At 38.7% G+C, this 116,061-nt stretch overlaps 1 protein-coding gene across 3 annotated transcripts; it reads left to right on the plus strand.

Moving 5' to 3' along the window:
* The first annotated feature begins 29,254 nt into the window (after positions 1-29,254).
* RAPGEF4 (Rap guanine nucleotide exchange factor 4) lies at positions 29,255-107,162 on the plus strand. Of its 3 annotated transcripts, none has more exons than XM_010163046.2 (27): positions 29,255-29,333; positions 30,388-30,452; positions 53,336-53,389; positions 53,690-53,796; positions 55,698-55,819; positions 57,272-57,455; positions 63,699-63,783; positions 66,783-66,843; positions 67,590-67,666; positions 68,796-68,942; positions 69,918-70,033; positions 73,270-73,358; positions 75,637-75,715; positions 77,832-77,982; positions 79,306-79,394; positions 79,871-79,901; positions 80,139-80,217; positions 82,045-82,191; positions 83,341-83,438; positions 86,443-86,568; positions 86,995-87,173; positions 91,886-91,976; positions 94,138-94,188; positions 94,827-94,914; positions 95,252-95,316; positions 104,330-104,384; positions 105,903-107,162. In XM_010163046.2, exons 1-27 carry the CDS (start codon positions 29,276-29,278, stop codon positions 106,028-106,030), a joined length of 2,622 nt encoding a protein of 873 aa, XP_010161348.1. In that variant the 5' UTR covers positions 29,255-29,275; the 3' UTR covers positions 106,031-107,162. The 3 variants fall into 3 exon arrangements, with proteins under 3 accessions (XP_010161348.1, XP_010161349.1, XP_010161351.1); XM_010163047.2 differs by having other exon boundaries at positions 29,258-29,333; positions 30,388-30,407; XM_010163049.2 differs by lacking the exon at positions 53,336-53,389 and having other exon boundaries at positions 29,258-29,333; positions 30,388-30,407.
* The last annotated feature ends 8,899 nt before the right edge of the window (positions 107,163-116,061 follow it).

Here is a 116,061-nt window from a genome sequence, read left to right on the forward strand (position 1 = left end):
AGGGAAAGATAGATGCTTCAAGCAAGCAAATTTATGAGATATGAAAAGGAGGAGTGAAGGATGCTTCAGTGATAGGAAGAACATCCATTTATTTTATAATGTTGTAGTTATGGCCAAATGTAATAACAGGAGGCTTAGAAACAGAGATAGCCTGCATGTGTTATGTCTACAAATGGTTTATATTTGTGGCAATTTAAAAATGTAGGGATTGTTATATGGCTATTGTCCCTTTCACAAAGCTAAAATACTCAGAATGTGGGCCCGTTTCAGGTCTTGAGACACAGATATTTTATGTAGGTCTTAGCCAAAACAAAAGTTAAGGTTTATCTATTAATAGTTGCAACTTCACTACAAGAATGGTAGATGGGAATGGAGAAAAGGGAAGGTAAGGCTTTATGACAAAAAGGGCACTCATTCTTCCCAGCAAAATAAATAGCCTACCTGGACAACTGGCAGATGAAACATGGACCAAGTGGAGAGTTTATTTTTGTACAAAATAGGCATATGCATGATCACACAGGCTCTCAGTCGTACTTGGCCCTGAAGCTGAGGTCCCATTGGGAACCCAGAGCTTTAACAGTCTGACTTACAAAATAATAAACACAAAAAGAGAGGAAAGCTGTACGGCAGCAGGAAGCAAAGAAGACTGGTTATTTCTTTGACCTTGTTACTTCTGTTCTTACATACCCAATGTGGTATTCAGTTGTAAACGCCATGGCAAGGATTCCTATATTTTTGCTACTCTCCTTTCACATGTGACACAATAATACAATCAATCTGGCTCCTCTTAATGAAGTTGGACAAGTAGTGACGTGGCTTTCCTTCTTCCTGCTCCTCCTTGTCCTTTCTGGGCTCAAGTCAATTCTGATAAAATGACGTACCATTATTTTGCAGCCATCCCAAGAGACCTGAGAACTGGAGATCTTTGAAGTATGCGAGAAAAGCTCCCATCTTGCTTTATGCACACAGGCCTAAGAGCTCATTGATTTCTTCCACACGTTCAATAATCACTAATCCATCCACTGAATTGTGTCTGGAATACTCCATAGTACAACCAACTTCCGTCATAAAATGCTAACTCACAAGCTACGGTATATAAAGTAGCCACAGATTAACTCACGTACTTTCACAGCATCAGTTACCACCTGAAGTTGACTTAGAAAATTGTGACAAACGACTTTGCCCTCAGACAGCATTGCACATGCTGTGAGGAGAATACACGTGATAACTGTCTCAGCAAATTGAACTCTCATCCAAGTATCATTTTCTTCTAAGGAAACAGTGGATCTCTGGAAAGGGCAGAGAATTTTACATGTAAGTTGACTATAAAAGAAATAGTACCAATTACAGCTTACAAGAAAACCAAACTATTTTATACCTGGATTGGGTCCTCTAACCAAATACTGGAACCTATGTTGAAAACCATTTAACAATTATAAGCCATTATGAAAAAGATCATACCTGGAAAGAAATTTCCTTGGTATCTCTCCTTCTAGCTTTCAGATAGTCTTCCCAGCCTTGATAAATGCTGTCTCTGAAGTGGATTTCTTCCAGAACATAGTGAACTGCATGGTATCAGACTCTGCTGGGGCACACACAACAATGATCTCAAACAGGTAGTTCTTAAGAACAACCACTCGTCTGATCTTTCAGTCTTGTTTAAGGGAGACTTAGAATGAAAATATGTTCAAAAAGGGGATCATGCAGACTGATGTCTATAACTCTACTATTCAGTGAAAATCATAGACTCCTAATTAGGGTGACAACACCCTTGTGAAGTTTTGTGAAGCTTTTAACAGTTTTTGTTACCTCTCTGTTATTATCCTGGAAAGTAAATAGTTACATATTGGATAACCATATGGATAGTGTGTTAGTGTATTTTAAGAAGATTGCTCAGATGGCTCAGAGCCCATAATGGCAGTGCCTGGATTTTTATGTACTGAAAATCCAAACAAATAACAAAAAGACGGAGGGAGCAGTCACTGAAAGGAAAAGTGAGTGATAAAATGCAGAATTCACCTTTAGCATTGAGACAGAGATCAGGGCCATGGAAGAAGTATAGTGTGTCTTCTTGTACTACACTTGGGCTATGTCCCAGTTAGATTCCAAGTTTGAGCTGGGGGAGCAATATGGGTGGTTGTTCCTTGTTTCCAGTCACAGTACTAGGCTGCCAGTGCTCTTTTTAAAACTTGTTGTTCCTATCTCTGTTTTGTATTTCCTCAGTGACTCCAGCTGAACTTCCCAGCAGAAGAGATGGAGACTTAGGTCAAACTTTTCACCACAAGTCCCTACAAACCCCGTTTCTCAATTTACCAACTTACCATAATAACTTCTTGTGATAACAAGGCCATTGAGTAACCTGGCATTATTTTTCTTGGACAGATGATGAGTGGTGAGAGGAAGGAAGGAGACAGAAAAAAAGGTGTGAGGAATAATGCAAGGAAGATTCTTCAGGGACTAATTCCTTCAGGGAGGTATCTAAAAGCACCCTGTAATCCAAGTCCACTCATTGCACTGTAAATCTAACTTCACTGAAGGAAACAAACTGTTTGAAACACTGACACTTTCATGTTTTAGTCAGGATTTGTCATGATCTGTAAAGCACATAATTCTCATAACAAGAACACTTCACATGTTTTAAACCCTGGCAACTTTTCATCTAGCAAACAGATTTGAGAAGTACCCAGGCATCAAGCCTTCCCTCAGACAAGATAGAGTGGGCTGTTTTGTATCAGGAGCTGCATTTCCTACTTTGCTTCCTCTGCCAGAAATTCTCTTGCCAGAAACTCTGTCATTTCAGCTTTCATCTGTTGTTGAAGGGAAGGAAGTTAACCATCCCAGTAACATCACCATCACTGCAACAAAAAAATCTACAGACAGCAAAAGGCTATGGAAAACTGATAATTGCACACAAGTGCATAATTTCCACAGGCTGTGATAAGCACTGATAAAATGGCCAGCTCTATTTTACAGTGGGGAGGTACTTCAGTACAGATCTGTGCCTTTAATATTTGAATAATCTGTGGACAATTCTGAAACAACAGGGTGGCAAATACCTTAGTTTTATGTCTGTTACTACTATTGCTGTATTGCTACATACACAGTTAACTGTTACAGCTAGTACCATACTAGCTGTACTGTACCATACCATACTAGTTCTGGTACTGGATCTTTGATTTTGGAGGAACACACAAGCATAGGTTAGATTTTTCAGGAACTTAAAATTAAATGTATTAATGAAAATGTTCAATGTTTGGCTACAGGAATTGAAACTTTGTCCTCTTTAATGTAGGTGTGTGTGCACAGACCACATAGTGTTCAGTGGGAAAGCCCTTGCATGCATTTGACGGAGAATTTGACCAAGAGTGGTGAATAAATGAGCAAGGAAGCTGGAAGCTTAAATGCACGTGAGACAGCCTATTTTTTATACTGTGTGATAAGAGTGTTTCTGACTGCTGAGTTCTTTATGGTAGGCTGTACGTTAGTAGAGAGTATTTGAATCTAAGTGCGGAGCTCAGCTTGCTGAGAGTTAGTACGTAGTGCTTGGCAGTCAGAGACCTCTCTCAGTTTCATTTATTGCTAGTCATGTTGAGCATTACTGCTGAGGTGAATGGCAACAGTCCAGATTGCATCTCAGTCAAATGGATTGTTCTTCAGAGCAATGCTTTTCTGGGGAAGAGAATATCCAGGGTCCAGATTTGAAGGGTTTTTTGCAGTTTCGGTGAATTTACCTGAGAAGAACAGTCAATACTTGATGCAAATGTAACTGCTGAAAGTCTGTAATGTATTTGCTGTCTATGCCAAGAGGCAGTCAGTGAATGCTTGCAATGGGAGTTTTTTGGGTAAGGAGCAAAAAAGCATGACTGAGGAGAGACTGTGCCAGGGATTAAAGTAACATAGGATGCATCACCTCCCCCTGCGCCCCTCCCCCCCCATTTAAGATCTGTAGTGTGTATAAGAAGCTATTGTCATGGCAGTGATGACTCAAATGGTTATTATCTTTGTTGTGCGTGCATTATAGACAATTTTGAAAGTGCCTAGCACCTGACCAAAAGATTCTGTGATGTTTATACAGCAGTGGTGATAGTAGTGGTAGTGGTGTGGGGTGTTGCAAACCAAGAAAGTTTAGCAGGGTGAAGCAGACTTTCTGAAGGAGCTGGAGCACTGGAAGACTAAGAGAAAGCTGTTACTACAATATAGCTCTCACTTCAAACATACAGAGAGAAAGTGATCAAAAATACAAACCCACTTACATTCTTTGTTATCAGAGAACATTTGTTCCCATTGAACGTAGTCTTGAAGGCACTGATGCTGCTTTTCACCCCTAATTCACTGTATTTCTTATTCACATATGTATATAAAGTCCTCCAAATAATCTAAGCACAAAAATCCTGTGCAGAAAGGATTTTATAAAAAACCTGAATGTTAATACTCCAGAGGAGACTGGAATATCTCCTGGGATTAGTGAGTAGGTGGGAGGAGTTGATTGCCTCAGGCATAGCCCAGGGCCATTAATTCCAGCTAGTCATTAATCCCCTTGTAATGCCCTGTGCTGATGCTATGGTTCCTGTTACAACACAGAAATAGAAAGCTGACTGACTTACAGATTTTGATGGGTTATGTTATTCTCATAATGATTGCTTATATTTCTAAATGCTTATCACTATATAGTGTTGGACAGAGTTTTAGTTTATAAGCTTCATGTCTTTCCAAAGAGTTAATGTTTTATTTGTTACTCACAGGAAGCCTGCAATGATGTTATTAGTATTCCATTCTGTCCTAGGCTTTAAATAAATCTTGAAAACATTGTAGCCTATATGAGGTATACTCCCTGTATTGAGTCCTGGGAAAGCAAAATTGATATCAGTACTCTAAAGAAAATTAGCATACATATTTTCATATTGAGAGAAAATGAAAATTGAACATGTGGTTCCTTTACTCTGGGGTTGCCATGTAAAGCAAAGTGCAGTCAAAGTTGCATTTATTTCAGTTTTTTGTTTGATCGGTTTTTAAAAAAAAATCCTGAAATTTTAATGAATTTATTTCAATACCCAAATAAAAAGTAATAAAGCAGAGACTAGTTTAGAAGTAACTGGCATCACATGCCCTTTACATGTGTGCTCATGTACTCAGAAGTATACAATAAAAGCATTGCTGGACAGATCATAAAGCGCAGGAGGAAAAAGTTCAAGAGCAAGAGACAGCCCCCAGCTCCCAGCTTTGCAGATCATGTGAACACACATGACTCTAAGCAGCACAGAGTTTAGGTAGCAAACAGCAGCTGTGAGAATTTCCAGAATGCTAAACTTCTATATCTGTTTAAATTCTCCTAAAGTGTTTTTGCTCAAGAAGAAAGTTATTGATCTGACCTTTACATAGAGTCCTTCTTTGTCAGGGATCCCAAAGTGTTTTACAGGTGCAGAGATTTAGTACTGACATGCACATGTCAGAGGGAAAATTAAAAGGCTGACTGCACTGTGGTTGTACAGAATTTTGGCAATGCAGAAATATGACTACAGATGGGCTTCACTACTGCATTCCCTGAAAGACCACACAGCAATACTGCGTAGCAGCTGAGGTCGGGAAGTGTGGGATACTTTACTCAGCTGAAAACATAGGTGAGTTAACAATGCTAGACTGTATGAGGACAATGATAAACTGCTTTAAAAAGAGAGGAAGCAGCAGCTGAGCTCTCTATAATTAGCACTTATGATGAAGACATAGATTGTATTGCTGAAATGTGAAATTCCAGCACTACATTGATTCAAGAAAGAGAGTATGAGGTTGGTTGATGGTTGATTTAGGATAAATAACCACTTCCTACAGTGCTGTCTGTGCTCGTTATTTACCCAGCTGGGCCTTGTTTAGTTTATGAATTCAGAATTGATCACAGCAGAGTGTTGGGGCATATTACAGCAAAAGAAAAGGCTTAGGATAGACTGTATTTTGGTGTACTAAAAATGTCTGAAATTTATAGAATATATTCATAGGAGAAGATGTGACAGGCTGAAAGAGTTGGGGCTGTTCAGGCTGAAAAAGAGAAGGCTCCGGGGAGATCTTATAGCGGCCTTCCAATACCTGAAGGGGGCCTACAAGAAAGCTGGAGAGGGACTTTTCATAAGGGCAACTAATGACAAAACAAGGGGAAATGGGTTTAAACTGAAAGAGGGGAGGTTTAGATGAGATATTAGGAAGAAGTTTTTCACTGTGAGGGTGGTGAGACACTGGAACAGGTTGCCCAAGGAAGTTGTGGATGCCTCTTCCCTGGAAGTGTTTAAGGCCAGGCTGGATGAGGCTTTGAGCAACCTAATCTAGTGGAAGGTGTCCCTGCTGATGGCAGGGGGATTGGAACTAGATGATCCTTAAGGTCCCTTCCAATCCAAACCATTCTATGTACTTAAAGTTTAGCAGTAGCAGTATGGAAGAAGGTTGTTATATGAGGTTTTTTCCCCTCTCCTTATATGTGAAATCTCATTGACCCCTGTAGTGTGTATATGAAGTTATTGTCATATAATAACTCATCTCATACACATAGAGGGGAAAGAGCCTAGAGCCAGTGTTCTTTCATTTTAGAAAGACTGGTTGGAATTCTCTTCTGTTCAGTTATGTTTGTCAGTTCGAACATTTCAGCACCTTTCCTTGTGAACTGGCATTTTCAGAATGGGTGTTTTTCAAATGCTTTCTGTTGTTCCTTCTCCTTCTGACTTTGCTGTTGTAGTGAGTCTTTATCACGTGCTTCCTATTGGCCTAAGCAGTCCTGCAGAAACCCACAGGGGATTGCGCTAGCTGGCAGTGTATGCACACTACTGAAAAATTCATGTGGAATTAAGGGTTCATGGCTTTATCCCAGAAACCTGAAACTAGTTTCCTCTGTTATGATTCTTTTTCTTAGCGAATCTCCTGTTAGCTTTGATCATCAGTGGGGTCTGGAGTATTCCAGACTTCTGTTTCAAAGGTTGTTATATAGACAGGAGTGGCTGAAACTGAAGGGAGGATGTATGAAGCTCTGTGCAGACCTAACTCAGCAGAGTTTAATGTGTATGGGACACAAATGAAGAGCTGCAGTACCAGTACATACAGGGAAAACTGGAAACCACTGGGCTAAACCCATGCAAAGGTAATAGTGACTTCCTGTTCCCTGTTTAAAGTGTTCCAGAGAGGAACAAGCAATCCATATGTGCTGTTTCCAAAGAGACATGTCACTACAGTTTGATGCTGACTTATTGCTATTTGAATTTATCTGGTTTGAATTTCCTTTTTATCTGAAAGGGCTTTTTCCCAAATATTTTTAAACTTCCTTCCTGATGTTTGTCTTTTTTCCAGATTCCAAAATTAGATCAAGTCACATTTCCTCATGGAACTTCTGCTGCAAGGAGGCATTGAGCTTCTGCAGCCCCTAGTCTGAAGGTGCCTGCTCCAGTGGATGACCTGAGCTGTCATGCACGCTATCCAAACCCAATTGGACAATGGCAAACCTTAAAAGTTAATGCATGTACTCATTACTGTCCCATCCCCCTCAGCTTGTGCTTTCTGACTCTTGCTTGATGTTACTGAGTTGTATTTGTTGAAGGTACTATTTAATCCATGACTTGCCTGCTACATTCTTGTTTGACCTGTTAATTGTTAAAGCAAGTAATTTTAAGAATACGCTTGTCAAAGAAAGCATATCTCCTCCCTTCAAAGACCTCTAAAGATGAATATTTGATTAAAATGTGACTGCAGTATAAAAATGGGTGCCCTGTGTCTTTTTGTAAATGAGTGACTAGCAGACTTGTCTAGTTTTTAATTGGCAAATTATTCAGTGAATGCTTTGGGGGAATTGCAGGGGAGGGTGAGGAGTTAGTTGATTTTTAGATAAATTCATTACTACTTTTATTCCTAGAGATAGTCTGAAGATTACTAAATCCCCAGATGTATCCACAGATTCAGTTTAAATTTTCTCTCTGGAAATAAGGAAGAGGACATGCTCTAAAACAAGGGATAAAACCCCAGACCTTGACTTGGGCAGCCCCCCATCAAAACCAGGAGGTTAGGTTTGTGGTCATCTTAGCAGTGGCTGTACATATGACTCATGCAGCTGCTGCACCACTCTTTTTTGCCTGCTTGCCAACTGCTTTCTTTATGAACTCCAGTGAGTGGCTGCCGATAAAATCTGCTCTCAAAAGGGCTTGGAGACCAAATGACTGTCCATTTTAATACTCTGATGGATCAGAAAGACAGCCAAATCTTTAAGTACAATTGTATGCTCTGCAGAAGAGTCTAGATCAGTCAGTATGGAGAGGGAAAATAATGGGTCGACTTATTGTACAGCTACCTAAATACACTACTGGAACTCTTAACACTATCAGTTTACTGGGAGGCACCGTGGAATGGGGTATCAAGACAAAGAAAGAAGCATAGCTTGATTCTGTTTAATTTTAATTTTGAGTTTGAAAGTCTTGATAGCACTTTGTAAAGAGAAGAGACGGTCCCATTTGATGTGTATTAGTTTGATGTTGCTATCTTTGCTTCTGTAAGTAATGTAATCCAGTGTAACAGCTCATGAGAACTAAGATAAGACACAAAGGGTGTCCAGAAACAGTCTCTTTGAGTATGTCCCTTACTGGGTCCGCATGGGGCTCCTGCAAAGGTCTTTAATTTTCTTGATAGTTGTCTGCTTACTTCTCAGTAGAAACAGAACAGCAGGAAGTACTTTAAAAGAGCTACTTTTATTTCCAAAGTACTCTCCTTCAAACCAGAAGGTTTGGTAGAAGTGTGATGAGCGGGCAACCTCTAGTACCCAGATTCTCACTGCCCTGTGGACAGGCCAAGGAATAGCTCTGCCAGCTGCAGTCAGAGATTTTTTTTTTACATGGTTCATGATGTGGAAGACAGACAACTGGAAATTGTGACTAATTGTGACTAGTCTTTTTACAGTTGGAGATAATGAGACATTGAATGCAAATTCAGGGTGGATGGGAGTCAACTGTTGTTTTAGCTTTTCTTTCAATGGAAAAGAGGCCATTATTTTTAATGAGAAGAAAGATTGTACGAATAGAACTTGAATCACCTTCATGTTATATTTTTCTTTTCTGGCTGATGTTAATTAAGTTGCTTCAGTGAAATACTCTGAAATGCAGTATGGAGTGGAATATATGCAGTACATATGTGTGCATCTTCTTCATTTCCCATGAAAGACTGCTAAAATGGCATATATAAGATGTAAAACCTACTTATTGTAATATTGGAAAGCAAAATGAAGTGCTCTGTTGCCTTTTTAAAGTTTTACAGTGTGCTTTGGTTACTTTTGTAAATGTCTAACTGGTCTTATGCAGAAAAATGTGGCTATTTCCTTACAAAGAGGCAAATATTGTCTCAAGATTTGCCTTGCCCCTTTCTGGATATTCTTTCTTGGCTCTGCAGCAGTTTCTTAAGGACCCAAATCTGTTCACTGATCCCTGTTCACAGTAGGGCCCCCTCCCCAGTCTTTGCAGATCTAGCCAAGAAGATGACGTGTTGGGCACAGGAGTAGGAGCCAACAGCTGGCAGGGCATAGGCTGTTATTGTGTTGAATGCTTTGTGTCATGGAACCATGGCCAACAGCCATGGGCTGCATGGAAACGTGTGAAGGGGTTGGATGTAATCTGCATTTGCACTGGTTCTTCAGAAAGGGAATTCCAACAGACATTAGAATAACGTCATGTGTTGTCACTCCATGTCATCAGTGTCTGCTACAAAGTTTTAAAGCTGGGAATATAGGTAATTAGTACTGATGAAGAACAGACTGCAGAAGGGAGGAAAGAGAGTGCAAGAGGTCTGCAAGAGAGTGGTATTGAATAGCTACATCCGTTACTGACTTGAACTCCTTGAAGAGGACGCCGGATAGAGTTGTACCTGAATGAAAGCTTAGTGTTTGAGATATTTGTTGAAGTAGGCCCCACTGTGTTAGGGGAAAAAGAACCTTTCCAAAAATGTATTATTACAACTTTCATTTGTAGTTTCAAGGTTAAAAAAAGGTGCAGCTGTGATGACTTCTAAGGCTAATGTAAAAGTCTCAGTGGGTTCATTCCAGGTGCAGTGCTCTCTTAGGACTCCCTGATTTCAGCCAGTAGCTTTGGTTTTACTAAGATTGGTGATTTCTGCCACCTATTAAGAGGACACTGAAGAGCCAAGAATGAGTTTTGCAGCGATCTGCAAGATATATTTTGGAACTATACAGAAAGGTTTTGAATCTGGGCTGACCTTAGTGTTGGGTAGCAATGCCCCAAACACAGTGGACTGGCTGTTGTCATCTTTGTAGGGCTGGTTCTCCTGGAAATTTTTAGGGTTGGTCATATGGCCTGGTAGTGAGACATATGCAATAGTGCCTCATTCTGTTGAACATTAACAATTTGAACTTAGTTATCAGCTGTAGTTATCATGTACCCTTGTAATTTAAATTGTAATGGTGTGGAACAACAGCAATAGCTTAGTGAAAATGTGTTTAGAAAAAAATGCACATGATAGATTAAATTATTGATCTAACCAAACTGTTTGGACTCCAAATATGTTGTGTTGAATTTGAACAGAATGGAGGCCTGGGAGGTATATATAGTCCTTATAATGCTGCTGGACAGAAATTTTTTTAGTCATAATGGAATTGTAAGTAAAATTACTACAGGTCTTTTGCTGATGGTCCTGGCTGTCCTCTGTGCCGAACACTTTTGAAATGTAGTTTGTCATAACAGAGTTTCTTCAGCTTTCCTCCAGCTTACTCACAATGGGAAAAGGTTTTCCAGTTAACCAGGCGAGCCTTGTCAATCCTTAGTTACCGTCATGCCCAAGCTCCTGTTTTTGAGCCAGCTCGCTTGCTTACTCCTTAGCCACATTCATCTCCCAGGGAGACAGTGCTGGCTTGCCAGACTGGAGTTGCCCTGAACAGCCTGCATAATGGTTCAAATTAGGGCTACTGTTTTCAGAAGCTACGTCTGACATTAAAGGAAACAGAACTGGCCCAGTGCTCACCACTTTGGAAAAGCTATCCTCTTTGGAAAAAGCATTTTAATTCTGAATAAAACATTGGGTTGGCTTTTAGCTCGTGAATAGCACTTTATTCCACTTCAATAAATATGAGTACCGACAAGTAACCACATCATGTCATGACCTTACGTAAGTGCATGGCAATGTTCCAAGTTAATTTTGGCTGTTATTTCCACAAATGTGTAGGACAGGTTTCTGTAGGTATTTGATTCCTAGTTAAGCAGTGTTTTTGCTGTAAAAACCACCTGCCACCTGACAGTTATCTAGGCTCCATGGGCTAGTCCTGGCTTCAGACACTGGCAGTATCTCAGGTACTGCCTTCCCAGACTCCTCCTGAAGAGTTTGCTTCTTCAAGGAGTGTGTGACAGTTGAGTATTGACAGACAACTGAAGAGCTAGAATTTTATGGAAAGGTTTGGAAAACAACATTGCTTTGTTAACAGGGAAAGTTCAAACCATTAAAAGTCATTGGAAGACAAATGCCCTCTCACCCTACTTGTGCTCTCCAGAGTCCATGAGGAAGGGATGTCTACTAGTGTGCAACCAGGGAAACAAGTTTTCTTCTTGCCTTACCGAGCCCTTGATTCAGTCAGTCTGCTTTCTGGTTGGACAACTGAATGAAGCACCAAATGCCTCATCTTCTACAGCTTTAGAAGCTTCTAATGCTACTGTAAGATCACTCCCTGCACAGTCCTAATTGACAGTTGCATGCCCTTGTCATGTGCTGTCATTGCAAAGGTGAACTTCTCCATCATGGTTCCCCTTTTAAGACTGTATTTGAATAGAGGGTCATCTTAATTTAATAACCCTCTTTTTGGAGTTGGAGGCTTCATAAAGATGGGAGTTCATAACCTCACGTGGAAGCCTCATGTTGTCATATGTTTCTTGTGGAGTTGTTAAGAGGGCCAGCGCTTAGGTAACTGTGTCTCTGAATGCTTGAGTATCTTTAAATTCTGTCCCTGGGGTCACTGAATGTCAGTGCTGTGTAGTCTCTGAAATGCCTAAGTCATTGCTATAAATGGAGCATGGTTGCTTAAGTCATTCTGGTGCTTTGGGAAATTTTGTACCTTCAACTTGCTTGCCAATTAAATAGGGAAGGTTATTTTGTTGCAGATGCTTTGTGTAGGGTATCACTCAAAATATTAACATAGGGAGTGTAGACTCCGGCCAGATCTCTCTTGACATTTTTTATTTAGGGCAGAGAAAAGCAGATTGAGGTTTGTCATTTAGTGTTTGATGGAAGGACCTCTCTCTCAGTGTTCAGTATCTATACAGTAATCAAATCCCACATACTCTACTATATTCTGCCAGGAAATCTGCTAACCTTTCATATAATATGTAAAAGGTTTTATAGCCGGTGCTGCAGAGCTGTTTTCCCTATAGGAGGATTTTCAGCTATTTTTTTCTGCTGCCTTGGTAAGATTTGCAATGGTTCTTTCTGCAGTGCCAGATGTTGTCCATAAAACAGGAAATTATATACTGTTCTCTTGCTTATTGAGCAGAGGGAAGAATCTACTTTTAAAACCTAGCTGGGAGAGGTTGCTAGAAATGCGAAGTTTAAAGAGGCAGATCAAGTGTGGGAGATGAGGAAGCAAGACAGAACTTGCCTGAATGTGATGATGAATGCTAAATCTCAACTGAGACACAGTTGATGTACTGACATTAAAGTGAATGTACTGAATATATAATCATTGTAGATATATGCATGGGGTTTTGTATTGTAAGATAATCAAAAGAGTCGTTCTTTGTACATACATTTACTGACACTGATGGGAATCTCAGGAGAGCTCTAATGATCTAAATTTAAAGAGATATCAGCCCAATTACATACTGTGGTGTTTAGCTGTCTATTCCTGAAGGAATGCAACGTCAAAATAATATTGTTTTGGTTAGCACTTCTACAGGATCCTTAATCTACATATCTTGAAGCATTTTATGAATATTAAGCACTTAATTCAGTAGCATTCCACTGGGCTGTGTTCACAGGGACAGTGTTGCGCTGATTATAGAGTTCAAGTTAAAGAGTCCCTCATGAGTAACCCTGGAGCCCAACTGGTCACGCCTGGCCTGCCGGTTCTTTCTACTTGGCCTACGGCTTTTTCCTGCCTGGTACTGGGGAGCAGCTGTTTGGCCACCATGCTGTCTAATAGCAAAGTGACTCCTGCTGCCCCTCAACCTCTTTCAGTGTCTGCAAACTGAACTCTGCCACCTGTCCCTGCAGGAAGAGAGCATGGCCTGGGCTGTGTGACAAGGGGCCCCGACAAAACTGGCCTCTGGATGCTGTAGCTGCAGAGGTTTGGCCATTCTGCTGCAAGGCATGAGAAGAGAACCATAAAGGAACTTATCCAACATAGTATTAATTCTCATTAGTAAGCAGCGCCTAACATGTGACACTGAGAATTATAGATCTAAGGGGATACATCTTTTATCTTTCAGAAACTTCTAAACCATACTGATAAATTCAGAGATTATTTGGCTCAGGCTCTTTGTAGCATCTTCTGCTAGACAGTCACTTTAGGAGTAGTTTATATGCATGTGTGTTACCGTTCTTTGTACGGTTTAGGGTGATGATGAGAGATCTAGATAAAATGTAGCTTTGTGCAAGTTAGAGAAAAGACAATCAACTTCTCTACTGGGACTGCTGCTCCAATAAAAAAGTGTCAGTTGAGTCTAAAGTCTTGTCACTTTTACGTTCTATCTTGTGGTAACTTGAAACAGCTTTTCTAACCACCATCATCTCCTTCTGCTACTCGCATACACTCTGGAAACCTCTCCTGAATTACATCTCTGTTGCTCTAATTAACCTGGTATATGAGCATTGTTTGAGTTTTACATCTCTTGGAAAAAAGTGACAGTGGCATAAAATTGGAGTAACACATTAGTGCATCAGACCCTTAGTGTCTTGAGGCAGAGCAGATCAGCAGGCCTGTGCTGGCAGTGTTGGTCTTGCTTGGTGTCTTAGTTAATTTTACATCTGCTCTTTTTTGCTCACTTCTTTATTAAAATGCACCTTTGGACACTTGTAGCAATTTTCCTTTTTAAGAGGCCAGATTTGATCCATGCTGTTGTCGACAAATGATGCCCTAATAAGTATTGAGGCACTAGCACTTTTTTCTCTTGTCTGCATTTTCCCACTTGTTTCTGTTTCCAGGATGGATTTGGTCTATCTGAAGCTAGCACTACCGACACTTGCTGGGCAGTGCAGTCATTCAGTAGGTCTGCAGACCTGTTTACGCTGCTCTTGCTAATCATGTGAGGTTTGTAATACCTGTCCAGTTTGCTAAACTTAGGTGATACCGGTGATGTGAAAACTTTGTGATTTTGCCATGAGAAAACACCACCAGGTGTTATTCAAGACAGTAGCAAGAAAGTATGTCATGCCTATTTCATAGAGCTCTTGTTTACTGCTTTTGGAACCTACTGTGATTTCCTAAAGTTTGGTGGTTAAAACAATTTTTTAAATTGTTATGTGATTCTTCTGTAGCATCAAGGCTGTGTTGAGGGGCCTTTTAAATCCTGCACTTATCCGTGTTCCGTATTGGTAAGGCAGTGCAACACAGCCTGGGAATAGAAGGCCAGGACACAACTGGAACATAGGGTGTCTGCATGTGGCCCTTCCCAAGGATGAAATTTCCCACTGCAGAAATGAACAGCAGATCTCCCTAAGGCTCCAGGGGAGTCAGACTTCACATTTCCCGGTTTGAGCAGGTTTTGTTTCAAGTATCAGTTATGGTGAGTGAGTGGCATATTTGGGAATAAGGCAGAGATCTCCTGAGATCTAGTCTTCAGTACTAGTTAATGGACCATATGCCTTTTTACTGGAAGATGGGTGGTTGTTAGTGCCATTGGAACAGATCAACGTATACAAATCAGTTTTGCTGAAGCCAGTGAAACTGTTAATTTATGTCAGCTGAGGATCCATTCCAACACAGATGTATATAATGGACTTTAACTCCATAGGAGTTATGAAAATTATAATCTTAGATAAAAGACAGAGATTTCAGTGGCTATCTTAAATAAAAGATAGCAAGATTTTCACAGAAATCTGAAGTTTATAAAACTGTAGAGACAGTGTAATGCTAAAATTGTATTCTATGATGCTTTCTAAACAAGCAGCTAGCAGTATGTAGGGGGATACTTGTACATTGAAAACTAGCCAGTTAAATATGTTAGGCCTATGTGTACAGCTTCCTTATTCTATAACACTGAATTCCCCTTATTACTATCAAAGGAGGACAGATCAGATAAACAGCAGTTACTATGTGAAAAAAAAATTAAAATTGTATTGTATGGAAAAAATATTTTTGCCTTATTTCCAATGTGCTTGATTTTTATTACAATATGGTTTGCAAAACTTGTCTCTAATACGGTTTTAGAGTTGTAAGTTAACAGAAGAATTATATGAAGTGGATTTAGATGTGAAGGCAGCTTTTTCTCCCTGTTAATGAAACCTTTCTTAAAGGCCATTCCATAATTACCCTTGTGGCTTGGTGGATAATGCTGTATTCTCATATGCAAGTCATTTGATTCCTTTGGTGCCTCATAGCACTCAAGAAACATGGACTCTTGCAGTGTGACTCATGCTGTAGCTTATTTTACTGCAGATTCTATATAAAGACTTTCTTTGAACACTGAGTGGTTACACAGTATGAAAGTGACAAAAACAAGCTTTTTCTGTGTTGCTTCATGACAGAGAAAGAGCCCTACAAAAACAGACTGAAGAGTAGGTCGTTGCAGATTAGGTAGGCCCTTCAATTAAGAAGTGTTCTAACTCCAGTATTACCAGACACCTCATCTTCTTTACTAGAGGGACTGAAAGTCTCAGCCTAGTGTAGCAATATACTTGCTTCAAGAATTAATCATTCTTCTTGCTATCAGAAATAGGTTGAAGTATAGCAGATTACTTCTCAATAAAACCTGCTTCTCTTCTATCAGGAGTTCATAAGAATGCCCATGTGTATTTTTCACCACTGCAACAGCAGGCGATAGCAGTGCATTCCAAGCCAGAGCTGCCTGTTTCAGATGCTTAGCACCTTCAACACTGGTGTCCACTGGTACCTGAAAAATTGCAGCTTTAGGACATCAGTGTGTGTTCATAATGAAAACAATTAGAAGAATTGCCAAAATAAGAATTGAAGTTGCAAAATAAGTTTGGGATATAAATATAATCACAGACAATGAAAATGATTGAAGTTTTTCTGTGAGTGGAAGGATTGAAAAAGCTCATTTCTTTTCCATTTTTGCTCTTTCCTGCCACCAGTACTTAGCATAACTTCCATGATGTATCTACTTGATGGTAAACAATGTATGTGGCATTTGGAGTTGTACTCGTGAGGACTAGCCAGCCAGTGTGTGTGTACAGACTGATCAGCTCACTGTTACCCAGTGAAGTGGGTGACAAAGAATGCTGCCCTCTTTTCCCGTAGTAGTGACGCTATATTTGAGACCTCTCCCCTGTCACTAATTTTTATTTCACTTCTAGGACATTATTTGAGCCCTAGGTCAAATTTGGTTAAAATTCTTCCACTGGAATCAAAAAGTTACTGGGAAGAAGGGAGAAAAGAGAGGCATTTCCTGCCAGGCAGTGGTTACATTTCATTAGGAAATCAGATCAGCAGAACAGAGTCTTTGTACCTACAGCTGAGTGCAGGAGGTCTGGCACGTTGCGGCCACAATTATGACACAAACAACAATTAAAGTTTGTTTGGATATGCTTTTAATGAGAAGGTTGGGAAATTATCATGGCCTGTTCACTGTTGGAGAAATGGACAGAAGGATGAGTGGACAAGATGCTGTTTCCTCGCAGCTGACCCCGCACAGCCAGAGCCAGGGTTATTTACTGCATCTTCCTAGCAAGGCCTTTTAAAAAGAATTTTGTAATGTCTGTATTGAGTCTCTTTGAATTTTCAAAATGTACTCATGCAATATAAGTCTTAAACAATCCATTCATTTGATAATCTACAGAAATTATTTAAAGTCATAGTGCAGTAATATTGTGCACTGTTATTTTTCCTCCTTTACTGAAAACCAATTTAGTTTGCTCTCCATGTAAAAACGGTCTATTTATCTAGTACTGCTGTTTGCCTTGTGTAAACATTATCCCTTGTAATACATTGTTTCCAATGGGTTTGGAACAAGAGCAGTAAAGGAAGGACAGGGTTCTTGAGAAGCAGGTGGTGGGGCCTCCCCCAGCACAGCTTAATGTATTTATTTTAATACCTTTTTGTCACCCTTTAAACAGACAAATGAAACATGATTCCATAAAGAAGGAGCAGGAAATATGAAGATATCTAAAAAGTGAACAATTGTAAGCAATGGACTGAGAATATGTTTTACTTTCAAAATTAATTATCTACTGTGCATCTTGGCTCTACTAAATGTAGTGGAATAGGTTGAGATTTCAGTATGCTACTGGAATTATTTTTAGCCATGTGTGAGGGGGTACACAGAAGAAATGGCTATTTGCCCAAATGAAACAGAAACATAAAAGTTTGGAAAATTGATTGAGTTCCTAGTGAGCTTGCTATCAAATAGATAATTTTTACAACCAATATAAATATTAGAATATACTTTTAAAAGCCTGATCTTTCAGAATGACCAACTAAGTGCCGTGAAGGTTTGACTGAGAGCAACTTTTAGCCAGTTTGACAGAAGTTGTCTCTCCCCCCAGAGACCATTACTTGGGCATTTCTGCTGGCAGGTTTTGGATGCTCAGGCTTGGCAAATTGTTTCTGGAGGAATCTTAGCCCAGGAATCAGCTTTTCTCATTGCTCCTCAGATATGGAATTTCCTTGCCAAATTACCTCACAGAACTCTGATGAATGTTGTCACATACATAGTGTATGGCCAAGTTTAATGGTCTGTTAGTGAGTCTTCAGCAAATCCATTTCTCTTTCTCTTACTGTTGGTTGTTTGCAGTCTTCCTTCATCGTCATTTGTGTAGTCCTTCTGTGTAAACTTAATAGTAATAGCTGTGTCCCTTTGAATCTGGTTGTGTAATTAAACCTGACTTTGGGATAGTGTTGTCTCACTAGTTGCATTCCTTTTTCATGGGACAGTTTTAGTGTAAGAATGTAACAAGCATTGTGCTTTTGGAGGCGAGAGTGTTTCCTAAAGTGTTTTCATTTCAACCTTTGGAGGTCTGTCCTACAATGGATGCTAAAGCTGTGAACTTCTCGTTCTCAGTTATCTCATGCTCTGATGTAATCTTACATGCTTTATTTTAACATAAACCCCTAGTGAAACATCCACTTCTTTAGTTAATTTGTGCCATTCTGCACCTTTTGTGCTGTGTCACTTGCCTGCTGCATCCTGCCTCTAAGTGCGCTGTGAGTCTTTCTGGGTGGGAGGACGGAGAGGCAGGATCTGACCTTTCATTTTGTGTATAGAACTTAGCAAAGCTGGATCTCAGCTGTGAGCTGATTTCAGGGCTGTTGGACAGAGGAGGAGACTGATATGATGCTTTACTCTTCTGCCACCCTTCTTTCTTTTTCTGGAAAGATCATTATTCAGTTTAGTTCATAGAATAATATAATAATTTTGGTTGGAAAAGACCTTTAAGATCATCGAGTCCAACCATAAACCTAACACTGACAAGTCCACCACTAAACCATGTCCCTAAGCACCTCGTCTACACATCTTTTAAATACCTCCAGGGATGGGGATTCCACCACTTCCTGGGCAGCCTGTTGCAATGCTTGACAACCCTTTCAGTGAAGAAATTTTTCCTAATATCCAACCTAAACCTCCCCTGGTGCAATGTGAGGCCATTTCCTCCAGTCCTATCACTTATTGCTTAGGAGAAGAGACTGAAACCCACCTCGCTACAGGTAGTTGTAGAGAGCAATGAGGTCTCCCCTCAGCCTCCTTTTCTCCAAACTAAACCACGCAGTTCCCTCCACCACTTCTCATAAGACTTGTTCTCCAGGCCCTTCACCAGCTTTGTTGCCCTTCTTTGGATGTGCTCCAGAGTCTCGTTGTCCCTCTTGTACTGGGAGGCCCAGAACTGAACACAGGACTCAAGGTGTGGCCTCACCAGTGCCGAGTATGGGTACACAGTCACTTCCCTACTCCTGCTGGCCACACTGTTTCTGATACAAGCCAGGATGCTGTTGGCCATCTTGGCCACCTGGGCACACTGCTGGCTCATGTTCAGCCGGCTGTCAACCAACACCCCCAGGTCCTCTTCTGCCAGGCAGCTTTCCAGCCACTCCTCCCCAGGCCTGTAGCACTGCGTGGGGTTGTCGTGACCCAAGTCTAGGACACGGCACTTGACCTTGTTGAACCTCATACAGTTGGCCTCATTATCTTGTGAGTTGTCTCAATTATTTTCATATTCCTCTTGTTTCATTTTTCTGTCTTGGTCATGTGTAGGTTCAGCCTTAACATTTCTTTATATTTTTTATACTTAAGAAAACCTACAGTGCATCTTCATTGTTGTGCCCAGCCACATATCTGAAATGCTATTTTAATCTTGATGATAGATAACATGACAGATCATAGTGAAAATGAAGACTGATATTGAGGAATGAAAATCAGGATGGCTGTTTTTTGTGATTGTATATTGTACTGTGAAAGAAACTCCCATTAAAAAAATGAAATAAATAGGAAACTAAGGCTTTTTAATACAAAATTCCTGCCCACAGTGAAGTATCAGCCTAGACAGACTAGGCTACATGCTTGATGCCCAGCTCTATTGGAAAAAACACAATTTGGATAATTTTTGAATGGTAACCAAAAGGATTATTTTTACCCAATTGAATTAGTCTGGGAGAATGTTTTGTAATTTCTTTTAAAAAGCCACTTCTCAAAATCTCAGAGGACTTTTGATTTTTCAGGTAGTTTGGACTTTGGCTTATACTATTTTAATCCTTTAAAACTCACATTTTCTATCCTATTTTCTTCTAATTTTGCTTATAATTGACATCCTGATGCCACAAGATAAAAAATAGCAAATGTAAACAATGCTTCACTATGAAAAATAAAGATTAAGCTTCTGACTGGAAAATTAGCAGAGGCTTGATGTTGTACAATGTGCTGTTCATCTTGATCTGCAGAATCTTTAAACCTACACTGTCTCAACAACAGCCAGATTTAAGGAGCCTAGCTTCTGCCTATTGTGAAATTGCTTATCTGTTTCTAAGACATCAACAGATAGAACTGCTTCTTCAGTGGCAACAAGAGAGGAGAGAGTTCATTTATTAGGCAAATCTGCTAGCCAGTTCACGTTGTCTTTTTTTCTTATAGTGTGCTCTCTTCCCTGTAGTTTGTCCACCCCTTGTGATATCTCATCTGCTCAGTGGACTGAAGGAGTCTGTTTAGGCTATTTATTGTACTCCCCTCCTACCCTTCATCAATTACTCCCTAAAACATTTTCACTTCCTTCCTTCTTACGTCTTGTTAATGTTCCTTTCTTTTCTAAGGTTTGACTTCCAATGGGACTTTCTTCTTTCTTTCCCATCCCTATGTGCCTCCTTTCCTCACTGTCCCCTCTTGTGATGCAGTTTGAACATGTTTCTAGAGCTGAGGTGAAATGAATAATGTGGCTTTACTTTTTACCTAAAGAAAGGATCACGTGAGAAGCAGCCACAGCAAGACTCTGGGTTAGAATCGCAGAACAGCATTTGGTGCATGAGCTTTTTTAGTCTTGGTGAGGGACCGGCAGCTAAATAAAATGTCTTTGGTTTGAGGAAGTCACTTACACTGGCTCCAGTCAGAGGGAAAAACCTTGAAAACTGCCCCATCCAAATACGGCTGTTGCACTGCAGATTGTTAATGCAGTTTACCTAATCCCTGTGGTATGGCACAGCTGAATCACTGTTATTAATCTTGTTTGCATTTCAGTTTGATAAAAGTCAGTCATTCCTATCCAATCCGTTTGGGCATGTTCAGATAAGATGCTGTTGTACAAGTCCATCAGAAGAGACTGTTTCACAGGCCTTTATAGGGAGCTGCAAACATGAGGGCCGTGAGATGTTGGACTGTGCGTGTATACCTAAACACTGTGTTATAAAATAGCTGAAATATTGCTGTGAACTCCAGTGGGGAAGTACCATAGACAACATTTATTATACTACACTCTGTATGAAAAGAACTCCGGGTTTGAGCAGCTGGACCCATGGGAGATTTGTTCTGGCAGGGTAATTTCAGTGGTGCCATTGCACTGACTACTGGCTGAGTTGGAGCCCCAGGTATTTTGGGCTCCAGTTAAGTTATATAAATCTTATTGTGACTGTTTTTCTGTGTCAGAATACACTCCTGTCCATGCACTAGAAAGAGTAGACTATGTTCAGTCATACTTCCTGAATTACAATTATTTAGTTTGTCTTCAGATTTTCCCCTCTTATTTTGTATTGTACTTGTTGTTTTGATTTCACAGCAGTGTTGTTGAGTGAGCTGCACAAGCTGCTTTTAAAGCAGCTCACACTGTAATCAAAATAATTTTTAGAAAGCACTGAAGAAAGGCTAACGTTATAAGGGAAATTTCCTTGTATATGCTCACTTGTTTACATTTAGGAAATACTCTCATTATTGTTAGGCACAATTGAGTAAAACGATTGATTTGAGGAATTATCCATGAAAATGAAGCCTTTAATATTAGAAGAGTATTGGAAGTTGGTATGTGCTTGTTTCTGTGAGAAGCAAAAGCATGGCATTAAACCGACCCCACTGAAATAATTGGGAGGTTTATATTGATTATAGAGTAATTGATACTTAACCCTGAATTTCCTTCCAGGTGAAAACAAGTTTATAGATCAAAATACTTCTGTGCTTAGAGATTGTAAATATGAAAAGCAGAGTTACAGATCAGCTCATCATTTTGCTTTTTCTTTATTTGTTTCAAATCTCCTTGTAAAAAAAGTATAAGGGGAGGGAAGGAAATAAGCTGTTTATGAGCAATGGATAAAGCCACTGCTGCACACAGTGTCAACATAAGGCCATTGCATCATTTAAGTTGCTCTTAGAACTTATTTTTAGGACTTAAGTACTACACAGACCTTGTGGTGACCTTACAGAATTTCACTACAGAGGAGCGTGACTTCAGCCCTCTGCCAGCACAGCCTGCACTGGGGAGGTTTGCAGCTTCTTCAGACTAAGCATTTTTTATAACATTCATGCAAAGATATGTTCATCATGTGTATCAAGCCTTCTGTATTTGCAAGGTGGCAGCCTCAGAGTGGAACAGTAACTTGGTTTAGAGGCCCTCGCTGACTTCTGACTTCTCTAGTACACGCGATCCTTGCTTTTTGGTTTCTCTGCGCATTCAGATGTGTGATCAGAAACAAGACATGTACGTTGCTGCAATTACACGATTTACCATTCTGTCAAAGCACTTTAGAAACGTAAATGTCTTCCTGGTGTAACTTTTTGTCTCAGCTGAAACTCTGTGCCAGAAAAATGCTAAAGAGCATTTCAAGGAGGCACCACCACATGGAAAAAATAATGGAAGAGGCAGCTTGGAGCTGCCCAGGTGAGGAGCTGAACAAAGCCAGCCTCATCCTGTATTTGTGAGTCTCATGTCTCTGATCTTCCTTGTGCACTGCTTCTTGCATAGCACACCCAGACTGAGCTCACCTGAAGGAGTGCATCTTTGCTTCTCCCTTCATTAAAACAGTGTATCTGAAAATAGGAGGTGTGACTGCCTGAGGGTAAAAGGAAGTATTTTGTGCCCAAAACTTTGCAAAATTGTTCTTGGAATAGGTTTCCCTTGTGCATGACCCATGAGATGATGCCAGACTTAGCTTGATCCAAGTGCTGTCCATGTGGGTTTAAAGGTTGGCTGTAGTGCTAAGTAAAATTATGTTAAAACGATACCTTTTTCTTAGTAGTTCTGCCCTTTGTTTTCAAGACATATCTGCTGGCTTTGCTAATAAAGATGCAGGTTTACAATTGTTAGCATGGCAGAACAATTTGAAGAGGAGTGAGGTTCTGTTCTGCCACTTGCATCATTCAGAAAATTCCAGCTAAGGTGTAATTTGCTGCCTCTCTCCTACAAGTGATAATAAAAGGGGAAGAAAGGAGAGCACAGCTTGATTTTCTGATCTTGTATTGAGTTTGAAGCACTGCTGCTGACAGTCATCATCATCTGATTTTAAAGTGAACAAATTCAACACGAATATCACTGTGAAAAAGTAAATATGGATAACGCTCTTTTTCAGCCACTTTTGAAAACTTGAACTTCATGTTAAGGGCAGTTAAATTGTTATGGTTTTTTTCCTATAAATACATTATCTATTCTATGGTTACACAACTGTAGTAAAAGAAAACATATGCATCAGATGGACTGTTTGTTCTTCTATATATGTTCTCTTTGTCCTCTTTTCAGTATATTCAATCTTTCCCACCCTTCCCAACCAAGTCCTGTCTCCACCCAGCTGCATTTCCTGAGTGGATTCCTCTAGGAGACAGAATCTGAGAGCTACATGATGTCATTTCTATATTTAAATTAGATGGAGCAGAATAGGCTGTGTAATTTGTTTAATCATTGCTCATGCTCTAATTTCCTTGGATTTGATTTTTTGCAGTGCAGTCTTATCTTCGGGTTTCTATCTGGTAGCCAAGTCTGCTCTTTGGCGTGATTTCAGGGAGTTGGGTGCATTTTTCTTTTCAACTAAAACCCAAGGGGATTCTGTGATCAGGCACATTCTGCACACAGAGCTTTTCAAGCTCTGATTTAAGTGGGAATGTGACAGAAAAATATATGCCTCCAAAATAAAGAGATCAAATAAAATCTAAAGCATAGCTGATTAGAGCCATGCAGAAACATTCAGAAGATGGTAAGTAGGTAAATAAATGGAAAAGATGCAGATTCATCTGCTGTTTTATAAACTGTATCAATTCTGGGATCACGATTCAGCAATTTCAGTACAGGCATTTCCTGTATTTATTTTATCTAAATATGACTAAATGGTGCTTCACTTCTGCTATTTCAGGCCTTGTCTATCTCATTTTAATGACTTGATAGACTGACATATACAAATCAGTCTTCGTTCAGTAAGTTGTGGTAAGATCATGGTTTATTTTCTTTTTTTCCACAATACATAAAGATATGTTTTGGCTATTGTAGCATTAAATTTTCCTAACTTGCCTTTATCCTTTCCTTTAGAAATACCTCAATTCTGTTCTTTTCCCTATACTGTGACAGTGAATATATATATTCTCGGAAAGATAGAGGCAAGTATGGAGTAATACTCAGGATACTTGGTGTTCTGGAATGAAGCACCAGCTTGAAACAGTGGTTTACTACGCAATGTTAAATGGCCATGGATCAGGTCCTTTTTGGGATACCCAGTTAAGTGGCATGACCAGATATCTGTGGAAATTTTCTGATTGAGCTTGCTTAGAAGAAATACACTTCCTAATTTGTAAATGTACTAAGAAGGCAGTATCTGAAATCAGAATTATGCCAGAGTCTTCCATACAATTGGGCAATACAAGTGTGCTGTTTGATTTCCCCTTTGTAACAAGATTTGGGTAAAAACCAGCTATGAATATATGAGGGGTTTTTTAAATATGAAATTCTGTATGAATATTAGGCACTTTTTATTGGAAAACACTAACTGATAGCAAGCAGATGACCTGAGATTTTACCTGTCAGTTCAATGAAGAGCAATCTTTGGAGCATCAGACCTAAAGGCAATGATCTAGACTTTGAGACTGCTTGGTTTGGTGGGTGAAAAGAGGGTCCAGAGATCTTCAGAGGCTCTTTTGCATTTCTTCTTACTGTTCTGGAGAAAGGAGAAGAAGAAACAATGTGCCATGGGAGTGATGCACCCTTGTAAGTAATGCTCGCAAGGGAGATGGTTCATTGCCAAAATGGTATGACCGGTGCAGCCAATTTAGAGGGAGAACAGAGTTGTACTGAAAGCATCAGTGATCAATTATTTAGTGTCAAAAGAAAATAGAGAAGCTGGCCCACATTGTCAAGCTACAGCATATATTCCCCAAGAGAAACCGTTAAAGAGTATGGACAGCTAGTACGGGAAGATTGCAGAATTCAAGTAGTAGTTAAAATAACAGCATCTAATAAAATAGTTACACAAGGTTTTTAAAAACATCTGTGGAAAGGGCACCTTGATGTTTGGCCTAGGATTTTTACAACTGAAATGAGTTATTTTGTGTTGCTCTCAAATTTGCAAGTAATGCAGGCTCTGCCTTGTCTCCTTCTCTGCTGCCAGTAGTAGGCAGAACAGGAGGTATCAGAAGTGAATCTGGTCAGAAGTGGCACTATGGGTTGAGATTGTGAGAGGGAGAAAGAGAAGGAGAGAGATAATGTATTCAACCAAGCAGCTGTTGTAGTCTACAAAGCCTTCTCCAATGTTACTTCTTAGCATCTTGCCACGTGTAGGTTTACCTTGAGATAGGGAAGCATGAGAAGTGTGACTTGACTGCCTAGTGCTACAAACCATCACTACCTGGGTCCTTATTACACAGCCCATCAGATACACTTTGCTGACTGGAGAACTGCTGCACTTGGGTGAGTATCTGGTGTGGAACCTGTGTTGAAACCTTTATACCCAGGGGGTCATCCCTTCATTAGTCCCGAGTCTTTCCTGTTAGAGTGTTGTGGTTTTGCTGTGCAGTGCACATGGAAGACAGCAAAGGTTCATCTATTTACTTCACATCTACCTGGCTTCTTTTGGAGTGTTTGTATTGTGTCTCTTTTTTGCTCCTTCTTTCCCCTTAAACAGATACTAATTCTTTGGTATTTGCAGCAGAAGAGAAAGGACTAACTACAAAGACATATTTTATATACTTTTTGTATGCTAGAAAAATTTGTAGGGAATTTAGAGATAACTTGCATTAGAATTATATTAATTGCCTTTCTAAACATTAACATATAAAAATATATCAAGTTATGTTCATGGAGTAGAAGAAAATCTATTGTAGTCATGAAAACCTCTGAGACTAACTGCAGCTAACTGCAAATAAAGTCTAAATAAGAGCATGCAAAAGAATACACTGAAAAGCCTGACAATGAGCGGCCTTAAAAACTGTTGGTATGAAAATTTACCCACAGCATCTTGCCAGTAAGGCAAGTGTGTGATTATCTTTCCTCCTTTTCTCCCATCCCCAACTGTTCCTTGTCAGCACTCTTCTGTGCATTGGGCTATAGCAGTGACTGAAAAGGTCGTGTTAATTTTCACCACTGCATGGATATGAGGTGATCAGTAACTGGAAGAAAACATACTGTCTTTATTACTCATGCTGTCAGATTAGATGCAGTAAGTGTCTGATCTTTAAGCTGTTGCCTGATAGAGTTTATAAATTGGTAGAAATCTGAACACAGAGTGAATAGGTCACTGAGTGTAATTTTAAAACCTGCTGTCATGTTGGATTTACAGAACTTGAAGACTTCTGGTAATAAACAAGCTTATAATGATTTGATAGCTGTTGTTGTCTTTCATAAGGAAAGCCTTTCCAGAGTTCATACCACCAGTGGAATACATTTTCAAAAGCCTTTTGTAAATATTTAGTCTGTTAATCTTCAGGATGATTTTAAATGCCACCTACCAGTACAATTTAACTCACTGCATTTTCTTTTCATTTACAGACATTATGGTAACAAGATAGGCCTCACAGTCAGTATTGTGTTTTCCTCATTATCTCACCTTTGAGAGATCTCATGCCTGGAACCTCATTACTCTGTCGGATACTGTGAATCTTTATGCAGTTACTGAAATCTTTCTTTGCATGCTTAGGTTTCCCAGCAAGCAGAGTTTCCCTGACTTCTTGACAAATAAGTGTCCCATGACATTTAATTTCGCTGATGAGGTGACACCATTTTAGGTGTAAATTATATCTCCTATGTCAGCCTGCACCCCACTGAGGTATCTTCATAGGAGACCATGTGCAGGCAGTCATACCAGCCTTCCCTCCAGATACCTGGACATAGAAGGTAGTTTCATTTATTCGGAGGTTCCCCTGGAGGAGTCTGAACAACTGAACTTTCTGAAGGCATGTCTTGAATTAGTGCCTCTTCTGGTAATGCCGTCTGAACTCCTTCACAGGCAGCACTCCCCACTGGGCTTGCTGTATCAGACTTGTAAGTAGGCTCATCCCATGGCAGGGTGGGACCTTCATGTGGAAGATGACAGAGTTGACATCCTTTGCAGCCCATGCTTTCGTTCCTGATGGACTTTGGCGTCCTGGGCGTGACACGGGGCTGAATGGAGTTAGGTACCTCCTTTAAATCGTTATATGCAATTCTGGCTTATTCTACCTGTAGGTATTTTTGTTAAGATAGGCACCTAAATCTCATGGAGATGGTATGGTGTGTTCTATGTTTTATTTCATGAGAAGAATAATCAGGAAAAATATTAGAGAATTAATCAGAAGGGAAACTGTCATGCAGTATATGATGACTGTGAACATGGTATAGGAAATAAAATTATTGTCTTCCTACAATTCAAGTTCCTTATCAAGGTGGATTAAATGTAGACTAATAATGTATTTCTGGGAAAAACAGAACAAATAAACCAATATCATCTAAATGGTGAGGAAGAACCAAAGGAAAAAACCCTATAAATTTGATTTTATCGTATCCCAAATGAAACATTTCAATTTTCCATTTCTAAATTACATTTCAAGACCAAATTCAGTAGAAGGTAGAAGAAAACGTTTATCTACTGTTTGAATAAAATGTTATTTCAACCCCTTGTGACATACTTTCCTTTTTTTAATTTGGCCAATCAAAATGAGTTTTTCCCTTGTTTTATGTATGTGATTTACCAGTTGAACTGAGAAAATAATTATTTATCACATTCTTCCTCTCACTGAGTTCCAGGCATAGGACTGGATGCAAAGTATGGGAAAGTGAATGGTTTGTGCAAGATAATAGGAGAATTTTATCCTCAAATGGAATAGCATTTATTTTCTGTGGCTGACCAAGGATATAACATAGTTTTGCATCTATGGGTTTTCAGCTGGATTATGGGTGAGATTTAAATAATATGTTACTAAGCTTTAGAATGTAATAGCTTGTCTAAAAATAGGATTGGATTATTAAGATTAATGTAATCTTTGTTGCTTTTGTTATTATTTAGAATGCAAGACACCCAGTCTTTAGTGCTAGAATTGTTATTTTCATATCAATTTTCAAGAAAAAGAAATGTTAAAAGGATAATTCAAGCATTTGTTGTCAAATAATCCAGCAGTCAATATTTTAAAAACTAATTCATCTGAACAGCTCCATAGAGCAAAGGGTAAAACTTTTAGATTAAAATTGTACTATGAGAGAAATTTTCTGTGTGCTTAGTTGAAACCTGTATGAATTTCAGCTGGTTGACTGTTCCTGTTCAGCTCACTGCACACCCTAAGGACTGCATGATATATTTTATTTACTCTAATCATCAGCATCGGTGTTGCACAAGCTTGTTTTCTGACAGTTCCAAAAGGGAGTTATAATTGTTTACCTTTATGCATGACAGTATTATAGTATGATTGAAAACAAAAGTGTCTCACTTATTCATTCAATGATTTGTATTTGATAGAAGTACATTTTTTTTTCCTTTGGTGTTATTCTTTAGCTTCTGTGAATTTTTCAACCCCTAGACTGAGCTTTGAACCTTATTGATCATGTCAGCAGCATTCACTAAAGAAAAATACCAGTTACTGACATAGTTACAATTACATAGTTTACAGTTGTACAAGGGACATTTTTACAGTTACAAAATTTCATCTGATAATACAGTTTTTGTGTGTTTGTGTACATAACATGAGCTGCTGGATTTGTGTGTTTCATAACCTTGTAGTTTCTGCAAACCAAACTTAGTGTGGTGGAATTAAATGTTTAGAGTTTTTGCACTAAATCCTGTCTATTTCAAATCTGACACCAAAATTGTAGTGGTACATGATTCTTATGGATCCTTAGTTAACAGCCTTATCTCCATCTCTACAATAAAGTAGCTTTCTAGCTTGAGTTCAGCTGAGTAGTATAATTTCAAACAAGCTTTAAAACAGCCTTTGTGGGAAATCACACAACTAAGTACAATATTGATTTTTTACAACCCTCAAAAGTCATGCTTTGGGAAAGATGAAGGCAGGAACTGTTTTAGCACAAGTTTTGATAAAATAAAGGCAGTGTACTCCAGTCAAGAAAGCAGGCCTTGTAGTATTAAGAGTAAAGACATGTTTGATTGTCTCAGATTGCTTGTGTGCATGTGAAGCACAAGGCAGCGGATGTACAATTGTAAATACCACATCATATACTGAATGGCTTTATACATCTGTACCTGACTGAATGTGCCATCACTGTCTTTCAGAAATATCGACAGTATATGTCTGGACTTCTCACTCCTCCTTATGGTGTTATGGAAACTGGCTCCAACAATGACAGTAAGTGTAAGAAAATAGATATCAGATGTTAGAAAAAAAGAGAAAAGAAAAGAAAAGAAAGGGGAAGATGAAAGTCCTCTGGTTTTGGGTGTTAGAATTTGAATGTTAAACTCAATTCATTATTACAACTGTATTAATACTGCCTATAGCAGGAAATACTTTGGAACTTGCCTAACTGCTGTATATTAGTGTACACAGAGCTGTACACAAATTTGCACTATGAACCAGGCCTGTTGACTAAAGCATAATGTATGATGTAACATATAACTGGTTATAGGTGCTACATGAATTCCACGGAACACAGCCATGAGTCCTGCTAGGAAAAATAGCTATAACAAACTGGCTTATTTTTTTAGTTAGAATGGGCTACACGACTTGCTTGGGAACCTGTGCTTGGGCAGACAGCCTGCAGTAAACATGCTGCTGTCTGACCTTACTCACATAGCTAGGTAAGTTTGGGTATATCTCTGCCTCATGAGAACCTGTCAAACTGTGGGATGGTGCTGTAGACATGAATCCAAGGACAGCCTTTGGAACTCATCATTTCTGTAAATCAAGGTACTTTTATTTAATTGCCAGAGGATTATTTAGCTGCCATCCAGGACAATATGGCTAGCAATTGCATCTGCAAATTTTGTTCCATATGTTGTGTGTTCAATATGTTTTGTTTGTGAAACAGTAGCATAGCACAGCACAGCAATGCTAGTTAGTGCAAAATCAATGTCACATTTGACCTCTAGGTACTCAAAACCAGATAATGTTAAATGAAAAAATAGAAATAATTCCTGTATACATACTTCAGATACTAAGTGTTGAGAAAGTACTGTTTAGCAAACTGTTTATAATATTTACACAAGTTAGCTTTTTGTCTTTTTATGTTCACAAGAGAAAACTTTTGTCTGAATAAATCTGTTTTGCTCTTAAAAAACGATAGATTAATGTGTATGTTATCAAAGTATTGAACCTTCCAATTCCCTATTCTATTGATAAATATCTCCACTGTTACTTAAAGAATGTACAGTATGTATTTATTTTCTGTATTTTTTTTTTTTAGGAATGCCAGATAAGGATGGTGTGTCAAGCAGTGCTCTTTGCCAAGTTTCTAAAAATTGTAATAAGGTAAATCACACCTAGTTTTGCCTTTGTTTTTTGATGGGGGTGGGGGCTTTAGTAATAAAAAAATGCAAAAGTACAGCGTTAAATTGAAAAGAACCAGGTCCAAATGCAAAGCATGTGGCTGATGCATGCAAGTACAGTATACAAATTATAAAGATGCTTTAGATATTTTATCATATAACGAGAAAGCAACTGGTTCAGGATCAGCATTATTAGAAAGTGGACTGCTGCTGAAATTTGTGTTACAATCTGGTCGTCCTGTCTTAGAAAGGTGCTGAGGGTAAGGAAGAAAAGCAGCACTGTGCATAGCCAATGGATCATAAAATTCATAATTAAATCCTATTTTAAGACTTGACTGAGTCTTAATTCATGCATAGACATTGTTCTCAGGGTGAATTTTCTCCTGTGTTCAGAGAGCAGCTTTACGTCCCAGTTCCCCTTTGTAAAATAGTTCTGTGCCTTCAGTCTCACCAGATGAGGACCCACATGAAAGAACTCATGAATACTTCTATGCTAGGTTTAAAGTAATTATAGTAGTGGGAAGATGTAGTATATCAGGCATTGATGTAAAGATTAATAACTTTTAGATTTTTTTTATGGCAGGAGTAGGAAAGTTACGGTAATAAACAGATGCTTGGATCCCTTCTTTCTGGACATAGGAGTTTAGTTGGGTTGCATTTGTGTGATGTCTTTAAAAGGTTAAAGGTGTTTTTGTTGCACTAAAAATATCTCTTGACAGCAGATAAAGACAATGAATGTTTTAGTGTGTTTCCTTAATGCGAAAATAACTACTTCCACCTCTCCCTGTCTGTCTGTCCTGCTTCCTCAAGGGTACTGACCTTTCTTAATTGTCACATTCAGCCTTTACTAAATGTATAAATCAACAGTATGCAGTTCCTTTTTCTAGAGTCTTATTCACTAATGCTGTACTACTTCTGGACACAGTCTTATCCTGTATGAAAATAAACATTTTTCCATACACTGAGTAATAGTTCTTTGATACTTAGATAGCACCTTTTGTTCTGTAAGTATTTTACAAGCAGTTAATGAGTTAAGTCTCAGTGCTTCTCTAAGATTTGGCATTTCAGTGCTACACTTGGAGTTAAGCCAGATCAGAGGTCTTCCTTGACCTCTCAATGAAAGCACCAGGTGTAGAATCCAAACTAACAGATGCTGTTACATTTTCTGAAGCAGATGGAGGCAACAGAGCTAACAAGGTAAAAACATCTGTCTTTCCTAGAAGGTGATATCCCCCCAGTAATGGGCAGTGATGCTCAGCTAAGGGTGGTATACACTTTCAAATACAAAGTATTTCAGAAACTGAGCAAAGTTTAGTGATTAATACTTCTGCCACTAGCTGGGATGTTCTAGCACAACAGGATTCTTCCTGCACAAAGTAATCTTCACCTGGGCAGGCTCAAACTGTTCAGTGACTTTTACCAGAATGAGGTCCTTTGCAAACCATATTAACTTCCTTTCCAAGACACATGTATGAAACATCTATCCTTCTCTCTCCCCCACTGTACACATTTCTTTGGAGAGAAGCTGAGAGAATAAATACATGACAGATGCTTGTCACCTTGTGTCGTCATGGAGGAGCTCAGACAGCCCCATGACAAATGTGTCAGAAGAACCTACACAGCACAGAAGTGGTTCATGAGTCCTAGTTCTGTGTTTTTGCCGTATGGTCACAGTTCTCTTTAATTATGTTAAGTGAAAGGTAAGCGCAGCAGAGTTAAATACTGGGGTATTTTGTGTACTAAATGCAAGCTTAATTCCCATGATTTTAAACTGTACAATTGTTACAGTGCTTACACAACATGTCTATCTTCATGCCCCACAGTCAGTTTTGAATGATAAAGGAGGTATTGCGATTGCAGGGCCAAATTCCCAGAACTGTTGCCACCTATTTGAAATACAAAATATGGGGGTACCAGAAAATGGCACTGTGTTTGTAGGTTTTATATATTTTGCTTATTTTAGGATGATATGCATCAGGGAAGGGCATTCATTAAGGAAAAGGGAAGTGTTTGCAGGACATCTTTGGACTACTTTGTATCTTTACATTGCCAGAAGGCACTGGCAGCAAATACAGCTCGGAGTGGCCTGCAGGCTATGCTGTAAAGTCCAGAAAAAGGCTGAGTGAGGAACTTTCTGAGATTCAGAGAAAGTTCCTCAGAATCTTTCATATGTTAAGAAAACATTACACTTAGAGAGAAGTAGATAATATGACGTCTTCAGAAGTTCTGATCATAATGATGAATTTATTTCGGGGGGTGGTGTGTTTTAATTTTCCAGAGAAGTTTATAAATGATAGTTTATTATAAATAATTGGCTTCAATGAAATTTAATATATTCCACTCTTGAAATATGAAATGCATGTTTTTCTCTTTTAGCCTGTGCTTAGTCTTTTACGAGCACCATAACAGATGATTTTCCATATTTGCTTGTTATTTGAGTTTCATCTTCATAGCTTAATTTTTTTCTCCTATCACATCTATTAGTTTTTGATGAGTAGCATAAGATTTGTCTTTTAATATGTGCCTTGAAATTTTCTTGCCATATGAGGATGTCTGGTTTTCCCAGTTCATTAAAATCTACACAAAAATTCTATTTGGAGAAGGCAGGAAATAGATTTTGTTTTACCAAACACGAATTCATTTGCATTTAGGGTTACATTATTGCACATCATTTAGTGCAATATAGCAGTTAAATTGAGCATGAAATACTGAGACAAGTGTGCTACTGTCCTTAGTTATATTTTGGGGAATGGAAACAAAGTCAATTTAAAGATATCTTACATAAGAGAAAATAGTGCAGCTTCTGTCTTTTTAGCTAGTCAGTCTAATATCTGTACATCTGTCTCCGTCTGGTTTTTAAAAATTCTCATGGGGTAAAGTTGTATATAATTGGATCTGTGAGATTAATATAACCCTAAAGCCAAAATGACAAAATCAATAATAATTTCAAATACATTTTTGGTAAAGATACAGAATAGTACTTAGAATGCAGGGGAGGTCGGGTTCCAGCATGCAGACAGAATAGGTAGTGGTTCTGTTTCCATATATTACCAGCAGAGCTGGCAGCAGGGTTGCATGGTGCTTCCCCCTACAAGATCCTGTTCTTACAATTTGGCCACTTTTTCACTGTTTACGCTGAATTTGCCATGCTGAGCGTATGCTTCTGGATTAAAATGGCTCAAACCTCTCTGACATTGAGGTTGAGGGAAAATACACAGCACATATTAAATAGCTTTGCCTAGTGATATTTTAGCAATCCTGTCCTTTGGACTAGGAGCTTGACATTTGTGTCTTGTTCTGGCAATAAGGAGTGGCATTTGTGACCCCCTACAAAATAAACCGTATTGTTCAGCCTTGAAAAATTTAACTTGAAACCATCTCACTAGAGGCTCATTACAGTTTAACTGCAAGCTTGTGCTCACAGGCTGTGTGTGTTGCACGGGCAGAATTCCCACACTATTCACCTTTGGTCCTGGGCTGCTTTGGCTTTCCTGTGTCAATGCTTAACGGTGTGGGTTTTCTTGCAATCGCTCATTCTAGTTGCTAGAGCAACATTTTGATTATTATAAAGCCAGACACTAACTGAAAACCACAGTTGTCTCCCCTGTGCTTTTACGGTGCCCAAGTAGGAAATGAGTGAAAAAATAGCCCATTCTTCTCTGGAGGCATGAGATAGATAATAGTTTTAAAGAAGAGGGCGTCGCAGAAATGAGTTTTAGAGACACAGGAATTAATATGGGTAAGAACAGAGGACAGGCCATCGAGAGCATGAATCTCCACTCTCCTATGTAGTGTGGTGGTGAGTGCTTTTTTCTGCTACCAGTAAATGTCTTAAACTCCTTTGCAAACTGGATGCTGTGCCTAAGAAAGCATAGGAATGATCCTCAGGAAGAATAGAAATCTGTGATTAATAACAATTATTCTATTTATTCAAGCATTTGATAATTAAAAAGTCCTAACCCTGCTAATGATCCAAGCTGAAGTTTTATGTTGTAATGAAATCTCCATATTGTAGTTTGCTAAAGGAACCCCCACATCCTTAAGAAACTACACTGAAAAAATTGTGCTTAAAGGAAGGCTGAAAAATTAAGTGCTAAAAAGCAGGGAACTGACTGAGCAGTGTTAATGAAGTCCTCTTACCCATGTTTGTTATGGTACAGACTTCAATTCTTCATTTTTATTAATGGTACAGACTTTGATTACCTGCTCACATATATTTTTCCTGTGACACACTCAATTAAAACAACAGCTCACCTCAAAAACCATGCTAGCCTTCTTTTTGTACAACTTAATCTCTATGACTGTTTAAAACCTACAAAAATTTGTGCCTTCTTCATTGAAAGCATACATCCTAAAAGGGGAAAGTGCTTCTTCATCTCCTTTGTACTGAGGAAACCATTCTGAACACAGAAGATATAAGCAGATTAAATTGTGCAAATTCATACAGTCGTTCTTGCTGTTGGGTGAAGAATACATCTCTTTTTTCCAAAATCTCTCTCATGCTTTGCGTCCATTCTGTTCCTGATACTGTCTGTGGGTTTCTGTTGTGATGCAGAGTTGCAGGGGCTCCCCCTGCTGCACGAAGTATTATTCGAAAAACACACGGATCCAGTTTGTGAAGCTTGCAGGCTGAAACCTCCCCTTTATGTTTTCCATGTAATGACTACAAATCTTCTAGACTGGAAGCTTATTGGAAGTGATTTATTTAAATGCATTATGTATAGATAAGTTCCTACAGGATGTGCTGAAATACTCCTCTGAAAGTCACCTTTTCATCTATCTTCTTCCCTGGTTAATTTGATGTGATAAATTGTAGTTTCCTTTTCTTTGCTGAATTTTCCATAAGGCTTAGGTGCTGTGCTGATTTTTGTGCTTTTAAATAATTGGAGTGCTTATGAAAATATGATTTTCTATTTTATCAACTCTAAATGCTTTTAATAAAATTATATCAAAAAGATCTTTCAGTTGACAGAGAAGGACATAATCTAAGTGTTAATCCTCAAAGTATTGCAATTTTCAACATTACTAGGCAAATGAATATTCACTTATTTCAATTTTCAAGCACTTAAATATAGCTCTGGGCATTTGAAAGTATACTGTTTGTAAAGATGACTTTACAATTCACTAGATGCAACTTTGAAGAGCCCACACAAAATGCCAGCAATAATCATGTTCATTCACCATATTAGCTACTTTAGCAATAAACACAATAATTTTACTTCTAATTTCCCTATATTTCAATTTTATTTTCCCAGATGACTGAGAAGAAAGCTTATCTTTTAACATATTCAGTAGACTGTCAAATGTGGAATTTGATAGAGCGTTAGCAGAATGTTAAGGGAAATGTTTTACATGCTCATGAAATTGTGAGCCTACCAAAAAAGAAAAAGAGAGAGCAGGAAAGCAGGCAACGTTCTAGCAAGATTATAGATAAAATGATAAGGTGTTTGTTAGGAAGTGGTATTCTCTCCAACATTCACGTGAGAACTATGTTATAACAGAACTGATTTTCGGTGTGGATGGTTTATATAACTGCCCAGTGATATGTGTACATTAATTACTGTCCTCTCTTGGGCGCTGTACCAGAGTCAGTTCTCTTATACAGTGTTAGCATAGGGGTTAAAAAAATAATTCCCTTTATTTTTTGTTTTTAAAGTGGTTGCATAAAAGCAGTGTGTGCAAATATTTCTAAATAATGTCTTCTTGCAGTCCTAACTGTACCAGTTACTCTTAGGGGCTGCTCTGATATTTTGGCACCAGTTTTACATATATGAAAGTAATTTGCTTAGAGGTCTGTGTAAGTTCTTAATTTTACTCTTAAGTGGAAGTGTTCAGGGTTCAATCATTATCACAGCCTGTAACAATTTGGCTAGTGCAGAGGCTTTGCATATAGTCCCTGGCAATGAGTCACATGGTTACAGCATATGGCAGGAGAGATAACAAAGACAGGAGTGTGAGATGAGTAGCAGTCTGTGAAAAATACATTTTTCATGTGTTAATAAATGAACTTCATAATGAAAAATGTGAAGGTCTTTATATGTCATTGGAGCTCTTTAATGTAAATAAAATTGTTAGTGGGTCTGCTGGCTTGCATAAGTAGGCTTTGCATAAACTAAATGGTTGCAGAACCACCAGGAAGGGTTTTGGTACATCATTATCTCCAGCTTCAGCCACATGGAGATGATACATAGCTGTAGGCTTCCTTTCCAAATACCAGTGTGAATAGCAATGCCTCAAAGCAAAGCTTACACTACCCCGTCTTCTGTTATCCAATCCAGCTACCTGATAATCTATGCAATTAAACCCTTTATTTCATTGTATACCCTGAATGGCAGTTTCTATTGGAAACAGTTTCTTCTGCTGTATCTAATAATATAATTGAACTCCAGTGTGACCAATACAGAACTATCCAGAGTAGTCCCAATGTGAAACCTGCAGATGGGATTAGCGATTCTCATTTGATCTATACAGGAATGAGTAGCATTGTGGAGAAAAAGAACAGAATCCTTGGTCTAGGTTTCTCTGTATTTACCCGTGTATGTGTCAAAGTAAGTTAATTTTTCTTCAGTGTGTACTTGATCCAGTTCAAGGATCCCCGGTCCTTGAAGCCCTTCCATGAATTTGAAGAAAAAATATGGTCACTTCTTTCTGCAATGAGGAGTTTTCATGGTGGTGGTTCTAAGGATAAACAGAGCTGTCTACAATGATAGTGAGATTGGTAAGACTTCTCTTGGTAGATGAATTAAACTTCATGCAGAAAAGGGCAAAATTTTGCAACATAGAGATGCTGAAGTAATATTCTTATTTTAAATTTTACCCTCATTTTCTAAGAGCAATAACAACAGAGGATAAAATATATGTAAGTGTTTTTCAGTTTTAAAATACAAGCAAATTGCCACATTTATCTTGGGAAAAGAAGAATAATGGGAAAAATAGTGAATAGTGTCCAATAGCACAGCACAGTTGAATTATCAACACCTGAAGATAAAGCCTCCCTTTCCTGTAACAGCTGCAAAACATTCCAGAAGCAAACACTGCCCTTTGCTCAGGAATGGAAAACTGAGCTTGGAAAAGTGTATCTACATCTGTATCCTTCTTTAGAATTATAGAATCATAGTGATTGGAAAACACCTTTAAGATCATAGAGTCCAACCATTAACCTGTCCCTACCAATCCCATCTCTAAACCATGTTCCTAAGCGCCTCATCTACCCGTCTCTTATTATGTCAGTAATTTGTGTGTATCCTAAAGCCTTGCAATTCTTGTTTGTGCTGGGTGCTGTGATGCAAAGGAGGGATGGAGGCCTCTGCTAGTTACAGTTTGCAGTTACAGAAAAGATGGAGTGACTGTCAGACAGAAGGGTGCTGGTTTACTCAGAATGTTGTAAGGAACAGGATTCGCATGTGTTCATACATTTTGAGTGAGTTTTCTTACAGGAGCTTATTGTGATTGGTCCTTGGTGTGATAATCCTAAGAGACACTTGCGAGTGGGAGGAAGTAGTTCAGAAATTAATAGACAAATGAAGAACTAAGTGATATGTATTTCTTTGTTAATCTTGTAATTTGGAGGGGATCTAACTCACACTCTTGGCCCTTTTCAGAGTGGCAGAGTAAGTAAGTACTCACCTCCTCCCTGAGTAACCTTCTCCCCACAAAAGAGTTACAGAAGTGCTTGGGGTAGCATGGGAGGGGCAATATAGCTGAAGAGACATTTTCCCTTTCTGACTCCTTTTACCTAGCTGAATGAGTGTTGCTATCATAATTTAGGTAAATATAATAAATAATGGAAAAATAAAGGAAATTCCTAGAAAATGCTTGAATTTGTATAATACTCAATATTGTGAAGTAGGTGTGGGACCTCCTTTTGATATGAACATCAGTCTCTGTTCCAGTCATCTGTGGAAACAGTGTATTGCCTTACTTGCCAGTACTAGCAAGGGCAGTCTGATAATATATACTGTGGAGTCACATTTGATGACACTTGCTCCTTGGCTGTGTCTTCTGTGTGATTCTGTCCCAGGACATAAAAATATGCATGTGTGCTCCATTTATCTCTTGCAGTTGAAAGGCAGAAAGAGTGGGTAATTATACTGAGAAAAAAGGATAGTCCTTTTCAAGGTTCATGTCTTCAGACAAGTCAAGCGTATACAAGTAAAACATTTTGCACTTATATTTGAAACAGCAAAATGATTTTTTTTTAATCTTGTAATTATTTTCTCAAGTTTGGCAGAAATATTGGATCAGGGATCTTAAAATCAGATTCCTTCTAGTCACTCATATCATGTCTCACAGAGCATTTTGACTGCCTACCCTACAATGCATGCTGGAAATTGGTATTCCACAAAGTCAATTATAGTTCTGAGTTAGTAAGAAGTAATCAGTATGTCTGATCTCATCATTTAGTGGCATCTTTTTTTTGTCTGTGTACAGATGACAAAAATTTTAGATGTTAATAAATAGTGGAGAAAAGCTGTCCAGTGATTTTGTTCTTCTTTTTGTGTTAGCTAGTCAAGAACCAGGAGCCTGTTGTGCTGGCTCTACCCAAAGAGCACCACCACCAAAACAAGTGTTTGGTTTGTGGTGCTGATTTAGAGCCATTCAGAGTTAGAATTGCTGAGGAAAAAATGTCAGATATCTATGACAGACCCAAAAATGTAATCGGATTATTATCTCCAGTGACGGTTAAGGAGCAAGTGCTGTTCAGGTATTTAAAGATTTATGATTTAGGACTTTTCATTATTTATTCTTTTTGTAAATTTCCTTCTGGAAGAAAGCTTGGCACAAGATTGTGAACATGTTTGATCTTTGTGTAGCAGTTAGTGAGGAAATACAAATACACATTGCTGAGTTGACTAGTAGAGAAATGAAAAGAATACATAATTTAGGTTCTAAAATAAAAATGAAAAAAAAAATCTTACTTCCAATACTAGTTATTATACTGCTTCTAATTAGTATTACTCAGCCACATTGTTTTCATCTCAGGAAATTAAATTACATAAACAATTTGTATAATAACCTTAAATATGAACTGGATGGAGAAAGGGTCAGTAGCTTAACAGGGGAGAATTATGGTTAAGTCTTTGTAAACCTCCCACTACTACTACTGTCCATCTTCAGTCTTTAAAGCAGATTACTTCAAATGCATGAATCTGAGGGGGGTAAAGAAACATCTTCTCTCATGCCACTTTTCCCTTGTAGCCTTTTACACAATGGCTCAGATGGTTACTTTTCACCCAAACCAGTTTTCTGACTGCCCTCTTAGAGCCACAGCCCTCTTAGAGCCACACGAAGACTAGCAGTGAGAGGAGCACCAGGAGCAGAGGTAGAAGAAGGTGGCTGTGCAATAGGAGAATGGTGGGAGCATCAGCTCCCAGAGCAGAGCACAGCTCATTTGGGCCCAGGGAGAACTGCAGGGCTGTGGCTGCCCTTCCACGTCAGCTTCCAGTGACTTGCACCGGGACTGTAGGGCACCTATCCTCCCCTGTGCGTCCCCTCTGACATCCCTTCTCTCTGCATCCAGCTACATGTGCCCTCTCCTCCATCACACTCCTGCTTGCCTGGTGATAAGGGAGCAGAACTGTCAGAAACACATAAACCTTTTTTCTGAGTTTAGTTTTCTGCTGTTTTGGATTAAAATTAGCTTCCTGGCCATGGCCAGCACAAGCAGCAGAGCAGAGCCTTGACGTGGGGTTCAAGGAGGGGATAGACCACAGCAGTCCTGTTTGCAGTCTTAAATGTCTAACCTCTGCGCAAAGCGTTACCAGGTCTGTCAGATACAGACTGAGACTCTCTCCTGTCCCAAATGTGTCATTTCTGCCAGCCCACGTCATCTGCAGGGGAAGCAGAGGGACAACTGGCAGGGTATCATTTTGTCAGGCCAGCTCGCAGCTCCACTGCAATTCACTGCTAAATCACAAATGAATCTGTGATTTCAGTCTCCTATGTTTAAATACAGATTTGCATGATATATCCCTGTTACTGCTGTAATACACATACAGATCCAGGCAAATACCTGTTTCCCTCTCCTTCCCTCCTCTTGAGTTGTCTTAATTGTGTTCAGAGCCAGTCTAGATGAAGGGGTTTCAGCTTGTGGTCTACACGCTACTGGGTTCTGGCAGCTGTTCTAAATGAATCTGTTAAATAAACCTAAGAAAAGCCTATTGTCACTAGCTGCACAAGGTACCTCATCTCAACTGGCAAAACTATAGGGGTCCACAAGAAAAAGGAACCTAACACTCTGCCCCCCCCACCCCCCGCCCCCTTTTGTTTCCCCTGATTCAGTTCACACTCTGCCGAGTGTCAGCGTAAGATGCTGCAGATTCCAAGGGAATCTTGGAAAAACCTGTGTCGGCAAAACTGTAACAGTAAGGTTTCTGGCATTCCTTATACTGTAAATGTATAGCCACTGCTCTACAGCACTCCTGGGCCTGTGTAATAGAATGGCTCTCTTATCTTCATGGTATACTGGTCCAAAATGGGGGAAAGAGGAGGGAGAAGAAAACCAGGAGATTGCCTTATTAGAGCCCCTAATGCTACTTAGTCTGTTTGGTTTCATCAGTGTTACAGTCAGTGTTCTTGAAACGCTGTCTTTTGTGTTTTGTCTGACTTTTCCACTGAGGTTTGGGGAAGAGAACCTGGATTGCTGCCTGGAAAGTGCTGTGTGACCTTGTGGCAGCAGAGAGATATGACAATATGCAATAATATTGGACTTCATTGTACCAGAAATCCTTCTGGGGAGAATTCCTTTCCCCAGTCTCCTAGACCAACTGTCATGGAGAAGCTGGAGATTCCTACATTACTGCAGAATGATGGAGTTTTTTTAATACAAGTTAGCTAGGAATACTCTATGTATATTCAGTATTTCCAGGCAAGCTGGTCTGGATTACAGTAATTAAACTTCTCTGGAACAACAAACATTTTCACAATGTGATTTGCTTAACATAGTGCAACAATCCTTATCCTTTATACAGCCCAAAGAGACACTAAAGAGTCAATTAAGCTAAAGAAGATTTTGAGATTTTGTTTAAAAAGAAGGTGAGTGGTTGAGAGATGGCAAGGACAGTGTTTCAGCTGGACGAACCAATAGTTCTAGTGATGATGTGAAAATAAATGCCAACATTAAAGAGAAATAGGAGAAAGGGGATAAATTACAAAATACATATAATAGGTCCCTTTCCATTTCACAAGGACAGGGCTGGTTCTGTGATATCCCTTATAGCCAGACATCACAGAATTTACACAGCTTGGGCTACATACTGAGAGAGGTAAAAAGAGGTCATCTCTTTCAGAAACATACTATGGTGCATTGGGATGTAAAAAGACGTGGTTTTCTAGGGAAAATGTCGGGTAGAGTAATTTCACCTCTCTGTATCAGTCTTGGGTTAATTATTTCAGTGTTCTGTGTGCATTTGTGGAGCCAATTTTTTCTCAAGTTGCAATAAAGATTCACTTAGCAACAGAAGCAGCTCAGAGTATGTTTAGGAATGTCTGTCCCTCACTAGTTATCAGAGAAGATGAGCTGAAATTCAAAACAATAACAAATGTGAACAGTCCTGATTTAAATGGTATCAAGTTAGTCAGCTGCAAGCTCTGTAGGAAGTTAGGAGGAGGGAAGGAGAAAATTTACAGATATTAAATATTTACTATTTTCTAATGCTAATTATATTTTGTTCAGCTTGGTAGGAATTAATAGTATTATTCTTTTACTGTTTTATTGGGGAATACCTATTGTTCACAGAGATGCACATTAACTTGATGTTTGTATTTTATTTACTGATTATTCCCATTGCATTATGGAATTAATGTGAAAAACAGAGCCTATTAATCCACGTTGTTCAGATCTAATAATACGATTACAAATGCCTTTGTATGTTTTTAATCAATACAATTACTGCCAGTAAAGTATCTGAAGAACACTGAATTAAGTGATTAACTAATACGGCTGTTATGAGTTTCATTTCATGTTAGTTATATGTGTGAGACCACAATTGGATTTTACTGTAAAAGAAAAAGGCCTTAAACCTTCCTAACCAATATTTCCTCCCTGAATTTATGCTGTTGGATTTTGCCAATTACTGAATCAGATGATGATATGCCCTCATAACAGGAGAAAGTAATGATGTTGATGGATTGTCCTCAGAAGATGCATGTTGTCCCCTGTGACCAGGTCCCTTGTGTTTTAATAGAAGATCTCAAGTTGGAAGGGACCCATAAGGATCATTGAGTCCAACTCCCTGCTTCTTGCAGGACTTCCTGAAACTAAACCATGTGACTAAGAGCATTGTCCAGATGTTCAGTGTTTTGGTTAGCTGTGTCTGGTCATGAAGGTTCATTGTGGTTAGCAGAGCTGTGGGAGTGCTAACGTGTCCCAGTCAGGGACAGGAGCTGTCTCTTGCATCAGAAGCACTACAAAGAAGGGCGCTACCCTAATGAGACTACAATCCAATTTTGAAACAAAACCGCCCAATAGATAAACTGCACAGTCTGAAAGACTTGGATGGGACAGGATAGGTAGCATGTTCAGCTTATCGGCACCTTCCACTTTGACAAGCTTTTTGTAGACATCATGGGAAATAGAACTTTTAAGGATGACAAGAAGGTTGTTTTGTGGGTATTTGCCAAGAGTAGAATGCTTGTCTCTTCCACTGGTGCACAAATATGTAAATTAAACAGAAATGCTTGAGTGGTTTTTACGTTTATGACAGAAGACCAAAAGCTGTTGAAGTAAAGAAATACTTGGCTGAAAGAAGAATGTTTGTGCTTTTTAAAAAAGGGTGTTCTGGTCTAGCCATCAGTGTGGGATACTTTCATATACTACAGAAATAACCATTTACCTTTTTTAGGAAATATATTCTACGTAGATGGAAAATATCTGTATAAATCATTAAAAATCTCCTTCTGTGAAGTAAAATAACAGAAGGTGTTGTGCTAAATACTGTTAGATTATTCCTTTTCAGTTTCATTTTTAGAAAAAAAATTATTTCTGAAAAGGATGATAGGAAGAAGAATGAGGAGTAGATAGGGCAACTGGAATCTGAGGCAGATGTGCTGCACTCCTTCAATGTTTCTTCATTTCATGTACGTTCACACAATGCACTGTCCTGAACTTGGAGAAGAAGGAACTTGGAATCACCAGAAGAGACACAAACCAGGTTTAAATTAATTTCTCTTCCTGGCTTGCCAGAGGCTTTACCTTGCTGACCTCCCCAGAGAATTCAGGAGGTAACCTTCAATGCCCTCTAGCCCCTTCTCACTGTAATGACTTTTCCTTTCTGTGTTAAAGATCATTATAAAATGCTCAGGATGAATTTGTAGACACTAGACTTACAGGATTTCAGTTACAGCATTCACCAGTGTTTTCAGTTGCTCATTCTTTTGACTTATCAGAGATGTGAGTAAACACTGTTGTCCCCATTTTACAGATGAATTTGAAACACTCAGAGGTGGAATGTCTAGCTGGAGTCACACCATACATAAGCGGCTATCACCCAGGAGACAGTGGAGCTCTTGTCTCACTTGGGTGGCGTCTTGACTACACTAAAGTCAAGGAGTTTTACCGTTGATTTTAATAGGTTTACAATTTCACTTCCTAATTCACACTACATCCAGTTTTTGGCACCCTCATGTTTGGCATGAAACCACTTAATCTAAACTGTCACCACCTAGTCCTCAGAGGGCTGTTTTGGCATCTGGGTGTGACTGAAGCATAGGAGAGCCCATCTAGTCCTGTTTGTCTAGAGGCATGCCTCCTGGGAGACTTGGAGGTGGGAGATGTGTGGGGAAGCTCTAAAGGTATCTGGAAACAAGTGAAAGAAATGCTCCAGAAGCTCATTAATCTTTCACTTAGCTTCAGTTTGCCTTTTGAATAGTTGCTGTGTACATATAGCATGTGTGAGAGGCAGGTCTTAAAAACCAGTAACCTTGCTGCCTAATATTTATCGTAGTTTTTCATCTTCATCATTATAGGTTGTTTCTCAAGAAGTAAATAATTTCAGGTAAACATACAATTAAAGTCATGGATACTAAGAAACCAGTAATTCTCATGAGAGACAATGAAAAAAAAATGCTTTATTCTTTTTTAGGCTCGAGATTCCTGATGATAACTGTAGTCACACCTCTATCAGAATATTGGGAATGGTCAAAGCAGAGTTAGCATTTTCTGACATTTTATTCAATGCATGCAGTGTAGTTATAGCAGCTGTTTCATTGTAGCAGGGAAGAAGAAAAATGACAGGAAAATAAGACATCATTAGCCATGTTCTGGGGGTTTTTGTGCACTGGTCATAGTCTGTTTCAATATTCTTTTTCCCTTTGACATTCACAGTGAAGTATCATTTTTGGTAATGGCTGAATCATTTTGTATTAAAAGGACAGACATTTACAGTTTGTCAAAGAAACATCATAGAAGTGTTAATAATGCAATTTCAATTTAACTTTCTAAAATAAATTTGCTAACATGATTGTATTTTGAGAATTTAAAGGGACACATTTTCCTGTTTTTGCTATTAATACATGTAGATTACTAAAGAAAAGCAATTTTAGAATGTATTTTAAAATACAGCTTATTCTTCATATTGTATTACATTTAAAGAATATAGATTTTAAAACAGTCATCATTACTCTGAATATTTTGATAGTAGCCCAGTTGCTGACAGTATTCAAAGCATTTTACAAAGGTAGAAATTATTAGTATTCCTCTCTCCAAAAAGGGAAAAATTAAACACGGTGTGATTTTGTGATTTGTGTGAGTTCACGCAGTCAGAAAAAAATAATAAAAATGAGCTGTCTTAACCATTGGCCCTGACAATTTCTGCTAGTCTGTTTTACCTGGTTTATTTAGTTTGTAGTTAGTTAAATATATGAGTATTTAGATTACAGGTGCTACATGTTTATGAAACTCAGAAGATTTTTAAAACATGATTAATTCCTGTTGCTGTGGAAGTTCTCCTATTTTGCAAACGTCCTTGTGACTATTCCTTCATTCATAGCTGACCCTGCTTCCCACTTTTGCTGTTTACAGATGTTTCTTAAGAAACTACGTGGTTGTCTTTTGTGAGCATGGGTAGTTTGAAGATGCTTTGGTAGTACAAGTTTAGACTATCTGGACTGGCTACAGATCCCTTTAATACTTTCATTGTTTGGTAAACATAGATGAAGAGCAGTAACAAGCGCTCTTTCTAGGTAATTTGTCCTTTGTTAGTTGCAAAGTGTTGCTAAGTCATCTACAGACCTGGCATGAGGTCAGTCATAGTCAGTTTTGGACTTTTTAAGTTAGGAGATGTGAGCAGGCACTTTGCTCTGCCTGCCAGTACTATCTTATGGAGAGCACTGAGGAGTGCAGGTTGGTTCTCTCAGCTGCTACATACACTTGTGGGGAGATAGTGAAGAGGTGACTGAAATGTTTCCAGCATAGTGGTGATGGTTTTGTTTTCATTTCCACATTTCTTGTCTTCTGGAGGAGCATGGTTGAAGTCTCTCTGCAGATATGACTGTGGTCTGGGTTGGACAGAGCTTGGTCCTGGTAACACATCCCAGACGTCAGAAGTCCCTGTGGCAGGGAGTGTGTGCCAAGGTTTCTCTCGGACTGTCCATAGGGCTACTCCAGAGATCCAGCATAGGCTAAAACAGCACAGAAATCCCTACAATAATGGTTACCTTTTCCTTCAAATTTTGACAAAAGTGTGTTTCAAAGGACCTTTTTATCACAGGATCTTTGGCCAGCTACTTCTCTGATGATTTTCAGCAAGCTGCATTCACTTGAGTGTGGTGTTGTACCAGCAGCATCCTGGCAGAGGTTGGTGCAGTCTGCACAGACACACTTTCTCTATAGATGAAAATTAGACCAGTGGAGTTGACAGTAGGATACTCTACCCAAGACTGCTTTCTGCCTGGAAATGCACTTCCACACCTGTATGCTCAGCTTTATCCCTGCTATATGGTTATTCTGTAGCGCTGGATATACTGGTTTGTATTGGAAAAATTGTCACCTCTACAAAGGCTTCTCATCTTTGGAATTCTTATCTGTGCCTTTGTTCTGAAGTAGCTCAGATACATGACATATTACAAAAAAAAAAAGGGAACTTTTTGGAAATGGATGTATGGATTTGAGAAAGAATGGTAAGAATAGAAGGGAGAGGTGTTGTGTGGGAGGGCTGTGGGGACTTTTGCTGATTGTCAGCTGTGTCTTACTGACAGGCTATACTTTCACCAATATTGTGAGAATGGTTTTTTGTATGTTTTATTTCCTCCCACGTGAACCAGGTGGGGCACTGATAGCCTTTCAAGAGATGTATACAAGGATATTCAAGCATGTCAGTCATAAATGGCAATCATCAGAAGTTGTTAGAAGTCATTTGGAACGAGTAAGAGCTAAAGATGCTCTGCTTTCTGAAATACACTTAGGAAAATCAAATGCTATAGGCCTGACTTAAACCCCATTGAGTCAATTAAGGACTTCCCAGTGATTTCAGTGGGATTTGGATTATGCCCTAAATCAGTAGTATCAGTAAATACTGAGAATGTAAACGAAACAGACCTCTTAGTGATCTGGCTGTTGCTGCTGCCACCTTTTGACTTGTGTGGCTTTTGTCCTTTGTTTCTTCTGGATTCCCTGCCAGCCAGCAGGAAAACAGATGTCATTTGCAATTCTTTTCAGTGCCCCAGTGGGAAATAAAGGGATCAACAATAGTGCACAGGTTTATCTGATCCCCCTTCTCTAGTGCCATGCTCAACTCCAGTAAATACAGAAACTTGTTCTCTGTTCAGAGATGAGCTACACTGAGGTCATGGGAAAAGCATGTTTCACTGGCTTTTGTTTTATTTCATCTTAGTTCTTTGCAATATACATTTCCTAAGTTAACATTTGAGAATTGTAAGTTAGGTCTCTTAGATCATTTGATTCTATAGATCTGAATTGCTGTAGATCTAAAGCATTCATTCATATGTAAAGACTCAGAAGAAACATCTTTTACAGCTATTTAACAAGGTGAATAGAAAATGTATTTTTATAAGAGATGTTCTTGGATTAAAATAACTTGACAAATGCAGACCTCATGTTAGGTCTCTGTTATTGTTGTTCATTATATTGTTTATTTTTTTGCATATGGCTTGCTCAGTGATGTAAGAAGCACAGAAATAAAGGCAACCCTTGCCCTATATTTTGTAATCTAAGGCCTATTTCTCCAGAGATTAAATGGGTACATAAAATTATACACATGAGTAGTCATATTTAAATTTATGGTATTGCTCTCATGCATAAATATTGGAATCTTCAAAGGAATGAAGGCTAAAATTGTTACTTTCTCTGCTTCATTGCAATTTAAATAGGGAGTTTTGTGATGGACTTCATGAAGGGTTTGTTTGAGTGGCCCAAATATGAATCCATAAATGTACAGATATGGACTTTGTCAATGTTAATGTTGAAAACCATTTTATCACAGTTTCTCATGATCATTTTCTGCTTCCCCTTACCAACATCTGCAGCTTTTCATTCTCTACTGTCCAGACTCATGCATCTTCTCCCCAAGAGGGAGGATCAGCAGATCATAGTAAACTCTCTTTGTGTGCCCTAGTTGGAAAAGTGCACAATGTAGCTAAAGCTTAAGATGGTACTGCTGTATTGCTTTATCTCATGCTGAAGGAAAGCCAAGAGCAGGTACACTTGTCGCTTCTGGGGCCAGGAGGTGGGTAGTAATTTGTAAACTATTCTAATTGGCTTGCATATTTGAGCTCTTCACCTGATAACATTTCCCTTATTCAAAAGTCCTTAAAAATATGATCATCAAGTAGCTGCAGTCCTGTAGCTCCATGGAACATGTATGTACTTTAGTCACATTAATTCTTCAAAGATACTAGAATATGTTAAGAAGGTAATTAAACACTCTGATCACTCTCTGCTGTTTAATAGGGAGAGCTACTTCTTTCTTTCTTTCTTTCTAAGTGCTTTCTAAGCAGCCCTTACGGGGAGATCCAAGATTGTAAAGACTTAAAAAACATTTCTTGGACTTCAGTCAAGTTGTTACTATTATCCTAAGAGACAATCCCTTACAGAATCCTTTTTTTTTCTGATGGGAAGTTGTTGCAGGAACACTGTATCTCCTGTTAACTAATTGCTGTTACATTTCTCTCTGCCTTCCAAGCATGACTTGCCTTTCTATGGCTAACTCAGTCCAAGCCCTCTGGTTCTATTTGTTGCATTTCATCTCATGGCTAGTGCAGCCAGAGTTCACTGCAGCAGCTTTGAAAGGCTGTAACTTTGGGGGAGCTCTTTTCTGGGCATGTCTTTTGGATGGCGACAATGTTGTCCCTCAGTAGGAGTGACTACCTTGCTTTCTTGAGTCCAGGCTTGCTGTTCTGGGGGTTGCATTATTGATCATCCCTTTAAGCACCACCTTGTGGTTGAACTAATTTTGGACATGTAAAGGTGTCCTCAAAAACTGTGCAGTGTCACTTAGTGAGGCTAAAAGGTACTTCAGGAAAGCATCTGGTCCATTCCTGAGCCACATGCACAATTCACTATAACTGTGGCACTCCTGACAGGTACCTTACCTACTTTCCTAAGCCTCCAAAAATGGAGGAACCACACCTCCCTGGCAATCTGTGCCAGTATTCACTGTCCACACTGTTAGAACAGCTTCACTGATGTCTAACCTGAATCTTTCGTACAGCAATTTAGACTCTCTATTTCCCGATCTCTGCATGATGGACTAGGTCACTTCTTTCTTCTTTTCAAAGGCTTTTTAAATCTGAAGACTTTTTATCACACTTCTGCTAAGGCTTGCCTTTTCCTTAGCTGAAGAACTTTGATTATTTCTGTTGTGCTTTCTGATTATTCTTGTTGCTTTCCTCTAATTTCCGTTCAGTTGGTTTAGATGCTTTTGAAGTAAAGTGGGCATCTGAGACACAGTGCTTTAGCTTAGGTCTTATCTAGGCTGGCTAAAGCAAAGCTCCATTATGCATCTGTTACTACATCCCAGTACAGTATTTGTTGCTTTCACATAAGTATGGCATTGTTTACTCAGTTCTGTTTAATATCTATTATAAATCTTATTTCTTTTTCTGTGGAACTGTGCTAAGACACTTGTTCCCTATCCTGTGTTTATACAACTGATTCTGCCTGCTTCAGAAGAGTAGTCAGTGCTGTCTGTGTTGCCTAACAGCATATTTTTTTCAGACTAATGTCAAAACTGTATCAAAATGTAAACTCAGTTTCCAATGTATTTGCAGTCCCTCCCACCCTGAAGTCTCCTGCAGAATCAAATCAGCGTACATTCTACTTCATCCCATGTAAATATTTAATACTATCAGATGTGATATATTCTTGAGAATGCCGCTCAGAACAGACCTCTGGTATGACTGCCAGTTGCTTCACTGGTAATTGCTTTCAAAATATACTTTTCCAACTGGTTTTGCAATTATTTTGTAAGAATTTAATCTGCCCTTTGCAGAAGATAATATCCTATTAGACAGTGCCAAGTCTTACTAAAGTAAAGGATTGAAAATCTACTGTTTCTTCCCTAGTCTGTCAGTATTGCTGCCCGGATATGGAAAAAAATTAGGTCAGTGTGGCATGTTTGTTCTTGATTAACATATGTCACATCTTCCTGTTCTTTTCCAGGTGCTTACAAATGGACTTTTTTAGAAAGACTAGCTAAGCTGACACATCTATAATTTTTCAGCTCCTCCTTTTCCCATTTTTCTGTCTTCTGCTGCCTTCCTTCGTCTCCAGGAGTTGTCAGAGGTGGCTGCTGGCAGTTCTGAGATAGCTGCAGCCCTCTTTAAGTTTCTTCAAGCTCTTCAAGTTTCCTGCATGAAATTCTACAAATCCAGACAATCTGAAAATAGTTAATTTATGTAATATTTTCAAATCCATTCTTTTTTTTTTTTTTTTTTTTTTTTTTTTTTTTTTTTTTTTTTTTTTCCTGGGCTGAGATTTTACTCCTTTCACTCTACTACTTAGGATATTAGCCATCTTCCTGCCACTTATTTTTCTAATGAACATTGACACAAAAAACAAATCAACTACTTCTGGTGTTCTTGAATTAGCTGTCAATAGATTTCCCTCTGCTGAACAGTTCATAAACAATTTTTTTGTTTTCTTTGTTTTACTACTAATGTTCTTGTGGAATATCTTTTGTAGCTCTTGACATTTCTTGGTAGTTTGTCTCATTTTATACCTTTGCTTTTATAATTCTGTTCTCCGTAATTCAATTCATTTTTTTAAACTTGCCTTTTGTAAATCCCCTACTTTCTCATTTCTGTGCATTTCCTTCTTGTATTTCAGTGAAGAGCTCTTTTTTTTTACCTAAGTTGATTCTTTACTGCACCTTCTAGCTCTGTGCTAGGATATATTGTATGTGTGGTTCTTATCATTTCTTTAAGTAACTACTAGCTCTCTTTAACTCCTTTTACCTTATGTTTGCTCCCTCATGACCTGCTTCAGGAATTTAGCTATCCATATTCTGGTTTTATGGAATTTTTTCTTCCTAGTCCATTGTTCTGTGTTGATGTTCTTCTTACTTCCTTCTGTAAAGTTCTGACACTGGGTCATTTCATGATCACTTTCACCAGAGTTACCTTCTGTCTCCACAGCTGATCCTTCTGTATTGATCAGGGTTAAATGTAGGTGAACAAGCCTTCCTGCTGGTTTCTGCAGATTCTTGTGCCTTAGTATTCACCTTGGGTTTTTTTCTGTACTTTTGGGTTGAATCAGATTTCTTATAAATGTTCTCTTTTATTCTGTTTTGATTAGGATGGGAGATTTATTGACAAATCTTAATCTATATTCAATTTTTTCACGTATTTGTTTTATGCATTTTTGTTGTAGCTTAATGGAAACTCTAAAAACCAAAAATGTGCATTCATTTTCACTAGTCTATTGTTGCAAAAGTCTCTTATTTTTTGTCTTGCACATTTTCTCTCTCCTTTGAAGTATATTCCTAACTAGAATGAAAATCAGTAAGCTAGATTGGGTAATAATATTTTAAGAATGTAGAACGTAAAAATAATTTTTATAATGACTTCAATGCTGATTTAGCCAACCACTTAAGTATATATTTATGTTCCATCTCATTGAACTTGATGAGGACTCGAATTCTTTTTGAAAGAAAATGGAAGCAAAAATTAATACTCAAAGTGATATCTCTGACTTCATTGTTTATTTATATACCTGTTTGAAACTATTATTCAGTGGTTTTGTTTGCATTAGAGGCATCTATCAAAAGATTCTTGCTATTCTCAGCATGCTTTAAGTGCAAATGTAGACTGTCTAAAGCATGCTCCACACAGTTCCAGAAGCCAAGAAATATTGAGGGATGTTCTACCACCCTTCTGGTGGGACAGAAATGTTTATAACTGAAATGTGTCTTTGAAAAATTGTTGACTTATTCATGAGAAAAACCAGGAATTCCAATTTAATTGTATTGATTTGCCTTTTCAGAGACTTCTTGTAAAGTATGAGTAGAAATGAAAAACCATTTGGATTGTTTTCCATATACAGGCCTTTCCATTAAGATTATCTTATCTTTATTGATTTCTGTCATGTGTTTCCCTCATTTTCCCCTTCCCAGCTGACCTGTAGTCTCCTGGTGCATTCATAGCTCCTAGCACTCTTCGATTACTACAAGGACTTTGTCACATCATTAAAATCCCGTGGGAGCTAACAAACAGATGCCCAGCTTAAGAAAACTGATGCCAGGCAACCCAGCAGTACATGGCATGTGTTTCACTGTACTCCTTAGCTGGCTGTCCTGCCTTTGCTGTACAGGTGTGAGGTACCTGTGGCTGCCGTGGGCCGAGAGGCAAGGCCTTGCCCTTGCAGGAGACCTCTGTGTTCGGTATGACCTGCCCTGTCAGCAAGCCCCCAGCGCCAGCCAAATTCAGCCCTCGTGCTGTGTCTCCTGACATTTCAAACTGGAAGTAAATTTGGTCCATGCTGTTAACTACTGGTCCCGACATAGCAAAAAGTCTTCCTATCATTCTGAGGTGGCTGCTGAAGTTCAGTTTTGTTCTCCTTTGTCTCCGTTTCTAGTGTCCTTTAACCCTCTGCTTTCCTTTGTCCCTCTGTCTTGTGCCACGTGATTCCTGTCTCCCATCTCCTTTCAACTGTTCGTTATGTGCCTGTTTTCCCATTTCTCTGATCCCCTTCTCTGCTTCTCTCTTGAAGAGCCCTGATAGCCTTCCCTTTCACTCTTCCCTTTGCAGAACCAAGTCACTTGCTTTACTCTCTTCTTTTTCCTTCACCAGCCACTTTGTGAAAGTCCTTACCCAGGTCTCTGCAAGTGGCCTGCATGCTTCTGCATTTCAGAGAGCGGCTATAAAAGGGTTGCCAGCTAGGCCTGGTGATGGTTTAGAAAAGACACATAGTGGGAGCAAAGCTTTTTCTTCATTCCTGTTTCTTGTGCTGTGCTATAAGGGAGAAGAGGGCTGAACAGAAAAAGGTGCTGAAAGAGGAGAGAGTCTCCGTGGTGGGGGACTGAATGGCAGAGGCAGCTGCATGCAGAGGAATGCTGTTCTGCCCACGGTGGGTTGAGAGCAGCAAGCAGACGAGCTAGCTCTGCCCACGTAGCCTCAGATTTGGTGTGATACTTGGCCATTGGGCACTTCATTAGTACTTTAGAAAGTACAACATGCATTTGTTTATTCATCTTAACGTGTCATGCCACTCTTTTAATTTGCTGAGCATTAAAAGCTAAGTTTGTCTTTAGGATGTCTTCAAAGAGTTTTTCTACTCACATCCCCTGGGGGGAGCTTGGACTTACAAGTCTTACTTTGTTTTTACAGCTTCTTTGTTCAGTTTTTTATTTTAGTCTTTGTTTTATTTTACTACTCAACCTATAAAAATTTATTTAATTTCATTTTATTTTTCAGACACCTCTTATTGAACCTCACATCCCACATCGTCCTACTAAAACCATTACACAGGTAATAGGACATAGGTGTGCTATAGAGCCAGGCCACTAGACAAATGGAAATAACTCCTATTTCCAATAGTGTGATGCATATCAACTGAGGCAATGCTTTCTGTTAGATGTGATCAGTATGTGAGACTTAAAATCCCAAATATATACTACATTGCTCTGCAAATGTAATCATCTGTGCCAAGGACTTTTAATTCAGCGAAAAGAGAACTTGTGTTTTGTTTTGCAGAAGGCAGTACAGAAATTGCAGAAAGTTTAAAATCTGTATGTCTTGGTCCCTTTTTTTTCCTCCATGATCACCAAGGTTCCTTCAGAAAAGATCCTCAGAGCTGGAAAGATTTTGCGGAATACAATTCTGTCTCGAGCCCCTCACATGATAAGAGATCGTAAATACCATCTGAAGACTTACAGGTGTGTGAGCTGATTGTATAGAGGTCTCTGAATTTTTATGCCTACCATCCTCTGATTTGTGATTTATGCCTTACCATACTTTCAGGTCTCAAAAGGTCTGAAATTATTCTGTGGTGCTATTTGAGTCTGGATGTTATGCAGTCTTTAATGGGCCTGGTAAATCTTTTCTGAAGTAATTTGAGTGGAAATTGAGTCCATGATTGTGAACAGAGCATTCACATACAAAAACTCTTCTAAAGTTAATAGCATAGTTAGCTGAAATATTCTGTGCAATATCAAGTTAAAATATAGATTCTGTTCTCTTTGTATATCAGTAAGAGATAATAGGAAAGCTCATTAATATATTATGTTACTGTACGGATTGCTACAGCAGTATTGCTCAGTATGGAGTTCTGAAAATTCACCTGGTGAGAAACATTACTTATGTAGATTTTCTGTTCTATTTAAAATTATTTTTTCAGTGTATTGCCAGGCTTTCTTATCTTCCTGCTGGTGGCAGCACTGTCTTGCTGAAGTGAGATAACAATGGCACTTGTAGAACAGAAATCCGACTTCAAGGAATCAGGATCTAACATTGGCTTAAGAAACAATCAGTTTGTTTCAGTGTCTAATGTTTAAATCAAATACCTAATACATTATTCAGAGTAATTTAAATAAAAATTGTTTTAAAATCTCTGAGTATGTATTTTTCTAAATAGTAAATCACTATGTTCGTGATCTGCTTTTGAGATAAGTGCATTGATTGTCCATATTTCAGTCCAAAATGTATTTAATATGATGCAAGGTATTTGGAGCTTGTGTCTGAGAATATATAATGATATGACATTGCTCATTGTTCTAGAAGAAAAAAGAGCATGTATGATAAATGAAGACCAATGCTGCTCCGAACAACTGCACCATTTCATCTTATGCATAACTGGGAAAAACTCACTGTTCTGTCCTTGGGTTTTTAAAATATGGAATGCCAAAATCTAGATTGGATCCAGGTGAGGGAAATTTTTATCAACAAAATGGAATTTTAATTGGAAGAGGATTATTTAAGCTAAATTTTAGCAATTTCAGTATTATCTATTTCCTTGGTCTCTGAAAGTGATGCAAGAAGTGTGGAGCCACGAGAGCCTGTCTAGAAGGACTAGACAGCTTCCTCTCTGTTCTACATGTCATCAGTTATAGATTTTTAAGTTTTTGATCACATCATTGCTTATTTGCTTCTGTTCTACTGAGCTAAGGAGTGTTATGACAAAGAATTTTGCTTAGTGGCCATGTGGCTTTTTGGTTTTTCCCCCCCCACTTTGGGCATTCTCCACAATTTGAGGCCTGCTGTTATCTGTCTCTGAGTCAGTCAGGAGCTATGAAGTGATCAGCACCTAGCATGAGAGCGCCCCAGAAACACTATAGACCTGCAAACCAGTGTCCCCAAATACAGTGTAGTTGGAGTTTGGTTACAAATGGAGGAACACCCTCATAACACTCACCCTTCCAGTGGAAGCTATTCTCACTGGCAAAGCTTTGACAGTGTTAGATGACTGTTTTCATGCAGGATTCTGAAAAGTGTGAGGCTTTTACTGTCCCATGTTTTACAGAAGTGTCCTTTAAAATCTGGGTTGGAAGTTGTTGCACTGGTGCAACAGATTTTGTACCAGGTGGCAACAGGGTCACTCTAATCCTCTGAACTTTGCATATCCCAAAACACTTCTTGTTCTGCTGAAGTAATCCTCTCAAAACTGAACACCTTCACTTGCATTTCAGGCATATACACATAGATGGTGACATTGTGTTTTCTATAGGGAGATTTGACTAAGGTTATACAGAGTTTAAGGTTTCACTGTTCTTGGCAGACTCTATGTGTGATCTCTCTTGACTAGCTCCTTTTAATTTCTCCCTATTTATTTGTCCTTCAGGCAATGCTGTGTGGGGACAGAACTAGTTGACTGGATGATGCAGCAAAGTCCTTGTGTCCATTCACGAACCCAGGCTATTGGCATGTGGCAAGTATTGCTGGAAGAAGGTGTTCTTAACCATGGTAAGATAAAGAAAATCAGCATCTTGACTGAAACATGGGCAATGTGTGACATAGTACTTCTGTAGATCTCTTTCGTGAAAAAGGCGGCGATCATGAGCCTGAAAGAAATGCTGCAGAGCAACTTGTTCATTCATAAGTGCAACGCACAAAAGTATTACATGAATCTTGCTACCAATATACCTTTTTAACTTATGAAAATACTGAAAAGTAAATGAACAATTTATAATGATAACTCTAATTATACTTAGGAGTACACTCCCTTGTGATTATATTGCAAGAGTTGTGTATCACTCAGGCAAAACTAAGAGATGTATTACCATACACCGAACTGATCTTCATCAAAGATTTGCAGCATTTGGAAGTGAATGTGATCATTTGTGTTTGCTCAGATCCATCGTTTTGGAATGATTTTCAGTAGTTTTGGAATGGTTCCCAAAGTCATCACTCCAGAGATCTGTGATTTTATGTTAGTTTTCTGACTGCATTTTGCATTGACTTTCAGTTTCCATTTGGCAGGATTTACTTGGTAGCAGATTATAGGCCTGAAAAGGGTAGCTTTCTAAAGCAGTATTTGTATTTGAAGCATTGCATGTACAGTTTTATTAAGTTCAGAAGAGCAGCTCTTTATTACAGTATGCTTCCATTTATCCTTTGTTGTGCTTCCCATATCCCAGAGAGAAATTTCCACACTGAGAAGACAATGATTGTTTCCACCACTTCCTTACCCTAAGGGCTCTAGCTTTAATTCCTACCAAATATTCCCTTGAACTCCCAGGGGCAAGCTTTTGCAAGATGCATCACAATATCCAACTCAACACATCACTCTGACTTGCTTGGAAGACCAAGGGTTTGTCCTCTGCCATATCACAGCCCCTCTTTAGAATTCTTCTCCTGGTAGTCTTTCCATTAATTTCTTCCACCAGGACACAGGTCAGTGAACTTGCCCCTGGGATTAGATCTTGATGATGTACAGTTGTGGTATATCAGAAAGAGTTCAGATGCTTTTGTTACCTTTTAGCCCTGTCTGAAACATGTAGGGCAAGGTGTTTGGGCTCGAGAACACCTTGTAGAAGTTTGTGATAAAACCATTTCCCAGTGTGAATTGTTTGCGCAAATGAAATGGTTTGAAACAAGAAGAGCGAAACCAGATCTAATAAGAAAAACACACACACACACGCGTGTGCACACGTGCATGTATGTGTACACACCCACAACACACATATATAGAAGTCTTTTGGAAAGTCTTTGTAGTACACAGTTTAAAAGTGTACCCTCCAAGGTACATAATTGGGACATATGTGAGAAATAAAGCTGTTTCATATTCTTGCAGTTTCTCTCCCTCTTTCAGATTTCTTTCCCTCTTAACTAATATATCACATATATGACTCTACACAGATTTCTACAGGGTTAATATTAATGAGGAGAGCTTAGTGTTTGATATGTTGTTTTCAGTGGATCAGGAACATCACTTTCAAGACAAATACTTATTTTATCGATTTTTGGACGATGAGCATGAAGATGCCCCTTTGCCAACCGAAGAAGAGAAAAAGGAGTGTGATGAGGAGCTACAGGACACTATGCTACTTCTGTCTCAGATTGGGCCAGATGCTCATATGAGGATGATTCTCAGAAAACCGTAAGCAGATTAATGAGTTAATATAATACATGGGCCTTGTGACATGGAAACAAGAGAAATCTACATTCATTATCAGGCATCCTTTGGCCAGTTATTTCACTTCAGTGCCAGTTTGTTCAACCTCTGACATTTTTAAGTTCATATTAAATAATTTTCCATCCTTATTAATGCTGATATGTTGAACTGTGTGTTGAGAATAACCATCAAAGGCCGTGAATACCATTATAATCCCCTTGAGGAAAATGCCACATTATGAGTTTTTATTTAATTTCTGAGTCGCCCCAAAAGTAAGTTGCAAGTAATAGAAGACTCTTTCTTCTTTAACACTTTCTGTGTAGATGTACTATTCAATTAACTATGCTGCTTCCAGTTATTGTGAGTGAGTAGAGTGGTAGGATGGCAGCACTGCAGGTACCTTTCAGTTATGGTTGTCACTGGCAGACATTAATTAGATTCATCCTTGGTAGAACTTCATTGAATTAAGATAGTCTGGACTTGGCCTGTTGTAGTTTGCTAGCAAGGTGTGAAATGTGGTTCTTTGGGTTTATTTATCCATTCTTATTGTTATAAAATCAATACTTTTTTTTAAAAAAAAGCTTTCTGTACCTAGGCCACAGAGTATGTCTGCCTAACTTTTTCACAGCTGTCAGATTATGTCCTCTCACTCATTGGCTGGCTAACCATGCTTTCAGAAATACATTCTGGTCACTCTGAAAACTGTGCTAAAGGCCTTTTTTACAGGCAGCTTTATAGGGACTTCAAAGCAACCAGTATAAACTCTGTCTGACCCTCCATTGGAGGCAAACTCTTCATTATGCAGGTAGTGTTTAAGAGCCACTGAAGACATATTTTACTGCTAGTTAAGTGCACTGAGAATAATGAATTACTTAAGGTCAGCTTCACTGAAGATTTACTTGTAAGGGTCAGTTCAAGAAAAATAAGTACACAAAGCTGGATCCTCTCCTTTTAGTCCATTGGCAAAGTTGGTCTTTGCTGTGGGATGGGATGGGCCCTGCCTACAGCGTGAGAATATTCTTTATACTAAAAATATTTTGAATCCACTTAACACAAGTGCTTGTTCCTGTTCTGTTTCCATCTGTATCTTTTCCCTCCTCAATTCTTGTCCCTGTGTTGACTGTTTAGATCTTAAGTGCATTTAGACAGCATTTTTCCAAAAACTTGTTAAAAGCATTGAGTTTCAAAAAGTGCCATCAGATACTTGTGCTTATAGGTAACACTGCCATGCAGCAATAGATTTAAAAGTATAAATTCTCTTTCCTCTGTTTATCAGAGGTCTAGTCAAACACAACCAAAGGAGCACTCACTCCCTGTCACACAAAATATATGGACAAACCAGGCTGGGAGCTTTCATAAACCCTTATGGTGTGAGGGAAGTGAGGTGTTTTCTCCTCACGGAGATGTCTTCTGCATTCTCCACTGAGGAGCAAAAGAGGGCTTCTTGCACCCATGAGCAGATGCCAGTCATTAGGAGACCAGGAGCAGTTCTATGTGTATGTACGGTGACCTTGCACCTCTGCACTATCGCTTTTGCCTCAGGCTGACTGAGCAGGCTGGCTCTCAGAGAATGGCCTCTTAAGTTATCATGGTTTTTGGCTGCCTACCACCTTTGCTTTCCATCATGACTTTTCAGAGCAGCCAGTACAAGTTTACCCTGGGAGTGTCAATGTTGATTATCATCCACACTCCTTGCAGAGAGCTGAAGGGCTAGAATGATGCTGTGGAAAGTATTGCTCTCCTTTCTGTGTTGTCACTTCTCAGCATCACCTGAAAGAATATTCGTAGGAGATTTTTCATGCAATATAGTGAGGGGAAGGAGGTTTTCTCAAGGCTGTCAGCCATCTGACATCTTTCCCTGTCCCTGTCCCTGAAAGTGCTTATTTTTGTTGCCCTTTGCTCATGGAAGCAAGCTTGTACTGTCAGGCACCATATTAACTACCATTCTAGTATTCAGTTTACATGTGTTATGATTTTGTTAGCTGAAAATCCACCCTGGGCTGGGCTGTATCAAAGCTGTTAAAATCTCCATGAATCCTCAGAGTCCTGCTAGTTTTGACTAGACACAGTTACAGCTGCCAAAAGTTCGAGGAATTGTCGGAGCTTCAGAGACACTGGCTCCAGCTGACCTGAGCAGGACCCACAATTTTCAAACCAACACAGCTGCATTTTATAATAGTCACCATTTCCGGAGAGGTTGCAGATCTCAGATAATTACTCTGAAAGAAATAAGACAATATTCTTTGATGAGAAGATTACTTTGAGAATTTGATTGTATAATGAAGCTGTTGCTTTGAAAGGTACTTTCTATTGTTCAAAATCTGAAAATCTCTAGCAAAAAGTGTCACTTGTTTTGACAGCCGGCTTAAAAAATTCTCTGTTTATTACATTAACTGCAGCATTTTAACTGTCAAACTGTGAAAGAATGTTCTATAGTTTAAAAAACAGAATAGAGCTCAGGGAAATTTTTGGCAGGCTCTTGTTGCTATTGGGTGGGTTTTTTTTCCTTTGGAAACACATACACTGTGAATGTGAAAATAGCTTTTTGTGAAGTAGCAAACACAGCTCTCTGCTCTTTATAATGGCTGGAGCACAGGTGCAGACCTTGAGCAAGTCCCCTGTAAAAAATATTGTAGAATTAACGCAGCTCTTCCTTACACGTGATTTAGTCTTTTAGTGTGAAAATACATCCTGAAAACATTTTTCTAGTTATTTTTATTTTATTTTGATCGTGTTCGGATATAGCTAACGATGGTAAACCCCAGTTAAATAGGATGCTATAATACAAAGCTAAACCCAGTAATAACAGGAGTCTTTAAAATAGAGTGATATTCATCAGACAACAGAATTTAGCTCAGATGATATTATGGTTTATATTATTTTTTAATACTCTAGTTTACAGTAAGTTAGCAGTATGACTGAAGCAATAAATTTGTGTTATATATTCTTGATGACTTCACTCAGCAAATTTTTTTCTCAGTACAAAGAGTGTTTGATTCCATTTGATCAGTAATCAAATTTTAGTGTCATTTGCAGAAGTAAGTTCGACAGGATGCTAGGGAGAGGAAGTGAAAATAGATCTAAACATGGTAAATAGCACAAAAATTATATATAAGAAAAAAGCAATTTAATTATTGCTAAGAATCTATAGTTTCTTGAAGGTGCTGTAAAAATTAAGCAAGATATTCTCTTGTTCTTAACAATTTTTATTTAGATATTCCACCCAGCTGTTAGTAGTAAGAACCATACTGGATTTCTTCATAAAGGTTGTATTAAAATCCATAGTCCTTGGTGGAGTTTCTTGCCAACAATATTTAATAAACTAAGTGTTGTTCCTGGGACAGGAAATACAGATTATCTTTCCACATATCAGTTCACTGACGTTTATGGGTATTATATGTGGTAAATGGTATTTATGGAATTAATCAAGGAGCACTGATTCAAGTCCAAAGATTACCTTCCATGCTAGAGTAAATGAACATGCATTCACTTTCACACTCAGATACAGGTAGTGGGTAAATGTATTCATGTCTCCTATATATTCTTTATGGTACTTGAAGACAAAATTTGTACTCTGGAAATACATGCTTATTTGACATATAATCACAATGTTATGGGGTCTCTGATCTTTTCCCTTGTTCTTATTATCTGAGAATTTTCTGGTTAGCTGTGTAATAAAAATAATCAATGATATTGCTTGTACATACATGGTTTGTCAATGGCAAAGTACTATGTTATTGTCGACATCCTAGTCACAGAGAAGCTCAGTGTCTCTGACCTTGATAAATTCTTCAAACACTGAATGGTTTTTATCGATCACTTAATATCACCTGAGTTCTCCTATCCATTAATGTTTAGCCTCATTCTCTACCTATTCCATTTATTAGCCTGTCTATAACCAGCTATTGCTGTTAGAATGTGTCCCCTGCAGAAACTAGGTCTTTACACAGCAGGATCCTACAAATCAACATCAGTGGGTCATCACACAGGTTTTACAGAAGCAGTGATGCCTGATATCTCTCCACGTGACATCTGCAGAAGCAGAAGTAAAGACTGAGTGCATCCACTATAGATTGTCAGTCCTCCCAATGTGCTAACACAGGAGGCAAATGGGCGTACTGACAGAAGAATGTACGCTTTTGTCTTGATAAAGGTTTGATGTAGTGAGACATCATCCTTTTATATTTTAATTTCATGTATAAATTTGTTAATTTGTTACACTATGTTTTCATTTTCCAAGACATGCTGGTTTTGCAAGCATGTGATAAAAGTAGTTGTTACTTTCTATGGGAAGTATTATTTGTTAAAATCCTTACCTTGTGTTTCTTAAATCTCTAGTGAAAGGTAGCTAGTTCTCTCTTAGATTTATTCTGTACTTAATTAAGCTGCTAGTGTCCCGCATACATTGCTAGGAGTGGCAGCCTTATAATTTCAAGACAGATTTAGAAATAGTAAATAATATTTTGAGTCACTAGAGGGCATAGCAGTACCAAACCAGTTTCTGTTTCTCCCTTAGCAGTTTATTCCATTCTGTATGAGAAAATAATACTTTTATCCAAAATGGGTTTTTTTTGTCTAAATTGGTCTTTAATCTGGGTAATAATAAATGTATGTCATTGGTAAGTGAAGAACAGATGAAAAATACAACTTGCTTATCAGAGAAGATGTCAATTATCCTTGTTTTCTATGACTTCTTCAGTACTTCCTTCATCCAAAAGAAGTCTCCATCAAACTTCTTTTGCAAAAAGATGCAATATAACTCCAGAGTGACACGATTGCTGGGTACTCCATCTGCCTCACACATGATTTAGACAGACTGTTGAACCAAGAGGTGATTAGGCAGAAAACCTGTAGAGCACTATGTTTCTTTATGTGACTTTCCTGATCCCCTAGGTGCTAGAATCTCCTGTAATATTGACATTTTAGGAGGAAAATTCATGTTGGAAAGATTCATTGTGACATTTCTTTTAGGTTTGTCCAAAGATTCAATTGTGCTGTTAATTCTTTTGACAGTACACATTGTAGTCAGTGGGGTTTGGAACTGTGCACTAGCTTGTTCTTAATGCGAACATGTAAACCTTCTTCTTTAAACTCCTACCCCTGGACTGGACATCCTGTGTCCCATTTACTCACATCTCAAATTTATCCTCTCTCCCTTCTTGTGACTAGGTTGCTCTTTTCTTCTGTTCTTGACACATTAATTTAATTACTTATATTCTGCTTTTCACAAATCTAAAACTTATTGTTTGAAAGGACTTGGTCCTATAAAAGTAACTTGGTATAATACTTGAAAGGATTTTTTTCTCTGTGTGTGTATGTACTACACTGTCTGAAATTATACCACAGGAGAATTTGTCCTTTTAGAAAATAAAGTTATATTAGACACTTTAACTGAAGAGAATCTTGCAAGTAGGAAAAAGATCAGGAGTTACTCACGAGCTCCCACAACTCCTTCTCATGGTCACTGTTTATTAGATACCCAAAGCATCTCTGACACACTGCAGCCCTCAGAGTATTTGTGTCCTTTTTTAGCAATCAGAAAATTTTCCAGTGTATAGACTACAGAAATGCAATTATTTTGGTCACAGTGGCAGCCTCATTCCTTGTTGTGCTATAGGAGTTGTGCTATATTCCTTCATCAGTGCGTGCTGTTTATTAACGACAGCTTCTTGTATTTTTTAGTGAGAGAAGTTGAAACTACTGAGTGGTTCTTATTTACCTTTGTGGCTAAACAACAGCACTCAGCATTAACTCTATAACAATCATTTACTGTCCTCCAAGATGCACTGCTGCCTCTTCCAATTTGTTCAGCAGAAATTCATGCACTCCTTTACAAACCACTGCTCCTGTCTGTTTGCTACAACTAAACAGTGCCACACGTGAAAAATAATGCAGGTCCCACACTCAGGAGTCCTTTTGAAAGGAACGGATCTTTACGTACCATTTCTGATTTATCTGACCATTTTACATATAGAACAATTGATTTCATCAGGAAAGCTGCCTAATCAGGATCTCTCTAAGGTGGTTGCCATGGCTGCTGCTCACTGTCATTCAGGTAGTTTCATAGTGCTTCCATCCTTTGTGTGCTTCAGTCCTCCAGCCAAAACCATCGTTCAGTCCCTGTTTAGTAGACACTACAACAGCATTTTGTGTTGTTTTGTACTCCTCCGAAGCATTTATTTTGGGCATTTATTGCATTTTGCTATCCTTTTTATCTTCTCTCTGTAGGCCTGGACAGAGAACTATAGATGACTTAGAAATTATATATGAAGAACTTCTTCACATTAAGGCCTTATCTCATCTTTCTACCACAGTAAGTATTTTTAAAATTATAACTTATTACGAAAAGGGAGGTTGAATTTTGACTTCTGGTGTTTTATTAGAACTGGCATGCCGACAACCCTTTCCCATATATACTTTCCATGCAAGGAAGTTTTTCCCACCTGTGAGGACCACCCAAGCACTATGCAGATGTAGGTTGTCAGATATCAGATATGATTCTCTTCATGTGTATCTGCACAGCCCCTACCTCACTCACTTGACACAAGTGCCTCCATCTGGGTCCCTGTCAGAGTTTAAATTAAGGTGCATTCAATCTGACCTGACACCTGAAACTGTGGTGCTACTGAATTTCGCAGAGTAGATGTCTGATTTCTGAACTATAAGTAGTCTTAGCTTGAACCAGTTAGGAGGAGGAAGTACACAGTGCAGAAATGTGAGCAGTGCTGGCTGCTTGGAGTTTGATCATTAAGTGAAGGAAACCTCATCAGACACCCTCTCTCTGACTTGGCAAGAACATTGCAGAGAACCAAGAATAAATGAAACAGAGAAAATGCCTGGAAGAGAGAATGCAACTGCTTAAAGTCTCACCATTGTTGACACGCTGTGTGGGCAACTGAAACAAGCTAAATAGCACTTTACTTGGTAGCAGAAAGATGTGGGTGCTTTCAGAAAAAGGAGGCCAGTCAGAAAGTAGATTTATGTTTGACAATAGCTTCTTTGGAAGCTATTGATATTTTCAATAATTCTCGGCTAACGTGGCCAGATGCAGCTGTTGAAGCTGCATTACAGAAAGACAGTACTCCATGCAAACATATAACACCTGAACAATGTTTTTCAAAGAGAATATGCATCCAGAGTTGGTAACTGAACTAAGAGGGAACAGACAGCCAAGCATCTCTGGGATGTAGGAAAAAAGTATTTAAAGAAGGACTGCTGTAAGATCTAGAAATTACTCTTTTCAAAACAAACAAAAGAAACTACCCGAGACAGACAGATACTGAGAGGGAGCAGAGAACACTCTTGATAGTACAGACATAGCCCAGAACAAAAAAATCCAAAACACAAAATATTTCCGGCTCAGAAGAAATTGAAACTTGAGGTTGGAATCCACAGCAAGTATCATACAGAACAAATATGGCAAATGATACTAACTGCAAGAAATACTTGGCATTTTTAAGAAATGCAGTTGATGCCATGTTTTTAGTAAGAATTTGGAAATGCCAGCCTATTACGTGCAGCGGGAACTAAAGCAGAGGACAGAAACCATGACTAGCTAAGAGGAAATCTTCAAAGGAGCAACAGGCAACGAACTAGAAGATTAATGGTCAATTGACTTGAAAGCAAATGGGATGTTTATTAATTTTAACCAAGGCATAATTCCTAAAGTACTAAGTTTTCTAGATATGCCATGAGCATCAGGAAGTAAAATGGATAAACTCAAGTCATGTGGTGATGAACTAATCCCTGCTAGAGAAGCCTATGAAATTAATGTATGAATGAAAAACAATTACATAATACAGTGTTAAAACCAAATTAAATTCTTGACTTCATCAAGAGGATTCATTCACTGCAGAGACAAATGACTGAAACAACCAAGAAGATATATGAGGACATACATGGATATTTCTGCACTCTCTACAGTGCGCAGAACAGTGCTAATGGGTTTGTATTTCCTGTCCTTATGAAAGCATCATTGCCTTCAGGCAGAGGTTATAAAAGAGTTTGGTGAGATAATTGTTGTAGAAATCACAGGCCTGTGGGTACATTTACTGGTCAGTGTACTAAAAAACCTGTCAAAACAGCTTTATTTATCCATTTGTAGTCTTCTTCTCCAGACTACAAAACCAGAGTGCTTTGCAACTGGCTGTTGGTGCCTGAGAAAAGGTTTGGTGGGTGCCTTTAAGACATCAGAGCCCGAATTTGTCCACCCATCTTAGGAGATGCAGCCACCAGACTCTCATCTGGATTGTGTCCAGAATTTGAGAGTTCCTCCCCAAGTTTTTCTTCATGACCTAAATTTTTTTTCAATTTGGGATTGATTTTTTTTCTTCAGTTGGGAGAATGGTGTGAAAATACTAATACTAAATATATGTTGGAGCCAGCTTTTGATATGTATTTGGCATGGTTAAGTTACATGGTAGTACTTCTGAAACATGGATTGTCACCAGCTGACATTCTCTGAAAACGAGAATCCCACTGCTTGGAAATTGGCCTCCAAGTCCTTGGAGACTTGCAATTGTATGAAGAGAGACATAAAGTACATAGGAAAACTCAGGATAATATGAGGTTCCAGTACTGCTACTATTTTGTGAAAGTAACAGTAACAGTGTTTACAGTGAGAAAAAGCAGTTGTAAACAGTGTCTCACTAGACACGACTGCCCAGTCAGCCATAAGAGCTAATCACAGGAAAGCAATGCAAACCCGGTGAGGAGCAGGCTGACACTCAGGGCAGTGTCACATTCTCCAGTTCCTAGAAGAGGCAGTGAGCTGGATGTTTTGCCTGAGAAGCTGTCAGGCGGAGAAGGGCCTCAGCAGGTCCAGATGGCTGTGCCTCACAGCTCGTCACAGCAGAAGTGCCCAGACTTACGTCAGTAAGGGGAAGGGTACTGATTTCTCAGGGAAGAACAGGAATACCACAGAGCCCTGTGGAGTAATTGGCAATTGCTAGCTATCTTCTGTAATAGGTTAGCTATTACCATTTGCATTTTTCTGTCATCTTAATGTTGTTAATGATGGTTTCATGTGTGTGTATGAAGAAAGATGTGGAGACCTGTACCTTAAAGATGCCCTTGTCTGAGCCATTTGGAGCCAGGAAATATAGAGGCTCATTCTGTAAGGTTCTGTAAAGCCAATCAGTAGGAAATAGGACATCAAGTGAAGCAGACCATTGTCTGGCTGTGTGACTCTGAATGAGTGCTGAATGATGCAGAGGGAAGGAAAGCAGCAACTGGGGTACATTATGTGACTTACTCTCACTAGGAAAAATAAGATACATATAAAAACCATAATTTCTCTCTCTTTATTTTAAGGTAAAGCGAGAATTAGCGGGTGTCCTCATTTTTGAGTCACATCCCAAAGCAGGAACCGTCTGTAAGTAAATGGAGTCTTGTCAGAGCTTCTTTCTTATCTGTGACGTGAACATTTAAATTCTTAATGTTTTAATGACAAGAGCAAAACTTGGATGTACTCTTCAAACTTGACTGTCACTCAGTATTTAAAACCTGAAGTAACAGGTGTTAGCTTTGTCTGTTGCCGATTGCAGGGACAGTACCAAAATTAATTCTATATCCTTGGTTGCATGTATGTATCATCTACAATTTGTGTATGTTTTTGTGTAGAATTTTGGGTTGGACCAATCTCTATTTAAAATGTATTTTAATAATATCCTTGTATTTAAAAAAAAATCTTCCTGCACAAAATAAAGGATTTAGAATGTTAGATTGCTGAGACCTATTTATACTGAGAAGTTTTAACAAATGAATGTCAAATCCACAGCCACTAGAGAACTGGGTTAGAACATGGTGCTACTGGTGGGATCTAAATCTGTGTGCTGATTAGTAATTGATAACCTGATGTGTATCAATAAAGTAGTTGTTGCAATTGTCATGGAAAATAAAAGCAACTTTCACATCAGTGTAATAACTACTATGTGGCTGTGGGATTTTTTTCTGAAATCTGAAGGCAGTTGCTTTTAAAATCATAGTATGCCCTTTTTTGAGGTAGACATTATTATGACTGCAGTAGAATTACCTTGAATTTTATTGAGTGCAGAATCTGACCCATTTATATTTTGAATAACTATATTCTCACCATAAAATCTTTTCTCTCTCTTGTAGTATTTAATCAGGGAGAAGAAGGTACTTCTTGGTACATTATCCTAAAGGGATCAGTAAATGTAGTCATTTACGGCAAGGTATTTTTTTCAGAAGCCTTTTTATATGATTCTTATTATTTCAATTGTAAGAAAGAGTAAACTTTGAAGGAATACAGTTTAGTTTAGAGAAAAATTTCTTTGTCTAAGGAAACAAATTTAATGTAATTTTATTAAGAAATTATCCAGTGGTTTCACTGATTATACTTCCAGTTGATTGCTGTATAATTTCAGGATATGTTACACACTTTCTAAATATAATTCAGCAGAGTTACATCAGTGTCTTTAGGACAAAGTCATTTGCTGGAATTTGGTGAATTGCCAGACTTCTGTCTCATGGGGGTTTTTACCCCATCCCCCTACCACCATATTCTCTTGCATTTGTATGACTAACTTTTCTTGCGCATGTCAGGCATGTCTGACAGAAGTACTGCTTTGTGACTGCTGGTTCTCAGCTTGGTTGAAGACCTCACAAACTTATGCCAGCTCTTCATTTTAGTTAAGCTATAGACTGAAAAGCATCTCTGTTAAATTTCCTGGTTTTGAGAGAGATTTTTCAAGGCTAAAAATAGGACTTTGGTACACAACAATCCCTTGAGTTTTTAAAAATCCCTACTTCTCTATTGATTTCTCATTCAGTGACTGAGAATCCTCCCTTCTGAACACCAAGCATTTCACCAAAATCTAGCATAAAGGCCCTGATGCTAAATCTGTTCCTAAGTAACCCCTATTTAGCTACAGTTTTTACATCACTGAGTGGGCCAGATCCTCTGTTACTATAAACTGGAGTAAATGGAGCACTGCTGATTTACACCAGCTGAGGATGTGGTGTTATAAGTTATTTGTGAAAACTTGATCTTATTTTTTAGGGCCTCTATAAATAAAAACCAAACAACTCAACAACTTTCTGTCTTCAGCAGGGCTAGAAGAGTCCTTCACACTGAATGTAATTTCAGAGAACAAGCCAATTCTTTTCTATTCTTGCCTTTCTTTAGTGATAGTAATAAGCAGCTATCAAGTATTATTTCCTAGTAATTATTTTGGATGTTGGTTTCCTGCCAAATAGATTTGTTGTGGTATTTGATTGTGAAGTCCAGTGTTTGTACAAGGACTTTCAATAGAATCCAGAATAATGATGGGTTTCTGCATGTAAATGTTTTGCTCTGTGCAGGGTGTGGTATGTACCCTACATGAAGGAGATGATTTTGGCAAGTTAGCGCTTGTGAATGATGCTCCAAGAGCAGCATCCATTGTTCTGCGTGAAGACAACTGCCACTTCCTGAGAGTAGACAAGGAGGACTTCAACAGGATCCTTAGGGTAAGAGTGGGAAGGGCTGTCCTGACAGTGTGATATCATAACTTGCAAGTTTTTCTAGAGTCTGTCTTATTTCTATGGATGTATTGATATTAATAACATTGTTTGAAGTGTTCCTAATTGCAGAAAAGAGACATGACAGTCTAGAAGATCAAGTAAAGAACATATTAATCATCTTTCCTCTTTTCCTAGCTCAGCCATGAAAATGGGACCAAATGGAATCTTTTGTCTCTCACATTTCTGTGGTCTAGAATTTGCCAAGTGCTCAGTTTTTCCTTATGTTCTCCAGGATTTCTGGGTGATCTTCCATCCAAATATTGAATAAAATAAGATCACCTGTTCTCCCAGATAGGTCAGTGGAAGGTAGCTTAAACTCAATAGATTCAAGGCAGAATCAAGTGGCAAATTACATAAGCTACAGGTAAAGACACAGATGTCTTTATCAGAGAGCTCTAGAAAGATATTCCCAGACTAATTTTACAGTTATTCATGTTAGAGCAAGTGTGTTCCTAAGTCCAGCTGTAATTCTCTGAATACAGGCTGTTTGGCAATCATTTATAGTATAGTTTACTGAGCAAAGACTTTTAATTTTTAAGGGACATTTTATTTGTTTTTTTAAAAAAGATAAGTCAGGTTATAGATAATAGTGTTCTTATATAAGTGGGGATAGAGTTTACATTACATATGGAAAGGTTGCAGGGGGAAGACTCTTGTTTTTTGACAAACTTTGTATACTTTTTAGCCAGAAATTCCTCATTGTTCTTGCTCTAGTCCCTCCCACAATTATCTACCTTTTCCCCCACTACCAGTGCTTCCCTCTTGATTCTGCCTGTGAGAAAAGCAGAGTAAAGACAGATAAATACAGGGGAAAAGAAACAACCCCAGAGACTTCTGTGTTTAAAAGTGATGCACTTTTTCAGAGTAACTAATCAGCCAAGTTGGATGCAATTACTTTATTAAGAGTAACTTGTCTTGCAGGATGTGGAAGCAAATACGGTAAGACTCAAAGAACATGACCAAGACGTCTTGGTGTTGGAGAAGATCCCAGCAGGAAACAGAGTTTCTAATCAAGGAAATCCACAGCCTCAGCACAAGTATGTTTTCATTCAATAGTGCAAATGTCAGACAATGATTAACCTTTTCTTATGGTATTATTATCCAAACAATAGCATATTCCCCCTTTCTATTGAAGAAAGCAGTGCATATAAAGTTTTCTGGTTTTTTTTTAATCATCAGCTGATCACATGCCCCATACTGGATAATATATCCATTTCCAGCAGCACACCAGTTCTATGCCTTTACACAATAATTCTCTAAAGATCTCACTGTAAATACTTATCTCATGTAATAGCTACTAAATAGACTGCACATGGAGAATGCTGAAACCCTATTAAGCTGAGCTATTGTGTAAAAGATGTGGGGAAGATACATTGTTTTATTGTTTAAGTACAGATATTTTCATTTTGGATTTTGAGCTCTGGATTCTAATAGGAGTTTGCTAGATAAAATTTATATACAAAACAAAGATCTCATGCAATGAAAATCGCACAGCTTACCTTACAGAATAGATTTGCACTGTAATAACAATATTCATTATATTTTCTTTACTTTTTTACTGAAAGGGAGAAAGTACAATTCTGTTTGGATACTACTGTGATAAGAGTAGAGTGAGGCTGTTATCATTCCAAATGTTGGTAAAACCCCTAAAGGCTTTGTAAATGTGTTATTTGCAAATGGATGCTCAATTTTATTCAAAAACACCCTTACAACTCCAACAAAATAAGCCCCAAGAAGTTTTGAATCCTTTATTTTAGACCTTACTTTTTCTCAAATAAGGAGTTAATTTACTGTGAGGTATTTTGGGTGTAGTTTTTATCTGATCTGGGATTTCATATACCTATTTTATCTGCATATCTGAATATAATGATTTCTAAAGATCTGTGAAGGGTTGAACAGACAATTCCTTGTATTTTATATACACATTTGACATATTTCAGAAGCTGCCGTTTCATCTTTCACTTGATCTATTAGAAAAACAAACTATGCTACCAGCAAAACATGTACTCTTACAACAAATTTTTCTTTGTCTAAATGAGGGGGACTTGACTGCAGCCAGTGGCTTTGTATCAGCAGCTGCAATGCACAGCAACTTGGTCATAGATTTAAATGCATTTTCTGGGGTCTGATGTATTTTTCATGTTTTCAAAAGTGAAAGTTCCATTTAAACATATTTCAAACCTGATCTTCCTTGCAAACTCTTTGCAGCACCATTATTTGGAGTATTTAACATTTTTCATTTCAGTTAGGCTGTATTTTAGAGCTTACATTACAGGACTATTTTCAGGTAAAGCTCAGAATTTCATTTCTGTAAATATTGTATGCATTTGGTCAACTTTTGGGTACTATCAATGTGCCAGCAAGGGAGCTTTTGCTGATAACAATGACAAATAGGCATAAGCTGCACAAAAGAGGAAGCTGCCTTGGAAGTTCACTATCTGCTTTTCAGCAGTCAGATTACTTTGTTAAGAGTGTGTTAGCAGTATGTTTTTGTTTAAAATCTTTCAAAGTGAGTTCACTGGTTTTGAAGAGGACATTTATTTTGTTTCTTTTCATAGTAAATAGAGTAAGTGGCTACATGTATACTTGAGAATCCAAATCAAAGTTACTGATGTATTGTGATTTCCAGAGCATGTTACTGGAATGTGTTAGTTGAGTGCTCAGTACTTTTGAAAATCACTGTGCCCAAAAGAGAAGCTTAACAAGGACCTTTTCTTAAAGGCTTGCTGCTTTGCCCTTAATTGGGTAGCTTACGTCTCTGATATCTCTTCAGGTGAGCTGCCCTTTGGGCTTTGCCCCCTAAGCAGGTACGTAGCATTTGCACTAGGGAAATGTTCTGCATCCCAAAGTTGTTCCTTGAGATATTCAGTCAACCAAAAAACTGATTTTCTTCATCTTAGTCTTGGGGAAAACTTCACCTTGGGAGCAGATCCTCTGAGTTACAATTTGGATTCTGCTGCCTCTTCTACTGAAGAGGCATAGCTCCTACATAGCTCCCCCAGCCATGCTTTCAAACAGTGACAGTTTTGCTTCGAAGGACTAGCACTGAACTCGCTCCCAAGATCTCTTTATGGGTGATCACACTCATGCAGGATGAATTCAGCAGCCCTGCAAGTCACTTCAGTGTTCATTTTCACTTTCATATTCAGAGTACAGCAACCTGTGATTTCTCTGCTTCACTCACTTAGCTACTTGGTTAGTATCTCTGCGAGAATGTGCACTGGCTTAACAAGTGTTTGTGTTCTTGGGACATCAATACAGTTCTTCCAAAGGGATTGGCAGGTAAAAGAACTGTGACGGCCAGCGCTCAAAGTGAGGAGGAGCTCCCAGGAGCTCAGCTCCACCACTTATTTCTCAGCAGGAGCAGAGTATCTTAACTTCTCGGGGGTTTTTTCTTTCTTTCTTTCTTTTTTTTTTTAGGTTTCATACTTTATCACTTGGATTCCAAAAAAAAAAAAAAAAAAAAAAAATGAAAAGATTGAAAGAAGGGGGGGAAAAAAAAAAAAATTTGATCTACAAGGAAACAAAAAAAAGACGAAAAGACGACAGGACAAGTTTAGCAATATGCTATGATATTCTGCTGGTACTTAAAATCTTGCCAGTGTTTTTGCATGAAGCAGAAAAAAATTACTATTGCACTAGTTTTCTCAGCTCCCTAATTTACTCCAGGAAATGGTACAATCCTAAGTTTATCCACTTTAAAGACTTACTTCAGCTATCTAAGGCATTGCACAAGTTTGAAGATACCGTGTGCTATTTCATTATCTGCCCCCATCTTCTCAGACCAACCCTGTGTCAGTGATGCTGAAATAAATTGTTTCCTTGCTCTGGCACCGATACACACCAGTTCTCATTTCATGTGCACAGTAAGTCTGTTAAGACCCTCTAATGACTGTGAATTGCTATCATTACTGAGATATTTATTCTCAGTGGAGAAGCATTTCTGATTGCACTTCCCCAGGTTTGCACCAGTGCAGTTCTGCTGATTGCAGTGTAACTGTGGTGGTGTTATACTGGAGTAAATGTACAGAGAGGGGGCTGTCTGTCATCTCATGCTCCCCGGGTAGGGTGGAGAGAGTTATTGCTCCCATTTTACAGAGGGGAAGCCAACAAAGATTGTGAGTGGTTTTGTCCTAAGCCACACAGAGATTCTCTTCAGAGCAGGTATTTGTACTCTGGTACTTGTCAGTCTTGGTCTTCTCACTGGTACGCAACTGTTTCTTGATTAGCTGTTTTGCCTATGAGACACTAACTGCTCCTTTCCCTCCTTCAGGTATATTGTGATGTCAGGAACCCCAGAAAAAATTTTAGAGCACTTTTTAGAAACTATGCGCCCTGAAGCAACTTTAAATGAAGCAACAGGTATCTACATGACAAAGGCTGTGATATTATTAATGCATGAAATGGTCTTGCTGGTGGAACACCACAACATGATGCTTTGAAAAGCAACTGGTGATAGCTTTTCCCAGAATAAGAACTATCCACTGCTCTGAAACAACCCCAAGAAAACCTAAGAAATTCAGAATTAAAGATAACACACTCCTCCTAACCTGCTCTATTGTATTTGTACTTTTGGTTCAAAGCAAACAGCAAAATGTCAAAAGGTGCCAGACCACTAGTCATGACTTTAATTGAGCACAACTATAATGCCAGGGTAGAGCATGCGTTACCACCCAATGATAATGGTACTTATACTTCTTTTTCTGGATGTCACTTAATACTGTGAACTAGTTTGATACCTCCAGCCATTGCATTATGCTAGTGTAAGTATTCCCAAATTTTCATACTCATATCGCATTTAAAGTATCACAATTTAAATTACATGTTTGTGATACTTTCCCATATGCAGGGAAAGAATTGTTACTTAAAAGAGAACAACTCAGCACACCATGGACCAAGTCCCAAGAATGCAGGTTGGTGCAGCTGCACTTAATGGGCTGTTTTTAATTAGTGTAAAGAGAACAGAGAATAAACATCTAGGGATATAGATATTTGCTGACTTACTGTTAGTAAGTATTTTAATTTTTAAAAAGTCAGGCACAAAAAAGTCCTTCTAATTATGATTAAGTAATGCAGAGACTTTTATATTAAGCTACATAATATTGCTTTAGCAAGATCTTTTTACATTGCAGATGTCTAAGAAGTATATATTCAAAGGTGTCCTTAATCCAGTTAATCTGTTACTGCCCTGGAGAAACCTGTATAGTGGTCCATAAATGGTGGAAGAATTGAAAGAGTACAGAAATCCTTTTACAGTGTGTGTTTTAACTACTTTTAAGAATAAAAATTATCCTTTTCATAGATACCTTTTTATTAGGATTACAAGCAGAACATTGTTCTTTAAGCCTGCAACTATATAATCAGAATTTTATTATTCGTAGTATGCATGTATTATACATTTTTCTAAAACAAATTATTTTAAAAATACTTTATTTTTTTCCTCCAAACATTCAATGACAAGATTATACCTATATCTTAATGGATTCAAAATATCACAATTCACGAACAAAGCTATTTTCAGGATATAGAAGCTCAGACTACTGGAAAATTTAATTATTAGTTTATGCATTATGCATTAGTTTATTCCTTTAGTTTAAGAACAGTTAAAACCCCCTTTGCTCTGGATATTATGCAAAGAGAAAGTCCTACCCTTCTGTAGCTGAGTTTTGTCAACTGGGAGATATTTTCATATGTGAATTACAGTGGAAGCAATGATGTAATATTACATTACACAGTCATCTCACTGTATTTTTTCTGACATCCCTTCCTTACAGGGTTTTTAAATATTTCTCTTATCTCAAAAGTTGTACTGTAGAAATGATACCCCAGGGTATTGTATTTATTTTTTCTCAGTGATTCCATGTAAGACTTGCATAGTTTAAAAGTAAAGTAAAGTTTATTCTCACTGCCAAACTTATTTTGGCCTCTATAGCCATGCTTTATAAATCTTTCTTGTTGTCACAAATACAAAGATAAGATTTACACCAGAGCTATGACAGATTATTTTAACATTAAAAATAGCTTGATATTTTTTGCCAGAGAAAATGTCAGTGATGTTGTTCATATACATTTTAATGTAAATGTAGCAGCTGTGATACTTTTGAATCAAAAGAAAACCAGAAATTTGACTTTGTGTTTACCTCTTTTAGTCCTTCACTTTATTGCTAGGAAATTAGCAAAGAATTAAATTACTTGCCTTCTCCTGTCTAGTATTAGTATATACTAAATGTGCTTTTTGGTTCTCTAAAGCCAAGTGCAGTGGCACTTCTTAGGTACCCAGGTGTGACAGGCCTGATTCTTCTTATGCTGAGATCTCTACACTTGTAGAGAAGTATATCCAAATATTTAACTTTAGCATTGATGGGTTTTTTTTGCTGAGCCAAATTTCCCTTTAACACAGGCAGGTGCCTGTTTACATAAGTGTAATAAAATGCATGCAGACAAGAATAAAAACCTAATATTTCAGCTCATATTTGTTCATTCTCTGTTTTCATAATTACCGCCTGCAAAATGCAAAAAGACTTACTTACTATCTGCAGAGGGCTAGTAAGGTATTTTAGCTGAAAGAAAACTCATCCTTGTGATCCCCAAACTGTTTCCAGGGGCTTAATTGACTGTTTTCTTTCTTCTCTTTTCACAGATTCCGTTTTAAATGATTTTATTATGATGCACTGTGTTTTTATGCCAAATAGCCAGCTCTGCCCAGCCTTGATGGCCCAATATCCTTTTGTAAGGGAAAAATTACATCCCTTTAATAGCTATCCCTATCGATGATGAGACTGAAGTTTCTCTCTCTCATGAAGTACATCTCATTTCATGGAGGCTGTGCCTTGTTGGTAGGTTCTCAGTGTCTGACTAACAGATGTCCATAGCTGAACAACTCTGAAATGGATAGTGTATACCCATGATGACATACAGTCTCAGAGCCTGAAAATTCTTTCTTTCCTGTGCTGATTACTGTTGCAAGGGAAAGAAACATACTGTCCCTCCACCAGATGAGTGAAATTACATAAAGGTTTGGATTAGCCTTCCTGTATCCTTTCTGTCTGTCTTGTTTTTTGCTGAACTACAGCATCTAGATTTTAACTAAGATCATTATGTTTTGGTGATTTCAGTAGTCTACTCTATAGATTACAAGCTGCAAACTGCCTCAAGCAAAAGGGTGCCTAAACTAATAAATAATAAGTAAGTAGTTCCCAGGTGCTGGCATAATAGTTATGAATAAAAATAATAATAATCTATAATAATAGTCTGTAGCAAATGTTAACAAACTGCAAGAAACTTTCATTGCATGCACGTACCCAGGAGATGAAAGATGATAGCATCAAGAGCTGGAGGTGATTCTCATACTGTCTGCATGTTTTACAGAGGAGTGTGTGAAATGTCCATCAGTCAGTTACCGGCAGGTCATTTAGTTTGGGGAGCTGTTGAGCTCTGTGAGCTTTCCTTGTGCACAGTGACTTGAAGCTATCAAGTGACCAAGAGCATTAAATGAACATATATTTTCTGGTTTATAGAATTCTGACAGGGATATAATATCTTCAATTCTCTATTTATTTTTTAGAATCAGATTGGTGTGAAAGTATGCTTTCCTTGAAGTTCAGTGGGGAGAGTGACATCTGGGGAAGCCAACACCCTGAAAACACAGACTAGAGCATCTTGTCCTTGTCTGACAGGCTTGAGAATCCATTTGTGTAACTCCTAGCAAAGACAGTAATTTTTTGGAAAACCTTTGAACCCATAAAACTAGTCTGCAGAAAATTGTTCGTACACCTGAAACAAACACATTTTCCAAAACCATGTAGTTTTGGATATCTAAAGCATTATGAAATGCTGTTGCTGACAGCTTTGAGAGGGGAAGTAAAGGGCAGCTCTTTTTATGTTTTGTTTTGTTCTGTTTTGTTTTTCTGATTTATCTAGCTCATATCATTCAATCAGTCCATTTGAGACTCAGGCTTGTCTATCCTCAGTTATAATAGTACACCTCTGATATCCAATGACTGGGAAAATCAGACACATAAGCAAAATGTACTTCATTGTTTATAGGGAAAAAACTTTTCTGAAGATCAGAGTGATATTGTCAGTTATGTATACATATTCACTTGTGATGAAATCTATTCTGGAGAGGAGGCTAAGACCATGGTCTGAAGTGGGACATCGCAGGCATCATGTTAATTCTTTTCAGAGCAGATTAGAAGGGCTAGAAGTAACTGGTATCCCACTGCTTTAGTGTCAGCTTTTCCTAGAGCTGAATTATTGGTTTTTTGGTCCATTCTGAATATGGAAAATCAAACTGTGCTCTGTTGATTGTACCATTGAAATTTATTGTTAGAGTTGAAAGGTTGCTAACAAAGGTCATATTTTTTGAGCAAAATCACTCTACAAAAATGTTTGCCAGTGCTGTGAGACTAAGGAGAGATTAGTTAAACTGAGTAAGGAAATCAAAACAGAAAAAGAAGAATAGTGATTCAGTCAGAGACACTGTTTTCTGCTCCCAGTTTTGAATCGATAAAAGTCTATTTTTCTACACCCATTATTAGTTATTCCAGGTTATTTGTTATTCCAAGTGTAATTTCTATTCTGCCTCCCTACAGCAACCGTCTCTGTGGTGGGATTGTGATAATTCCTGTGCTGTTTAGAGAATTCACTGTCTTTTTAGTATGAACGTGAAAGGTTTGCAAGTCTTTATGCTAACATCAGTTAGAAGACAAAGGTATATATTGGGAAGTTATGTTTGAACACCCATAAAATGGTCTGTTGAAAGTCAGTTGTTTATGAATTCATACTGTTTTTGATACTTTCAATCACTGAGCATTTTCCTTGACACCATGGCACCTATCATGCCCAGCCTTCCCAGGGTACGGAGCAGGAGAAAATGGATTATGCCCTCAACAATAAAAGGCGAGTCATTCGACTGGTTCTGCAGTGGGCAGCTTTATATGGAGATTTACTACAAGAAGATGAAGCAGCAATGGCCTTTTTAGAGGTATAAAGGAATCGTTGCATCATTGTACTCAAAAGTACCTACCAAGCAAGATAAGCTGAAAGCCTGTTCCTGGTCTGTAGAATTCTGTTAGGAACTAAAGAGAACTAGGTCATTTCAAAGTGCAAACTCGTAACTCTATTTTCTTGGTTTTAGCTGCAGACAGTATGTGCACTACAACTGTGCTTGAACCATTGTCAACCTCTGGACCTCTGAAAATATCTGCTGGAGTTGCAGACCCCTTTCAAAGCACTGCATGGTAGATTGCTTTATAGCAATAGATGAATTTGCTTTTTTTGGTATTTTCTTGTGAATACTTCAGAGGCTGTACAGGTTGAACTGAGGGGCTGTTTGTGCCTGCCTGAGGTGTGCCAGGAAGGAGCTGGAGGCTTCTCGTTCTACAAAACCAAAAATCCTTTCCATCTGAATGAAAGCTGTACTGCAGCTATTGGAACTTGAGATCTTTGTCTTCAGAACCCTTCTGATCCCTTAAAATAATTCAATTCCTCAGACATTGTTTGTAAGGTCTTTATGGTAGGTGCCATATCCTTGTATTTCTAAGACAAGATGCACTGCCAATGCCATGTTAAGTCGTCGTGATTGCCATTATGATTATATATTGTGTTTATGGAACATAATGCCATACATTACTGGCTGAATGGAAGTTCTTGCCCCAAAGAGCTTAAAACTGAATCTAAGGTAAGAGTTAGGAGAGGGGAATAGAGAGGGACCTTAGATATGACAGACATAGCAAGCCCACATGGGGAAGCTTTTCGTAATATACAATCTTTGGAGACAGACATAATGTCTTTCATTTGTCCAGAAGTTAAAATTAAAGAACAATTACTAGCTGCAAGCACATAGATCCTTCTTTGGGACAGTTTTATGTAGGTGTGGCAGGATGAGATTTGAGTAGGATTTAGAAGTGGGTAATATTGTAGGGGACTGGAGTAGTTGAGAGTCAACAACTCAGTAGCAAATGAAACACTAAGGACTACAACATCAGTGGGTAAAAAAAACCCTATAATGCCAGATTATTTGTGAATTTTATAGTCTTTATCCTTGATAATCTGAAAATGCAGTTTTTGCACAAGCAGTCAGTGGTTACACAGTGAGCTAAAAAGCCTCATCAGGCTTCCCTTCTGCATGTGTAACTCTTGCTTTAGATCAGCTGGAGATAAGTAGAAGTAGCAGCATGTGTTCCTCTATGCAGATAATAATTCTTTATAATCATTAAGCTATCAGATGTCACCTCATAATCCTCTATCCTGAGTACTGCTCATTTACCCTTATAGTTATTTAAAGACTATTCTGTATCATTTACAGGAATTTTATGTATCTGTATCAGATGATACTAGAATGATTGCAGCACTAAAGGAGCAACTTCCAGAGCTAGAGAAAGTTGTAAAGCAAGTGTAAGCACAGTTTTTGCTTCTTTCCTCCCCCTGCCCTTTTTCTCAGTAAATAGATGAAGAAAAATTATTGCATATATTTATTAAAAATCCATTCTACGAGTAGCACTCAGTCATACAAGACTGAACATTTGCCTGCAGGCTTGTTTGGATGAATGTCCATGACCCTCTCTTTCCACATCATTCTTGCAAACACCAGTCTCTCATTAAAAGGTTGACAGAAGGAATAAGAAATTATGCACTCACCATTGAAACTAAACTGGATGCTTATTTCATGCTTACATGCATTTTACATTGCTTAGTACTTTCCCTGCCTTGGTCATAAATTAACTAAATTAACATTTAGCCTTTTTGTATATGCAAACATGAATACGTTGATATTGTAGTTTGACAAGTGGTCCGTGTTCTATAGGTGGTTTTGTACACAAAATCTTCCAGGTAATATTTTAATATATATTCTATGCTTTACCTTTTTATAGTTCTGAAGAACCTAAAGCACCACAAAAGAAGGTAAGATATTTTTTTTGTCCATTTTCTAAAGTAATAGCTTTAGCACAGCAAATCAATAAGCACCTTCTCTTTAGTAACCATGGATATATTAAAACAACACATTGAAAAACAGCTTTTAACATTAATTGTTAAAATTGCACTCTTTTTCCTGCCATTGATCAGACATCTGTTGTAGTTCATGTCTAGCCCGTAATGTTTCATTTTGCATTAATGCGAATCCTGATAATTCATTTTCAGCACAAAGTTCTTCTGCAGCTGTTCAACACGAGTGATGACAGAGCACAGAAACGCCAGCCTATCAGGGGCAGTGATGAAGGTGAGTTCCTTCCCTGCAAAGTTTTCTTGAGCCACTGAGATTTGCAGTAAATTTGTCTCTCTCAAAAAAATGATCTAAAAATAAACAGAAGTACCTACCTACAGTTTTGAAGCCTGGCCTGAGGCAAACTCTGTTTGCTTTTTGCTAGCCCAGCATTCTCCAACATTGATTTGAAGTGCTCCTGGTCTTTTCCTTTCTTTACTTGTGCTATCAAACACGGTGCTTCCTCAGAGGAAGATGTAAAAACCTTTAAAATAGGGAATGAACAAAATAGGTAAGAACCAGTAAAGACAGTGTCCATGCAGGTAATGGCAGTGCAATAAATAGTGGGTGCTGAAGGTCATGTTTGAGCCTCTGTCTCTCCTGCGTAGTTTGAGCTAACATGTACGGCTGTTCCTTTGTGAGATAGGAGTGGAGCAGATAATCATGCAGTGGATCTCTGCCCTGTGGCACGCAGCCTAGAAAACAAAATCTGCTGGTTTACCCTGTTGCTATTGTTTGATTCTCTGTAAAGATGAAGGTAAAATTTACAGCAGTGTATCAGAATGTCATTTTTAGTTGTACTGGCTTTTCATATTGTCCTTTACTTCAGGTAGCTTAAAGCACTGCTATGTGAACAAAATCCTGAGCTTTGCTGATGAGATGTGTTCATTGTAAACAAAAATAGATGCCCCTTAAAACTCATAAATCTGAGGATTTATGTGCAACTGCTAGGGCCAATCTCTCAATGGTTGTTTTGATGCATCTTCATCACAGAAAATAGCTTCTGCTTCAAGGTGTTTGATATTAAAGGATAGCTCTTGCTAGTGAACAACAGTAAAAATAAGGGAACAAAATGCAAGGTCATATAGATGAGAAAGCTGGTGGCATAAATCAAACCCACAGAAGAGCCATTTCAAAAGCTGGAAGTAACTGTGTATGAACAGCAGATGTCCTGCCAGGCATGCAGCTTCTATTGTCCTTATCACTGTTTCTTCTAGGTCTACAAAGAGCAAGACAGTTGCTGCTGCCAGGGCAGTAATGCCTTGTGTCTTTGTTGACAGGCAGTAACTGCCCTTTTCGTATGGCTGCACCTTTCTCCCTCATGGGGCAGGCAGCACACTGAGCATTGAAAATCCATGGACAGTCATAACTCCAGAGGTTGCTTGGCTTGGCTTGGCCTGACAGCTCAGATGAAGGAGTATTTTGCTAACTTCTTCTGTCTTAAATTCATGTCCCTTTGGGCTGTCTTGCTTTTTGCAGGCTAATGTACTATCATACCGATTTCAAGGCACCTAGAGGCCTGGGTTCTTGCATTACTCTGTGAGCCAATTTGTACTGTACACTCAAGTGTATTCTTATAGTCTTTATCGTCTACAACATTCTTGATTCAGCAATTATATACTTGCTTGTAAAAAACAGGTTGCAACACAGTTTAAGTTCTGATTGTAACCAAAACTATTTTCAAATCTATTTTGTAAATATGATAATTATTTTTCTGTAATTAAGAGAGTTTGCAGCCAGTTTTCCTGACTCTTGCAAAGAAGTGTTGATTTAAGATATTATAATGTCTGGAACATGACAAAGTGCCAGATTAAATTGGCATCCATAAATAATGTAGCAATATTGAAAGACTAGTACTTCATGGTTTACTAAAAGCTCTGGGAAATCAGAAATTTTTATACTGGAAATTGTAGAACATCTGAGGAATGGGAAAAATGTAGTGATTTATTGTTGTGTTATTTGTTTCATTTGTGAAGAGTGGTTACTGAAGTGAAAGTAATTTGTATAGTAAAGTCTCTGTGGTTGTTACACATGGCATACACAGTGCAATCTTTTTTTCTTTAGTTCTGTTTAAGGTGTACTGTATAGACCAAACCTATACCACTATCCGGGTGCCAGTGTCTTCCTCTGTGAAAGAAGTGATCAGCGCAGTAGCAGATAAGCTGGGTTCTGGAGAAGGCCTCATCATAGTAAAGATGAGTTCAGGAGGAGGTACTGTATTTGCATCATCTTGAACACTTCTCACTTTATATCCATATGCATGTTTGGCTGGTACACAGGTTCTGTCTTAGAGGCAAGTCCTTTTCCTACTGCAGGCACAGACTGGAGCTCACATGGGAGACAAGAAATATAGAGAAGCTTGTGTATCTGCCTGTTACAGAGCAGAGCCACCACAGGTTTCCTTCACTGTAAGACTTACAAGAGTTTTTTAACAACAGAAATAGGAGGTTAGCATGGATAATGTCAGGCTAGACTTACAAATCGGCAACAGCAGAGCACACTGCAGTGCTGACATTCCAGTAGTGGCCACTACCATTCTGGCTGTTCTGTCTGTGCAAACTGCTACTGAGCAACTTAGTGCCAAGCCCACTGACCTAGTGTTTGCAAAGGGTCAAGAGCGAGCCCCCCCACTACAGGCTGTGGAAACGGGAGAGTAACTGCAAGGTGAATTCTGCTGGAGAACTGGTGTTGCTGAAGTGTTCTGGTTGATTATGACTGTGTGGACACACACAGAGCTAATGAGAGCTGTGTTGGAAGGAATTTTTGCAAACAGTGATGTGTGCCAAAAACAGCTCACTTCCTGAGAACTGACACCAGGCGGCTCTACTTTTTGCAGTTGCAGCATTTTTTTATTGTCAGATTTGCTGACAGCCAGTGCATGCTGGAAGAGTCTGTTTTGTAAGTTACTTCATTATCTTTTCTTTACCTGTGATGTGACACTCTTTTAGCACTGCTGTAATGAGACTTGAATACAGTTGCATTTCATCACCTCCTTATGCAGTTACTGTCTTCCAAGGCAATTTCTATTAACAGCTCTCCAAATGTTTACAGCTCAGAGAAGAATGAATGGAGTCCCTAATTATGGCAGAATTTTTGCAGGTACCTAGAGATGGCAGCACAGGCTTCTTGACCTGTCTGTACAGTCTGGGGCTGGGATTCTAGTTCTGTATGCCAGTTCTATAGGAGACCGGTTTGGGCTGAGCTTGTTGTCACGTTTCTTCAATAAAGAGGACCTTGTTGTCATCTATTTTGTATCCCGGACATTGGTTTATGGTGCAAAATTTGTTCCTAGAAGGGTGATCAGTCCTGCTGTAAATTCTACATATATATAATAAACAATATTTTGTTTCATGTTTACAGAAAAGGTTGTGCTCAAACCTCATGATGTTTCAGTGTTTACAACTCTCAGTGTTAATGGACGGCTGTTTGCTTGCCCACGTGATCAGTTTGATTCACTGGTATGTATGCATGCAGTTCTCACAAAGTTCAGTTATTCAGTTTATTTGAGCACTTGGCCCTTTTTGCATTATCAGTGCCTTAGGTAAAAATTAGTGGAAACGTTCACAGCAAAGGGCTTGTCAGTGTGTTATGGGATGAGCCTTGAAATTAAAACAAGGTAATGTTATAATTTTCTAAACTAGAGCAGAAATCCATCTGATCCAAATGACAGCACTTGATCCCAGTATTCCCTGTGTCACACTGAGCATTTAGGAAGAGCTGAATATTGTCACTAAGACATGCAGTAATTCCTGATTACAGAATTATCTCCTCAAGGCCTTAGGGATATATTCTTGCAGATAGATGTTACAGATTAAAGCATTCTGGAGAGTTGATTCCAACAGTAAATTCCTTAAAATCTTTTCTTTTTCAGCCGCACAAAATACTCTGTCAAAATCTCAGGTGATTCTAAGTAGAGCCACAGAAAATATTCCTGGTAGAAATTCTGTTTTTTCTTGAGTAGAATTGTTCATAAGTACTTACAGTTTATACAGTAATTCTAACGATCTCCATGGGGTCTGCTTTTATAGAGTTTGATTTGACTGTACTTTTTGTTCCTTTTATTTCATTAAAAACAAATGTCATTGCCAAGTCATGTCAGCATGAACTCTATTACTCCTAGCCTTGTTTCAGCCTCCTGTATGCTTTTAACAAGCCACTTAGTATGTATGCCTGATTTCTTTTATAGATATGGTAAAATCCATGCTTTGCTGCTGCTTTCAATTTAGTAACCAGGGAATGCACATCCAGCATACTGTAGTTCCATGCAGAGATACCTCTTGTTCAGTTTATTAAATTCTGGTGTTCCCTAAAGGTTAATTAATCCTGCCAAGTAGATACCCTCATGGGGCACGCTACTCTAAAGCAGGGGTGTTGCGTCAGTACAACTATGCTGGGTACTTTTATATGGCTCTGCATTGTCTGTGTAGACATAGCTTTGGGAGCAAATTGTCATGACTTTCTGTGCCTTTTCTCCTGTGCTATTTACCATGGATCAAGTACTCAAAATGCTACAGGGAGCTCTAAGATACAGGGCTGTGATGTGCTAGTTTTCATAAACTGGACTGACTTCAGTGGGAATTAGGGAGAAACACTCAACACCTTAAAAAAGTTTCTCAACACTGCATCACAGAATACATCCCCTTACCAGCGGCATTTTTTCAAAGAGGTATAAACAAATTGAAAAATGTTATAACCTTACCTGCCTCCCAGTTTAATCCTTTCACATTCCAATTTCTGGCTGCTGCTTGTGCATGTACATTTATTCACATTACACTTGGCAATTGCCATATGAAAATTGCTCTGGGTTAGATGAATTTTCAAATATGCAATGAATTTACATCTAAGTGCTTCTTTCATGGCCTTGGAAAATATGTGTTTGTTATGGTAACAGCTATGTTGTGTTTGTCTCCAAATAGGGGAAAAAAAGTGCTTGTTCAGTCTGTGGGCAATTCTCTTTCCACAGATTTCCACAAATTAGGATTTTCTATGCAGAAGTGCTCTGCTTTCAATTCATACTCTGATTTACACTAAATAAATTTTGTGTTTCTGCAAATCCCAATTCAGAGCAATCTGCAGGCTGTTATAAGATTTATGGCTGTCCTGATTTTTTTTAGATAATGTACACTTATATACACTTTTTAAAAATTGTAGATTGAGCTTCTAAGGTAGTAATGCCTATGGTTTAGTTCAATAGTTTTTAATTAGTTTGTATTATGATAATATTTGAAAGACAAATTTTCCCTAGCATACAAAGCAAGAACTCATATAGAAATAAAGCTCCTACATACTGTGAGTTAATGAGGAAGTTATTTGATTAATCCAGTCAGCCCTTTTTCTGTTGGTAATATAATACTCTTATATAAAAGGGGATTCATTTTTTAAGCTCATTTTTTTTTATATATTGCAGTGTGTAACTATGGTCTGTTAGTCTCGCAGGCTCTATTGAGTTTGTACTCAGAAAGGAGCCTGTTGACAATTTCCCTGCTCTGTAGTTGTCTAATAAGGACCCTGTGAAAAATTGAGAAACTTGCAAGTGAATTCTACTGCCCTCTCCTGGAAACAAAACAATGAAAACTTGGGTTCACAGGAGGCTTTTTTTAATTTGCAAGACTGTTATTTATTAGTATTTTATAAGCGCTAAAACCTAATATATACAACAGGTTACTTGAAATCTGACTTGATCTCAAACCATGATTTAAATCTTTCTTTACTATAAGATTTACTTGTGTACAAAACTGTGGATCACATCTCATTTATTGGGTGGTATGGAAGTGTCTTTCAAAAATGTTTTATACTTGAATGATTTAAAAGATTCCTTCTTATAAGACTGTGTGCATATAATTTTATTAAGTATAGCCAGGAGTTTTGCAATCACAAATAGTGCATCCCTGTACTGTCAAAGAGAAAGTATAAGGCTTGTTTTATAAATTATCAGAAGATCTTGCAATCACTGCAGATTTCTGAAGCATGGAAGATGTCATAATTCTCATTATTAGAATCACTAATTTGCAAAAGTATTTGGCTTGTGCTTTGTGGCCTAGTTATTTGTGTATGTGAAAAAGGAAACTGATAACAAAAGCTTTGTGGAAAGACCTAGGCTCCTAAATACAGACATGCTTTAGTTAGCACGTGTATTGAAGTATTTATTTCTGGCTTCAAATTTTAGAACAATGCTAAAAATAACACACTGAGAACAGTCTGTTTTATTTCCTTACAGTGCCTCTGAAGAGCTTTCAGAATTTTCCTGACTATTCTGTGCATAGCGGATACAGATTTTACACAGGGCTTCTCATTTCCTAATGCCAGCCTGTGGGTTAAAAGCAAATTTCAGTTTTACTATTAGAAACATGCTTAGGAAAGTGGTCACACTGAAAAAAAAAGTCAGAAACATTATGGAAGAAAAACACCAATCATGCAATTTAGTATTTCTGAAATATTTTTATACCATTTTTCCATTTGTAGGCACCATTACCAGAACAAGAAGGACCATCTACTGGTACAATAGGAACGTTCGAATTGATGAGTTCCAAAGACTTAGCACATCAGATGACAGTTTATGACTGGGAGCTCTTCAACTGTGTGCATGAGGTATGAGGATCTATCTATTCAGCAGATTAGAAGCTGTTAGAAAATGTTTAGTTTTTAGATTGTAGGTTTGTGCATTATTTGCAAAACTTTCTCTAAGCTTGATTTTGAAAAATACAATAAAGCCACCTACAGGTTTTGAAAGTAAGGCAAAATGCAAAAATAAAGGTAAACTTCTTCTGAACATGTGCTGCTTATTGAATTATTTTTGTATGTTTTATTTATGCATAGTCTGTAGTTATGCTTTTAGTATGCCTCAGCTATTGTCTGCTGGATTTACAGCCTGGATCCTTGTCATCTGTACAGCAGTAAACGTAAACTGCAGAGCAAGTTTCAGGCTAGATACTTACCTGTCATTCTTAGCCTCTTTCCTCTGTCCAAAATATGAGATTTCTAAAAAGAAATCCCAAACTGTTTTCTTTTTCCTAGCTGGAACTGATCTATCACACTTTTGGAAGGCACAATTTTAAAAAGACCACAGCAAACCTGGACTTGTTTTTAAGAAGATTTAATGAAATTCAGTTCTGGGTGGTCACTGAGATTTGTCTTTGCTCTCAACTCAGCAAGCGTGTTCAGCTGTTAAAGAAGTACATTAAGATAGCAGCCCAGTAAGTATACAGTCATCTGTGAACTGGAAACGAGGTTTGGTATAGTCAATTTGTTGTGGTTTTTCTTTGTTATTTTCAGACAGCAAGTCACAGTAGAGGTTAAACTCTATTTGCTAATTCTGTCCATTTCCTTATAGGGCTGTATAGAACCTTATTAATATATATTCATCTTTCCTATCATTGTTAATATATATTCTTTTTTCCTGTTTTGCTTTCTGTTGTTCCTTCATCCATGATCTCTTAGGGCCATGTTTTCACATCAAATTTGTGAGTAAATATATTTGAGTTCATTAGGAGAATCCTTCATTTACCTTACATATATTAGCAAATATTAATATGCAAATCAGTAAATATTAACAAAGCTGAGCCTTTATTTTCCTAACAGAAGTATTTCTGGTGCTGTTCAGGAAGACCATTCTCTGAATTGCCCTGAGTGGGAAAACCAAGAGGGGAGAGCAAAGAGATGTAGTATGGAGATTATGAGGCTTGTGTTACCTTTAGTCTGCTTGGGATATTTTTCTAATACTTTTGTTTAAAAATGCTACAATATGAATGTCTTTTTTTTTTCACTAACTGCTGGGTCTGAGGTTGGATAACAGGCAATTCTTGCTGTCTTCTATTCTTTTATTCGTATTAAAACTTAGGCTCTTTTGAGCCTTCATGCCAAAGATGTCAGCCTTGACTCTTTATCACTGAAGTCAAGGGCAAGGGAGGGAGCAGGGGCATGCCCCTGCCCTGCGTAGCTACAGCTTTTTATTACTCTTCCCCTCTTCCTTCCTTTCCAGTTTGTGGTGGTGTATTTATTGCATTAATCTCTGAACAAACAGTTTGCTGAGGTTGTACAGTTAGGAACTGCCTGTTTAAGTGTTTGTCTTTGGCCAGTCAACTTAGGCCAGTGTGACTAGAAGCCTCTAGGCAGTCTTAGTGAACAAAGAAGTTATTACTTACAGTTAAACCATGAGTTTTCACTTTTTTGCATCATTAAATGTAGTCGTGTGAAGGAAGAGATTACTATTACAGCTGTGATGCTGCTCTCCTCCCAGTTAATCATTCCATATAGCTGAAAGCAGTGTCCACATCGAATCTCTGCATCAGCATGCGACCCTCCCCTGGGAAGGGCCCTGCTCTGCAAGTACCCACTTCCTTCTGGGAACTGTTTTGGCTCCTCTGGTCAGATTATGGTTGGTCAGAGCTGAAGATTTTCAAAATTTGCTGGTAGGCGTGCAGGATCAGTTTTACATTCAGAACAGAGGACAGAATTTACCTCTTTAGTTTCTAAAACTATATATACTGCATATTCCATTATCTCATTCTGCAGAGCAAAACTGGGAAGCAAGCTGCCAGTCTGGCGGGCTGTGTCCAGGAGAGGGCAGTGGCACCCACGCACAGATGCGTCAGGGTCTTTTCTAACCTCAGAGGCATGAAATGGGAAAATGTTGAAATGTGGTAAATTAAGATACAATAGTAATTTCCATAAACACTTGAAATCTCGTATCCTAAAATTACAGTTAAATATCTCTTTAATAAACTGCCCTAGCCCGTGGGTTCCTCAATGTCATGGATTTAATCTCATGCTATTTACAACAGCTTGACAACCTCCTGTTTACTTCCATGTTTCTGGTATCACTACAATGCTAAAAATAAATAGCTAAAAGCGGCCTGCTCTGCTGAGTCCTCTTTGTCTCCCAAAAGCAGAGAAATCCAAAGCACAAGATTTTCCTCCTTACAAACCAAGCGGGCAGGTTTAATTGCAGCCGCTGGAAAGACGCTGGGAAGTTTTGCCAGGCTGCTGCCCTCTGTGCAGTGCTGCCATGGTAACAGGGGCTACAGCATGCAGTAAAACAAACACAAAGTGCGCCGAAGTTAGAGGGGAGAAAAAGCCAAGGAATTGGATCAAAAGATGGAGGCCCAGGCCTTGAAGCAGTATCTTTGAGGAAGTTTTTCTTATTAAGATCCTTGAGACCTAATGGGAACTTTACCCTGCCTAGAAGTTCTAGACTCATTAGAAAAGTGTTCGGAGAGAACAGCTCAGTGCTACTCTGTTAATCTTAGGCATGACTGGTGGTAATGAGATGCCTTGCACAGACCGATTTTCAGAGATAACTGTTACTGAGAACCCTGTTTCAGTTTTGTGATGGGGGCTCAGACAGCATCACAAGAAAGCACATCATTTTGTGTCTGCCGCCCCACGTACCCTGTGACGTGCTCCCTGTCTGTGCAGGCAAGCACGAGGCCAAGTGCTGTGCACACGTGCTTTCAGTTCCGGGAGCCATTGTTGCCTTTGCATCTGCTGGGGAAGGATGTAGAGGTTACCATATTCATCTCTTTTCTCCAGCCATTGTAGGGTTAAACTTTCAAACAAAGGAGAGAAGAGAACTATATTTCCCACTGTGAGTTCTTCCCATATTGATTGTATTAGAAAGGTCTTTTAGGATGTACTTGCATATGCTCTTATGGATATCCACAAACTCAGTTTGTATAGATTTCCTCTTTGCAGTTATACCCACAGGCTATTTGGAAGCCTTCTTGTGTATCACTATACTCAGACACTTTCATTCAGTTTTAAAAAGTCATTATTTCCATACACATGTGTATGTTACAAGCCCAAGGAGTCTGTAAGAAATTTTTGAAGGTTGTGTGTTTACAGGGAAAATGCCAAGGTTAATATGCTCGTGTAAGTACCGAGAGATTTTAACCACATCTACTTTTGTGTTGGAGACAAGAGCATGTGCATATGTGTGCATTCACAATTCATACTAACAGGAAGATTTTTCTAATATAGTCTGTTTTCAGAGGCAGAGGGACCTCTGCTTTGAGCACAGTGTGGTGCTTTGGAGGATTGATCCACTTTCTGACATTTCACAGGCAGCATATATCCAGTGGAGCCATGTGGGACTGTTTCTCCTTCCTTACCGTGGTCCTCTATCTGGAACTGAGCTGTTTAGTGTAGAACCTGTAAAATTTACAGAATATTTGGGGTAGAATGTTCTCCATCTAGATGGATTTTAGCAGGAACTTTGTCAAATTACATTGCTTAACAGCATATTTGGCAAAACTTTTCCTTTTTAAAATGAAATACCGATTCAAATTCCATAGAGCAGATACATTTGCAGCTGCCTACTATGTTTGAGCACTACTGCTCTGTGGTACTAATTATTTTTACTATGCCACAATTTATTCGCAATGTCACAGGCTGTGGACAGATATCCCTTTCTGGATTTAGTTGTGCCTGGGGAAGAAGTTATCACTGACAGCCTATCCTGGCTGCTTTTCATCCTTATCTCCCTTCAGATCCACTAACGAGGTACTCCCTGACCTACTCTTGTCAGAATAAGTTGGAGTAGCTTTAGCATTTCAGTTTATCTTCTCTAACCTTGCTCACTGTCCCTAATCTCATGTGGGAGAATGTATGAGCAGCTCTGCCAGAAGATCTGAGGGGGCAGCAGTCTCCAACAGACAGACCATCAGATGGGAGAGATCATTTTTTCACGCGCTCAGTGTTCACACAGTGCAGACACAAGTGAGGCCCAGATCTAAAGGACTCACCCACTCAATACATCGAGTCTGGTGAAATGGAGGGACAAAAAGAACAGAATAACAATAGGGTGATGTGGCAATTATGGAGTCGGACAGTAGGATGTGATGATTGTACTAATTTGGTCTAAAGCTGAAGATACCCCAGAGGAGCTAAGATCTTCAGTGATGAATTAAAAAATCTGAGAATCATAGCTTGAATCTTGTGAAACTTTTTGTGGTAAACAGCAAAAGAAGCAGAGACTGAGGAGGTTCTAAAATCAAATGTGTGGCAAATCAGTTGTGAAAAGTAGCAAATTATTTGCAGGAACCTAGCGAGACACAGATTTATAAGATATAGGCTTTGTTCACTCTCTTCCCTTCCCACTGAGTCAATGAACCACCTGATGCAGTCGCAGCTGAGCGATTGTGTGGGCTGTTCCTGTCAGATTGTGTCTACTCCTGCATATGGTGTATTAGGTCTTCCATGACACTCATTTACATGTTCCAGTTTTTCCTAATTGGTAACAAAAGTTCTCCTTTGCATTAGGGATGAAGGGTGACCTACAGCTCCCAGTGCCCAGGACCTCTTTAATGATGCTGGTAACAAATGGCAGTTCTTTGCTTGAAACATCCTAAAGAGTTCCAGAATCTACAAGTGATAGTTAGAAAATACATACAACGAGAAAGGTCAATGACACACGGGCATCTCTAGACAGCTGGTCTTCTCCTTTTAAAAGACTCAGCACCCCGGTAAACTGTGATGAAGATTGTCTAGGGACAGCCTTGAGCATTCAGTAGCTGTTCAGAAGCTGTCAGGAAATTCTGCAGCAAACAAGGTTGTAAACCAGTTGCTTTCATTGTCTCTGGTATTCCCTGGGACTGAATTGAGCCCAATTTCAGGACTGTGTTTCTGGGTGGGGAAGAACTTCAAAGACTCCTTTAATGTCCTTGCAGAAGCTGGCATCCAGTGAAATGGAAGCAGGAGGTCATTTTAGGAGGGAGGGGAAAGGAGGCTTCAGAGTATGGCGAATTACTCACACGTTGGTGAAGTGGTGTGCCGCGGGTATGCTGGCCAGGGCTGCCCAAATTCAGTCACAGCTATGCTAGATGCCTGGGTTCAGGTCTCTTAAGGTTGTCATGTGTACCTTTGCCCTGACTGATACATGCAACTTAAAACCTGTCCCTTTGTGTTTCAGCTGTAAAGAATACAAAAATCTGAATTCATTTTTTGCTATTATTATGGGGCTGAGTAATGTTGCTGTGAGCCGTCTCTCGTTAACATGGGAGGTAAGTCTTAGCTGAAATCCAGTTCCAAGAAGTTTGACTGGGATTTGTGCTGTTAGTTAGCAAAAATATGACTTGAGCCTTTATTATTGATAAAATTAGATCTCCTAATTCAGCTCCTGAGCAGAGGCCTTTAGCTAAGGCTGACAATTTTTATTAGTAAGGCAGTATACCCACAGATGTTTTGAATACCCACAAGCAGTTAACAAGAGTGACAAATGCAGCTTCTATTGATGAGCTAAACTGCCCAACAGGATGAGTAGTTAGCCAGTTAATCTCTTACATCAGCCCATGCTCTGACTTTACTGATCATTTAGGGAGATCATTCCATAGATACTTCTCTAAAATCTATCCTCTGTTTATACATAATATTTTCTGATCTCCATATGGACTCCGCTGCCCTATTAAAATGTGGTTTGTCCTAACCAGTTCTGGTTTTCTCTCTGACGTGCATTCTCCTGCTTACTATTAGTTTGCTCTTCATTCTCAGAGCTTCCACCTTTTTCTGTGGCTTTGCTTTTTTGTATATGAGTATATAAAAGGGGTGCAGTGTCCAGCACGGTGAGGTGGTAAGCACATGTAACCACTTAGAACATACTGGTTGTCAAGAGCAGTGCAGATTTCAATGTGCATGTATTTTGTTCATTAGAAATTCAAAATAGTATGACTGAGGTCAGCTGAGACCAAAATTTGAACACCTTTAAAAAAGTGCTCTGAAGTAGGAGATCACACTAACACATCTGAGAAGACACCAGCCCAATTTTCAGAAGTACCTGACGTGTTACAAGTGGTATATACAATCAGTGCTAAAAGCAAAGATTTGCAGATCAGTTTCTCAAAATAATGACCCTTCATTTGTGGCTACTGAGAGGAATAGTTGGGAGAGCTAAGAGGCACAGGGTCTGAGCTGGAGGGGCACAGATCATTTGTAGGTATAGGGTATGAACGTGAATTCAGGGAAATGTTATCAAACTCTCGTTCTGTAGGGCACTCAGTTTTTCAAGAGAATCTCTGCACCTTGATTTTTAGCCAGACATGTATACAGAATACACTTAAAAACAAATCTGTCAAGACTTGATTTTTGCTATATTATCATGCATTGACATGAGTTGCATGCACAAATTAGATATTTGCAGGTGCAAATGTCCAATTATACCATTTATTTCACAAATACCTAATCTGCATGCATATGCAAACTAGGCACACAGTTGTTCACACACATCATTAAAAATTAGGCCCTTGCTGTGGCAGTGTAAATATCTTGCTAGGGTACACACTCCAAATGTAGAAAATATTGCAAAAAATCATTTCTGCACTCTAAAGTCTCTATTAATTTTTAATGTTACCCACTGCCAGTAGTAGTCTGATTTAATCAGCAAATATAGAGAAAATTCTTATTAAAACTAGAAAGATGACATGTTTTGTGTGTGCATAAAACATCACTGTGATCTCTGAAACTAATTTATAACATATCTTATAGTCTTTATAGTAAAATTATTTAACATGTATAACATAACATGAGGGGGAAAGAAAATATTTAGTAAAGCCTATCTCATCCCAATCACTGCATGATCAACTGATCATGATTTATTTGTGTAGCTATTGGGGACTGAAAAGCTATTCATTAATTTATACCCCAGAAAGTGGTAGAGGCCCTTGGAATTTGAGCAATGGTTGATGGTCCATCAGCATGAACTAAAAAACCTCCTGGAAATGCCCAGGTGTGGATTTGAATGTTGCAAAGGCAGTTCATCATAGGTATGAATAATTAAGATGAGCTACCCCTATGCAAGCTGTGTATAAATTATATTTTCAGATAGGCTATAATCAGGAATGTCTTGAAACCATTCAGTAACTTTCACTTACATTCTGAATTCAGTGATTCTAACGTGAGCCAAACAAAAATCTGAATCTAAACATCCCAAAGGAGTAAATTCAAGTTGGGCTTTAAATCAGGATCCAGGTTTCATGGCTGGTCCCGTCTCTATTTATAATCTGGTTGCTAGGAGACATGTTGTATTTTAGATTAGCACATTGTTAGAAATATCTGGCAAAAAGAGCACTTTCCTGACTTAGGGCCTTGTAGAACGAACTAGCATTTACAGTAAAATTACCACACAAATTGGATTTAATTAAGGTTTGCTATTTTTGTTTTTATTAACAGAAACTTCCAAGCAAGTTCAAGAAGATCTATGCAGAGTTTGAAAGCTTAATGGTGAGTAGCAATAGATCCCTTATTCTGTGCACAATCTGAGCTAATTCAGTTTCTGAGTAACTGATTTGAAATCCTTGATTCAGAACATTTTATATGTCCTTGTTTGACTTTAAGAAGTTTATGATCCCATTTTAGAGCTGCTAAAACAAGTATGTATGACTAATAAATTATACTCTTAGGAACCTACTCTGAGAGAACTTATGTACCACTCAAAGTTAATCTGGGAACTCAGAAAAGCTTTATTACATGTTTTCTAATAGTATATATGGGAAATTATATTTTCCAACCTGGATTTTTCCAGGCAATACATTTTAGTGTTACAACACATGCAAAACTGGATCTGCAGGTGCAAGGAGGGAGGAAAAATGTGTGGCTCCTTTTATGACCAATTTTTTTGTAATCATATCTTACCTTGCTATTTGGCATGAAAAATGTTTGTGTTTAGCAGCTGCATTCTCATCATGTGAGCTCTATGGGAGAATGATAAAATGTGTCTTAGTTTGCAGATGTGCTTTTAAAGCCACACAAGAAAATAATGATTTTAATAAATGCCATGACATCTAAAAGAATGCATACAGTCTCTCAATATGTACAATAATATATATTAGTAATTATTTTATTTCTCCTTTTTTCTTAAGGATCCATCAAGAAACCATAGGGCCTACAGACTAACTGTAGCAAAATTGGACCCTCCAATAATTCCTTTCATGCCACTACTTATAAAAGGTAAGCTTGGATGTTACCAGAATTATTAACTTGAAAGCTATTTGTCAAATATTTGAAGAATAAGAGTGGCAGCAAGAAAAAGCAAAAATCAATCTCAGTGTGAGGTATGATCTTCTTCCATTTAAAAAGTGTGACAGAGACAAGAAAAACTGCTTTAGTACATCTGAATATCATACCTCAATTTTACTAATCTCAGAAATGCTGCAAATTAAAAACTAAATGTTTGCCTTTTATAGCTCCTTTGATTTCTGTAACGGATAGATAAAATGTTCTGCTGTTCTGCTTGTATGGCCGTGATTCACTAATGGGCTTTTATGTGGCTTTTATTTCTATATAGACATGACGTTTACTCATGAGGGAAACAAGACATTCACTGACAACCTAGTAAACTTTGAAAAAATGGTATGTATGACATATTTGGAATAAAAATTTTAAAAGACCTCCCTATTCATCTCCTCAAGAGTGAACTTCTCAATAATGACTTCCAGGGCTAGAGAAAGTGAAGGCAGGACCAAGAGCTGACAAAAATAGTCTGCGTTGTGCACAGTGCCTTGGACCTCTGGGTTTCTGGAAAACCTCACAGAGGTGGAGAAGCAACTGCCCACTGAGCCATGCACAGCTGAAATGTTTCCTAGGAGAGGCAGCGGCAGTGACAGGAAGCAGAGCTGTTAGATACAATTTTTAACAGCTAGTTTGGGACCATGCTGTGATTTTAACTGCTGTTCCTTCAAACAGGACTGAACTGCCCCAGGCTGGGACAGTTCTGCATTGCTCCTGTGAGAATAAAAGAAGCTCTAATACAGAACATCTTATTTTCTTCTTTCCTTTAACAAGTGAAAGGAGACTTCCGTGACTTGATTGCTTTCATATTGGAAAGGGGGATCAATGATGGAAGGTTAGATTACACTCAAATTTGATTTATTTTTTTATTATTATTTTAAATCCTGCACCAAAACTCTTATAATTTCAACCATTGTTGTAAAAAACTGCAGGCAGGCAACTTCCCATGACTGAAATCTCAACTGAAACTCAAGTTTCTCAGCAGTGAGAAGCAGTTTTCTTGATTGCTAAGTCCATATTCTTACTTAATGCAGTTCATGACACTTACATCTGAGGGTTAGCCAAGCCCAGCTATGAGCAGCTGCACTGCAAAACCAAACCTGACTTACTGTTTCTGCAGTAAAGCTTCATTCAGCATCCATGCTAGAGCATATCTACTCTTGCACCTATATCTGCTTGTTTTTAGTACTACAGTAACCAGAACCACTCCATGGTTATTTCCACTGCACTACAGAGGAGCTTGTTTTACCTGCTGAGCACTGATACCACAGAGGGGAAGAGAGGAGGACTTTCAGCTCTTTAGAAAACTTCACAGAAAAGCAATCATCACTCTAAGTGAACTCTTCTAAGATTTTAGTCGGTAGCGCCAGGACAGCCTCTGTCCTAGGGTAAAAATACTTCTTGACTAAGCTGAGATTTTTTTGTGGGTCAGTGGTAGCGCTAATGCCCGAGTGAGGGCCTGACCTCACTTTGCAATAATGACATTCTGTAATTGCATATGCAGACTGTGTTGCCATCTCCTTCCAAAGGCCTTGAGCCTTCTGCCTGCAGAAAAGGACTTTTTCCTGGACTGCTTATTCTAATTAGATGGATAAATATATATACATATTTTAGTGTAGATAGTAAATATTTTGAGGAACACAAATGGATCTCAGACTTAGGTGGAGCACCTCCAAACCAGAAGGGATGACAGCTGCATTGCTACAACCATGGCTATATGGCTGGATCCATGTTCTCCACCTCACTTGGCCTACTTATGCCTCCTGAGCCAGAAGAGCTGGTACATCCGCAGGCCTCAGAGCTGTCTGCCTCAGGCTCTTTATGCCTAATTATGTGTAAAAGCCATTACAGGAGGCAGGAGCTCTCCTGTGAGCACTTGCCCATAGACAGAAGTTCAACCCAGGCTTGTCATTTAGAAATGATTCTGCAGCACTCTAAACCACAGTTTGGCACTCCCAAGGCCAAGAGTGAATTTTATAGCAGCTTAAATTGATCTATATCTAGGCTGCTGCAGGTCCAGGTCTGCCCTTTTCACCCTAGTCTGCACATTGCCTTATCTTCAGAAGAATGTTATCTCCAGAACATGGATTTACGAGTAGTACTCAAAGGTTTTAAATAAAATTTTATACTTCATGAGTGTAGTATCACCCATTTTGATCAGTAGTCTGAGTTTTGAGCATTTCCTTTAGGACGGGAAAGTGAAGATAAATTAATGTATTTTTGATGCTATATGTTTTTCAAAGAATCAATATAGCGTCTCATTACTCCGCACAACAGGGAAATGGTTCTTCTTTCTCAGTATTCTAAACTTTTCTTCGGTCAGTGTTCTACCTAAAATCTCACTCTTGCTTTTTCTCCAGGCCTTACTACAAGTATCTTTTCTGTTTTTAATCTCCTTCACTGGTTATTCTGCATGCTTCTATGGTGTTTTTACTGCTTCTATCAACCCATAGCTCTTCAAAGCAACATGTATTCATATTCCACCCACATAATTCATTCAGATCCTAATGTGGACCTGGCAGTTTCTAGCTTTTTGCATGTGTCATCAGGTCAAGCAAAGAAGAAAAGCCTACTGTTAAACCTCAGTCACTACCGCCTACTTGTGTTAAGCTTACAACTGTCATATCCACGCATAATTACCAGATATTAACTAGCGAAGACAAGACCACTCAGCCAGATAACACTCAGATAAATTCAGCTCTCTTTTACATAAGTATAAACTCAAGGTAAATCTGTGATGCTGTTCTGCCATTTTCAGGAGAAAAGCAGAAAAAAGATTTCCTCAGAGGAATCATGTCCTGCTATTTGTTGTTTCTGCTTGTTTGTTCTGCTGCACGATGTTCTGCCACAAACAGATGGAGATACTTCTGAATATTGCTGGGAGACACTCTATTACTGATCTGTCTAAAACATTTTCGTTCTTTGGAAAATTATTTCCCTTGATCCATCCTAACTTTGATGCTTTATGCATAAACTTTATGAATAAAAATATTTGGGTAGTTGCCACTGGTGGTGCCATTTGCCACCGGAGGAGGTGGGTCCCTCCATCTCTCATGGAAGCACGGTGATGAAACTGAGAACAGCCTCTGGCATCGTGTCTGCATTCTCACCACAGAGCTCTGATCCCGACAGCTGATGTGCTGCTGACAACTTTATTCCTGTCACTGGCAGCCAAAAGTAGAAGTTTGATCTAGTGGCATCTCTTCAGCTGAAACAGCTTCTTTTAAATCTTTTATGTTTTCTGATGTTTCTGGTTTTATTTATATTAAATGATGCATCTTAAAACATGCAGGAGCTGTCAGACAATGCCTGAGCCAGGAGTTCCCTGAGTGCCAGCAACAGTGAGGCCTGGTTTCCTAAATGTTTGTGTTTGATGGCTGCTTGAGCTCTGCTCAGAGTTTTCCTCGTGGCTGGGGCATGTGTGGTTCCTTCATGGCTGGGGAATTCTGTGTGAGTAGGCTTTTGTCATAACATAGGAACTTGCACTACAGTGTTTTCCCTGAAGGAGACAGGAGAAGAGGGCGCTTACATGATCTTTCTCTTGTCCACAGCCATCTATTTTCACAGAAAATTGATAGGAGCTTTCCTGTGTTTGAAAACTCTGGGTTCTTTTTTCCGAGTTCATAAAATTATCTAGAGAAGAAGGAAAAAACAGACAGATGGTGTTAAGCCACATTAGCCTAGGTTTTTTTAGCAAGTCAAGCTAAAAAGGAAAGGGACTGAGTCAATTTTTTCCTGCTACACTTTCCTATAAATCGATCTTTTCAGAGGTGTGGCAGAACTGTAGTGTTGGCAGTAGTGAGGGTACATCACTTTGGAGAGTGTTGCTGAACTTTACCTGCTGCTGCCTTTGTAACTGCCCACTCCTTCTTCGCCTTCCCCATCTCCTGATCCCCATGGATGCCCCATATTTGCAGGAGGCTGTGAAGAGTGAGAGGGCAGGGACAGCTGGCCAGAAAAGAGAATACCATGTGTGGGCAGAGCCACAGCTGTGTGTAAAGAGGGAAGTTTGTAAGCGGACCCATTTGGTTTGTACAAGATGTGGGCAAACAATATTGAATGTGTCAGAAATAGGTATTTGCACTGTACTTGTGCTCTTTACTATGCCATTTATTGCATGAAGCAAGGGAGGGAATGAAGGAAACAAGCATTTGGCCTTAAAATCCAGCCTGGAACATGTTATTTATACTTCTGTTGGTTAGTAGACAAAATAACTAAATTACTGGTATTAGTAGTATAAGTCTTTAGTAAAAGGTTTTGTCTTCACTACCAAACAAGACATGTATCATAGAATGGTTAGGGTTGGAAGGGACCTTAAGGATCATCTAGTTGCAACCCCCCTGCCATCAGCAGGGACACCTTCCACTAGACCAGGTTGCTCAAAGCCTCATCCAGCCTGGCCTTGAACACTTCCAGAGAGGGGGCATCCACAACTTCCTTGGGCAACCTGTTCCAGTGTCTGACCACCCTCACAGTGAAGAATTTCTTCCTAATACCTAATCTAAACCTACCCTCTTCCAGTTTAAAGCCATTACCCCTTTTTCTATCACTACCTGCCTGTGTAAAAAGTCCCACCCCAGCTTTCTTGCAGGCCCTCTTCAGGTATTGGAAGGCCGCTATAAGATCTCTGCAAAGCCTTCTCTTTTCCAGGCTGAACAGCCCCAATTCTCTCAGCCTGTCCTCATAGGAGAGGTGCTCCAGCCCTTGGATCATCCTCGTGGCCTTCCTCTGGACACATTCTAACTGGTCCATGTTAGAAGATCATATTAGAGAAGTATTCTAACAGGTCCATGTTAGAGAAGTATTAAAGGTCTTTTACTTATCTCACTGTAAGAAGCTGATGGAGACAAGGTATAAGCTGTTTCCATGGTGTCGTTCAGTTATACCTTCTGGGTTGGCATATGACCTTATGCTCCATGACCTTGTGTGATAAAAACTACCTGCATCTTTTCTCCACTAGTGAGTTGACAGGAGATGTTAGTTATAAGTGTTGCTTTAGAAGACCCATCTGTGTAAAAACTGAAGACATACTTGTCACAGAGGAACAATGAATTAAGAGGCTTGTAAAGTTTTTAAAACTAGTTACACAGGTAGTTTGGCAGGCTGAGGATATTTTGAGAGCTTCAGGTAGCTGAAAGAGAGAAAGTTGCCAGTAGGCAGCAAACACAGTTAGTTTGTGATCTAAAATACACATTTGTCTTTTAGGCCTATTAATGACCCTCTTTTCAGGTAAAGGAGAGCCCCCAAAGCAGTCAGTAGTTAGTTCCTATAAGCTCTGTATAATTTCGCAGATACAGGACAACCTACAACCTGCAGCATAGTACATGGCAATACATAACTACATAACTTCTGTTCAAGTGGCACCGCTTCTATATATTTAGGATAGGGGGGAAAAAAAAAAAAAAAAAGAACCTTTTCCTAGAATTATGTCTTGCCAGGGAAAGAAGAGAGAGGAAAATAAGGAAAGTACTGAGCATGACTCCCCTTAAGGACAAGCAATATTTCATATTCTTGACCACTTACTGATTTGTGTTTTTTTCAAACCTTAGCTGCATAATCCTGCACTCTGACTGCCAGTACAGAACTTTGTATTCATAGAGAGAGGGAAGATGCAATTATTTGGGAACTTTATCAGTGTCATTTCTCAAATCATCAGACAGCCTGAACAAAGATCACTTTCTGTGGCATCATCTCCGCATGGCACTTCCCAGCGTGTAGCAGAAATGGCACCTGTAGAGGGAGCAGAAGTCGTGAAAGAGCTCTGAAAGTGCTGACTTGCCATGGCAGCACAAGACAGTGCCATGGTGCTGGCCACTGATGCTTCCTTTTGTCAAGCCTCTTCACCCTTCAGGTGTGAAATGAGGATTAGAGAATCTCTGCATATTGGTTTTCGGGTTTTGTGGAGATGAACAAAAGGGAATTCACACTCTGATCCTTATGCAAAAAAAGGGCAAACATTCTTTCATTTTTGGAACATAAAGATTATGCAAAAAGTGTGTGACTAAAACCCTTAGTAGTTTTCTATGACATATATGAATATTTATAACATTTAGAAACCTGGGTTTGGAATGGATTAGAAGATAATGTGCTGGCCTGCTGCCACTATTCCAGACTCTGTAAAACTTGAAAGGGTATTGTTGTGTATATATAGCATGCTAGTAGTAGCAGTTGCTTGTTATATTATGCAGTTGGTTCTATTTCAGAAAGATCCAAATTTAGGTTTGTATGGCTTTTCGATAATGGCCTTTCTTAGCACAGTGAGTAAACAGAGGTTAATTTTTGCAGGAATTAACTAGAGGTAATCCTCTATTTGAAGAAAAATTGTAAGGAGCTGGCAATTAAACTTCCATCTAAACATTTTGTCTCTACATGTTTCCAGTTTTCTTGAATCAAAAGAAAACAATCCAATTTATCTACAAGATTCAGGAAGGGAAATTCACTTTTGCTTCTGATGCTGTTTTTCTGTTCATTTTGCACCTTCCAAAGAGGAAATCTTTTGAGTTTATATTAGACAGTACAACAGCACTTGGAAAAAAGCTATGTGAAAGGAGTTCTTCAAGGACATCTAATGTTCCTGAATCTTCCCATTGGGTTGCAATGCTGTCTTCTGACCCCAGTTTATCCATTTATTCTGCCTTAACACCCACTTCCTCATTCCTTTCTCTTTCGTCATTGCCAAGATACTTTTGAATGCACAGATTGAATGAGATTATCCTCAGGAATAGGCAAAGCCAACTGAAGGAAGCCAGGCAGTTCAGCCTTTAACCAGAAGTCAGATGAGTTCGTTGCCACTTCAGTTTTCCTTGCTTGGAATAGCCCATATAATGAGAAATATGGAAATAATGAAAACTTTTTAAAAACCTTCACTACACACATAATTTGTCTTTCAGTATAATACAGTATAATTACAGTACTTATTCTGAGTGCTATGCTTTTTTTCAGAACAAAATCCGTACATAAAGAAAAAAAAAAAAAGGAGTAACATGATTCCACAGAACACACTTTTTTTTTTATAAATCTAAGTTTTCACCTAAGAAGCTTAATACTAAACTAATTAAACATTGAGTCTACAGTCTAGCTCCAGAGATCATTATGAAATGAAGCTTCAAAACCTAAACATTTACAGGTATGAAAAATTAGGGTGTGTATTAACAATCCATCTAGCAGGCACATGAAGCACACTAGCTATCTTTATAAAAATGAAGTGTCCTTAGCAAAGCTTCCTTTGAAGCCAGATGCTCTTGAAACTTCATCAGGTTGGCTGGGACAGTTCAACTTCATGGTCTTTCTTTGAAATAGTTATTTTAGGGGAGTACTTTTTGAAATGGTATGAATCAAAATAGCAGCATCATGTAACAGAGACAAATATGAATCCATAGAGTTATGAAACATTCATGTTTACATGTTCCTGTTTTGATTTTCATTTGATTGGGTTAGACTTGAAGAACCAACACTGTAATACGCAGTGCTTTCTGTCTCAATCCAGTATTATAATGGGTGCTTATCTTTGAGTATTTAAGAGGTTCCATTGAAGTCAGTGGGGCTTATTCACATGCTTAATGCTAAGCACATATGAGAATGTTTGCAAGGTAAGTGCCTTAGAAAATCTGCCTAGTGTTAGTGGCTCGAAGAGATATGAAAATTAACATAGGACAAAAATGATTCTTACTTGAAATCTACTTATTTTCCATACATATGACTTTAGGAACAATATAAGCAGACCTGTATCCAAATTCCCTAGATCTTTTGGGAACTTGTGTTTTAGAATTAAAATATTTTAGATCAGTTTCAGAATAGCTACCTTTCATTTGATTACACAATGTGAAGTGTAGTACATGATATATCAATAGTGTTTCTAATGCTGACTACCAGCCAATTTTTTGTATGCTTGACAGTACATTAAAATGTCTAAGATTATTCATTATGTGTAAGGAATGTGTAAGTGGTGCTTCCCATTTCTGGAATGATGCAATTCACAAAGGTATTTTATTTATAACATAATTTTAATGTAAGATTATAATTGTGGATTAATTTTGAGAAGTATATGCCCTAGGTTTTACTGTTTACTAGAAAGAAATACATCATTCCATTGTGTGAGGGCTTATGACTAGCTTGTTAATCTCACAAAAAGTTTCAAGAAGGTATGAAGCAGTCTGGTGAAGAGTGTGCTGTGTTAAAACAAGTAGTTGTGTTATAATTGTCAGACCACGTGAAAGTGTTGGAACAACTGTTAGACTCTGGTTAGGAATAACATTTCCATCCTCTGTTTTTTCTTAAAGCAAATGGAACTGAAACAAAGGTTGTCCTTTATAACAGTGATTGAATCAAACTATCTAGCTAAGGAATTCAGTTTTACTGCTGAAGTTTCAATTTATTTGATATTATGCAGAACAATGAATTCTGCTCCTGCAGTGGTGGGTGTATTACCTGTGTAAAATTTTGCAGTCCAGAACTAAATCTGAAATGTTTTGTTTTATTACTTAAAATGCATTTCTGTTCTTAAAAACTATCATATAATAGCATCTGATTTATCAGAGCAAAATGTACTGATTAATATTTTCTTACCTAAGTGAGTGAAATGATGGCTTCAGTATTACTGAAGAGCAAGCAGAGCCAAGAAGGACTGAAGTGACTTCTGCTTTTTTTGTGAATTGCCAGAAGTGTCCACCAAAAGTTAATCCAGGTTTCATGTTGGGTTAGATATGCTACTGTAAGCGTGTAACTGGTCTACCTGTCTAACAGGTCTGAAACTTGCCTGCAAGGCCGCAGCTGTAATGGTGGCCTTCTCACCTGTGAATGAAGCACACTTCCAGAGGGAAGCAGTGAACATAAACCCTCACATGATCATTTTACACTGTAATTTTCCAGGATGGCTGCATTTTAAACTCAAACTTACATGAAAGTGTAAAGAAAGCTCCTTAATTGCTGAGTATGTTCTAGAAATTGACTTGCTGTTAGGAACTGATGGTCTTAAAATTAAATTTTTTTTTTTATATTACATAATCCCAAGGTGTTCTACATGGTATTCCTTTTATTTTTTAATGTGGGAAGATAGAATCAAAGAAATGCATATTGAAGGGGCAGATTTTCATTCTTAGTTAAGGCCTTTTACAGCATCCAAGTAAGGTAAAGGGTTCTCTGAGCACATGTAAATTACACTCATGCTCATTTAAAGCCTGTGCAAATGCAAATCACACCCTACATATGAGGGTATCAGCATTAAAATTATATTTTCATTCATATGACTGCTTTTATTGGCATATGTCTTCACACTCAGGCACAGTTAGGTGCTTCGTTTAAATGATGATGAAATACAGTGCCTGTTCTCTGATTGCATCCCATCTTTTCTTTCCAGCGTATGATTGCCAACACTGTCAGGACGGTGAAATTCTGCCGAAGCCAGTCTTTTAGTAAGTGTATTGCAACATCTGCACAGTCAGCATTATCATCAGTAGCTACAGTAATTGCAGCTAATTCTGTGCTTACCAGAATTGAAAAGCCTGGTTTCCAGTGATTCTTCCATCTTTGGATCCTCCGATGTTTCACAGGGTGCAATATCCTTCAGGAAGCTCTAATAAGCCCCTTCTCCTCCACCTCTTTCCAAGGATGTGAAGGAGCTAAATGTCTGTGAGGTCTCTACACATCTGTCAAATTAGAATAGGCTGAAATTAGTCACTGGCCCAGAAGTGGTTGAAATGAGGGTAGCAGGCAGCAGCACACAGATACATGCAAGATCCCTGCTTGGATAAACCCTGTTTTTGTAGGAAACCAGGCTGGAAACATGACGTTTATAAATGACATAATGCATAAGGCGATGAACTCGAAACCTGTTTGTCAGTATAATTACCAGAACTTATTTGAGGCCATGTGAGATGACAGAGCTGTATGGTCAAACAGGCTTGCTCTGTGGGTCTCATCCCATCTCATGGGCATTTCCTCAGCACTTTATTAATTTTGCCTCACAGCAGCCTCCCTCTTTCTCAAAGAACAGAATAAATAGTATAAAACAATATTTTTTTTTTGTAAAAATAGTTTCTTTCCATTTGGGTAAAAGTTAAACTCTTAGATCAAGTTAAAGGAACTTTTTTTTTTCCTCCCACCATCAAGGTTTTTATGGCTGTGTATCTTTTAATTTTAATGTATTAAGCATTAGTGAGACCTCCACATAGTAGTTGTTTAGAAATGGAAGTGGATTTTCATCATATCACTACACATGATATAACAAAATGTCAGTGTATAAATGTACCGTATCTAAGTCCTATGTTTTTTAAATATATAGTAGATGCCTCAGTATCTTTTTTTAGAGAAGTTTTAAGTTACCTCACACATATTTCATTAAATTGTAAGCGGTTCACTGTGAGGCTGAAGATACTCAGATTTTAACTCAGTGGTATTTCATAATCGTTGTAGGAGTAGGTATAATGCAATTATGTTAATTAATGTAAACAGGTAGTAAATTTTGAGGCTTGAACAGGGCCACCACTAAGCACTACAGTGTTACAAATATTTAATAATGAGCTAGAAATGGGAATATTTCATGAAAAGAGGTGTAAGTCAATTATATAGTTTGAAATTTGTGTGAAAGCTGCTGGTTCAACAACAGACGAGCAGCTTTAGATCATACTAGTTAGCTTATATAATTTATAGCTATTGACTGGTAAGGCGATGTATTAAACTGTAACCAAGGGCCATCAATTTAAGTAAATGTAGACAAGGATATCTGAGAGAAAAAGCTAATTTGTGGGAGTAGTAACCAGAAAGACTATCAGAGATGGAGGAAAGATTTCAAAGAGAGTGATTTCTAAATGTTTTCTTTTTAACTCACCAGGATCTAGTGTTTCCTGTGACAGCTTATAAAGAGTTATGCATTCTGTTCAGGCATTTTTTCGTTTAAGTGTATCAATCCTACATCATTTCTCTTTCACCAGATCCCGACGCAGCCCTGACTAATAAGAACCATCAGGATGTTCGCAGTTATGTGCGGCAATTAAATGTGATTGACAACCAGAGAACTTTATCACAGATGTCTCACCGACTAGAACCGCGTCGAGCATAAACATTTGAAGCCATGATGAGAAATGATCTTTTATCCTGTCACTTGTTAAGAACTTCACTTTCTCTGCTACTGCACTGCCACTACAAAAATAAGCAAAAACATATTCTAAGGTCTTAGGCAACGCACAATGTACCAGCCTGTCAGAGAACTTTGGCTGAGGAAGAATGTATGCACTGTAGCTGTGTGGGTGGCCGTGTTGTGAACTGTTAATTCATCTTAAAGTGTAGTAAATGATTTCTCCTATGGATAAAATGCAGAAGATAAAATTGAATAGCTAGTGAAAAATGCACAAAAAGCTTCTAACAATTCTAAGGGAGGTAGTATTTTTCTCCCTAATTAAAAATCTGTATTTTATTATTTATTCTCTAGGTCAGGACCAAAACTGAACATCAGTTTAGCTTGCCCAGTGACTGTTGACTGCAATAGAAGATGTATGTAAGCATCTGATGAAAGACTGTAGGTTCAAGAGAGGTCCAAGGTATAGTTCCATTCAGAGAAGACTTACTAATATTTCTATTTGAAATACAACAGATGCTAAGAAAAATTTATAGTCTTAATCATACTGCCTACTACTACAAGCAGTGTGGCCACTTCAGAAAACTGACAGGACTGAAAATATTTTGAATTATAAATAGATTAATCTGTGTTTACATTTTCCTTCTTTTTTCAAACTACCAATCGGGTTTTTACAAAATTCCATTACGATAGATAGGTTGTCAAAATCAATAGCATAAAGGTAGCAAAGGACCAGTTCAAAAAGAGCACAATATGTACAAACGAATTTCAAGAGAATAATTTCCTGGATATTAAAACCTTAAACTTCAGCTATAATTAATTGTGGCTGGTTAACACATATTTTCTGGTCTTAAGCATTTACAAATATCTTAATTTTTAGCCAATTGTTTTGCACTTTCAATAGACTGTAAATAAATGTTAATTCATTGTGTTCTAGAATATTTATTTATGTAATAGCTATTGTGCCAAAATAATTCAGTTTTATTTATTTTGTTTAGCATGTTATGGGAGTGCAGCTTTTGTCTTTACACTTTGTGTGCATTTTATGTGTAGGAATTGTGTGATGTAAGTTTTCTGTAAATAACACGCAGTACCTTATTAAAAGTAATTGCCAGAAGGGTTTAGTCGCTGGCCTTATTTGCACTTTCAGCTTCATTCCTGCGTAAATACCAATGCTATTAATTGGCTGATTGGCAAACTCTGCTTGTCATTTGCTGGGCCTCGAAACCGCGTTCGCCTACATCCATTGTGATATGGATGACCAATTTAGAGCCAGTCAGATCCATCCCTGCCACAGGGGATGGCAGTCTTGCAGTGATGTAGCACTGTAGTTTTATTAGCTGGTTTGTTTAGCCTTTCTAAGAGGCTTCCTACCATCCCATGTAAAGACAGGAAACAATTAGATTGGAAAGGTTTAAATGAAGAAGGGATGTATTCTTAATTTTAGCTATCTGACTAATTTGTCCTGCTTGGTCACTAATGTGAGCACTACAAGTTATCTTATCTTGCGATAGGGTTTTACCTCAGGTTGGCTAACTTGAGTTGAGGCTTTGGCTAATGTGGCAGTCAAGAGGCCTCTGGCTTTGGTCACCTCAAGGAGGTCTATCAGGTCCTGCAGCCATGAGGGAAGAGGTGATCTGGCTCGTGCCCTTTCCCCTCCAAGACCACCTGTGCTACCTGCATACTCCACAGGATGGGATGGCTGTACTGTGGCGGGGTGAGCACTGATGGTGGCCAAGTGTGTGCCAAGGGAATGATGATGTTCACATAGCAAAAGTTTTTCCTCTTGCATTCGCACCATCTCTGCTCTGTGAAGCTGGATGTTATAAAACTGATTAAGCCTGAAATTAGAAGTTGCAAGTATTCTCTCATAATTAAGCTTCAGAGATGACCTCACTGATATAGTCTATATTTTGCCTCAGACACAGAGTATACTTTTCTTGGCATTGACCAGGACTGTGGAGACAGTATACACATAAAGGTTTTATTTTTTTTCAATCTATAAAAATAATTGCATCCTTTTAGTCAAAACATAAATTCTACAAAAGCTGAGTCACCAGGGAAATGCTGACACACAGAACCACTGTCTGCTCAGTACCTGCATTCTGAAAGGAAAGAATTACACAGTTAAGAAATATTCTGCAGCATGATGAAATAATTTATTTTAACTTTGCTGTCTGACTAGAAGTTCAAGATGATTCAGAGGAAAACCAGCTAATAACATAGAGACAAATTTGTGTCTTATTATTTCAAGTGAGAAATATTTCTTATTACCATTTGTACTGCTCTATGAAAATACTTCATATGGCTTTTTCAGATAGAATCTTCCCAGAAGCAAAGTATGCAGTAGAATAAACTACAGGGACACAATTAATCCTAAAGACATTTTTATCTTTACAATCAATTTATAACATTTGTGAGTTCATGATTTTATTTGTTCCAGATTTGTTCCTATTGTTTGGACTTTCATTTATTTCTGTGTTAACTGGTTTATAGAGTTGCCAAGTTTCAGCTTGGCTCTGCACATTGACCGATTCTTCATCTGTTTAGTATGTTTTTATCCCCTTGGTTTATTCTTATATGCCTTAGAACCTCTAACTGTTTTACTTATTTGTTGGCAAACAGTCTCTATCGTGTAGATATATCCCAGTGATACAAATAGAGGTTTTATGGTACCTCTGTATCAAGAAATGAATGCAGTTTACTTGCTCAATGAAACTGGTATCTGGCATTTTTTAATTTTCCAATAAAGGGTGCTGTATAAGTAACAAGTGTTGCTATCTCTGTATCTGACTTATTCAAGTGGCTCAGGTAGTTGCTATGGTGCTGATCACAGTCTACATACCTAGAAATTAAATGAATAAAACTACCTTCTGGCTCTGGGATCCGTATTGGGCTTCTCTCACCCCCCGTGTTGGCTTTACAACAGGAAGCAGCTGTCCATATATTGCTCCTGCTGCATGAAGTCCAAGCAACTGTTGCAATACTGTGAAGAATGAATAGGAACTCAGGAATCACTGAAATGTCAAAAGCCCATTACTCCCTGCACCCTCCGCTTGCAGCTGCGAGTCACGACTTGATCCTGCGTCAAGGAAGAGACACCCCTTCCCTGCTGACCCTTGGGGCTGGCCTGTAAGCCCAGGCTCAGATGCTGTCCCAACACAGCCAAGCCAAAGAGGAGCAGGCGATCCCCAGACCTGCACCGCTCATGCTCCGTGCTGCTTTGGTTGTAGCACTTGGCCTGATTTTGGCCCATGCCAACTAGCACCACGTGAAAGTGTCCAGCCATTAGCTGTGGGGGAGCACACACCAGGGACCACTGCCAGTGGGAATATGGACAAGCCTGTCTGGCCTTCCTCTGTACCCTTCCTGCAGTCCTCCAGCAGGTTCCAGGAGGCTTCACACCACTATCACACCCACTTGCGTGAACACCTTAAATGCTGCAGCACAGCCTGCTCCTTATTTCAACACTTCAGCCTGAAAAAATATAAACCTGTTCAAAATAGTGATTATGCCTGAGGGTCACAGGTTGTACAATGGCAATATGGCTGGTCCATGCTACTTGGCCTCAGGCCACAGCGCCCCTGACCCTGTTTTATTTACTGGCAGAGTCACAGCTGTTGTTTTTAGATACGAGGTGACCCAGAGGCAGAGTCCACAATAAACACCTACTGCCAGGGACCACCGAGCCAGGATGGGAAAATGTTCTGCATTACAGGGTTCCACTGCTCATGTGGTTTTTCGCCCAAGCAGCAGTACAGAGCACAAACACCTCTATTTAGGGCTACGGAGCCTGAAGAGTCACAGGGTCCAGCTCCCCCCGTCCCCGGCGCACTTCGCTGTTGTTGCTTTGTTAGGGTTTGCTGTTTTTCTCAGTGACCAGGCCCAGGGCTGGCCATCACTAGACAGAGCCAGGGAGCAAAGGTTAAATCCCGGGAGGCTGAATCCAACACACCAGGAGGCTACAACTGTTTGGTAAAGGCAGGATCCAAAATATTTTCCCTGGACTTCTTGTTCAAACCCAACCAGCCACAGAGACATGCTAGTGCCAGATAAAAGATCTCAACTGTATTTGCAGGACTGTGCAGATGGAAGGTTTGGGTTTTTTCCTGCTAAGGAAAATGCTGTGAAGGCGCACAGCCTCTGCAGACCAGATACAAAGAGAGAGACAGAGACAAAAAAATCCCTCTTTCAGAGAGGCACTGGCAAAACAACCTTTTAAGAACAAGAAGTTTAAATACAATTTAGAAATCTTACAAAATAAATTAGAGAGAAATCAAAAGGTATAACCTGCAGGGGTACCAAAAGAGATAATAAATTTTGCTTAAAAAAATAAAAAAAGAAAGAAATATTTTAAGAAAACGTAATGTTAGAAAATTAAAAGTCTAAATTGTTAACATAGCTTCTTAGTAAGGTCAACTGCATAATATACAGTACCTTAACCTCTTCCAGCAATTTTTAAACACCACGCAGCTTAAATAGACTACTTCTGAATTCAGTGGTATTTCTTCTGGGAGCTCTGAATGCAAATCAAGAGGTAATAGTGGAAGAAAATTAAAAGATGTGCTATTCTCATTTCATTTTTTGTACTGATAATAAGGAAAGCAGCATAGAGAGTGATACGGCAAAAGTGAACCTCTAACTTGAATAGCTTTTCTTTCACTGTTAATCTGAAATGCATTACACCCTGCCTTTTCAAATAATCATAACGTTCTTTACCGTAGCCTGCATTAAAGTTTAGCAGGCACAAGCAGCAGCTGTCACCAGAGGTCAAGGTATTAGCAATCAAAGAAAATAATGACCAGATTAAAAAGTTATCATTAAAATTACTAAACCAGAAACTTTTAGCAGCTTATCTTCACCTTGAGCACAAACAGCCAGCAGAGCCCTGCCTCCAGGGCCACAGCTGTGCCCAGGGAACCACCACCACCCTCGGACGTCTCCCCGTGGCAGTACCGTGGGGGTGGCCGGCCCTTGGTGGGGGTGACGGCAGCGGCCGGAGGGGCCCCTCACCACTACACCTCTCTCAGGAATAGGCACTGCTTCCCCAAACCAGCTCCCGCAGGACAGGGCACTTTCCCGACACTTCTGGTGGCTAAAACCTGATCTGCAGCTTCTCACCATGGTGAAAGGCCATGGCCAGTGTGCCACAGGAGCACCCAGTCCTCCATGCGCTTACCTGCGCGGCATCCAACAACATGTAAGACTGGCTCTTACTTCATCTGTCCTGTGCACTGCTTTAGCAATAAAATACAGCTCTCATACAGCCCTGACTAAGGAAATAACTTGTAAATTCACAAAGGAAAGTAACGCAATCACAGTCTTGATGGTTTATGACTCAAGTGATGGAGGGATCATCTTCCTGTAAAAAGGAAGATCCTTATAATTAAAAGGGCAGAAAAGAGCATGTACAGCTACAAAATCTACCATTTACATCTAACTGCTGAAGGATATTTCACAAAGGGTTCATTTTTAGTAGGTTTGGCACTCAAAGGTAATTTCTGAATTCAAAATAAACTCAGAAAACTACATGAAAATGCATAAAGAATGCATACTTACTGATGCAAATTGGAATATTTTTCTTGGAAACTCCACGTAATAGAAATGTGACACACAGGGGTACTGGTAAGAGACTGACCTTTATTTCCTGGCCCTAATCCATTTGGGTCAGAGTGACAAAAAGCAAAGCCTTTGTCACATGGCAGGGGTCAGCCAGTTGTGTTTAATTTTTTTCTCCTTTTTGCTTTCAAATGCAAATAAAGCACATTACCAATGAAAATAATGATTGTAAATGAATACCTCAATTAAAGGAAATTTACATAAAGATACGTAGGATAGAGGTGACAGTAGATACTCCAACATAGTAACAGACAATAATCCATTTCTTAATCAACTTCTGTCAATAATCATAAGCTTTCTGCTCTCCATGGTTTCCTCATTATAACACCACCTCTTGTGTTTTTAAATAGTTCTTTCTTCAGATGCTGTCCGAGCCAGCAAGTGAATCCGTTAGCTGTATTTGCCGACTCTTTGTGGTTTTTCACAGGTGTACATTATTTCTGTGCAGGAGTACCGTCGGCAGCATTGTGGATGTTCTCAGATAACAGAGAGCCAGTGTTGCCTTGGGTTTTCTTTAGATGTCCTCATTCTCTGTAGGGCTGACCCTTGAGGGCTGCGGCACTGGCAGGTTGCTGCCTAGTGTCTGTTTGAAATCTAACATTTCCTTCCATTTGTAATTCCTGCCCTAATGTTTCTCCTGCTCCAGCTGTCTGCCGTGTAACGCCTTTGTGCTGCTCCTGATCAGTTAGCGCTGTTGCCAGAAACTATTGAGAGGTTTGCATGGATTTTTTTTTTCCTTCCTGTCACAACTAGCCGTTGCTAACAGTGTGCTGGTGTTTGAGGGGGTTGATCACCTTTTTTTGGAAACACAGGCAAAGGGACGGAGATGATATAGCTAAACAGATTTATCTAGAATAAGGGCTTTTTCTGAGGCAGACTAATATAAGGGACATTTTCTAGTCTTTATTTCATCTCTAAATCCAAAGAGAAAAAGATGTGATTTTCAATAGACAGATTTATTTCTAATTGATGTACTCAGGATTAAACAAGTAGCGAAAAATCTAAGCTACTAATACTACAGTACATCATTAAAAGGAGATAATATTTTCTTTTTAGGTCAAACCAACTCCCTGCCAATGCTGGCTACAGTTTTCATTATTCCAGTGGCTGCCTTTACTTTCCATGAAAGGTAAATGTACTAAATAGTTAGATACTAATTAGTTTTAATAAAGAAAATAGCATATGATGCTTTAAAACAGATGTTGCATGTTCTGTGTTATCATCTTCCCTTGGTGGTCCTCAGAGGTGGAACTGTGCCTGCCTCTCCCCAGAATCCCTACAACCGAGCAACCTATTGTAAAAAAATTACGAGGGAAATGAAGGGACTGTTGCTTCAGTGGAGCTCCAAGTATTGTGGATTAGAAAACACAAATGGGCACAGCAACAATAAATTCAGTTCAGCTTTAAAACAAAGAAAACAGTGTTAAGCCATATTACATTTTAGAGAAAAAAATGTGCCAAAATTACAACAACAAATTAAGTCTACTGGACCACAAAATTTTAATATAAGAAGGAGTATGATCTATATATATAATTAAAAGTATGTAATGAAATGGTAACTGAGCAGTGTACTAGTGAGTGGATTACAGCTAAGTATAATGATCGGCTAAAAACTGTGGTGCCAGTAAAAGGTAAGAAAACGATTCTTATAAAACAATCAAGAAATGTATTTCTTGTTAATATTTTGCCATCTCATTGCTTTCTCATTGTTAATGATATTGACATTTTTGTAGAAGTTATATGTGCTTTTATACTGCACACATGCCAAACCAAAAGACAAACAGTGTACAAGCCGTAGCCTGCCAGTTCTGAAAACCATTATGCACAAAGCAGGTTTTAGATCCACATGTTCTATATCCATTGCACACAAGCCTTCTCTGCTACACAAATGCCTGTATTTTATCATTCTAGTATGTATTTAATAATTCTGTGCTTAATAACTTTATAAATAATTAATAGTTAATATTTTATAAGAACATACTTTATAATTTTATATTAAATACACAATACAGGCACTTTCAAAAATTCCTTATTTTTCTCTTTAATACAAAAATCATATTAGAAAACAACAGCCAACAAAATTACCAGTTGTGTGGGTCTATGAGATGTATGATGGTTAGTATGGGCTCTATCTTTCTTCATTCCCAATGAAAGTCAAGAATGAGCCATTACCCACAGCACACCAAAGATTGGGCTGCTGAAGCAAACAGGAATCACAGCCCCACCTGCGCAGGCACGGGGGCTGCATGTAGCATCGGGTCAGTGTTTGTGGGTGCAGGCCCACTGTCATTTACAGCAGGAAAGGCAGGATTGCCTCTGAGCCAAATCCAAAGGCAATTCCTTAGATTTTCCACATGCCATCTCCCGGAAAGACTAAATGCAACTTATTTTGGCTAGTAACACCACGCGAGTTCGTTTTTAGTCATGAAACCAACCCTGCCAGTTGTGTTTTGGGGTGTAACCACAGAGGTGTGTGATTGCAGCATATCTGGACGTACCTGCATGAATTTCATTCCGGACAGCCCAAGCAAAAATAATGGTGCAAAGAGGGTTTTGAGGTGAGCCACTCATGCACCAATTCCAGGTCAGAAACCTGATGGTATAAATGGCATAAAATTAATGCTACCATTTGTTACTGCTACTATTGCTCCAACTAGCTAGACTAACACTAACATATGCTAGTGCTGCATCTTCTACGGCAATGTGCGTACAACCTTCTGTCCCAGGCACGACCCCATCCATGCTTTCTGACCAGTTTTTTAAGCTAGAAACAGAAGCAAGCCACAGCAGCCAGAGAAGCAGAAATGCTTCAAAGAAACCGCAGTACTAAGTCTGAGCTGAACTCTGAGCCAGTCCTGAAGGAGAACTGAAAAATATGGAGCAGGTGTCCACCTCCAAATTATCTGTGTCTAGAGTTTCACATACAGTTTAAGCTGGTATAAACCATCACTACTGCTAAAAAAGCACTTCCAGGCTCATCCCCTCTCAGCTGCTCTTATCAGCCCTCGCTCCTCTCCTGCCTTTGCGCTGCCACGAGTCTTTGTGCAATTACCCGATGACCTGCATTCAGATCTGGGGGAAAACTGATTGCTTTTCCCTGCAGCAGCTTTGCCTGTGCAGCCCAGTTCACCGTGCAGCCATGCAAAAACCGTGCTGGCAGAAGGTGAGGTGGGCAGTGCAGCAGCAGGAACGGGGCTCGCCGGGCAGGGGAGGGGTGTGACTGCTGCTTTTGGCAGGCAGGATGATTTAAATTGCCTGGACGTACGCATGAAACTATATTTTCCATGTTGAAAGGCGGTGAGACGTCATTGCACACCCAGTGTGGCAATGAGATGTAAAGACACAATTCACATGAATCCTTTCAACTCTAAAATTGAGTTAAAAGTTGCGAAAGCTGCCTTTATCCTTTGCCAGTTGTTGTGGTGTTACAATAACTTTTGTTAGCTTTTAAATATTTTCCTTTGTCTGTTTCATAAATTGAAGAAGCCTGAAATTAGGATTGAGTTCTCCAGACCTAACGTAAGAGTTTTGCAGTTGGAATTTGCTGCCTGAAAAGGGAAGGTAAACTATACCACCGTGTGTAGGCTCGTTGTTCTATAGGGCATTATGAGCACCCAAGAAACTCCGATTACTCCGGTTTCTGATCTTTGCTGGCTATTTTGCTAGTTTTCATGATAATGCCAGAGGGCAGAAAGAATACAAGCCCCAAAATGCACACTTAAAACCTTGTAATAATGCCGGCTTCATGATAGTGCACCACCGGGGTCGGACAGTCCTTGAACAGGCTGCTTCACTTTTGCTCTCTTGTCCTCTAGAACAAGTGCAATTAGGTAAACACTGGCATGTTAGCACAGTGCCTGATGCAGACCCTGCACGCTTGGAGCAGGAAATATTAACTACCCCCTTGCTCCTCATGTGCTACTGGAATAGTTTCTTTCTTTCTGCAATCAGTGCCTAGAGTCAGACATGATAAATCCCAGCTCTACAGATACACAGCCCTGGACAAAGCACCCTAGGCAAGAGACCTCTGAATGCAAGCGTGCTGCTTTCTGAAGCAAATGCCTATGAATTGAGTGATTTAATATTGAAATAGATTTTTAAATCATTTGACTAATTGGCAATTGCCTCAGACAGGAAGGATAAACGTGTTAGTCACAGCATTTAAGAGACTAAATATATGGCACCTTTCCTCCTCCAGAGCATGAGTTTCATGTGATTTGCATTTGATATTTGTGCTTTCTTTGAAAATGTGCCATCTTTGACTGACTTTGTCTGGAGACTCCTCCAGGCTCACCAGCAGATCAGTTCATAATACCGCACAAGATCAGACAGAAAGTGCCTGGAAGTGCTGTACCCAGGGGGAGCCAGAGCCTGCTGACTTCTGTCTGGGCAATGCT

Source organism: Antrostomus carolinensis, unplaced genomic scaffold, assembly GCF_000700745.2.
Source record: "Antrostomus carolinensis isolate BGI_N321 unplaced genomic scaffold, ASM70074v2 scaffold11902, whole genome shotgun sequence".
NCBI lineage: Eukaryota > Metazoa > Chordata > Aves > Caprimulgiformes > Caprimulgidae > Antrostomus > Antrostomus carolinensis.

Bases quoted from the DNA above. Each gene is read 5' to 3' on its own strand.
- RAPGEF4 (XM_010163046.2), top strand. From the start codon at position 29,276: ATGTCTGGACTTCTCACTCCTCCTTATGGTGTTATGGAAACTGGCTCC. The intron at 66,844-67,589 runs GTAAGTAAATGG...TCTCTCTTGTAG, and splicing joins TCCCAAAGCAGGAACCGTCT to TATTTAATCAGGGAGAAGAA. The intron at 95,317-104,329 runs GTATGTATGACA...TTTTCTTTCCAG, and splicing joins TAGTAAACTTTGAAAAAATG to CGTATGATTGCCAACACTGT.